General features: G+C 43.9%; 4 protein-coding genes, 3 long non-coding RNA genes and 1 pseudogene across 10 annotated transcripts; 2 read left to right on the top strand and 6 right to left on the bottom strand.

Moving 5' to 3' along the window:
- Positions 1 to 30,853: 30,853 nt before the first annotated feature.
- LOC124011671 (ribosome biogenesis protein SLX9 homolog) lies at positions 30,854 to 56,292 on the bottom strand. The gene is made up of 6 exons (XM_046325139.1): positions 55,980 to 56,292; positions 55,595 to 55,715; positions 44,323 to 44,391; positions 36,999 to 37,167; positions 31,835 to 31,903; positions 30,854 to 31,594 (listed from the first exon to the last, which is right to left on the bottom strand). The coding sequence occupies exons 1-6, from the start codon at positions 56,175 to 56,177 to the stop codon at positions 31,465 to 31,467; spliced, it is 756 nt and encodes a 251-aa protein (XP_046181095.1). The 5' UTR covers positions 56,178 to 56,292; the 3' UTR covers positions 30,854 to 31,464.
- Positions 56,293 to 58,237: 1,945 nt separating this feature from the next.
- Positions 58,238 to 61,401, bottom strand: LOC124010539. Its single transcript, XR_006834464.1, has 5 exons — positions 61,275 to 61,401; positions 60,939 to 61,118; positions 60,677 to 60,809; positions 60,397 to 60,527; positions 58,238 to 59,160 (listed from the first exon to the last, which is right to left on the bottom strand). It is a non-coding gene; the product is annotated as an uncharacterized LOC124010539 (long non-coding RNA).
- A 5,726-nt stretch (positions 61,402 to 67,127) lies between these two features.
- Positions 67,128 to 70,098, bottom strand: LOC124011027 (CCR4-NOT transcription complex subunit 9). 2 transcript variants are annotated; one of them, XM_046323961.1, is made up of 8 exons: positions 69,939 to 70,098; positions 69,305 to 69,484; positions 69,072 to 69,187; positions 68,845 to 68,954; positions 68,566 to 68,675; positions 68,258 to 68,356; positions 68,074 to 68,165; positions 67,128 to 67,795 (listed from the first exon to the last, which is right to left on the bottom strand). In XM_046323961.1, the coding sequence occupies exons 1-8, from the start codon at positions 69,954 to 69,956 to the stop codon at positions 67,615 to 67,617; spliced, it is 906 nt and encodes a 301-aa protein (XP_046179917.1). In that variant the 5' UTR covers positions 69,957 to 70,098; the 3' UTR covers positions 67,128 to 67,614. The 2 variants fall into 2 exon arrangements, with proteins under 2 accessions (XP_046179917.1, XP_046179918.1); XM_046323962.1 differs by having other exon boundaries at positions 67,128 to 67,783; positions 69,939 to 70,096.
- Positions 70,099 to 72,212: 2,114 nt separating this feature from the next.
- On the top strand, positions 72,213 to 78,420 carry ftcd (formimidoyltransferase cyclodeaminase). 2 transcript variants are annotated; one of them, XM_046323959.1, is made up of 13 exons: positions 72,213 to 72,412; positions 72,796 to 72,979; positions 73,323 to 73,469; positions 73,771 to 73,859; positions 74,617 to 74,796; positions 75,012 to 75,149; positions 75,311 to 75,504; positions 75,596 to 75,725; positions 75,961 to 76,122; positions 76,709 to 76,752; positions 77,408 to 77,546; positions 77,909 to 78,004; positions 78,205 to 78,420. In XM_046323959.1, the coding sequence occupies exons 1-13, from the start codon at positions 72,359 to 72,361 to the stop codon at positions 78,286 to 78,288; spliced, it is 1,641 nt and encodes a 546-aa protein (XP_046179915.1). In that variant the 5' UTR covers positions 72,213 to 72,358; the 3' UTR covers positions 78,289 to 78,420. The 2 variants fall into 2 exon arrangements, with proteins under 2 accessions (XP_046179915.1, XP_046179916.1); XM_046323960.1 differs by having other exon boundaries at positions 72,214 to 72,412; positions 73,341 to 73,469.
- A 2,803-nt stretch (positions 78,421 to 81,223) lies between these two features.
- On the top strand, positions 81,224 to 82,911 carry LOC124011635. The gene is made up of 3 exons (XR_006834602.1): positions 81,224 to 81,899; positions 81,972 to 82,035; positions 82,427 to 82,911. It is a non-coding gene; the product is annotated as an uncharacterized LOC124011635 (long non-coding RNA).
- On the bottom strand, positions 82,029 to 83,042 carry LOC124011636. The gene is made up of 2 exons (XR_006834603.1): positions 82,986 to 83,042; positions 82,029 to 82,717 (listed from the first exon to the last, which is right to left on the bottom strand). It is a non-coding gene; the product is annotated as an uncharacterized LOC124011636 (long non-coding RNA).
- Positions 83,043 to 84,117: 1,075 nt separating this feature from the next.
- Positions 84,118 to 108,068, bottom strand: LOC124011634 (signal transducer and activator of transcription 1-alpha/beta-like). Of its 2 annotated transcripts, XM_046325090.1 has the most exons (24): positions 107,845 to 108,068; positions 101,381 to 101,508; positions 101,034 to 101,178; positions 100,773 to 100,868; positions 100,534 to 100,620; positions 100,334 to 100,412; positions 100,141 to 100,232; positions 99,080 to 99,231; positions 98,801 to 98,959; positions 97,191 to 97,283; positions 97,027 to 97,086; positions 96,800 to 96,911; positions 96,645 to 96,686; positions 96,218 to 96,301; positions 91,525 to 91,623; positions 91,194 to 91,329; positions 91,005 to 91,060; positions 90,810 to 90,901; positions 86,090 to 86,229; positions 85,808 to 85,996; positions 85,286 to 85,361; positions 85,018 to 85,138; positions 84,845 to 84,883; positions 84,118 to 84,485 (listed from the first exon to the last, which is right to left on the bottom strand). In XM_046325090.1, the coding sequence occupies exons 2-24, from the start codon at positions 101,506 to 101,508 to the stop codon at positions 84,450 to 84,452; spliced, it is 2,313 nt and encodes a 770-aa protein (XP_046181046.1). In that variant the 5' UTR covers positions 107,845 to 108,068; the 3' UTR covers positions 84,118 to 84,449. The 2 variants fall into 2 exon arrangements, with proteins under 2 accessions (XP_046181046.1, XP_046181047.1); XM_046325091.1 differs by lacking the exon at positions 84,845 to 84,883.
- A 12,502-nt stretch (positions 108,069 to 120,570) lies between these two features.
- Positions 120,571 to 122,074, bottom strand: LOC124011084 (annotated as a pseudogene).
- Between the last annotated feature and the right edge of the window lie 9,791 nt (positions 122,075 to 131,865).

Below are 131,865 nucleotides of genomic sequence, written 5' to 3'. Positions count from 1 at the left end.
TGTTGTCTGAGTGATGGAAATGCTGCATATTAAGAGGACTCAACGTCATTTAAAGACGAGACGTTGACGATTAGAATAAATACCGCTTTGACGTCATACAAGCAAGGTGCACTTCACATTTCCAAATCATGCAACTCCTGTCAAATACAGTGTCAGCGTTCATATGTTTGATATGTACAGTTACAAGATGACAGGGCGTCATACCCTGGGTTGTTCTGAACAGAATGAGCCTGGGTTTGTCTATTGTGAAGAACACGCACCTGAATGCACTCATGGCTCCTTTCTATGTGCACCAAAATGACTATTTGTTTCTCTGAATTGCCTCGTGAAAAGCCTATCACTGTAAGATTATATTTTATAACTTAACTCGTCATGTTGGCAATAGAACAAGCTTTCCAATGATGCCCGCCTGAGCCAGATTGCGATCTGCAATGGGCCGTTTTTCGATTGCGTGAACAACAAAAGTAATTGTGTGATTGGGCGGTGGGGGGGGGGGGGGGGGGGGGTGCAGGGTGGTCTTCCAAACAAAACAACTACATGTGTGCTTGCTCTAGTTCCTCAACCGCACAGCTAGGAGTCCTCAAAAAAAACACCGGAAGACTATTCATTGAGTCATAAAAGTGCATTGAAATTACATAGGAACTGTGCACACTTTGGTGAGGTGTGTGGCCACGTCTCACTCAAACCCTTGTCATTGTTTTGGTTTGTTTTATGTTGCATTTACCCCACATTTCCCAGGAATATTCTTATCATGGTACTGAATGTATCCAGAGTATTTTCAGATGTTGTTATCAGCAAATGCAGTGAAAAGTACAGTAAATGTAAAACGCACATCAAATCAACAGTGTAATGTTTGGAATGAGTCTCATGTGTGTCCTCAACTTTGGTCTAATAATTTCCCCGTAATCTCCAAACGGTTCCCTTTCTACTGTGTGCTTGCTTTTGCATTTCATAGTTCTTCTGTAAGAAACATTTCAATTCATCCCTATCCATATAGGCCTAAAGGGTTAACAAATACGCAAATTGCAGATGACAACTGATGATTGATTACCCAGCAAGCCAAGGAAAAATATCACAAATAGAGATAAAGCCGGAAGAAGAACATACTTGTTGAGCATAGCTAATCAGTCTTGTGCGTTTACACAGCAATCATTCACTCACTGCTAAGTTTGTCAATGTCCGGACATCAGCGTATAGCTATTCTGCTACAGGGCTTTTTGATGCAAGCATGCGCACGTATGTATCACTTAACATGACATTTGCTTGTAAACAAAACATTTCTCTATATAAGTTGGCTATACAATGCCAAAGTCGGGACACAAATACTTTTTTTTAGTACCAATTTTGTATTTATAGATATTTTTAACGTCTGCTATTTTGTTAATCCATAGAGAAAATGACAACAGGTGTGTGGTGTGGCCTGAGGCAGGGACGGTCCTGGGCGTTCTGCCACCCTAGCATGACAAAAAACTGCAGCCACTACTAGAATAGTCCAAGTAAGGAAAATTACGTTGAAAAGACAAAAAAATACAAATAAATCCAAACGTTGAAGTTAGGTTCAATTTAGGTTCTAAATGAAAGGTGAAAAGACGTCTTTTCCCGGGCATTGAAGCCAGGTTCCTTTTCAGTCCTGAATGAAGTTGAAAAGACGTCATTTATAGACTTCTATGCTTGAGCCAAATCAAGGCTGGTCCAGACCGGACAAAATCTGAACCAAAAATAGACGTCTATGATTGGTTCAGATTTGATCTGGACTGGACCAAAAACCGACGTCCTTGGACGTGCAAATCAAGGTCGGTCTGGACTGCACCAAAAAAAGACATCCAAAAGGCGTCAGTGTCAGTCCGTGCTTACTGAAATGGAATTTTATGAATGCCCATCTATGTGGTAGGCCCACCGTTTGTAAAACAGGCCGTTGTCTTGGCTTTAATCAATTTGGCTATTTAAGCTCTGAACATCAGCTACATGAACATATTTGCAATGTGTTTACACAGCGGGAAATGTAGCAGTGTTTTCTTTTTCGCTATGATCAGCTCGTAAAAAAAGTCAATCAAATTGGAAAATGGGTCACCCACCTGATTTATACCTGCTGATGGCTCTGGGTGTAATTGGTGGATCCAGTGATCTGAAAAAAATATGTATAAAAACAGTAAGTAAAACCACCTGTACAGTTCATACTGCCAAGCCTTTGCAGTCCTCTGGCTGTGGTAAAAGTGGACAATCATGTAGTAGCATCAAACACCCACTAGATGGAACTCTTGAACTACTCACATTTTAGCTTTCTATGACATTTTGGTATATCACATTGTAATGCAGTAAGTAGTGTGGTGTCTGGAAGCCACACAGGGCACATTCATTAATCATGCTCCTTGGTCAGCTGCAGTATGATGCTGAATCACACCGTTAATGCAGAGTTGGGGCTAGATCCCAACCTCTGATCACACGACAGTAGGGTCATTTCAGTGGCTGTCCGATCCTGTTGAGAACACACGGTAACAAACAGAGTGCACGTGAAGGGGTGTGATGATGATCAGAAGTGGACGCACTAGGAGGGTGAGTGTATGGGACTCCGCTCACTGCTCGGTTTGTCAGTGTGCCACGGGGGCCGGTCTGACTTGACAGCAGAGCTGCCTCTAACCCCAACCTGAAACTACAGGCCAGAAATGAACTAAGTACTGGGCAGAATGACACTCTCCCCTTATCTAATATCAACACAGTTACAGCCTACTCTGGCAGCCCACGGAACTCAAAGGCAAAGCAACAGTTGCAGGTGCAGGGAGCCAGGGCCGGCCACATTCATCCGAAAACGAGAACAATTGAACATAGCATTGGTGACTAACGGGGTACCGTCACTCGTGTTCTGCGAAGAGGTCGAACGCAGTGTGTGCTCTTGTTACGCCCGCCAATCAAGCGCGCTCAACTTATTCACAACATCTGCATTTAACTCAAGGGCACAGATGCTGCCCGCTGGACATCACAGAGAAACACTTCCTTTGACACATCACCACTTCCTCGACAGACAGCTGTAGGCATTCACGGCTCCAGAAGAATGCTAACGAGGTCCTCCGCTCCTTCACAGGTCTACTGCATGCCCCATTCCAAAGCTGCAGCTTCATTTACGGCATCATGGTTTGTGTCATGGTTCAGATGTTTAAGCAGGACGCAGTCTCGTGTTCTCTTGGCCCTTTCAACCCCAACATGTATTAATTGCTTTACTTAAAACAGCTCCGAATCTCTTGTTTGGCTCGATTGTCATCATAGACCACTCCAGGTCATTCCTCAAAACAGTTATTCATTATAAAGCCATGGAAGCATTCTGGGATGCATTGCACAGAAGGTAATCTGCAGATAAGTGGTGAAGAACAGGCACTCTATAGCAAACGGCCTGCTCTTTCCCCTCCTTCACTATCCTATCTGCATGCAGGTCTCATCAATACCATGACAGGTTAATCAGTTGCTGGTGTCAGCTGCATCATTTCTCTCCCCCTGTACATCGAAATGCTAGGGACTAGGGACAGGGGAGAGGGGAGTAATCAGCCCATTCAACATTCAATCTGCTCCGAGGCTCTGGGGGCTCCACTCCCTACCCAGTGCACTAGTTTTAGCGTAACACAGGTTTCTTGACCCCCTCCCCCGCAAGGTTAAAGTACGCGAACAATACACGTTAAAGTATGCGAAAGTACGCAAACAATACACGTTAAAGTATACACGTTAAATACGCGAACAGTACACGTTAAAGTACACGACCAATACACGTTAAAGTACGCGAACAATACACGTTAAAGTACGCGAACAATACACGTTAAAGTACGCGAACAATACGCGTTTAAAGTATGTGAACAATACACGTTAAAGTACGCGAACAGTACACGTTAAAGTACGCAAACAATACACGTTAAAGTATGCGAACAATACACATTAAAGTATGTGAACAATGCGGCCTGACATGTGCTTTTGAACCCGTGAGTAAGCGCCACTCATTCCACTGGCACCGTCGTAGCCTTTACCACGGCATTTGTTCACCGATATCCCTTTACTTTCAATCAATTATTTCTATTTCAAGGCCTGAGGCACTTTGATCGGGCACATTCTTGAAGCCCAAGAAACAAATGCTTAAGTTTCCTAGCACATATGGAAATTAAAAAGGTTTATGAATTACATTTTTGAGGATAAAAAAAATAAAATAGACATTGATGACAGGCACACGGGGCCCCCCACACCTTGCAGGGGCTGCAGGGGTGTCCGGTACGCCAGTAGCTCTGGTCAAAAGTGGTGCACTACATAGGGAATAGGGTGCCATTTGGAGCACAGCCCAGAGGTCTCCAGGGGTAGGTTACTCAGGCAGACCCACATGTGCTGAGTGATTCCATTTGATGCTTTATGGTGCCTGATGTTTAGGGTAATTTCCCTGTGCATAGAGAGACTGTGGTCACGAGTGACAAAGGTTTGACAACTCAGTGTGCTCGACAGAGTATTGGTACAGTTTACAGAGTCCATGGTGCTTCTAATTGCCAAGGAAATATGACACAAAAAATAATAATTAGAGCACATTTTGTGGGAGCCACATGCAAATAGCACCTGCACTAGCTCGATTTAAAAAAAGACTGGATATCTCCTCACTGAACCATGCAGAGAAACCAAACATTCCCAAAGTCTGTTTGAGAGGGTCTCTTTCTGAAGGTGGCCCTCGTAAAGGGCTGATAGAGCTATCATTGTCCACAACCAGACCACAGAATGAGAGTGAATGAGTGCAGGAATACAATTTTGGCAGGTAGAAGGTTGCAGCTAACAACGCACATGCATATTGTATTGTGTGACGATGAGCCCATGGATTTTCCCCCACCTTCTTCCTGAGGGGAGTTCACTTCCTCACTCATCTGTTCCGACCCCTTGGCCTGTACGCCTCCCTCCCGGTCCAGTACACTTGTCCAAACTCTTCCAGTTCCAGCCCATCCTCACAACACATGTATGGAAATCAAAACCAATTCCTGTAGTACAGTAGTGAGACGGGAGCGTGGAGTAAGGAACCGGTGATGTTGGAGTAAGGAACCGGTGATGGTGGAGTAAGGAACCGGTGATGGTGGAGTAAGGAACCGGTGATGGTGGAGTAAGGAACCGGTGATGGTGGAGTAAGGAACCGGTAATGTTGACTCACTGTCAAGAGTGCTTTGCTTTCGGACAGTCCTGATGATGAGCAGTCGGGGGTGGCTCTTTTAAACATGTGGGTTTTAGTGTATATACGGCTATTCCATTACAGTTTCACTTAATGGAATTCATGTTACATTAATCTTACATTGACGCCACATTAACGTTACGTTGACGTTACATTGACGCCACATTAACGTTACGTTGACGTTACATTGACGCCACATTAACGTTACGTTGACGTTACATTGACGCCACGTTAACGTTACGCTGACGTTACATTGACGTTACGCTGACGTTACATTGACGCCACATTAACGTTGACGTTACATTGACGCCACATTAACGTTACGTTGACGTTACATTGACGCCACATTAATGTTACGCTGACGTTACATTGACGCCACATTAACGTTACGCTGACGTTACATTGACGCCACATTAACGTTATGTTGACGTTACATTGACGCCACATTAACGTTACGCTGACGTTACATTGACGCCACATTAACGTTACGCTGACGTTACATTGACGCCACATTAACGTTACGTTGACGTTACATTGACGCCACATTAACGTTACGCTGACGTTACTTTGACGCCACATTAACGTTACGCTGACGCGTTTGACGCCACATTAACGTTACGTTGACGTTACATTGACGCCACATTAACGTTACGCTGACGTTACATTGACGCCACATTAACGTTACGCTGACGTTACATTGACGCCACATTAACGTTATGTTGACGTTACATTGACGCCACATTAACGTTACGTTGACATTACATTGACGCCACATTAACGTTACGCTGACGTTACATTGACGCCACATTAACGTTACGTTGACGCCACATTAACGTTACGCTGACGTTACATTGACGCCACATTAACGTTACATTGACGCCACATTAACGTTACGTTGACGCCACATTAACGTTACGCTGACGTTACATTGACGCCACATTAACGTTACATTGACGCCACATTAACGTTACGTTGACGCCACATTAACGTTACGTTGACGTTACATTGTGATGAGCAATTTTCTTTTCACTGTTAAGTATTGCTGTGTGAAACTTATACAGTAGCCTATGTACGGTTCATTTACAAGCAGAGAGAAACATTAAAGGCATTCTCTGGTACTTTAGCGACTGAGAAAGCATTTTGTAAACCTCCCGCTTTGGGCTGGATGTGTCAATGTATAGTTCATACATGCATAATCTATGAGCATATGTACTGTAGTACCACAATTAGCGACCGTTTTCATGAAGCTGTGCCATGCCATTTTCCCTACATTTCTCTCCGCCTTGGCAAGCCCTCTAGCAATTTGAGTTCTATCCAATGAGGTTCAGCCCCTCGCATTTAAGCAACAGCTGGCAAGAGGTCTGCCCAGCGTTATCCAATGAGAGAGAGAGAGAGAGAGAGAGAGAGAGAGAGAGAGAGAGAGAGAGAGAGAGAGAGAGAGAGAGAGAGAGAGAGAGAGAGAGAGAGAGAGAGAGAGAGAGAGAGAGAGAGAGAGAGAGAGAGATGATGTGGCACACATATGATGTAGTACGCAATTCTCAGGACCACTTTTGGCTCGTGATTGTTATTTTCAGAACTACTGGCTAAAAAGTATACAATAATCTTTTTACAGGGAAATCTGCAGTTAAGCGGTCACCCACCAGCTCTGATTTGGTAAACAAATGAGGGATGGGACTGGAATTTGTTTACCCCTTTAAAATTCATAGACAGAGCTATGGATGAAAGGACTGCCCATCTGAGATGAATATGATAGTTTTAACCATGTTTTAAGGCTATACAGTGGCGCAGTGGTCTAAGGCACTGCATCTCAGTGCTAGTGGCGTCACTACAGACACCCTGTTTCGAATCCAGGCTGTATCACAACCGGCCGTGATTGGGAGACCAGCGTTGGCTGGTGTAGGCCGTCATTGTAAATACTAATTTGCTCTTAACTGACTTGCTGAGTTAAATACTTTTTATTTTATTTTATTGTTTACAAACAAAGGAGTAAAACAAGCTTTTATTTTGGATTCTGATTCTATGAGGTATTTACAAGTTACATTCTTCAAAAGTGTATTCTTCAAAAATATAGTGAAATAACTGATGCAGCTATCACAGATTGCCTTTAACAATCGGGTTTACGATACTGAGCTGATGCACAGGCTCCAATAAATCCCTGAGGTGACAGTCTCTACAGAGAATGACTCCCTTGTGACCATCAAACCAGTTTTACTGCTCTCAGCGGTGGAACGTACATGACTGAATGTTACGGAGTAAAGTCCCTATTCATCTATTCACACCGCCGGTAACGTCCCTTTGAAATGACGATGGCGTACTGATGGAGATATATGGCAATACATATTCTGCATACCCAAAATATTTCAATGTTTTATTGCCACATACACTGGATAGGTGCAGTGAAATGTGTTGTTTCACCGGGTCAGCCATAGTAGTACAGCGCCCCCAGTGCCTTGTTCAAGGGCACGTCGACAGATCTTTCGGCTCGGGTATTCGAAACCAGCGACTTTTCGGTTACTGGCCCCACACTCTAAAGCTTCTAGGACACCATTATATTGCCATTGATAATACACTTCCACTGTGTGTGGTGTAATCATCATAGGACAGGCCCATATACATATCCGACTGTACACACGATACATGCCTAATCGATTGTTCATCCACTGTAACGGAAAGCTGTCATTTATACAGTCATTCTGAGTATGGTCAACAGTAAAATACTCTAAATTGATTTACTGCAGCATACTGTAAACTATGGTGCATTGTGGGAAAAGGTTGTAGGCCATCTCCAATGGCACTGTAATCAACCCCACAGAATACAGTGTCTCGCACCGTATCTTTGTAGAGCCAAAAACCTTTTGCATGGTTTGTTGTCTCTGGCTCATTATTAACATATTGTGAGGTGTGCCTTGTAAGAGGCTATATTTATTGTACCCGTGAGTGAGAATTCTGTAACCAATTTAACTCATGGGGTTATAGTGCCCCACCAATTTGTATAGGGGACAGTATGGAGTGGCAGCGAGTCTTAAACCTTAAATGGTTGAGCAATTTCCCATGTCCTTTTGTTCTGTTTTGCCCTGTAGTTGCTGCCAAGATGGAAGCCTTAAGGCCTCTAGAGGTGCCACCAAATATTCATTAATATGGTGTAATGTGTAAACACTTTACCTAGCAGCCAACCTGCTTGCACCAGCCGCTTGTAATTACAGTAAAATATTGTGAAATACAAACCCTCAATGAATCTCATCCATTCATTCTGATTAAGGTAGCGTTGACTTTTTTCTACGGTATAATACAGTACATTTTACGGTATTGTATTGTGCCATTACACAGTACTTGCTCTGATGCCGTATTTATATTACAGTAGGTGTACTGTAAAATGAAATACAGAATTCTACTTGCCACCGAGCTGCCTGTAAAGCTACTGTGAAAACCATGGTAACCCCTTTAGTGGTCATACATAACCGATTCACGGCAACACAGTAAGGGTGATGCCATCCCTGCACACTATATCTCTATAGTGCACAGATCAGCATGTTCCTATCAGGGTGGGGCCCACGGGGCCAGATGGCGCTTCTCCTGGTTTCTCTGCATTTAATCTGTTTTCCAAAAATAATTTCCAAGAGAGGAGATTAAGATTCAGGGGATTATATTACTGGGCCTCCTGTATGAAGGATGAGCACCTGCAGTGGGGGGAAGGAAAAAGAAAATAATCCACACAGAAATAAATCATTTGCCCTTGAAGAAATAATAGAGAGATCCAGGAGAGGCTGCCTGCCCCACTGTATCAGAATACTTTAACATCCTTTGTTGCTCATATTTAAATGATTATGTGGAAAAAGGTGTAGCCAATAGCCATCACTCCTAATCTGTGATAGCCGGAATAACGACCGTAAGCACTGAGGCATGGTTTATTAAACTTCCTAGAGCTTGTTTACACAACACCAGAAAAACCTCACAGACAGGCCTCTGAAATGATGTTAATGTCACCTTTCTGTGTTATTCCCTGTCTATTTCCTGAGTTCACTAACCATCAGGGGAAAAAACAGTCCTTTCGGGGCAGGGAGTACAGTACACATTCTTCTTCACCTCACAGGTGGTGGAGATTTTTCACCTTTAATCTTTCTTTTACTGCAGTGGGCTAAATCAGGGTCACACAGAGTGTTTCTTGGTACTCTTGAACAAATACTTTGAAACAAAAGTATAAACCTCAGAGACATGGGTATGAGTAAAAAGCCTGTACCATGTCAGATATAGAGTTGAACTGTATTACATTTTGAGTTTGCGTTGCAATATTACACTTTATTTACATCACAGAAGACTGAAATATAACAAAACCGTTTGACATAGAAACACCAGATTTTCATCGTCATTTATTTTTGTTTTGTTTTCTTTATTATTCATTATGAAAAATATGAATAACCTATTCCACCTATGAGGCCAATAGAGGGTGATTTGGTCATTTGACTGTAGGAAAGGGCTACTTTGAGAGACAAGGTACTGACTCCTATTGACCGATCTTCTGACAAACATATATTATGGGAGGTCTGAGTTCTTGGTCTGTATTGACACTGTCTAAGGCTGCGTTTACACAGGCAGCTCAATTCTGATTTGTTTTTTCTCTCACTAATTGGTCTTTTGACCAATCAGATCAGCTCTGAAAAAGATCTGATGTGAAAAAGATCTCATGTGATTGGTGAAAAGAGCAGATAGTGGGGAGAAAAATAAAATCTGAATTGGGCTGCCTTTGTAAACGCAGCCTAAGAGTATAGCTGATCTTGGTCAGGTCTCCCCTGTCCAGATAATCTTATTAATTATCTAAAAAGTCACCACTCCTACACTTTATAAATACCTTCAGACTTGTGCTCCTTCTCAAAACCAGAATCCAAAAGGCAGCAAAGTGTCCCTTTGGAGTCATTTGACTCACTTCTGTCAATACAAACAACCGTGCTTCCACTGAGACAGATGGTTTCTGATGCATTATGGGACACAACGCACCGAGCGGTCCCGGTCTCCATGTAACTCTACCGTACTCTGGGGACTCATTCACCTTTAGTGGCCGTAAAGAGAAAAGCTAGATTTTGCCCTGTCTTGGGACCACGAAGAGCCAGGCCTTGAAATCTGCCTTGCTACAGATGTAGGGTCTTAATTTGAGCCAGTTTGCTACAGTGGGAGAATGATCCTGCAGCGACAGGAAACGTGGATTATAGTTAATTGACATTTTTTTGTAGGGGTTGATATATTTTTCTTTAAGAGCAAATCAAATCTGAAATGTCAAAGCGGGAAATTACCAACTTTAGAAGCCTTTTTTTCTCTTTACTCTTAATACACTACAAATGTGCATTTCCTGAAAAGAGGGATCAAATTAAGGAGACAAGCAGAGCCATTAACTTTGAAAAACATATGCCACTTAGCAGATACTTTCTTTATCCAAATGCAACTTACAATAGAATAAGATTCTAGAAAAGGATGTGCTCCCATTGCTGGGAGTGTTAAGCAATCATGCAAACATGGCCCTGGACCAAAAAAACATAAATGTAACCTTTATTTAACTAGGCAAGTCAGTTAAGAACAATTTCTTATTTACAATGACGGCCTACCGGGGGAACAGTGGGTTAACTGTTCAGGGGCAGAACGACAGATTCTTACCTTGTCAGCTCGGGGATTCGATCCAGCAACATTTCGGTTACAGGCCCATCGCTCTAACCACTAGGCTACCTTCCGCCCCCAAAGACCCTATCCCTTTTTTGATTTCGCAAGTCGGAATTCATTGTTCTTCTGGACAGACTTAAAAGCTGCTAAACACTCTCTCAAGGACATGCCTGTAGAAGCAGGCAGTACATTTGGCTACCAAGCAGATCAGGAAAAGACCCCAGGGTGACACCACCACACCTCCAAGTTCAAAATGTCCTACAGCTGTGAAAATAGCACTTAATAAATACACAAACCATGCAGAGTGAGTGTAAAAAAATCACGCTGAACCGATACCATGTGTGGTGTGTTATAAATCAGAAAGGGGTGGTGAATGGAGCAGCAGAATCCCTGGCGGACATGAGAGATGTCTGGACAACATACACACCCGACACGAAGCAGCTCAGGCTGGAAGAAGAGGCTAACATCTGCTAACGTACTGCTCCAGACACCATTTACTATTTACGTCGTCTGTCTGTCTGCTGCCACGGCCCACATCTGCACTGTATTTCACGCACGCGCGCGAAACACATGCACGTATGCAAGCGCACACACACGCTGGAGGCGGATGATCGTGATCGACAGGGCAGCAGTGGGATGCAGTGGCTCACACCCTCGGAAGAGCTCCAGTCCCAGGCCTGTCTTGTCCACATTGCCTGCAGTCATTTGCCAATGGAGGACGCAGACAAACAGGCCTCCGACACACTGACAGGGAGAGAGGGGAGCGAGACAGAGAATGGCTCTCCCCTCAGGTGGCGCAGTGAAGCAGAACCACCGTCAATCCCTGAGAGACAGGAGAGTGAGGTAGAGGGTGTTTTGTTTGTGAGGATTCAATCTGTTCTGTCAAAGCAGTCCAGCCATGTCCAGTCCAGCGTGCCACTGGACAAATGAAAGCCGACAGAGAGCAGTAAATAAAACGCTGGGGAAAAAAGTATTATTGTCACATGCACAAGTACAGTAAAAATGCCTAACCTGCGAGCCCTGCCCAACAGTACAGTATTCAATATCCAAATAGTATAACTATAAGAAAATGTAAATAAATAAAAACACGAGAAATACACCATACTGAATATACAAAAGTATGTGGACACCCCTTCAAATTAGTGGACTCGGCTATTTCAGCCACAACCTTTGCTGGCAGGTGTATAAAACCGAGCACACAGCCATGCAATCTCCATAGACAAACATTGGCAGTAGAATGGCTCAGTGACTTTCAACGTGGCACCGTTATAGAATGCCACCTTTTCCAACAAGTCAGTTCGTCAAATTACTGCCCTGCTAGAGCTGCCCCGGTCAACTGTAAGTGTTTTTATAGTGAAGTGGAAATATCTAGGAGTGACGGTTGCAACATTCACATTCCCAAGTTCCAAACTGCCTCTGGAAGCACAAGAACTGTTCGTCGGGAGCTTAATGAAATGCCTTTCCATGCCTCACAAAAGCCTAAGATCCATGGCCGTCGGGCTGGAATGGTGTAAAGCATTGGACTCTGGAGCAGTGGAAACGTGACGGTAAAATCGGAAAATCGGAAATCGTTATTTTTGGGCGCCGATTTTCCGATTTTAAAAAACATTTGAATTACATTTAGTTTTTATACCTTTATTTAACTAGGCAAGTCAGTTAAGAACACATTCTTATTTTCAATGACGGCCTAGGAACTGTGGGTTAACTGCCTCGTTCAGGGGCAGAACGATGATTAGCGTGCACTGCGCTCGGCCCGCCACAGGAGTCGCTGGTGCGCGATGAGACAAGGATATCCCTACCGGCCAACCCCTCCCTAACCCGAACGACGCTAGGCCAATTGTGCGTCGCCCCACGGACCTCCCGGTCGCGGCCGGTTACGACAGAGCCGACAGAGCCTGGGGGTGAACCCAGAGTCTCTGGTGGCACAGCTGGCGCTGCAATACAGCGCCCTTAACCACTGCGCCACCCGGGAGCTGGTTGAGGTTATTGCTGCCAAAGTTGTTAAAACCAAGGGTTCACATACTTGTCCCACCCTGCTCTGTGAATGTTTACACGGTGTGTTCAATAAAGACGTGAAAATGTATAATTGATTGTGTCTTATCAGTTCAAGCAGACTGTGTTTGTCTATTGTTGTGACTTAGATGAAGATCAGATCAAATTTTAGGACCAATTTATGCAGAAGTCCAGGTAATTCCAAAGGGTTCACATTATTTTTCTTGCCACTGTATGTGTGATGGTGACAAAGATAAAACTGTGAAGCATCCGTACTATTCTTGCCGGACAGCCTGTATTGAGTCAGGACCTTAACAATCACCATTAAGTACTAGCGGGTGATGGCATCTGAAGCCAACCGCTCAGTTGAGCTCCTGCTAGCAGTTTTTTTCAATAACCAACCTGAATAGAAGGATAAACTAATGATTGTAGACAGCAGAGAACTTTATTACTAATGACTGTGTAGGCCTATATTAGTCATATTGGTCAGCCAATCAGTGGCTTTGACACAGGGATGCCTGAGGCACTTCCTGTTCTTACACCCAATAGCCTTGAGTTATTGTGACAGTAGCCTAATTCAAATGAGAATCCAGACCTCGGAAGATGAAATACGTTTCATAGGCAGTTAAGCACAGCACTTAGGCTGTCGAGGTGTTTCACACTCATCACAATTCTCACCAGGAAGGGAGAAAAACGTGCAGTGAAGCAAAACCTGCTATGGATGGTTGCTGACTTGCTCAGATTTCTAGCCTCATACAGTTAAAGAAGGCTATCAACACTCTTAGAGGATGACTGTCAGAGACTCCGAAATGTGCAGTAAGCAAATTGCTACTTTTGTAAAACAGTCTGTCTTAGCAACTCCGGTTACATTACTGCACTATAGAATTCGGTTATTAGTTTTAACTAGATGCTTGACCCGAAATGACATTCAGAGGACTCATAACTCACAGCCGCGTCATTAGGCTTAAGTCCCTTTGTTGTACTGCAACGTTTTCAGCTGGGGGGACAGAGCCAGCGGGAGAATGTGACCGGTCAGGTTAGCGTGTTGGTGGAGAATAATGACTCTACCCAGGCCACCACTGAGTAACGCCACACAGCGCGCACGAAAACTCCTTCCCTCCCTCCCTTTCTCCTTCCCTTCCTCCCGCCAGAGGGCTCAGGGTGCGGCGCAATGACTCCGCGCCATCCAAATCGGGGCAGGGAGGTCTAGGGCAGGGGGACACGGGGGGTTTGACTCAGCGAGTCTAGCATTCTCCAACAGGGCAGAGCAGCGCTGCACGCTACCCTGTCATGTGTCTTATTCCCCCTCTCATCTGAGTCCCACTGATCTGACTAAGGGGACCAGGATACGAGGCTGCTCTGGCCACTGGTAGCCCTCAAGGCCCCTGTGTCACGTGGGGGGAGCCCTGGTCACGTGGGGGCCCTTCAGCCTGGTACTGAACCACAGTGGTACCAGATAAACGGCTATAGGAGGGTATTTACTAAGAGGTGTAAACACCGAGAAACAGGGTATTTAGACTCTTCCAAATGTGCCATGTCTAAGGGGGCAAAGACGACAACGGATTTGTCTAGATAATCCATCACCAAAGTAACCCCTGTGTGACGGCACATTCTCATAAACCCAAAAAGCAGGGATTTCTTCACTTCATCACAGGAAAGCGATCTCATTCAACAGATCCTCAACAATTATTCAATGAGTGTTGAATTACAATGGAATTACAGAACTCCATTCTGAAATGTATGCATTTGCCACAGACATTTAACTAGTACTAAGCAGCTCCAAGCAACCACCGTTCTATCCTACTGCTACAGTATCTTACTCTCAGACTCTCACAGTCTGAACCGGAGAGAATAACTGTCGGTTATGAATTCGATTTTTTTGTTGTTCTGAAAAGCCTTCATAAAGCCACAGATGATATCTTAGCTACTCACAGTATATTGGAGAAGACAAGCAGGAAGTAGATCAGGGTCAAGGGTCATCAATCAGTTTACTCACTGTTCTGCCAGTTCATTTCATCCCTGTAAAAGAGCAACACAGCAATGTGAAGTTAACGGCGTTAGTAGCCAGCTAAACTAGAGCCTCTGACCTATACAAATGTAGGATCTTAATTTGAGCCAGTTAGCTACAGCAGGAAACTAATCCTGCAGCAACAGGAAATGTGAATTATTATTTGAATTATAGCAAATTGACATTTATTGTAGGGGTTGATAACGTTTTTCGTTAGGGCAAGTTTGCATTTCCTGCTGCAGGAAAATTCTCAGCAACAAAAGAGGGATCAAATTAAGATCCTACATCTGTATGAGAACTCAGAGAACAATGGGGTTGCTGGGTAGAACCTCCGTCGCCTGTAATGCCCTTAAGCATGGTGGCCAGGCTCACTCAGCTCAGTTTGTCAAAGACGGTTTTAATACAGATTGGTAAAGTAGGGCATGGTAATGAGAGAATAGTGCCAGGCTAATACTCTGATAACTCTGCTGGCCACTTTACATCCCCCTCAAGGGAGGGACTAGGGAGAGTGCAGGTCTGTAGAGTGGGACTAAAATAACCACGTTAGACAGGATTGACACTCTCATGTCAATGTTCCCTCTACATTTCTTCAGCACTGAGCATATTTCAGGTCTACTGAGCTCAAACTTGAACGTTGTGAAAATTCGGTGCAGATTCCAGTGTGTGCTTACCGTGAACACTGAGGCTATACCCGCTTTTAAGTCACAGTTTTGACAGTGGCCAAGTTGGCTACTGTGGCTATCTGATCCTAATGTAGGCCTACCAGAGTGGCCTACCATCAAAAACAATGGAGACAATTCTTCCCATAACTTGGAAATAGCTGTTCTATCATTCCGTCTACATTAGCAGCCAATGTGTGGTGTTCAATGTAGGCCTTACATTCCATGAGACTTTTGAAGAATATTTAAAAAAAACATGGAGGGCTTGACATGAACCTGTTTATCCACTTGTCCTTCAGACAAGGAAGTGACTGAAAATATTGTTGTGCTGTTTGATGCAAGAAACCACGACCGTTTTTACAGAGAATCAGACATGATGCTACCCTCGTAGCTTATTCTCGCCTGCCTCACAAGACAACGCGGCCCCTTTTAAGACAAATAAAAGCGGTTTTCTGTTCTACCTGATAATGAAATTGCACTGAACCTGGTGTCCCAGGTCTAAATGAGTCCCCGATTAGAGGGGAAGAATGGTAAAAAAAGCAGTGGAACTGGCTTCCAGGACCAGATTAGGATTTGATGGACATAACAGCAACCACAAAGACAGACACACAATCACCAAGTTCACTACTCTCTTTGCCGACGTGAAGCCCAGCACCGGTACAGCGCTGACGGGTCAGACTAGCGGCAAACAAAAGACCGATGTTCTACCTTGTTGAGCAGCAAGCCCAATCAGAGACACGTCTGGCTGGTAAATGTGACCGTGACGAAACCCTGATGACGGCGGCTTCGCTGTCCAAACGTTGATTGTTGTTCATTATATCTACTGCGTCGGTTGCCAAATGAGAGGGCGTTGCCTAACCTTTCGGATAGTGCTACTGTGTCAGTCATTCACCCTCTGTGGATATATGGTGGAGGTATGGGGTGTCCTGGCTGATTCCCTCCCAGGAAACGGCACCGCCAGCTGAGCACACAACCTGACCTGGCTCTGCACTGCACTGCACCTGACCTGCGGCGGTGACGACACTGCACCAGTCCCACGGTACAGTCCTGGTCACAGTGACCTACATCTCTGCACCGCTCTCTATTCGAGCATGATGGATGTAGCCCTGCACTAGCACAGCGGCAGGCAAGGAAGAGCTCCCTAGAAGGAAGAAACCTCAAGCGGAACCAGTCTCAGAGGTTCACTCTTAGAACAAAAGGTGCTATCTGGAACCTAAAAGGGTTCTTCGGCTGACCTCATAGGAGAACCATTTTGAAGAACTCTTTTGGTTCCAGGTAGAACCCTTTTAGGTTCCATGTTGGACCCTTTGAACGGAGGGTTCTACGTGGAACCCAATAGGGTTCTACCTGGAACCAAAAAGGGTTTTCCCTGGAACCAAAAATGGTTCTCCTACGGGGACAGCCGAAGAACCCTTTTGGAACCCTTTTCTCAAAGAGTGTAGACAGTGGTGTCTTATCAGCCATTCATCTCCCTGTAATTGGGATACATCAACCAACATGTCCTTGATACCATACACTGTCTGTTTGAAACAGGGGGGCCAGACAAGCTGCCTGCCACAGACTCAAAGGCCTTATTAATACGAGCCCAACATAATATATTATTCATTGAGGCTGAATGGCTACAAGTGCAGGGGCAGCTGTGAGGGATCTGTACAGAACAGGAGGCCATCGCTCTCCCCGTGTCACAGAGGATCCGGCTGGGCTAGCCTATAATACTTAATCTTCTCAGTCAGCGCTAAGGAGAGGTAGAGAAAGAGAGAGAGAGAGAGAGAGAGAGAGAGAGAGAGAGAGAGAGAGAGAGAGAGAGAGAGAGAGAGGCAGGAGAGAGAGAGGAAGGGAGAGAGAAAGAGAGAGAGAGAGGATAGGGATGGAGACAGGAGAGAGAGGAAGGGAGAGAGAAAGAGAGTGAGAAATAGAAAAAGAGAGAGAGAAAGAGAGCGAGAAATAGAAAAAGAGAGAGAGAGGGAGAGGAGCCAGACCAGAATGCTGAGACTGAATTATAGGGAGACCATACTGAGGATAATTTATTAACGGCTTTACACCACATATGATATACAGTATACAGATAGCAGGAATTTGCACATGCATGTCTTCCATTGTTTATTCTTACTCCCACTCCCATCACAAACAAACCCAATGGCATGCACGCACATACACAGACAGTGTGAGGAACACCTGCTGAGATGCTAGGGAATCACACCGTGTTGATCTGAGCGGTGTGTGGAGGATCTGTTTTAAGAGCACCGTGTCTCCTGGCCTTCTGGCCACACACACGCGCACACACACACGTGCACACACACATACACTCTTCCGGCCTGTTCACTATCTCTATTAAAGAGACCGGTTATGAATCATTAACGGACCACAGCACCATATTACAGATGCGGGCACGACCCCTGTGTTAGAACAATAACACAGGGGGACAGACAGGAAGTGAGCAGCACCGGCTCCGTGTTACAGGTGGGGAGGAGGGAAGAGGTGACGCAGGACACTCATTTGCTTGTCTCATTACGTGAAGGTGGTCAGATTATGCATGCATGATGTCGAAACGGAACATATTAGTGTCCCGTCCCCCCCCAAGACAAAAACGACAACGGCGTGAAAGGAATAACGTCGAGCCTATGTTCGCCCACTAAACGACTGTGACGACGTACTGACGTCATGCTATTTGTTGTCTGTAGCAGGTGCTGGTTTGGTAATAACCGCGGTGGTCAAATGAGAGGTACAGGGGGATTCTGTCTATTTAAACAGCATTAAAGGCATCCTGTGGTTTCTTGGCTCTGGGCCAAGCATCTCCAGCAGGCAAGGATAACATTTAGGAGTCTAGTAATGAACCAGTGTCCTTTGTTCCCCGGGTTGATTCGAGTGTTGGAGAGAGATGAAGGCGGAATGGAGAGAGAGAGAGAGAGAGAGAGAGAGAGAGAGAGAGAGAGAGAGAGAGAGAGAGAGAGAGGGGAGGGAGGGAGGGAGGGAGGGAGGGAGGGAGGGGGAGGGAGGGAGGGAGGGAGGGAGGGAGGGAGGGAGGGGAGGGAGGGAGGGAGGGAGGGAAGAGTGGGACCACAGCCGGTCTTCGGAGAAAGGCCTCTTCCGAAACCCAAGCGAGCTGGTGACTGTCGGCAGTAACTCCAGTCCTCAACCAAGAGGAGAACAGTGGACAACAACGTACTACACAGTGACTTCTATTATTCTACTTTTTTTCACCAGGCACTCACATAATCATCACTCACATAATCATCACTCACATAACGATCACTCACATAATCATCACTCACATAATCATCACTCACATAACGATCACTCACATAACGATCACTCACATAATCATCACTCACATAATCATCACTCACATAACGATCACTCACATAATCATCACTCACATAATCATCACTCACATAACGATCACTCACATAATCATCACTCACATAACGATCACTCACATAATCATCACTCACATAATCATCACTCACATAACGATCACTCACATAACGATCACTCACATAACGATCACTCACATAACCATCACTCACATAATCATCACTCACATAATCATCACTCACATAATCATCACTCACATAATCATCACTCACATAATCATCACTCACATAATCATCACTCACATAATCATCACTCACATAAAGATCACTCACATAACAATCAAATCGCCCTTGTGGATCGAAGTGTTTTTCAGTCATTTCCGGTATAATATTTTCAAGGTTACTTGAAATTCAACGTCTTTTTAAAATGACCCACGAGCTGTGTAGCCTGGCAGAGAATTACTGGATCAACTCAGCCGTCAATCAGTCAGTCAGTCAGTCAGTCAGTCGTAGCTCTGCGCCTGCGTCGTTCCTCTGTTTGATTGCCTCAAATAGAGAAGAGCCCTCGCTCCCTATTAGCAAGTTAATGAAGTCAAGGGTACCGGAATAGCGAAGCAGTTTGTTTGGAATATAAACTGAATAATACAAACAGGAATATTTGCATATTGGTTTAATTTTGCCTTTCAGTAATCTAGATGGTATGAAAAAAAAGCATTTCACTACACCAGCAATAATATCTGCTAAATATGTGCGTGACCAATAACATTTCATTTGAAACATTTTGCCCATTGAGCACCCGTAGCTAGTACCCATAGCTAGTACCCATAGCCAGTACCAGTAGCTAGTACCCGTAGCCAGTACAAAAGCACCGCTCTTTTCTTTGCTGCAGTGGGGAGAAACTTTCTGGTGAAGGGCAAGAGGTTGGGAGGTCTACACTGCTCCTGTCCTGAGAGGGTTGTATGATCACCCCGTCTCAAGCTCTGTCTAGTCCACCGTCCACAGCACTGATGATACATCGTTAGACTAGCCAGTTGGTCATTTTAGAAAAACTCTACTAAAATGACACACAATGGGCATCTGTCAAATAAATCTTATTTGCCATTCGTTTAGCCATCAATGTTGGTGTACCTTCCCCTCATAACCTGTTAACATGGCAGCCATATACGATCATAGATATTCCACAGATAGCAATAGAACAAAGTGGCCACTATCACTTTTAATAAGTGAAGTGATGGCATTCTCTCTTTGCAGTGGCAAGTGATGGTGTTTATCGGAGAAAAAGGAGAGGAGGATAGATAAAGAGAGAGAGCTTGGAGGATAGAGATAGAGAGATAGAGAGGATAGATTTAGGATAGAACAAATTCTTATTTACAATGACGGCCTACTGGGGACCAGTGGGTTAACTACCTTGTTCGGGAGCAGAACAAAATATTTTTTACCTTATGAGCTCAGGGATTTGATCCAGCAACATTTTGTGTTACTGGCCCAACACTCTAACCACTAGGCTACCTGCTGCCCCTACATAGCTAGCTAGAGAGAGAGAGAGAGATAGAGAGAGGGGAGGAGGGAGAGGGGGGGATAGATAGCTAGAGAGAGAGGAGGAGAGGGGGAGTAGTGAGAGACAGACAGAGGAGGAGAGAGAGAGGGGGAGGATAGATGGAGAAATTAACCTGGAGAAGAGTCCCCTGAGCAAGCTGGTCCTGGGGCTCTGTTCACAAACCCAAATAGACCCCACAAAGCCCCAGGACAGCAACACATTTAGACCCAACCAAATCATGAGAAAACAAAAATAAAAATAACTTGACAAATTGGAAAGAATTTACAAAAAAACAGAGCAAACTAGAATGCTACAAAGAATACACTGTGGTAGAATACCTGACCACTGTGACTGACCCAAAATTAAGGAAATCTTTGACTATGTCCAGACTCAGCGAGCATAGCCTTGCTATTGAGAAAGGCTGCCGAAGGCAGACCTGGCTCTCAAGTGAAGAGCCTTTTGTACTTTAACTATTTGCATTACAAACTGTATATATACATAATATGACATTTGAAACTTCTTTATTCTTTTGGAACATTTGTAAGTGTACTGTTTACAGTTATTTTTTTAAATTATCTATTTCACTTGCTTTGGCAATGTAGACATTTGCTTCCCATGCCAATAAATCCCTTAAATTGAATTGGCAAGACGGTATAATGGAGGGAGGGACATTTGATTCGTTATAGAAAGAGGCAGTGAGCCATGCTGTAGAACCGCACAGTACAGCTCTGCAGATAAGCAACTCTATTTGTACAATATTACGACTGTAAAACAAGACAGACAGGCTAATATGCTAACAAGCGACACTAATCTTCATGAGGCTTAAATTGATTCCTTTACACCAGATCTGTTGTTGTCACCAACACTAACTCACACCCACCCCCACACACAAATCCCCAATTACAATCAAATGGAGAGAAAACAAGTCACCCTGATTCTAGCAGTGTGACATATTAAATTATTAACAGTGTACAACAATGAAAGAGTGAATGTTGCCTTAAATCCCTCCAAAACACAATGAGAAATGCTTGGAAGAAGCCTACAACACTGTGGCCTGATGCTGAGAAACATGACCACGTTGAAATTCATAGTCGTAGCCCTTGGCCTAGATCCCCCCCCTCCCCCCCAAAAAAATGGATCCAAGTATTTTCCTTCGCACAAAACCCCAGCTCTTATCGGTAATTACAAAGGATTCACTGTTCTGTTCTCACAAATCATTTCCTGCCATTTAAATGTCACAACGAGTGCAAGGGTGGAAAACAACACGGCTTTCCTTCTTCATCACATTTTACTGCTCGCTGCTGTGTGTGTGTGTGTGTGTGTGTGTGTGTGTGTGTGTGTGTGTGTGTGTGTGTGTGTGTGTGTGTGTGTGTGTGTGTGTGTGTGTGTGTGTGTGTGTGTGTGTGTGTGCGTGCGTGCGTGCGTGCGTGCGTGCGTGCGTGCGTGCGTGCGTGCGTGCGTGCGTGCGTGCGTGCGTGCGTGCGTGCGTGCGTGCGTGCGTGCGTGCGCCCGCGCGTGTCCGTCCATTAACGTGTGTCTGCCATGCCTGGCCTCACCCTCAAATCAGCAAGACTGCTGAAAGGTTACAATGAGCTGACTTGCCTAAATAAAAAAGCCCCAAGTCGTCTCACTCTCGACAGCTACAAATACATCAATGACTTCAGCAAAATGGTCCCAAGGACCGCATGAAAAACACACCCTGTTATCACTCCATGTCCTCACGCAATGCTTCAGCCATTTGACCAGTAGTTGTGTTTTTTCTCCGGCACACAACACAGCCTTTATCCATTTGACATGAGAGGAGATCATGCGAGGACATAAAGAGGAAATCTACATTACGCTCAGAGAATTACAAATGCTGCAGTGGATTATAATCAGTTAATGGGGACTAGTGATGTGTGTGTGTGCGTGCGTGTGTGTGGGGGGGTTATTCTTTTTGATGATGTATCTTATCGTTTTGACAATAGCTTAATGTAATTTTTTTGCGATAGTTTGCTGCACCTGCACCAAAACTCCAGCGTAGCTTGTTCCCCTTCTTCTTTCAAAATAGAGAGCCCATTTGTTTTCAGGACTTTTATTTCCCATGACTGATCAAAACACATTTTCTCATGGCTCTCTCTCTCTCTCTTGTCCCACTGCAGCAGACTTATGGTGAGCAATATGTTTGGAGCATCAAATCGCAATCAAATTACAACACGTAGAGTCGTGAGAATAGTGAGAGTTGCGATACATATCTTATCGGCACATACTGTGAATATCGCGATAATATCGTATCGTGAGGTCCCTGGGTATTCCCAGCACTAATGGAGACTTAATGAATTTACTGTATAAAAGCCGGGGTCTATAAGCTGTAAATACCTACATGTGTTCTGCATTATCGGGGCGTCAACGAATAACACCATACATGACAAATGTATCATTGTCCCCCTTAACAATCGCACAATTGTCCAGCAACGTGAATAATCATTTCTCCTCCATTTCTGTTCCATAAAACGGTTTTATACAGCACAGTAGCAGATCCCCATATTGGGGATAGTCTCATAATAATGATGAGGACTAGAAATGGCTTACTATGGAGGTTAAAGGTCAGAGAGACACATTAACTGATGGAGAGGCTTCACAACAAGTTCCCCTCAAATCCATAACCTCTAGTTCTGACTACACTTCTCCCCTCCCCTAATCCCTACTTGTCCAAAGAATCCTTCTCCTCTAAAATCACTCATTTGTTGCCACTAGTCTGCTTTGAAGGGGCTTATAGAATCATAGAAAAGGACTCTCGAATGTAGGTGGAGGGGACTTTTAGCTGGCCATGTCTGTGCCTATCGATGGAGAGCTTGAGCACTTTTCAAAACATGTTTTCAAACTACAATAGGTAGTCTATATTCTCTAATATATATATATATATATATATATATATATTCTAACGTTTAAATCTCCATGTCTCTCAAAATTGTTATGAATTTGTGCCTCTAGTGTAATTCAAAAGGCTGATTGTGGGCCTTTTTAATTAAGAATTTGTTTTCTATGATTTGTGTTTTGCTTTTCGTGCATTGATGTTAATATGGATGTGTATATTGATGTGTATAGTGTATATTGATGTGTATAGAGGGCTCATCTGTAAAAGAGACCTTGGTCTCAGCATTACTCCCTATCAAAAGAAAAAATATAAAATGAAATACAACTTCAATCTACAATAAACCAAGATGAATAAATTAAAGAATTTGATCAATTCACATTTATTTTAAATATATTGTATCACAAACATATTTGATGGCATTGTTTCCAGTGATCTGTGATCTCAGTACTATTCATCAAAAGATCATATTTACGCTCAAAGTGAAAACCTCATAAAAGGTCTATGGACGTATAACAAACAAAGATACATCTCATTACTGAAACGATAAAGAATCAAAGACGCAATTTAACAAAAGCAAGAAAAAAGCTATCTAACTAGTCTACACAACGACAACCAGAGACTCAACCCAGGTTTATAAAACGCACAAAGTTTGCATAGAGCACTGACCTTGGTAACACATTGAAAAACCAAATAAGTCAATTGAGGATGTTTGGAGCCCTAGGCATTAACCACTAACCATCAAAAGGCCAATAGGTTGACTGATTGAGAACACACACATTTTTGTCCACTGGTGCTTTGTTTGGAGTGTGGCGTTATGAAACTATTTACCGTATGTAATGTCTTCATTTCCTACTTTAAACCCGACCCAAGACGAGCCAATCAGGTTTTTTGATGAAAGAAAATTGGAGAAAGTCAAATAGATTCATTTCAATGTACTAAAACATTGAACTTAATAGGGAATGGAAGACAAAAAAAAGTTTAAATAACAGACAAGAAAAGTGTTTGAATCAACAACAAAAACCCCTGGACCAAAGAGAAGAGGCATTCAGCAGAGTTATACATGCTATAGCCTACATTAGTAATAACACATTTGACATATGTTTAGTGATGCTTTCTAAAGGACAGCAATCGCTTTCAGGCTACAGGGCGGCTTGTAGCCTAGCAGTTAGAGTGTTGGGCCAGTAACAGAAAGGTCGCTGGTTTGAATTCCCATTGCTACAAGGTGAAACATCTGCCGGTGTGCCCTTGAGCAAGGCACATAAACATAATGTGCTCCAGGGGTGCCATACTACTATGACTGACCTGTAAAACAACACATTTCACTGCATCTATTTGGTGTATGTGTGACAACATATTTTTTCCCCCAGTAACATTGCCATAGTGTCCTAGTCGTGGATGTATACAGCACTGTGGCCTATTTAGGAACATGTCAACTTGTATGCCTTTGTCCACACCTGCCCTTATGGAAAGTCAAACTACAAACGCAATTGCCATTTAGCCTAATAATTGTGACCTCTTCTGGTATCAGAGAACTGTTATGTGTTGAAGAAGTGTCGCAAGGTTCCTTTCAAATAAAATGAAACCATCCCATGATCACAGAGATTTGACTGAAAGTTTCTAATCGGCCTAATATCAGTTATTTTATTTGGAATATAGGCCTAATGATCACCATGGTGATGCTATCTCTGTCGTGATGGGAATAACTACCTTAACACTGCATGCGATGTGAAATCCAAAATACGCCCCCCCCCCCAAAAAAGAAAAACGTGTATGCAATTTATTTAAGGACATTAATATAAACAAAGCGTGTAGCCTAGGCTACTGCAATTCACCAGAATGGCTATTTGAACAGACATGTAGACGGTAAACTATAGCCTACGTAGGATAATGTAATAAAACATGACTGATCTCGTATGCAATACATCATATAAGACGCCGGTACTTACAGTTTCTGGGGCAACCAGAAAGGAATTGTTCCTCATACAGCTTGTTCAATCTACAGTCCCTCGTCCTCTGTCAAAACCTACTCACTAGACACTTGACGGGTGATGTGTGTCCAGACGCGCTTACGCTGAATACCACTGAGCACAACAATGGTGATGGACCGCAACGAAACTTGGCAGGCAAAAAAAAAATCTACGCAGCCAGAAATAAAAATTAAGAGAAGCACCGACTTCATTGGATAAGGAAATGTTGGAGCGATGCTGTTACTTCCTTATTGGACACAAGTCAGACGACGCGTGTCCGGATTGGATAAGAGAAAATAGGTGGATACGAATAAATTGGACAAGATTGGTGAACTTTGACAAGTGAATTGCGCACGGCGATTGGACACAATCATCCTCATCACTGACTGTTTTCAAACGTGTAACTATTTAAATGATTCTGATATTAAATGGCTGTATAGATCATTGATAAAGGCTTTATGCACTATACATACATGCTTCACAAATAATTTATCAGCAAAGTCATCATATATAAAACATTCATAAGAGCATAGACAATTACCTATGTACATTCTGAGGCATGAAATGGTTTATCAGAGCCAATTTGCCCAGAGCCTCATAAAAAGTTATAAAGGGTTTATGAATGCTTCATTAATTGGGACCATTATTCCCTGGCTGGAAAAAAAGTGGTAACAGACTGTTAAATAGTTAATAGTCAACGTCCTGAATTTTTGTATGAAGTCCTTCAATGTCAGGAACATCCAAGGCACAAATATTTATTCCATTGCCATGGTTGTGTTAATCTTAATTACGGTTCAACATCATTCTTAAGTGAGGCATCCTCTCAGTCATGTAGGCACATGCGCAAAATGGCAAAATTCCCTTCCCTCCTCATAATCTCCCAAATACTGTATCTGTCATCCACTCATGAATGGAACATTTAGTACTGTGAAGCAATAGCCTCCTAAGTCGCTCTGGATAAGAGCGTCTGCTAAATGACTTAAATGTAAATGTAAATGTAAACAGTGACACTGAATAAAACAGAGTTTTTGACATTCAATTGATTTCAGTTTAATTTAAGTGAAACACTACACATCTTTATAATAATTGACTCTCTTTGAAGAGATCAGGCATAAATGACTGTATACTGAACAAAAATACGAAGGTAACAATTTGAAAGACTTTACAGAGTTACAGTTCATATGTAAGTCGCTCTGGATAAGAGCGTCTGCTAAATGACTTAAATGTAATGTAAAATAAAGGAAATCAGTCATGAAAAATGTATCTTGTCTATGGATTTCACTTGACTGGGAATACAGATATGCATCTGTTGGACACAGATACACTATCATTAGAAAGTTTAGGATCACTTAGAAATGTCCTTGTTTTTGAAAGAAACCCCTTTTTTGTCCATTAAAATAACATAAAATTGATCAGAAAAACAGTGTAGACATTGTTAATTCTTTAAATTACTATTGTAGCTGGAAACAGCAGATTTCTTTTATGGAATATCTTCATAGGTCGTACAGAGGCCTATTATCAGCAACCATCACTCCTGTGTTCCAATGGCACGTTGTGTTAGCTAATCCGAGTCTATCATTTTAAAAGGCTAATTGATCATTAGAAAACCCTTTGCAATTATGTTAGCACAGCTGAAAACTGTTGTCCTGATTAAAGAAGCAATAAAACCGGCTTTCTTTAGACTAGTTGAGTATCTGGAGCATCAGCATTTGTGGGTTCGATTACAGGCTCAAAATGGCCAGAAACAAAGAACTTTCATCTGAAACTCGTCATTCTATTCTTGTTCTGTGAAATTAAGGCTATACAATGTGAGAAATTGGCAAGAAACTGAAGATCTCGTACAACGTTGTGTACCACTCCCTTCACAGAACAGCGCAAACTGGCTCTAACCAGAGGCTCTAACCAGCTATTTCTACCAGAGTAGAAAGGGGAGTCGGAGGCCCTGGTGCACAACTGAGGACAAGAGGACAAGTAGAGTGTCTAGTCTGAGAAACAGATGCCTCACAAGTCCTCAACTGGCAGCTTCATTAAAAAGTACCAGCAAAACACCAGTCTCAACATCAACTGTGAAGAGGCGATGCTGGCCTTCTAGGCAGAGTTGTAAAGAAAAGCCATATCTCAGACTGGCCAATTAAAAGAAAAGATTAAAATGGGCAAAAGAGACACTGGACAGAGGAAGATTGGAAAAAAGTGTTATGGACAGACAAATCTAAGTTTGAGGTGTTTGGATTACAAAGAAGAACATTCTTGAGATGCAGAAAAAAATTAAAAGATGTTGGAAAAGGGCTTGATGCCATTTGTCAAGCATGGTGGAGGCAATGTGAAGGTCTGGGACGGTGCTTTGGTGGTGGTAAAGTGGGAGATTTGAACAGGGTAAAAGGGATCTTGAAGAAGGCCATTTTGCAACGCCATGTGGACGGCGCTTAATTGGAGCCAATTTCCTCCTACAACAGGACAATGACCCAAAGCACAGCTCCAAACTATGCAGAAATATTTAGGGAAGAAGCAGTCAGCTGGTATTCTGTCTATAATGGAGTGGCCAGCACAGTCACCGGATCTCAACCCTATTGAGCTGTTGTGGGAGCAGCTTGACCTTATGGTACGTGAGTGCACATCAAGCCAATCCAACTTGTGGGTGGTGCTTCAGGACGCATGGTGTGAAATCTCTTCAGATTACCTCAACAAATTGACAACTAGAATGCCAAAGGTCTGCAAGGCTGCAAATGGAGGATTCTTTGATGAAAGCTAAGTTTGAAGGACACTATTATTTCAATTAAAAATCTTTATTTATAACCTTGTCAACATCTTTACTATATTTCCTTTTAATTTTGCAACTCATTTCATGTATGTTTTCATGGAAAAATAGGACAAAAAAGTGACCCCAAACATTTTAACGTTAGTGTATCTTAAAAAAAAGAAGAAAAAAAAAGAAGGTAGGAGCATGGATCAGAAAACCAGTCAGTATCTGGTGTGACCACCATTTACATCAAGCAAAACATCTTCTTCGCATAGAGTTCATCTGTCACGCCCTGACCCTAGTTATTTGTTTTCTTTATTATTTTGGTTAGGTCAGGGTGTGACGAGGGTGGTTTGTTTAGTTTTGTATTGTCTAGGGGTTTTTGTATGTCCAGGGGTTTTAGTAGTCTAGGTGTTTATGTCTATGGTTGCCTAGATTGGTTCTCAATCAGAGTTGTCTCTGATTGGGGACCATATTAAGGTAGCCATATTCCTTGGGTAGTTTGTGGGTTCTTATTCTATGTTTAGTTGCTTGTTCTGCACTTTTCATATTAGCTTCACGGTTCGTTTTGTTGTTTTGTATAGTTTGTTCAGTGTTCTCTCTTTCATTAAAGAAGATATACGCTTACCATGCTGCACCTTGGTGTCCTCTATACGACAAACGTGACATGATCAGGCCACAATCACAATATACCTTAAATGTGATACTTTTCTAGCTCTGCTATGTCATTCATTATAGACAGGTCTTCACTGCACTGAACAGTGAATGTACTCGGTGAGTCCTGTTACGAAAAGCAGTAGGCCGATTTGCATGTTTCAATATTTACATTCAATCGCTAAATAAAAGGGCAGATAAATAAAGAATAAGTGCGTGTGTGTCTAAGATTCATAAGTGCGTGTGTGTCTAAGATTCACTGACTCACCTCACCTGCCTGGAGGGAGAACGACTTAGCGACTAGTCATGTCTGCAAACAGCCCTGAAGACGTTCCACAGGAGCCAGCCAGCCAAAACACTGATGAGCAAGGAAAATGTGTTCAAACCACACACACACACACAACACCACTGGCTTCCTGTATGAATCACATAATAGCTGCACTCTGGTGTATGGTGAGTCACTCCCCGATGTCCTGAAGACTGCAGCCGACAACAGAGCATTTGAGGCTAACAGTCACATCCAGTTAGTTAACCATCAGATCCACTAAAGACATGGGAATATTGTAGTTTCTTTACCGCTGATGGAGTCATTCTGCATAGTGCTGCATTCAATAAAGCACAATTCCCTCATGAATGAGGAGGTTACTAGCAGATGACTGTGTCGAACATGAGCCTAATGAAACAGTCATGGATGGTACTGCAGATGCACGATAAAACTACAGTATGGGTAATGTATGAGAAATAGGGCAGCTGGGCTTGAGGAACGGATACAGACAAAAACAGACAGAATATACAACAGACCGACATTAAAATGTCCCCGGGTTCTAGAAAAACATCTACAAACCACCCGAGGATATGTGTTCACGAAAATGAATTAGACAAGACAACACATCACTCATGTAGAGTGGAGAGCAACAGATCATGATTTGCAGTTTAGTTGAAAAGCATATCTATCACACACTATGCTCTCCCACTGACATTGGCCATCACAGTAACAACAGCCTGCTACCCAGAGTACCAGTGGAAGCACTGCTCATTTAAAGCCCCTATACTGGACGGAAGACTAGAGCAATCACTCACAAAGCTGTCAGAGTAACCCGAACCTCACACCGAGAACCTCTGTTACAAGAGACTAGTGTAACCCTACTGACATATACAGAGCACAAATTCCATGTATCGTTTTGAAATAGGCAGTGGGGAACTGAACAGCTTTGCTTCTTGTTACAAGGTCATGCCCAGTATTTGAAATTAAAACAGGATGGATAGGTGGTGCTGAATAGTAGTGCAATTGCCTGCACTGTAATGATTAAAACATTAGCCTGTAACCGGGGGGTAATAGCGGACTGATATTTGCACTATAAACTGTATTAATGCTTCATTGACCGCCATAGAGGCTGACATGATTCATAATGGAGTAACCTAGACCTACTCCCTCCATCAACAGATCATAATGATAGAGGCTATTTATCAGACGCTTTTATCCAGAGATAGAGTCATGCGTGCATACATTTTTACATACGGGTGGGTCTTGGGAACCAAACCCACTTTCCTGGCATTGCAAGTGCCATGCTCTACCAACTGAGCTCCAGAGGACCACAGGATCAATCTACAGTAGGTCCACTGGCTATCAGTCTTCAACCTGTGTTGATATGAAGGACAGAATATCCCTGTTACATGCAGAGTACTAAGCATGTATCGGCTACACAACTCTGATTAGGAATCACCCAGCACTATTGTCTATAGATATTCATCCAATCATATCATGCATTACTAATGGATGCTAATGGCCTGTGCCAGCAATAAACATACCTTCTATTAATTGGCTATTTCTTCTTCTCTCAAAGGTAATCAGATTGGTGCCTGAATGGGCAATGAACCTCTAGGCCCACCCCCCCCATCTCTGATCTCTTTCTTCGTTCCCTCTTAATCTTCTCCGTAGCCTCTGGCTGTATCCCAAATGGCATCCCATTCACTATAATGCACTATTCTTCTTGACCTGGGCCCAAAATAGCGCAATGGTGAATAGAGGGCCATTTGGGATGTAACCTCTGTGGCTCTAACAGTCTGAAGTGTCCATCTACGTCCATGTTTATCATCAGTTCTAGGCTGAAGATGTTTCCTTTCTATTTCTGGACCTGCGTAGCACACCGCCGTTGCTACTTATGACGGGTTGGTTTCCATGGATATGCTGCTGTTCTGAGCCTCAGGCCTTGGGATTACAGATCGCAGTTTGAATATAATGAATTCAGAACATGACTTCCAATCTGATCTAAATTCATATTCAGCAATATCACGACGTGACACATGCATGGTGTTATACAAAATGAAAGGCAAGTTTTAATGTTCCGTACTGCATTTTTAATATCGCCTCAAATAAATGTGGAAGAGATACTGTACAAAAATTGAAAGGAGTCATTTTGATGACAGATCTAATCTCAACATTTACAACATCAGTTTATTTTTCCTCATTCACAAGAGTAACTATTCATTTTCAACTTCTCCAGAACTGGGGGCATGATCTAATTAGGTGTCGTAAACATCGCCGTTACTCAGACAACCTGTAAGTCCTCTGATGTTTTACTGGTATAGTGCACAATGACCAAAACCACTTCAATCAAAAGATCTCATTGATTTTGGCAGGTTTGGTAGATTGAGCACAGGGAACAGGGATGCAGGCAACAGGGTTGCCCTTAAATAAAAAAGGCAGGGGCTTTCTTGTGTCATGGCCGTGTTCAAAAGCATCAATTTTATGACTGATCTACCAATTATAATAAGTAGTTATTTAGGGTGCAAGGTTATTTCTAGATCAGTCAGCTAGTCTGCAGTTGCAGACTGCAACGTAGTCGATCTCAAACACGATCCCTGTCTCTGGGTGGGGATGCTCAACTGCAGATCCAAATGGCGTCTCCAGTCGAACAGGTTAGCTAGGCCCCTGCTCCTCTTCCTGCTTCAGTCTCTTCCTCAGATGCTCACCAATAGCTGCCAGAGGGTTAGTCTTGCTGTGTGCCAGGTTCTTCACAGCTTCACTAAACCGGCTGGTCTCACTCTCCCTGAGACCAAAACAAAACACGTAAGTTGTAAGGTAATATTTTTTTTTTTTTAAAGAGTAATAATAACGGTAAAAGTAAATAGCAGATGGGCAGTGTATCATCTTGGTTGCTCTGATAATCAGCAGGATAACATTTTCATTTTAGCTTCGTATCATTTTCTCATGGAGAATAATAAGTTAGATATGTGATCATCAGTGGTGGTTTGGCCATGTTCGGGTACAGGTCAATGTGAGGTCTTACAGGAGTTTGCGTTTTTGTGCTGGCTTCATCAGGCTGAAGTCTGTTGGTTCTGGCTTCTTCTTCACTGGCCTGAGAGGGAAAGACAAAATTATAAAGATGGTCAAAAGGTGACTGATTTCATATGGAATGATTATGATTAAAAACAAGATAAAGGTATAAAAAAAAGGCATTTAGGACCACAATGTGCTGCCCATGTGCGATCGTTCCAGGCAGTGCCATAGTTAGGACTTTCCTGTATGCGTTTAGTTATTTAGGATTGGGGCCAGACAGACGAGTACTTAATTTATTAACAACAGACAGAGATGGAGGCCGGCCAACTGAGCTGATCCACCAATTATCCATTCTGGCCTTGTCCAACCAAGTAACCATGCCAAGTTGTGATGTACAGAAAAACCTTGTTTTCTATGGCAAAATGGATGTTGAGTTTACCAAACACATCAGCAAAGACATAACAAGGGCACGACGGGACAAAACATATGCTCTTGCGAGTTGTGACAAGTTTGACAGACAAGAGTGAAAAGGGAAGACACGGATTTGCTTGCGGATTAAAACTATTTCAATCCCAAGAAATGTGTTTTTCACCAGAGGGGTCATGGGAACTGCAGCTAGCTTGGAGGCAGTGGGGAAGCCAAAGGTCAAAGGTGAAAACAGCCTTGTGGAGTTACAGTAAACACAGGTCTAGTCTAAAAGGTCCATCAAGGACAGCTACAAGAGTTCAACTCGGGAATTAATCAAATATTATCATAAATATCAACTCTGCCCATAATAACACAGATGGAACACAACTGAAAACTTGATATCTTTGGCAACTGAAGAGAGAATGTGTTGGCTGAATAGCTAGTTAGTAAATAATGCCTGAAGGCTTTGGTTTATAGCGGGGATGGGCAACTGGCGGCCCATGGGCTGTACCCCTTTTGTAGGCCTGCGGACCAATTTAAACAAAAACAACTCAGTGGGGGTCTCAACTTATTGTTGAGAGTTAGAATAATAGAATACACAAGGTGCAATTTCAAAATTTGGTTGTGCATCAGCAGTCACTCAATTAGCCCATGTCAGCCCCCAAAAATTGATTGGTAAATTAGTCTAGCGGCCAGCTATCTAAACTTGTAGCAAGCATGGTCGAATTACCGACCGGGTTGGGACCCATTCATCATCAGTTATTATATTCAAAAACGGCAAACATTTGCACCCAACCTATGGCAAAATGTGTAGAATTGCAGGAAATTCGCTGTAAAATTGCATAATCTTTGTTACGGTTTTCCTCCTGGGAAGGAGAGGAGGACCAAAATGCAGCGTGGTTATGATTGAACATCTTTAAGAAAGATGATAACGTGAACAATATACATATACAAAATAAGAAAACGTGGAAAAACCGAAACAGTCCTAACTGGTGCAAAACCACAGAGACAGGAAACAATCACCCACAAAATACCCAAAGAATATGGCTGCCTAAATATGGTTCCCAATCAGAGACAACGATAAACTCCTGCCTCTGATTGAGACCCACTCTAGGCAACCATAGACTTACCTAGAATACTATACTGAACACAACCCCATCAATATACAAAACCCCCTAGACAAGACAAACACATAATCACCCATGTTACACCCTGGCCTAACCACAATAACAAAGAAAACACAGAATACTAAGGCCATGGCGTGACAATCTTATCTCCCGCCCCATATCAAAATGTGTAGAATTGCAGGAACTTAAAACGGGAAAAATTATCTTCGCCGTCACGAGGGAGGCCACACAATTTTTATGCTCACAAGGCTTGTGTGAGGTAAATAATTCAAATATTGATCTATATTGCATGCTTTAAAAAAAATGGGAAATTAAGATTATTTTATACTAATACAATTGCACAGAGAAATATATTTTGTTTAACAAGTAATACCCCCAGGACCAGTGGAGGAAAACATCCCTATGACATCAAAGATCCACCTCCATATTATACAGTTGGTATGGGGCTCTTTTCTGCTCATACAGTCTCATTTCAAACCTCGGCTAACCGCCGTTTAGCAAACTCTGGGCGTCTACATTTTCTGGATGACATGAAAATATAGCTCTTGGGCCACGCACACCTGTGGTAGGTTTGACTTGGAAATGAGAATGCATGAGCAGAAAATAACCCCATGCCTACTGTTAAATATGGTGGTGGATCTTTGATATTATGGGGCTATTTCGGTTCCACTGGTCCTGGGGCCTTTGTTAAGGTCAAAGGCATTATGCCCTTTACCCAGTACCAGGACATGTTTAGCCAAAAACCTGGTTGCCTCTGCCAGGAGACTGACACTTAGATCTTCCAGCAAGACAATAACCCCAAGCAAAAATCAAAATCCACACAGAAATTATTAATTGACCACAAAATCAACATTTTGCAAAGGCCATCTCAGTCTCCAGACTTGACACCCATTGAAATCTTGTGGTTTGAATTGAAGAGGGCCGTCCATAAGCGCAAACCAAAGATATCAAAGATCTGGAAGGATTCTGTGTGGAGGAATGGTCTAAGAGCCATCCCAATGTGTTCTCCAACTCATAAAACATTTCATAAAAAGGGTCAGTGCCGTTATCCTCGCAATGTGGGGTATTGAAAAAAGGAGTGTCAATCATTTTGACCCCTACCTTCTTGAGAAAAAAATGATTACTTGTCATTTGTTTTTATTTTACCCCCTGTTTCTCCTCATTTCAAGTACGATCTTGTCTCGGCGCTGCAACTCCCCTACGGACTCGGGAGAGGCGCAGGTCGAGTCATGCGTCCCCCGAAACATTACTTGCCAAACCTCACTTCTTAACACAAGCCCTCTTAACCCGGAAAACTAGCTGCACCAACGTGTTGGAGGAAACGCTGTTCAACTGACGACCAACGATCAGCCTGCAGGTGCCCGGCCCGCCAAAAAGATTTGCTAGAGCACGATGAGTAAAGTAAAGTCCCCCAGCCAAGTACAGTAAACCCCCCAGCCAAACTGTCCCCAACCCGGACGACGCTGGGCCGCCACTGTGACACAGCTTGGGATCGAACCCGGGCCTGTAGTGACGCCTCAAGCAATGCGACGCAGTGCCTTAGACGGCTGCGCCACTCGGGCGACACCTTACATGTTAAACAAAATCTCTTTGATTATTTGTTTTACACAGTCATTTTTACTCATCTTTATCAAGGGTGTCAACAACTTCAGACCCCAGTGTACATACGCATCTTTTGCCCAACAAACATTCTATCTACCACATACACGGCAAAAGGGTCCAAGTTGTCATGGGTAGGCCAGCATGTATCGGCGCCATCTGCACTCTGAACCACACAACCCCCATCTTCTTCAAGGAGGTGTCTGTCAGTGTCAAGACGAACAACCTTCCTCTGGGGGTGAAAGTTCAGGTACAGGTCCCCTTTAATTCCATTTTTTTTTTACATAACAAAGACATTTTAGGATTTTGAAAAAAAGGTGGAATTGAAGGAATATTAATCTGACATTAAGTCAAAACAAATCATCGGAATGGAAAAAGAACAAATGTTCCATTCCATTAACATGATCTGCCTGGTACTGTTTTTATCCACTCTGGAGAATTCCACAATTCTAACTTCAGTCAGGGAGGATTTCCAGTGTCACACAGCCGGTGGTCATAAGTCTGTCTTGTTCACACTTCACACACACTTATAGTCATTGCTGACATCTCTGGCCTTGGCATATGTTAGGATCCCTATTTTCACACTTCAAATACATCCATATGTCAGCCTGAGAGACGAGTATTAAGCCTCACATGATTTCCTTGTATGAATATACAACAGGCATATCAAAAACGGGTACAAAAGCAATACTCTACATCCAGCTCCTGGTCTTCATCAAAAGACTGCCTTTCATCAACAAATAACCTTTCTCCGAGACTTGTTCTTGACCTTCTCTATAGTGCCTGCTACTTCGGACTCCTGGAAGAAGGAACTTGTGAGAAGTGAGCTAACCTCGCCACTGCCTAGCAACCATGTCTCCGTGGACTCTGACGGAAGGCTTTGTAAGAACCAAAAAGGTAATTACATGTATTGGAACAGTCTAAAGGGCCCTTTTATACGACCTATAAGGTGCATTGCTTTTCTGAGTCTGATAGGGCTACCTCCTAACTGTAACAATGTGTGCTCAGCTGAGCTCGCCATCTTGGTTTACTTTATCTTTAAGCTGAAGAAAGAGAAAGAGAGAAAGAGAGAAAGAGAGAGAGGGATACAGATAGAAACAGACAGGAGAGAAAGAAAGAGAGCTTCAGTAGTGCATTAAAAAACAAAAGCAAGGCATTAAGTCATACAGACATTTATGACTGAGTGAAAAACTGCCCATCACAATAAACAAGCTCCACTGAGGCTTTCCTGAGCTGAATTTGACTGCAATAAATAACCCTGGAAGCATCCAGAAACCAAAGAGGAATGTTATAATGCACAATTGAATTGTCCTCAGAACAATACCAGACTTCATTTACTTGCAGGATTGCCGTTGAAGGCGATTTCTTCCCCTCTTATTTAGTGCATTTTACGGCATAATCTAACCCATTGGTGTATTCATTGGTCGAATTCCATTGCAAAATGTTTGGTGTGTTTACCGTTTACGCTAGGAACCAAATGGAATGAAACAGGGAGGGACCTACCTGCATTTGTCTAATAGAAAGGTTTTGTTGCAAAACATTTTCCGTTTCGAGTAAACGGTTTCTGTTGCAAAAATGTTTTGACCAAATGTTTTGCAATGGAATCCAACAGATGAATACACCCCAATTCTCTTCCTTCTTCCTGTTTTGAATGGAAGTGAATTGCTTCCTTAATATGTGCAACCCTGCCACAGAAGCTAAATCTGTCCTCTACACCTCAAAACGACTTACTAACGTCTGAATAATTCTGTGCTGAAGGCCATACTGTAGAGGTAGGGTAGTATTGTGTGCTGTGGCACTCTGATTCTGTCATAATGTACTGTGTGGAAAATATATGGGAATTTACATCCAGGTCTGTCCTGTAACATGGCTCATTAACCCCAGTGACAGCGCCTTGAAGCACTGCTGCTGGGCTGGCCCCTTCTACCAGCGGCCCCTGAGACCAACCACTGGGACATTATGAGCTCACGTATTCCTCTGACAAAAAATCCTAGTGAAATCATAGTATTGTTGGGGTGTTCCACAGGGATGTGTACTTACACCCTATTCTTTCTGGAGGCCTTTCTGGAGGTCCTGGTGGTGGCGGGGATGAGCTGGCAGAGTTCTGGCAGGGCGTCTGCCAGTGGCCTCATGTCACCCACAACGGGCATGGCCGCCCTCTTAGCCTGGGCCACTTGTTGCTCCTTCGCCAGCTTGATGGAGCTGATCTCTAAATATCACACAAAAAAATGCATATAAATCAAATAAAACGAATTGTCACATGTGCGGAATACAACAAGTGTAGACCTTACCGTGAAATGCTTACTTACAAGCCCTAACAAAATATTTACCAAATAAAAGCAAAAGTAAAACACATAATAGAAAGTTACACAATAACATGCAGTTCAAGAAGAGTTAACAAAATATTTACCAAATAAAAGCAAAAGTAAAACACATAATAGAAAGTTACACAATAACGGGGCTATAAACAGGGGGTACCGACTCAGTGTGTGGGGATACAGGTTAGTTGAGGTCATTTGTACATGTCGGTAGGGGTGGGTGGGGGGGGTGGGTGGGGGGCAATGTAATAGTCAGGTGGCCATTTGATTAATTGTTCAGCAGTTTTATGGCTTGAGGGTAGAAGCTATTACGAAGCATTTTGGTCTTAGACTTGGCACTCCGGTACCACTTGCTGTGAGGTAGCAGAGGAAAGAGTCTATGACTTGGGTGACTGGAGACTGACAAATTTATGGGCTTTCCTCTGACACCGCCAATTAACTGTCTTAGGTCAGTTAGGATCACCACGTTATTTTAAGAATGTGAAATGTCAGAATAATAGCAGAGAGAATGATTTGGTTTCCTCCAGCATCTTCACATGGTCCTTTGCTGTTGTTCTGGGATATATTAGCACTTTTCGCACCAAAGTACGTTCATCTCTAGGAGACAGAATGCATCTCCTCCCTGAGTGGTATAACGGCTGTGTGGTCCCATGGTGTTTATACTTGTGTACTATTGTTTGTACAGATGAACGTGGTACCTTCAGGTGGTTGGAAATTGCTCCCAAGGATGAACCAGACTTGAGGAGGCCTAAAAAAAATCTGAGGTCTTGGCTGATTTCTTTTGATTTTCCCATGTTGTTAAGCAAAGAGCAAAGAGTTTAAAAGTAGGCCTTGAAATACATCCACATGTACACCTCCAATTGACTCAAATGATGTAATTTAGCCTATCAGAAGCTTCTAAAGACATGACATCATTTTCTGGAATTTTCCAAGCGGTTTAAAGGCACAGTCAACTTAGTGTATGTAAACTTCTGACCCATTGGAATTGTGAAACAGTCAATTATAAGTGAAATAATCTGTCTGTAAACAATTACTTGTGTCATGCACAAAGTAGATGTCCAAATCAACTTGCCAAAACTATACTTTGTAAAGAAGAAATTTGTGGAGTGGTTGAAAAATTAGTTTTAATGACTCCACCCTTAGTGTATGTAAACTTCCGAATTCAACTGTAGGTCCTGGATGGCAGGAAGCTTGGCCCCAGTGATGTACTGGGCCGTACGCACTACCCTCTGTAGCCCATTATGGTCAGATGCCGAGCAATTGCCATACCAGGCGGTGATGCAACAGGTCAGGATGCTCTCGATGGTGCAGCTGTAGAACTTTTTGAGGATCTGGGGACCCATGCCAAATCTTTTCAGTCTCCTGAGGAGGAAAATGTTTTGTCGTGCCCTCTTCATGACTGTCTTGGTGTGTTTGGACCATGATAGTTCGTTGGTGATGTGGACACCAAGAAACTTGAAACTCTCGACACGCTCCACTACAGCCCCGTTGATGTTAACGGGGGCCTGTTCGGCCCACCTTTTCCTGAAGTCCACGATCAGCTCCTTTGTCTTGCTCACATTGACGGAGAGGTTGTTGTCCTGGCACCCCAGTTCTCTAACCTCCTCCGTATAGGCTGTCTTATCGCTGTCGGTGATCAGGCCTACCACTGTTGTGTTGTCTGCAAACTCAATAATGGTGTTGGAGTCGTGTTTGGCCACGCAGTTGTGGGTGAACAGGGAGTACAGGATTGGAGTAAGTACACACCCCTGAGGGGCCCCAATGTTGAGGATCAGCGTGGCCTACATGTTGTTACCTACTCTTACCACCTTGGGGCGGCCTGTCAGAAGTCTAGGATCCAGTTGGAGAGGGAGGTGTTAAGTCCCAGGGTTCTTAGCTTAGTGGGCACTATGGTGTTGGACGCTGAGCTGTAGCCAATGAACAGCATTCTCCCATAGGTGTTCCTTTTGTCCAGGTGGGAAAAGGCAGTGTGGAGTGTGATTAAAATTGTGTCACCTGTGGATCTGTTGGGGCGGTATGCGAATTGGAGTGGGTCTAGGGTATCCGGTAGGATGCTGTTGACGTGAGCCTTTCAAAGCACTTCATGGCTACCGACGTGAGTGCTACGGGGCGGTAATCATTACCACCCCGTACCTTCGCTTCCTTGGAGACTAAGACTACGGTGGTCTTCTGAAACATGCTGAAACATGTAGGTATTACAAACTCAAGTCAGGGAGAGTTTGAAAATATCAGTGAAGACACTTGCTAGTTGGTCCTCGCATGCTTTGAGCAAAAGTCCTGGTAATCCATCTGGCCCGGCAGCTTTGTGATTGCAGACCTGTTTAAAGGTTTTGCTCACATCGGCTACCGAAAGCATTATCACACAGTCATCCAGAACAGCTGGTGCTCCCGTGCATGCTTCAGCGTTGCTTGCCTCGAAGCAAGCATAAAAGGCATTTTGCTAACCTGGTCAGCTCGTGTCATGGTTACCCTTTGTAGTCCGTAAAGGTTTTCAAGCCCTGCCACATCTGACGAGCGTCAGAGCAGGTGTAGTAGGATTCAATTTTAATCCTGTATTGACGCTTTGCTTGTCTGATGGTTCAGGGAGGTTACATTTACATTACATTTAAGTCATTTAGCAGACGCTCTTATCCAGAGCGTCTTACAAATTGGTGCATTCACCTTATGGCATCCAGTGGAACAGTCACTTTACAATAGTGCATCTAAATCTTAAAGGGGGAAGGGGGTGAGAAGGATTACTTATCCTATCCTAGGTATTCCTTAAAGAGGTGGGGTTTCAGGTGTCTCCGGAAGGTGGTGATTGACTCCGCTGTCCTGGCGTCGTGAGGGAGTTTGTTCCACCATTGGGGGGCCAGAGCAGCGAACAGTTTTGACTGGGCTGAGCGGGAACTGTACTTCCTCAGTGGTAGGGAGGCGAGCAGGCCAGAGGTGGATGAACGCAGTGCCCTTGTTTGGGTGTAGGGCCTGATCAGAGCCTGGAGGTACTGAGGTGCCGTTCCCCTCACAGCTCCGTAGGCAAGCACCATGGTCTTGTAGCAGATGCGAGCTTCAACTGGAAGCCAGTGGAGAGAGCGGAGGAGTGGGGTGACGTTACTATGTTTCCATTATAGTGGTCCTTCTGTAGCTCAGTTGGTAGAGCATGGCGCTTGTAACGCCAGGGTAGTGGGTTCGATTCCCGGGACCACCCATACGTAGAATGTATGCACACATGACTGTAAGTCGCTTTGGATAAAAGCGTCTGCTAAATGGCATATATTATTATTATTTATTATTATGGCACAAGCAGCAGAGACTTAATTTATGTCAATGATGTGCCTCCGCAACAATAAGTAGCCTTACCAAGATTACCTAAAACCCTTTGTAGAATGGCATTGATACACTACATGAGCAAAAGTATGTGGACACCAACATCTCATTCCAAAATCTTTGGGTATTAATATGGAGTTGGCCCCACTTTGCTCCTATAAACAGCCTCTAATCTTCTGGGAAGGCGTTCCACTAGGCGTTGGAGGGACTTGATTCCATTTATCACAAGGGCATTAGTGAGGTTGGGCACTGAGGTTGGACACTGAGGTTGGACAATTTTGCCTGGCTCGTTGTCGGAGGTAGCGTTCTCCGCCAAACCTAGATTTGTCCGTCAGACTGGCAGATGGTGAAGCGTGATTCACCACTACAGAGAACACTTTTCTACTGCCAGAGTACAATGGTGGAGAGCGTTACACCACTCCAGCCGATGCTTGGCATTGCGCATGGTGATCTTAGGCTTGTGTGCGGCTGCTTAGATGGAAACCCACTTCACGAAGGTCCCGACGAACAGTTATTGAGCGGACGTTGATCCAGAGGCAGTTTGGAACTTGCAACAGCACTCGGCGGTCCCGTTCTGTGAGCTTGTGTGGCCCACCATGTCACGGCTGAGCCATTGTTGCTCCCAGATGTTGCCACTTCACAATAACAGCATTTACAGTTGACCAGGGCAATTCGAGCAGGGCAGAAATTTGATGAACTGACTTGTTGGAAAGGCGGCATCTTATGACGGTGCCACGTTGAAAGTCACTGAGCTCTTCAGTAAAGCCATTCCAATGTTTGTGTATGGAGATTGCATGGCGGTATGCTCGATTTTTATACACCGGTCAGCAACAGGTGTGGCTGAAATTGTCTAATCCACTAATTTGAAGGGGTGTCCACATACTTTGTATACAGTATATAGTGTATGAGGAGAATCTCTCTTTCTTGAATATGGTTAAAAGCAATGGTGGTTTGGGCCTCTTGGCTTTCATCATAGAGTGGTGTTGATCCTATCCATTTCAGCCATGAGTTATGATGACTATGAGCCATATGGTTTCGTATGTGCAGACTTGCCCATGTAATTGACTGTGAGTATCAACTGGAGTATCAGCAGCAAAACACTAAACCCTACATCACCACAGACTTGAATAAATACTGTGATCAGAGCCAGGGAGGAATATTCAAACCAGATGTCATCGGTGCAGACGTACAGTTCGTGAACAGTTGAAAATTGAGGGTCATTAAACTTTATGGCTTTAAGTATAAATTCTGACTTTAGTGGATACGATCAGATCATAAACAGGATGTGTTGAAGGTATTAAAATGTCTGCTGAAAGGGCCTCCCGGGTGGCGCAGTGGTCTAAGGCACTGCATCGCAGTGCTAGCTGTGCCACCAGAGACTCTGGGTTCGAGCCCAGGCTCTGTCGTAGCCGGCCGCGACCGGGAGGTCCATGGGGCGACGCACAATTGGCCTAGTGTCGTCCGTGTTAGGGAGGGTTTGGCCAGTAGGGATATCCTTGTCTCATCGCGCACTACCGGGCCTGTGGCGGGCCGGGCGCAGTGCACGCTGACCAGGTTGCTAGGGGCACAGTGTTTCCTCCGGCACATTGGTGCGGCTGGCTTCTGTGTTAAGAAGCAGTGCGGCTTGGTTGGGTTGTGTTTCGTAGGACGCATGACTCTCGACCGAGCCCGTACGGGAGTTGTAGCGATGAGACAGTAACAGATAGTAACTACTAAAAATAATTGGATACCAAGAAATTGGGGCAAAAAAAGGGGGTAAAATTGAAATATATATATGTCTGCTGAAAAATTATTCACTGTTCATGTCATTTAGGCTAATCCTTAGGCTATTTCCAGATTGTGCAGAACTGTAGAATAGATACTCGTGCAATGTGGCTTTGACTGAATTGCCACCTCTGTCGGTCTTATTTAGGCTAAATGAAGGAACACATTGGGCATTAAATCACCTCTGGAATATACAGTCTGAATAATAACCCTTATCCGTCAACACGTATTTTGCACATCTTCATCAGTAGAGATCCAGAGGACGCCACGCTGCAGATACAGACAGCCCTGCCTCTTCCTGGAATACAGTTGGTCTACGACAGAAAAGCAATTATCCAATTTTTTTTCTTTCTTCCTCCTTGTTAATTTCCGAAAACTGCAGAGGTCTGAGGCTCACAGCCTGTCTCTAATTTCAGATGGAGTCAAAAGGACCATTAGCGCCTAATGATATGCATAGAGGAGACATCTTGTGTTACACAGAGAATTGATTGGATCAGCAGATTGGGTTACTAAGTGATCACAATTCTAGAAGAGTAGGTGGTGGTGTTAAAAGCGCAATAAGGGATCTGAGAATCTGTTCAATGGTCATTTCAGAGGGCTGCTGGTTTTGCTGGATAACAAATGCCAGACTGTAGCTTTAAAAAGGGGTTGTAATTACATAGACACAGCTAGCTCTGTCCCGGGCTGGACTGGCACAGCGCAGAAACCTCAGCTTCTCATTGCACCAACCTAATGCTGTTATGTCCCGAAGGCATCTATGTCTTGCCTTTCAAACATTTTTGAACACAAAAGGCATAATTCTACATTTTATCAATTCAAACGCTTTTGGGAGAGAGCACCAATGTCGGGATTAGGGAGTGTCGAAAGGCAAAAACATGAAGGTTGAAATTGTTAACAGACTTCAGATACCCAATTTATAGACTGTTCTCTCTGCTAGCGCATGGCAAGCGGAACCGATGCACCAAGTCTGGAACCAACAGGACCCTGAACAGCTTCTACCCCCCAAGCTATAAGACTGCGAAATAGTTAGTTAAATAATTAACCAATAGCTACCCTGAATATCTGCATTGACCCTTTTTGCACAAACTCTTCTGACTCATCACATGCGCTGCTGTTACTGTTTATTATCTATCCTGTTACCTCGTCACTTTATTCTTACCTATTTGTACATATCTACCTTGTACATTGACTCGGTAATGTTACCCTGTGTATATAGATAGCCAAGTTATTGTTACTCATTGTGTATTTATTACTTGAGTTAATAATAATAATAATAATAATAATATATGCCATTTAGCAGACGCTTTTATCCAAAGCGACTTACAGTCATGTGTGCATACATTCTACGTATGGGTGGTCCCGGGGATCGAACCCACTACCCTGGCGTTACAAGCGCCATGCTCTACCAACTGAGCTACAGAAGGACCATATTATTTTATTTTAATTTCTTACGCTCTTTCTAAGTAGGCATTTCACTGTTCGTCTACACCGGATGTTTACGAAGCATGTGACAATTAAAAATTGATTTCCCCCGCCTGCGAGTCCTATCACTTAATGAAGCTCACTCCACCAATCCCCAAACAGTTCCACAGATCAAGGGGTCATGAAGTGGCTCCCCAATCTCTCCTATTGACCTCTGTGACTAGGCCACTGATCGGTTGCTAGGGTCTGGTGGTTGTTATGGAACCGGACTCAGTCCCCTGGCCTGCTCAGAGCCTCCTCAGTCTCTCTCCAAGTGGACATGTGTGATGGTGTATCTGCTTAGCCATTCATTATCATGTGTTTATTATGTACAGTATATTCATTCAACATCTCTCTTTGTACAGAACCAAATTAGTCACATATGTTCCTGCAAATAAAGTTCCTGATTATGTGTAACTCTCTGCGAGGGTGCCTTATTCCTGCTGACAAACAGGAGGGTCTCCCTCATAGAAACAGTACGAGTCAGATCTATGTTAAGTTGTGGTAATACTCACTGTTTAGCCACCTGTCTCGCCTCTCCTTCATCTTCTCTTTCTTCGTCTGCTGCTTCTTCTCCTCGGGGACTGGGAACAGACAGACAGACAGACCGACAGACAGGAGAGTGAGTGGATGTGCATCCACAATGTTGCACTGGTACTTCACACATTCAGTCGAGAAAACATGCATTGCGGCTTCTCCTCGTGGGTATGTGATGAGGTCATCCTCAACAATAGAAAATAACATTCAAAGCAATTCAATTCATTGACGTTCAAAGCAATTCATCGACATTCAAAGCAATTCATCGACATTCAAAGCAATTCGACATTCAAAGCAATTCAATTCATTAACGATAAAGGAAGAGTGACGACTGTTTATAATGCTTTGGAAATTGAAATGTGCCAGATCTTTTACCAGAAGATAATCGGATTCAGTAAAATGTTTCCGATTGCCAAAGAAATAATTCACAGTTGAATAGAATTATAATAATAGATTTGAGTTTGGGGTGTAAAAAAATATATATATGGAAATTTCCCAGCGAGAGCTTGATTTGACAGGAAAAATAAAATCCTGTAACGTGTTATCATTAAAACAAACCATGGATAAAAATGTTAGGCTCAAAGGGAGAAAGTAATCACAGTAGTGTTGTGAGCGCGTCAGAAGAAGACATGGCTAAGATCAGGACACGTGGCTTGTCTTTCCTGGTTCAAAGGCATGGAGAAAGGAGAGAGATACAGAGGGAGGGGGTTGAGAACAGAAAACACTACCCACTATATCTAGTTCTCCCTCTTTAGAAAAACATCCTGTCCTGGGATGGAATGTTTTCAGCGATTGGGACAACCACGTTCAGGCCCCCTGTGCATAGGGTAGCCCCAGTGGTGTGTTTGTGAGTGTGTGTGCATTTGTTCCCATCTCTGCCCTTCCTGACAAAGAAAGAGTTGTCACTGACAATGGGCGATAAGAGCAGAGGTTATCACACAGACCGTTGCTTCCTGTAGGACAATGACAATAACAGATGCTGGACAGTATGCGTATTATCACTGTCGACCATATCACTGGAGTGTCTAGTGGAAAATGTATACATTTTAGAGAGCGAAAATGAGATGGAGTTGGTAATTGAAAAGCAAATCACTCATTTAAAACTACAGTACAACGGTTGAATTGCTTTGAACACAAAACACAACCTTGATATCTGAAAGGGCAGGTGACAGTATTTTGCGTTGCGTTTTTTAATTGAAATTATTTTTTAATCCCCCCCCACTGTGATTTTACTCTCTGTTGACGAAATCGAGAGAAACAGGATCGATGCGCTGCTCCATGACTTTGGGAAAATGAAGTGTCAGTGTTGCAGCCTGGCCCTATATATAGCTAGCAGAGCCTACTGACGGAATTGGCTCTGTAATTAGCAATGCAGCAGTCCTTGACTGGCATGTCTGAGAGGAGGATAAAGTCGAACTGAATGGGACCCAAACGCTACAGCATCTCTCGTAGGGACTTTTCTTACTCTCATGTTCCTTATGTCAACACACAGTGCCACGACGGATTTTCTCTGAATAGGCTACATTGTAACCTGGGACAACATTTTCTGAGGATCCTACAGCACTTTGTGGTTGCCTATTCAATGATAATATATTATTCCTGTCAAACTAAACAAGGGGATGTGTTTAGTTTGGTAGATGTTGTTTTAGTCTGTAAATGACAATAACCATGATGATGGATCAATAAAAAAAAATCCTTACATTTAATCCTAGTACAAATTCCCTGTTTTAGGTCAGTTAGGATCACCACCTTATTTTAAGAATGTGTCATGTCAGAATTATAGTAGAGAGAATGATTTATTTCAGAATGTATTTATTTCATCACATTCCCTGTGGGTCAGAAGTTTACATATACTCAATTAGTATTTGGTAGCATTGCCTGTAAATTGTTTAACATGGGTCAAATGTTTCGGGTTGCCTTCTACAAGCTTCCCACAATCAGTTGGGTGAGTTTTGGCCCATTCCTCCTGACAGAGCTGGTGTAACTGAGTTCTGCCCACAAACTTTCTACAGGATTGAGGTCAGGGCTTTGTGATGGCCACTCCAATACCTTGACGTTGTTGTCCTTAAGCCAATTTGCCACAACTGTGGAAGAATGCTTGGGGTCATTGTCCATTTGGAAGACCCATTTGCGACCAATCTTGAACTTCCTGACTGATGTCTTGAGATGTTGCTTCGATATATCCACATAACTTTTCTTCTCATGATGCCATCTATTTTGTGACATGCACCAGTCCTTCCTGCAGCAAAGCGCCCCCACAACATGATGCCGCCTCCCCCATGCTTCACGGTTGGGATGGTGTTCTTTGGCTTGCAAGCCACCACTTTTTTCCTCCAAACATAATGATGGTCATTATGGCCAAACAGTTATAATTTTTGTTTCATCAGGCCAGAAGACATTTCTCCAAAAAGTACGATTTTTGCCCCCGTGTGCAGTTGCAAACTGTAGTCTGGCTTTTTTACGGCGGTTTTGGAGCAGTGGCTTCTTCCTTGCTGAGCGGCCATTCAGATTATGTTGATATAGGATTTGTTTTACTGGAGATATAGATACTTTTGCACCCGTTTCCTCCAGCATCTTCACAAGGTCCTTTGCTGTTGTTCTGGGATTAATTTGCACTTTTCACACCAAAGAACGTTCATCTCTAGGAGACAGAACACGTCTCCTTCCTGAGCGGTATGACGACTGCGTGGTCCCATGGTGTTTATACTTGCATACTATTGTTTGTACAAATGAACGTGGTACCTTCAGGCGTTTGGAAATTGTTCCCAAGGATGAACCAAACTTGTGATGGTCTACAATTTTTTTTCCTGAGGTCTTGAATGATTTATTTTGATTTTCCCATGATGTCAAACAAAGAGGCACTGAGTTTGAAATAAGGCCTTGAAATACATCCAAAGGTACACTTCCAATTGACTCAAATGATGTCAATTAGACTATCAGAAGCTTCTAAAGCCATGACATAACATTTTCTGAAATTTTCCAAGCTGTTTAAAGGCACAGTCAACTTAGTGTATGTAAACTTCTGGCCCACTGGAATTGTGATACAGTGAATTATAAGTGAAATAATCTGTCTGAAAACAATTGTTGGAAAAATTACTTGTCATGTACAAAGTAGATGTCCTAACCAACTTGCCAAAACTATACTATGTTAACAAGAAATTTGTGGAGTGGTTGAAAAATGAGTTTTAATGACTCCACCCTTAGTGTATGTAAAACTTCAGACTTCAACTGTATCATTAGTGTTCAATTAGAAAGTTCCAATCATTGAATGGCAACTTGAGGTTACAGCATTGTGCAGTGCAGAGACAGAGAGCCTGGAGATGTTGTTTAATGGGGCACCACTCCCTTCACCTCGCCGATCAATAGCATCTCATTTAACGACGCAGATGAGCTTGGGTTAGATGAGCAGGCAGCAGGATAGAACACGGATGTTGGATAAAGCCTATATGGAGGCCGACAGACAGGTGGTACGAGGCATTGACATGGGGTGCATCAGCAAAGTATTCTGTTAAAGCTAGAATAAAAATAACAAAGCTTCACCCCGCCTCGGTTTTGGTAAAACACTGAGGGATGGGCCTGGAGAAATGCAACCACTCTTAAACTCATAGACAGAGCTAGGGATACAAGGGCTGACCATTCATTATCATTTTTCTTAGTTTGTTTTAACCATGTTTTGAGGCAATCCAGTGTTTGTTCATATTTACATTCTTTACAAACATTGGAGTAAACAAGCTTATATTTTGGGTTCTGATGGGGTATGATAGTTGAACTAAGCTCTTAAGGTGAATGCACCAATTTGTAAGTCGCTCTGGATAAGAGCGTCTGCTAAATGACTTAAATGTAAATGTAAATGTAAAGTTATATTCTTCAATGGGTACAGCATTCATTTATATTAAGTCCAAAAATGGATGTAGCAACTGAGGACTCTGGCTTTAAAAAGGTACTTCCAGTTGAAATGTAAGCTTTGAAAACACAGTCCTCGCGTTGCATTTCTGAAAACAGACATTTGGTACAACAGACACACATTAGAAACACACAGGAATGTGCGTGTGTGCTGGAATTGGCCTTGGGGTCCTAATCACTGTACTGGGTTGAGTGTAGCTACTACGTTTACTGGCCATGACCCCGCTCTCAGAGGGTGTCTCAGCGTGAGTTCGGATATACATTTTTTTTTTTATGTCCAATTCACACGTGTGAAATAGGACATTTCTAAGAACCCACCTAATTATTACTAATAATCTGTACTGTGACTGTCCATCTCCGAGTCTAGCTGTCTTGTAGAGTGTATTTGAATAGGTACCGTAACGTGTTAAAAACAGATATGGCTTATCAAGAAAAGTGAAGGAGGAAAGAACTAGTTATAATACAATACAGTGTCCACACTGTAAAGGACTTGGGGTGGAATGACTCTCCTCTAATAATAGCAGGAAGGAAAAAAACTAAAAGGAGAGGAGCGTGGTTGGCAGGGAGAGCTGGCAGGGATGTCCGGGTTGTGTGGTGGTAGCTAATATCATTCTGCGGCGACGGAACTGTCAGTGTGGGACAGTGGGAGTCAGTCACACGTGAGGGAATTCATAGTGTTTATCTTTCCCCTGCCACCTCCTCGCCTATTCACTGCTATTAAAAAACACCCTACAGCTTCTCTCTTTATGCAAACAAACATTATGGTATGGACTAGGGTTGGGGTCAATTTCATTTAAACTCCAATCAATTTCGAAGGTAAAGCAAATTCAGATTACACATTTTTTTTTTTCATTGAAACGCACTGGAATTTATTTGGAATTGTGGTGTCAGAGTACTTCCTGAATTGAAATGGACCCCAACACTGGTATAGACCGATTCACTTTGACGAATAATCTACATTGAGGTAATATCCTCCATATCCGAGTCATGCTTTAGCTAACATGGTTAAAAGTGCTCATGGTGGGTGAGTGTGCTGCTGCATTGGCCTGCTTTCTACTTGGTTCCTTATTGATCTCCTGCTGTCCCAGCCACAAGGTTGAAAGGTTAAACAACAGTCTGCCAACAAATAGAATTACAGTCATTTCAATGACCACGGTTGATGAGCAATGTGGATAAAAACCATTGGGTCTGGCAAGCAGCAGTTATGTAAGGTATTGATCGGTAGTGACAATTGTACTCTGCTCTCATTGCTTCTTTACCCGGGAAGCAAATACTTGACAGATCCCGACCAAAGCTCATCCTTAGGATAACAGCAGCAACTGGTTCACAAAGAGATCAGAGTTGTGTACTACAAATCTAGATAGTGATAGTAACTTTGGCCCACTCTCGAGTTGAACTCGTGATAGCCTAGCTGGAGACATGAAAGTGGGTCACCTTTTAGCCAAGTGAATTTCTATGGCAGCGAATTCAAATCAAATTTTATTTGTCACATACACATGGTTAGCAGATGTTTAATGCCAGTGTAGCGATATGCTTGTGCTTCTAGTTCCGACAATGCAGTAATAACCAACGAGTAATCTAACCTAACAATTTCTCAACAACTACAGTGGGGCAAAAAAGTATTTAGTCAGCCACTAATTGTGCAAGTTCTCCTACTTAAAAAGACGAGAGAGGCCTGTAATTTTCATCATAGGTACACTTCAACTATGACAGACAAAAATCATATTGTAGGATTTTTAATGAATTTATTTGCAAATTATGGTGGAAAATAAGTATTGTTCAACTGACTAGGTATCCCCTTTTCCCTTTCAATCATAAGACTGGGGCGGTAGGTAGCCTAGTGGTTAGAGCGATGGACTAGTAACCGAAAGGTTGCAAGATCGAATCCCCGAGCTGACAAGGTCAAAATCGTCGTTCTGCCCCTGAACAATTCAGTCATTGAAAATAAGAATTTGTTCTTAAACTGACTTGCCTAGTTAAATAAATAAAAAGACTGATTAAATATTTTATTAATCTAATGTTCTTGTGTGTTAATGATTTACATTTTATTTTCAAATACATGACACATTTAGTAAATCAAGGATGAATTCGAAACTTTACGCATAGTAAAACCTTCGTATGACTTTATTAAAATGTGGGGGGAAAGGGGACTCGTGCATTCATAAGTACACCAAAGCACTTCTAAAAGGCCATTTGACACAAAAGCTCTTATTGCTCCTGTAAATCGCTCTGGATTAGGGTTAAGTGCCTTGCTCAAGGGCACACCGGCATTTTTTATTCACCGAGTCGGCTCGGGAATTCGAACCAGCAGCATTTTGGTTACTGGGCCAACGCTCTTCATCGCTAGGCTACATGCCGCCCTATATTCCACACTGTAGTATCCCTTGATCATGTGTAGTACTTACTATATAATTTTGTAGTATACTACATTTACATTACATTTAAGTCATTTAGCAGACGCTCTTATCCTATACACTGTAGTATCCGTCAAATCTGTAATGCTTACTATAGAATTGTGTAGTACACTATAGAATACTATAGTAACTATTACAGTATTATCCACACAAAAAAAACACTGTAATAAATACGACAGTAAAACACCAGACTAACTACAGTAATACTAAAACAGGAATTAATTTGCATATACCCCACCTATTCCCCTCCCCCAATTTGTGGCACCCATGATTGAAAAACCTACATGCTAAGTATGTTGTGTTCCCTACAGGTTATAGAAGAGCAGAAGCTCTGAACTATCCATTCAGACTCCAGTCCTACCTACTTATAGGTTCTGAAAAATGTGCTCGTTTAGTATTTGTCTCGTAGGTTGTAAGTGAGAAAGAAGTGGTGGCTCTTTCAAAGATAATACAAAACACAATAGTAAATACTACAGTATTCACTGAAGTGTTTAGGGGGGCGGCAGGGTAGCCTAGTGGTTAGAGCATTGGACTAGTAATCCCCAAGATGACAAGGTACAAATCTGTCTTTCTGCCCCTGAACAGGCAGTTAACCCACTGTTCCTAGGCCGTCATTGAAAATAAGAATTTGTTCTTAACTGACTTGCCTAGTAAAATAAAGGTAAAATAAAAAAAATAAAAAAAAATTAGGGGACTGAAGACAAAAACAAAAAAACACTACAGTGAATACTATAATATATAAAAGTAGTAACACTACAGTATACTATATATAGTATACTATACTATACTATAGTATTTTTTTCATGTGGGTAACTCAAAAATAACTGTTTTCATAAATCGATACTTGCGAGTCAAAGTATCGATACAATTATCATCCAAAATAATATACACATGCGATATGTAACTGTATAGATTCCCTCCCCCCCCATCACTACTACTTCGGAAGACAAAGTGTGACACTGACTCCAACTAACCTCATATACTGTATATATGCCATTTAGCAGATGTTTTTATCCCATGACTTACAGTCATGTTCACATATATTTCCCATATGGGCGTCCCCCAGAGGGAATGGAACCAACGATAATTGGCGGTCCAAGCACCACGCTCTACCAACTGAGCCACACCGAACCACAACCTAGATCTACTGATGTTACTGACTCGCTTCTCACTGACAGGATGACCTCACCAATTCCCAGCCACCCACACTGCTGTTGCTGCTGCCATGGCGATAGACGGGCCAGGACAAGACCCTGCCACCACATCACAAATCAGGGTCATTCTTAACCCCTGGGGTGTATCACGGCAACTAATAAATCCTTGCAGAAAATGTGTCATCTCTAACCCTATATCGGAAACGGCTTCAATATCAGTGTTTATCTCAAGCCAAAACATGGTGGCATAAAATTAACTATCAAACCAAGCGAAAGTATTTTCATCGCTCTCTTTTCATTTCTACGTGTATCTTCCAGGCTCAGATACAGCTCTTCCAGCAGCAACACACACACACCACCTTTCATCACAGGGCAGTTAGTTCCTCCCTGTCAGGTCCAATCTTTAATCTGCCACCGCGGTGTCAACAACATGGGTTGTCCTGCTGTAGCAGCAGAGGTACAGGGGCGAGATAGGCATCTCTACTCCTGCTGCATCCCCGCCCCTGACAGCCCTGGTCCTGGACTGCTGATGGGTGAAACTCAACCCGACCTGTGGCTGTTTGTGGTGGGGAGAGAGCCTTACTTACCACCTCCCTGGTCCTCCCTGTACCCCCAGAGAGGATCGGGTTCTCCGCACACAGTGAAATAGATAGCACCGATTAGATCGCAAGAAAGGCATTTCACTGTACCTAGTGCACGTGACAAAAACGTGAAACTCGATTAGGCTTTATTATGAGTGGTTGGGAAAGTTGCATATTTCCTTTCCTGCTTGGGTTTGCCCCCGCATAGCCTCTCCGCTTTCCCCTTTTCTCTGGCATAATTGACAGGCAGCTCTCTGGTCGGCGGAGGAGAGGAGGTGTAGTGCCTTTCGGGAGCTGACAAAAAAGATGAAGGTGGTTTCACAGGGTCCCAGCTCAGATACGGATATCCCCTATTAAAAAAAATGCAGAGAGGGCTCTTTGTCAAAACAGAGGTGGTCACTGAATGATCGATTGCCGCAGACATCACTTTGAACATCACGCCGTGGAATGGCAGCAAGGAGTTCTGCTCTTTGAAATAGAGTTTTCTAGTCAAGACTAATGTAGCACAGAACACGTGGAAGTGAACAGGGCTCTGCAGCGCGACCGTTTTTCTCGCATAATGAGCTCAAATATTTTGCTGTGCGACCTGGAATTTTAATTTAGGCGCACCAGTGTGACTAGAAAATAAAAATATCCCAGACAATTGTTGCAATGATTACTTCACTGTACCGCAGCTTTGGAGAATACACTGAGTGCTTGAACCACTACTACAAAGAAAACAGCTTGTTGCTTTAAATATTTTTAATTGAGCTCCTAAATTGTTTAACTTAGGTGCACATGTGCTCCTTGTAAAAAATACATGTAAAAAAGGTCAGCATAGAGCCCTGGTGAAGACTATGAACTAAGGCAATTGAATAGGCCTAATAAAAAAAATCAACTGCAGAGACTGATATTCAGTCAGCGGGATGGGGAATTATTTATTTTTATTTAACTAGGCAAAAGGCAAGCACAAACATGCACACACAAAGTGTGCATTTGCTGCCAATGAACATACCAAGCACCAACAGTAAGTGTGCATAATAATACTAATTAAATCAATCGAATTAAAAGTGGCAGATAAGAGTTTATATCTGCTCGGATACAAGCCCCAAGGGGGGCCTTATACAAGAGGCAATGGATGAAAAGACATGACACACTCACAGCATTTGCTTGCTTCTTTCTGCTCTGGCTGAGAGAACAGAGTATTTTATAATGAACAGCATAGTAGAGTGGCTAGCTGAATAGATGCCTGAACAGAAACCAGGGGGCTTTAATCCCTGTGGGCAGAAACAAGACAGCGCCAAGGACGGGGTGCTCGCGAAGATGAACCAAAAGAAATGTAATATTAATGTAGTAGAATCAGTGAAAGTGATTTTGGGATCATTCAGGTGAAATACCCCTATTAACACGACAAATTGACAGCATTTGGCTGAAATGATAAGCTGTAGGCTAAAATAACTGCTCTCTATTGTTAATGTGTAGAAGGAGGCAGTGCTTTAATCACAGCAGCTTTCACAGCTAGAAGAGCCTACAGTTCTCAATGTCTGTCTGCTTAGATGAGATGGTAAAAATCCAATTCATACCATTTCCGTGGACAGGATTTAAAAGCAGCATTCTTATTAAACCCTTACTTATATCGCTTCAATTTTATTTTCCCACTAACGTACTGTCAAATTAGATTTTGCTCTCCAGAACCTACCAACCATTTCACAAAGAGGTCAATATAATTGTCTTCAGACACTGTTTTGTGAAAACAAGAGCACACTGACAAGCATTTCACCATGGCAACAGATGGAATACTGCATCTCATTGCCCTGTCCTTTTTTTATTTCATAAATTTGTCAGCAGCCAGGAAAGCACTTGCTTTAATTAGTTAGCCTAATCAATAGACACAGCTAAATATACCCGTCGTTAATAGATCACACACATCCAGCGTATTAAACACGCTTTTAGCTTCAATGCAAGAAAAAGCTGAAGAGTGAGTACTCATTAGCAGTGTGTGTGCGTCTGTAAGCGAGGACGAGAGATAGAAGAGGAAAGAAACAGCAGAATGCAGAAACTGAAGCTATTTAAATACTTGCTCACTAGCTACAGGGAACAGCCAGACACCATCTGCAGAGGTTGAGTGAGCGAGCCAGGGACCGGGCACCCCTGAACACCTCTCCCACCATGCACTACAGACAAAAGCCTAAACAAGCAAGAGACAACAAGACATTGGAACAACCTTGCTGAGAAATCCAAACCGTAAAAGTGACACTCAATACATCTCTCCAACAGTCTTTCCGACAAAGAGTCAGGACAGACTACTACACACCGTGTATCGACATCACTGTTACACTGTAATTCACAAGGGACAGGACCACCTGATGCATTCCCATGGGGCCGCAGCGAGGTACCGTACCAAGAGAACTACACCCTGCAGCACCAGCCTCCTCTGTACGTCAGCGGTGCCACGACTCATCTAGTCAGGGAGAAACACTGATTCAGGGGAGCTTGGCGGCTGAACTGAACCTTGATTTCATGCATGAACTATTTATGCTGCAGAGAGGCTATAAATAGAACCGGTTCTCTGTTGTCGAATACGGAAGATGGGCTTCTTGCTGCAGCTCTGCCACTGCAGCTGGAGTAGCCACTCTGACTGACTAACATTGGGCTTAAACTTACTCGAAAGAGCCTAGGATTCAAGCAGGGAGAGGTTGGCAGGTGCATGTAGCATGGAAACATAAACGGAAAAATATACACTGTTAAAAAACATGTCAGATTGAATAAGATTGAATAAATGAAATAGGGTTCTAATAAGCCTCCATATAAGCAATCATTTGGATGGTTAGTTTCTTATCTATAGGTTACCATCATACTTAGTTTTCTTCATTACACCTTTTATACCAATGGTAAGCAATATACTGCATAGACTTGAGCTGTTGCCATCCTCACATCACAAGTCACTTTCAGTCGATTGATCCCTTTGTATTTTCTGCCCTCTTGTGGTAGGAGAGAATGACATAATGTGTACAGAAAAATACTATGTGCCTGGTTGATTTGGCTGGAAATAAACAATGTCTCCAGGACGTTTTGGGGAGCTAAAACGTCACGAAAATTAAATGCATGTGCTTGAAGGTAGAATATGATTCGTTATTGAGACACACAGACAAGTAGTCTCGTGCAGATTTCCACGGATTAACGAGCTAAACATTTGGTTGACAATCAAAGTGTCTTTACCTTTCTGTGCAGGTGTACCAGTGTCATTGGATGGTTCTTCACACTTCAGAGTTTGCACGAGGGCTTCAGGGCTGATTTGTGTGCCAGCAAAGATTCCACTTGGAAAGGAACTCAGTGGTTTCTGTTGGAAGAGAACATCCACATTGACACCCAACATAAATATCATGCAAAAAATACACGCTTCATACTAATTTCTCTATAGCCAGCTAAATGTATACATTATGATCCTAACTAGCTGACAACTAACGTTAGCTAGCTAGTGAAATAGCTAACTGTTAGCTAGCTAACGTTAACTGTTCTAACAGCTTTAGCTATAATGTTAGCTAAACCATCTAAAAGAGACGGAGTTGGCATGCGAACGTTAAATTATGTGTTGATAAAATACCTTCGCGTTTTCATCCTTCTTTATGTGCAGCTGTGCATTGTTTGTCTTGTTTACATCGAAGATGAATGAACCACTTGTGATCACAGGAATCGGTGCCTTTTCTAAATCTGTGGATCTTGCGCCACCGGACGGAGGACTGTCAAGTTTAACCGCAGCCTGATGAAGCTTTTCACGGACCCGCTTTATCTTTCCAACCATACTGTCTTTTAGTTACTGAGTTAAATAAAGATACAATCTGTCTCCGAAACCACACTCATGCTCGAGCTAGCTAACAACGTGGGAAATCTTTTGACAACAACAAAATGTGCGTCCCTCTGATATGTGACCGGGGGAAACAATTTTGTGCAAACTATAGTTCCGCCTCATCCTCACAAAGTCCCGCAGTGACTGATGGAGTGAGTGACCCCCAAAAATAGGCCTACAAGAAAACAAAATGGGTGAAGTAAATCAAGACCGTATATCTAAATAAGATAAAATGTCATATGTACTTTGTCTTTGTAATATAGATCCATGATCTAATCTCACCAGCCTCTGCACTCCTTAGATAAATGAAAATCATCTTTATTTGCAAATGGATATGGCAAATAACATGGCAAATAACTAACTACTGTATTACATGCATACATAGCTAAATACATATACAAATAATACAGATTCTATGAAGTCTGAACTGAACAATAGTACAAAAAAGATTTAATAGATATGCTATAACACAATACAATTGGCTATACATCAAGGCTCTCCAACTCTTTTCCCGGAGAGCTACCGTCCTGTAGGTTTTCACTCCAACCCTAATCGAGCACACCCAATTCTAATAATTAGCTGGTTGATAAAGCTGGTTGTTAGTTACAACTGGGATTGGAGATAAAATCTACAGTAGGGTAGCTCTGTGAACCATCAGATCCTCCTCTCCACCCTCTCCGAGTTGGGCATCTCCGGCGCGGCCCACGCTTGGATTGCGTCCTACCTGACAGGTCGCTCCTACCAGGTGGCGTGGCGAGAATCTGTCTCCTCACCACGCGCTCTCACCACTGGTGTCCCCCAGGGCTCTGTTCTAGGCCCTCTCCTATTCTCGCTATACACCAAGTCACTTGGCTCTGTCATAACCTCACATGGTCTCTCCTATCATTGCTATGCAGACGACACACAATTAATCTTCTCCTTTCCCCCTTCTGATGACCAGGTGGCGAATCGCATCTCTGCATGTCTGGCAGACATATCAGTGTGGATGACGGATCACCACCTCAAGCTGAACTTCGGCAAGACGGAGCTGCTCTTCCTCCCGGGGAAGGACTGCCCGTTCCATGATCTCGCCATCACGGTTGACAACTCCATTGTGTCCTCCTCCCAGAGCGCTAAGAACCTTGGCGTGATCCTGGACAACAAACTGTCGTTCTCAACTAACATCAAGGCGGTGGCCCGTTCCTGTAGGTTCATGCTCTACAACATCCGCAGAGTACGACCCTGCCTCACACAGGAAGCGGCGCAGGTCCTAATCCAGGCACTTGTCATCTCCCGTCTGGATTACTGCAACTCGCTGTTGGCTGGGCTCCCTGCCTGTGCCATTAAACCCCTACAACTCATCCAGAACGCCGCAGCCCGTCTAGTGTTCAACCTTCCCAAGTTCTCTCACGTCACCCCGCTCCTCCGCTCTCTCCACTGGCTTCCAGTTGAAGCTCGCATCCGCTACAAGACCATGGTGCTTGCCTACGGAGCTGTGAGGGGAACGGCACCTCAGTACCTCCAGGCTCTGATCAGGCCCTACACCCAAATAAGGGCACTGCGTTCATCCACCTCTGGCCTGCTCACCTCCCTACCACTGAGGAAGTACAGTTCCCGCTCAGCTCAGTCAAAACTGTTCGCTGCTCTGGCTCCCCAATGGTGGAACAAACTCCCTCATGACGCCAGGACAGCGGAGTCAATCACCACCTTCCGGAGACACCTGAAACCCCATCTCTTTAAGGAATACCTAGGATAGGATAAAGTAATCCTTCTCACCCCCTCCCCCCTTAAAATATTTAGATGCACTATTGTAAAGTGGTTGTTCCACTGGATGTCATAAGGTGAATGCACCAATTTGTAAGTCGCTCTGGATAAGAGCGTCTGCTAAATGACTTAAATGTAAATGTAAATGTAGCTCTCCAGGAACAGGATTGGAGACCCCTGCTATACATCACAAACACACACAGTGTGTGTACAAAAATATACAACTGTTAACCCAGCAGCAAATATTGAAATCTATAAAATTATCCAAAACAGATGACATGAGTTGAGGCATTTTTGAGTTTCGCTATAATTGCTATGTATACTAAACGGATTGTTCCGAATATTGTTCATGGAAATGATAATATGCATTAGAGAGAGAGAGCGAGAGAGATGAGGAATGGAGTATATTTGTTTTCATTGGCATCATAACCAATTTTAAACCAAAACTTGCCAATGGGGCAAAAGAGGGAGGAAATGTGTCCTGCAGTAAGCCTAGGCAACTCTAACCAAACAGCCTCATCAATGTTACATTCTTGAGGAGCTTGGTTCATTGAAAATAATGTGGTGTGGATAAGAAGATTGACTGAAATTATGTTGAAATGTGTCATCACTCTTGACCAGTGGAGGCACACTTCTTCGCTACATATCATTGCAGCAAAACAAAAAATTATCTCAAATACAGTTGTGTAGTTGACTAGCATTTGATGACATAGAGTTGGAAAAACAGAATCATCCCAGAGCCAGTTCTTCAGTAATACATCTGATTGGGAATAGACACTGTAAATATAGAATTGTAGATCACAAGTGAAAACCACACCAATCATACTTTCTAAACGTACATTAATACCTACAAAAAAAACTTTGGCTTAGTATATGCACAACATTACATACTCTTTCGAGGAAGTTGCTACAGGAAGTATTCATTACATAGTTTGTGAAACTAGCTCTTGAATGTCAAAACTGTCTGGTAAAACTCGGAACGATGGCTTGTTCTCTTTTTGTCACGTCTCCCGCCTTCAGCGTCTTTCACCTTCAGTGTTTTCTATCTACAAGTCTTGTAAATGCCAGAGAGGTAAGCAGCGACTGGAATCTCTAGCGTTCAGCTTATACCAGGTTAGTGATTCGAACATGTACAAATAAGGAGGCGGGGGGATACTGGTTCCGTCCTTTGACAGGAGGTGGATGTGACGGTATCCTGGAAAAGGGAGTAAAAACAGCTGTAGTAGGTCATTGATCCCATTGTATTACATGCTATTATGTACACTAACGTTCAAAAGTTTGGGGTCACTAAGAAAGGGCCTTGTTTTTGAAAGAAAAGCAACAAAAAAAACGAATAGAAATAGGAGTGGGAGGCCCCGGTGCACAACTGAGCAAGAGAACAAGTACATTAGAGTGTCTGGTTTGAGAAACAGACACCTCACATGTCCTCAACTGGCAGCTTTATTAAATAGTACCCGCAAAACGCCAGTCTCAACGTCAACAGTGAAGAGGGGACTCCGAGATGCTGGCCTTCTAGGCAAAGTTCCTCTGTCCAGTGTCTGTGTTCCTTTGCCCATTTTAATATATATGTTTTATTGGCCTGTCTGAGATATGTCTTTTCCTCTCTGCCTAGAAGGCCAGCATCCCGGAGTTGCCTCTTCACTGTTGATGATGAGACTGGCGTTTTGCGAGTACTATTTAATGAAGCTGCCAGTTGAGGACATGTGAGGCGTCTGTTTCTCAAACTAGACACTCTAATGTACTTGTTCTCTTGCTCAGTTGTGCACCGGGGCCTCCCACTCCTCTTCTATTCTAGTTAGAGTCCGTTTGCGCTGTTCTGTGAAGGGTGTAGTACACAGCGTTGTATGAGATCTTCAGTTTCTTGGCAATTTCTCACATTGAATAGCCTTAATTTCTCAGAAGAATAGAATGACGAGTTTCAGACGAAAGTTCTTTGTTTCTGGTCATTTTAGCCAGTAATCGAACCCGCAAACGCTGATGCTCCAGATACTCAACTCGTCTAAAGAAGGCCAGTTTTATTGTTACTTTAATCAGGACAACAGTTTTCAGCTGTGCTAACATAATTGCAAAAGAGTTTTCTAATGACCAACTAGCCTTTTAAAATGATAAACTTGGATTAACTAACACACCGTGCCATTGGAACACAGGAGTGTTGGTTGCTGATAATGGGCCTCTGTAATCCTATGTAGATATTCCATTTAAAAAATCTGCAATTTCCAGCTACAATAGTCATTTACAACATTAACAATGTCTACGCTGTATTTCTGATTAATTTGATTATATTTTAATGGACAAAAAAAACAACTTTTATTTCAAAAACAAGGACATTTCTCAGTGACCCCAAACTTTTGAACGGTAGTGTATGACTGTCATATTAGGAGGTTATATATTGAGTTTGTACAAAATGCTTAAATACATGGATGAGTCTTACCTTGCTGAATACATGAGAAAGGCAAGGTCCGACAAAATCATTCCTTGACGCCTTGTCGTAGTCCTCCACGACAAAGCGTACCAGGGCCAGTTCAGGCACATGGATGGTGAACCGCAAAGTGTCATACCACACTGGATTGAACCCGGAGCAAACACAATTCATTAATATATAAAATAATATAATATAATACTGTAATATACTGCTTTTTGTATCAGCATTTCTGTGATAAGTTACATTATAACCATGTATGTGGTTGGGATTTAATAGGTGTATATATTACCATTGTTGTTTATGTATCTGGTCTCCTGCTTGGCCTGGTCTAGAGGAAGTCCATGGATCTCCACTCTCACAAACGGGTCCACAACGGAGCTCTCCTTGATATTCACTTTGGGAAGCTACTGTGCACTGATCACCTTGAAAACACACACACAATGAGAGAGCTTGAGGTCAGATGGGTAGGTTAGCTATCCACTTGGTTGCTGTCGTTTTTTCTGTTGTAGCTCAGGTTGTGTCTTAGGTAGGTCTCAGTTTGTTATTTGTACCTGAAAGCAAGAGACTGCGGGGTTGGTAGCCTTCCCGGTTCTGTGGAACCTCAGGATCGAACCTCCTCTCTGACATCCTCATGAAGTCAGGTTTGAGGACATAGCCACAGCGGCCATTTTGACTGAACAGTCCATCGTTGAGGTCCATCTCAACCCCTGCCATCTGGAAATTCAACGCAACTGAGGTAGCAAGGAAAACAGAGTAATTAACCAACTGATCCGAATGAACAGAAATATGAGCTTAACTAGATTCACAAAGTCATGTTGGGAAATTGGAAATTTATATTTTGTTTAATCATTGTGTCGTGCCTTAGAACAATCTAAAATGGCCCTCACCTACTTATTTGAGTCCTTGTGTTCCACATCTCCTGTGGGTTGAAGTTGGAGGAGTTTCTTCTGAGGCCACTGGGATAAACCCTGGTCAGCTGCCTGGCATTGTGATGCACAAACTCTTCCCCTGGGAGAGAAAGGCAGTTAATCATACATGAGATGAGCTTGAGGAACCATGCAATTGAACAGTACACAGACAAAGCACTATGTCTTCTAGTCGTTCTGCCTCTGTTTCGGCCCTTGCCACTGAATGAATAACTGACTAAATCTCACGAATCAGACAACATTTCCTTTTAGTAAATCAACAACTTTTGGCTTCTGTTTTGAGGTCCAAACAAAACAACACAAACTGTCCTGAGTGAGTTAGTGACTGGGTGACCCTGACTGATGATGTCATGAGTTACTGTAGGTATTCAAGCCCCACTTGCCTCTCTCACGTGTTTGCGGGATTTGGACTCTGTGAAGGAGTATATCTCGCAGAACTTGGAGTGAATGCGGGAGTGCTTGAAGCTGCTGAAGTGGACACTCTTGCAGTAAACCACGCAGTCCGACAGCTCCTTTGACAGATGCTGCTTCGATTTCTGAAGAAAAGAAGGAGAGTTGAATAGAATAAGCTTTTTTGATCCACAGCGGGGAAATTGGAGTGTTGACCTTACTAGGCTACCTTCAATTCAACTACATATAAATTGAGCAATGGCTTGGAGCAACTGCACTAGGAGGATTGGATACATACAGTAAAACCCTAGTTTTGACAATAGACAAGGCTGTGTGATAAGGGCAACGTGGCACCTCGTAAAGTTCGAGAGAAGGAGTGGAGTGTAGCTAGCCACGGGTGAAAGCTGCAAGTGCACCCGGGACAACCCCAATATGGAGTAAGTGATACTTCACTATGAAGCCAACCACAGTAGGTCTGCCAGTGCCAATCAGGCTTCGATGACCGTCAGGTTGAGGTATGCAGGCGGGCACACGGCCAGACTAATTAGCAATGCAACCAGGTGTCCCAGTCCTAGTGCACACCTGGGCTGCCTCTGTATGAAAGCAGATCCGGGGCCGAACACAAACAGAGACTCTGAGCTACAGTCTGTGTTTAGGACAGGACAGCCATCATCAGAGTAGTTACACCAGGGCCAAGGTCATCCCAGAACTCACTGCTCCTGTAGACTACTGGCTTTACCCCTGATTGCCATGTTGATCAAACCATGTCATCCCTAGTATGGCATTCTAATTTATGCCGTTCATTAAACATAGAGTGCCAATGTTAAATGATGTCTTAGACCCATGGACACCCATCTAATCTGTTAATGGGCACTACTTGTTATTGACCGATATCATGAAAGAACCAAGAATAAAGTCAGAGGTGCTTCAGTGTTTAGCTACATAGGTGATCCCTGACTTCAATTTAAGTGTCTCATTTTAGAGGGCTCTCTACCTCTACCCGCAACCTTCCAATTAACGAACATGCAACTGTTGGACGGGCGTTAAGACACTAACAGCTTACAGACGGTAGGCAATTAAGGTCACAGTTATGAAAACATAGGACACTAAAGAGGCCTTTCTACTGACCCTGAAAAACAAAACAAAAGATTCCCAGGGTCTCTGCTCATCTGCATGAACGTGCCTTAGGATACTGCAAGGAGGCAGGAGGACTGCAGATGTGGCCAGGGCAATGAATTGAAATGTCCGTATGGTGAGACGCCTAAGACAGCGCTACAGGGACACAGCTGATCGTCCTCACAGTGGCAGACCACATGAAACAACACCTGCACAGGATCAGTACATCCAAACATCACACCTGCGGGACAGGTACAGGATGGCAACAACAACTGCCCGAGTTACATCAGGAACGCACAATCCCTCCATCAGTGCTCAGACTGTCCGCAATAGGGTGAGAGAGGCTGGACTGAGGGCTTGTAGGCCTGTTGTAAGGCAGGTCCTCACCAGACATCACCGGCAACAACGTCGCCTATGGGCACAAACCCCCCGTTGCTGGACCAGTCAGGACAGGCAAAAAGTGCTCTTCTCTGACAAGTCGCAGTTTTGTCTCACCAGCGGTGATGGTCGGATTCGCGTTTATCGTCAAAGGAATGAGCGATACACCGAGGCCTGTACTCTGGAGCGGGATCGATTTGGAGGTGGAGGGTCCGTCATGGTCTGGTGCGGTGTGTCACAGCATCATTGGACTCAGCTTGTTGTCAGGCAATCTCAACGCTGTGCGTCACAGGGACGACATCCTCCTCCCTCATGTGGTACCCTTTCTGCAGGCTCATCCTAACATGACCCTCCAGCATGACAATGCTACCAGCCACACACTGCTCGTTCTGTGCGTGATTTCCTATAAGACAGGAATGTCAGTGTTCTGCCATGTCCAGCGAAGAGCCCGGATCTCAATCTCATTGAGCACGTCTGGGAGCTGTTGGATCAGATGGTGAGGGCTAGGGCCATTCCCCCCAGAAATATCAGGGAACTTGCAGGTGCCTTGGTGGAAGAGTGGGGTAACATCTCACAGCAAAAACGGGAAAATCTGGTGCAGTCCATGAGGAGGAGATGCACTGCAGTACTTAATGCAACTGGTGGCCACACCTGACTGTTACTTTTGATTTTGAGCCCCCCTTTGTTCAGGGCCACATTATTCCGTTCCTGTTAGTCACATGCCTGTGGATCTTGTTAAGTTTATGTCTCAGTTGTTGAATCTTGCTATGTTCATACAAATATTTAAGCATGTTAACTTTGCTGAAAATAAACGCAGTTGACAGTCAGAGGACAATTTTTGTTGTTGCTGTGTTTATGTGCAGTACTTAGCTTAGGAAACAAGCAGTGTTCGTTTCAGCTGAGCTATCATGTAAACACAGATTGACACTGATCAGCTTCCATACTCGTTTGTGTAGACTACCTACATAACCCTGGCCCTAACATCTCAGTCATTCATTTGTAGAGAAATTGGATATTGAATTGTGAACGCAATTGACATGTTGGATTCACGTCTCCATCTCAACAAAAAATCTAAGTTGAAGAATAACACTACATCAAATCAAACTTTAAATGAACTTCACATCAAGTTTGATTTGGTCCTATTCTTCAACTTAGATGTTTGGTTGAGATGGTGACATTAATCCAACATATTAATAATTTGTAGATTCAATTAGAAATCCATCAACCATCCTTCATATAAAAGACAATATCCAAAGTTAAAAGTGTATTATCAACTAAATGAATTTGGCATCCTATTTATAGGGCTAATGGTAACTACTTCCAAAGATCCAATCAACCGTGGACGAATGATAGTATACCTAGCCACATGTTGAAATTTTGGGCTGCATTTACACAGGCAGCCCAATTCTGATATTGTTTCCACTAACTGGTATTTTTACCAATCACATCAGCTTTTTCAGAGCTAATCTAATTGGAAAAAATACCAATTAGTGAGAATAAAATATCAGAATTGGTCTGCATGTGTAAATGCAGCCAAAGTGTCCTTTGTTGGGCGAATCAGGTGTCAATGTTGCCTACATAAACTCAGCCTCACTCCGAATTGACTTTCACATACAGCTCGTGTTAGAAAAGTTAGAGGAGTTACTTTAAAAACTATTTAACGTTATTTAGGTAGTCAACACAAATGAGTATGAAAGTTGATCAATGTCAAAATGTGTTGAGATGAAAGCTCAGCTAAAACGAACACAGCCTGTTTCCAAAGCTAAACAGGGTACATAGAGGTAGGCCATCTGGATGGTGGACATTGTTCTCACTGAAATGCATTACCCCTCACATACCAGTAGGAGGCCCAGTTCAGGCAGAAATCGTTGGACTTCGTCTTCACATGTTATTTCAATATACCTCTTAATTTAGGTTGAAACAGTGACGTTGATTCAAACATTCCATTGTACTACAACATTGAAACAAGGTGAAATAAAATAGGACTAATCAAATCTAAAATTCAACAGAATTTCAATCACCCAATTGAATATAAAATCATTTTTTTTTGTTTTTTTGCGTTTCTATGTGGAATTTTCAACCCAATTTCAACATATACATAGTTCTGATGATTATGAAATGTGATTGATGTAACAACCTGTTAGTCAGGTTAAGTCAGTCTATTTCAGTTTAAGTTTTAGCCTAATTTCTATGTTTACAAAGCTGGTTGAAATTAGATGACATTTTTCAAATCCAATGTACAGTATACACACACACATACATTTTGTAGTCCAAACTATCTTCTCCACTGATTCCATTTCTTCTTCGTCTTCTAAATCTCTCTGTCAAACCGTCTGACCACATCATTTCACTGGGTTCAGAAAAACTAAAACAAAACCATTTATCACAAATAATTGAATTCATCCTCACCAAGAACCCCGCAACACATTTAAATGATGTTACAAATTGAGGCTTATATTACAGCCAAGTACATACAACAGTAAGTATGCTAGCAAACATGGAGGAATGAAATGTATTTACAGACATAAAATGAAGGGACAGCAGGTAGAGCAAGGATAGCTACTGACTCACCCGATGGAGGGGCATCTCAGCTGGGTCCTGTTGTGGTTCTGGAGCTTCAGACAGGGAGGGGAGCTGGCCCTGTCTGTCTGGCTGGGTCAGCTCTGACTCTGCATGCCGCTGTAGAGCGCTGAGAGAGAGGCAGGCAGGGATATCTGATCCTTACTGAGTCAACACAGTCGCCAACATCACTGACACACCCTCTAACCCTCCCTCCATTCGTCCAACATCATCTTTTTTTTCTCCATTTAAAGGGTCCTCTTTAGTGTTAAATGGCCAGTCAGTTTGAAATGTAATGAGATGTACAAAGATCAAGTACCTGAGCCAACAGCCAAGATGATATTACTTTAAGCTTCAGCTACACATTTTATAAGTCTTCTTTTGATAAATTAAAAGGCACTATTCATTCATAATTGTGGTAAAAGTTTATGTAGGTGCCCCAAACTGGGGTCATACTTTTCCATAAATGACTAACCCCATGTTACCAACATTACAGTATACCACACATCATTGTGCTTATTTTGTATACACACTGTTTAAGGACTTTTAAAACATAACTTAGCCATTTTAACGCTTTGAAATGATTTGATATTTGTTCCAAGACAACTAAAACTGCTGCAATGAGCCCAAGTGAACCCACACGAAGAAGCTTCAAGCCTACAACAGAGGGGCCAAGTACATCCTCAAAGATGCTTATACATCAGGTCAGTGTTTTTAGAACAATGCATAAACCATAGGTCAGAGGAGAGTTTAAACAACAAAGACACATTACTCAATGTTTTTTTTAAACTTTATTTAACTAGGCAAGTCAGTTAAGAACAAATTCTTATTTACAATGACGACCTACAGGGAACTGTTCAGGGGCAGAACGACAGATTTTTACCATGTCAGCTCGGGGATTCGATCCAGCAACCTTTTGGTTACTGGCCCAACGCTCTAACCACGAGGCTACCTGCCACCCCAAATTCACATGCCTTGCCACTGACAGAGAACAAGGTTGTGTTGAGGCCGGAGTTACCTCTACAGTTGAGCACTGAGAACATGAACTTATCTTTCTGACCGAGTCTCCACTCAGGATCCAGAGCATCAATAATGCACTGCAGCAGCTCAGTTCGCATAGATAGACAGGGCCAAGGCTCAAATGGGGGGGGGGGGGGGGGGTCCCTTAATCTGTCAACACTGAAGCACACCAACACGTTTACTTGGAACCTCTTAATGTACACAATAGAGAAGCAGCTTGATTTCCATACACTAGCCTATTTGAGATGTGTATATCAATAAGACATCCATGTAACTAGAAAACAGTTACTTTGTAATATGTTATTACAATTAATTATTACACAAGAGAAAGTATGCCACATATCACATATGTCAAGGTGTAACATTTTATTGTGCCGTCTACTTCAATTTCAGAACACTTAGTGAAGTGAAGACTCCAAATGTCCTTGAGAAAAAAAATATATATAACTAATAGTTTGAGACCAAGTGAAAACGCATTCATACACTTCTGGAGATCGGGCAGGCAGTTTGATCCGAATGCAAGATACTGTAAGAAAACAGCTGAGTGTAGAGCTTTCATTCAATACAGTCTTTCTTCACAAAATAAGTGCCCCTTTATGAGTCCGTTCGTCATTCAAACTGGTGGCTTTTTCCTGTTTCTGGAAGCTGGGTCCTTGCTGGTGGGTGTCACTCAGTGCAGCTGCATGGTACGTAGGGTTGCAAAATTCCAGTAACTTTGGCAAAATTCCCAAGTTTGAAATAAATCTAATTTGGAAAATTCCTAGGAAAGTCTAGGTAAACGTGGGAATCATGGGACAGTTACCATAATTGTGCAACCCTGCTGAAAAGGTAAGGGGAGCTACTGTGTGGGCAGAGGGATGCCTCTGGGGTCTGTGACTTGGCCTTCTTGTAGGTTCTTCACCAGCTGTGCCAACCAGCGTTTGGTGGTGGTATCGTCCTTCAGGACTTGGGCAAACGTGGTGTCTTTAAGCTGGTCTGGTAGACACTGACGGAGGGCCTCTCGAGCTCTGGTGTGGGGGCAGAGGTGAGAAAAACAAAGTCATGTTAGTTATGATAGTGAGTAAGCAACTTTCAGCAGAATCAATTATCTATCAAGATAAGACCATGACCACATCCACTGTTTTCGGAGTTCCCAACATCACTTCCCCAACATGTTTTTGTTTAGTAATTCCTGAAAAATTGCTTCTAAACACTGAAGGATTGAACACAGACTAGCAACAGCATTACATTACATTTAAGTCATTTAGCAGACGCTCTTATCCAGAGCGACAGCAGGTCGAAGAGTTGATTTCAATACCTGGAGTTGTCTGACAGGCGTAGGTAACAGCGGACAACATGTTTCAAAAGACGAGCAGAGGGCTCTTTGGAGAGCTGAAGAACCATTTTGCCCTGAAAAAGACAGTTGTATAAAAAATTATTTAGGGGGCAACCAATGTCTAGAAAAGTATAATATTTTGAATATTGGTTAACCTTGATCTTACAAGTATCATGGCCACATGGGAGAAGCGTTCATACGTTTGGCAAATGTATGCCAGCCCTGTGTCATCAAGGAGTATTTTCTGTAGTATAAAAGTTGCTACCTGTGGAACAAAAAAAATAGGGTTGAAATACATGTATCTTTAGAGAGACAGAGCGAGAGAGAGGTACAGAGAGCGAGAGAGAGATGCAGAGAGCGAGAGAGAGATGCAGAGAGCGAGAGAGAGAGATGCAGAGAGCAAGAGAGAGATGCAGAGAGCAAGAGAGAGATGCAGAGAGCAAGAGAGAGATGCAGAGAGCAAGAGATATGTACCGTTTTGGAAAGCTCACTGCCAGACTCCATTATGCGAAGGCACAGGGGAATGATTTCTGTTGTCAACAGGAAGTTGATCACTTCCTGCTCATCTGTTTTGACCAAGGCACCTGCCAATCAACCAGGAACAAGTTATAGAGAAACATACATGACACATACTGTATAGTCAAAGTAATTGGATCATTTCATTACTTAGGCAATGACAACAGAGAGTGAGAGAGAGAAGAAAATACAGAGAAGGCCTCATAGCTAACCACAAAAATGATAAAGAATATTTACCGATGACTCCTAGGCTGGTGAGTCGGAGGTACTCAAATGGTCGTGTTTTGCTGACCGTGTGTAAGAAGGGGTACAGGAATAGAGGAATGTGCGCTGCCAGAAATGCCGATCTGTGAAAGACAACAGTAAATAAGTTAGACATTTCGCATCATATAGAAGAAAACTGACTGTTTTTGTTAATTACACTGCACAATTCAATCATGATGATAGAAAATCAAGTGACCCACCTTGTCTCTGGATGAGAGGCTACACACTGCAGAAGTGCTAATGCGTTGCATACTCTGTTGGACTGGTGAGCGGTGAGGGTTGGGGGGTTTATTGAGGGGTAGATGTTGACAATTTCCTATTTGTGAAAGAATAAGAAGAGGGTCATCGTCAAGTTTAGAGCCACACTCACAGAGAGGAAAACCATACTACATCCGGCTAGAGACTAGCCAGTGAGTGATATCCACAATCTTACCTGCAGGAGAGCAGCTATAGTTCCACATGAGTGCCATAGCATTGGAGCCAAATCTGGCACGGACTCCCGTTTTTTACTGAGCTCAAGCAGGGCATTCTCGCGGGTCTCTGGGCTGGACAGCTCGTTGATCCACTGGTATATCTTTTCCCTATCCACTTGGGCCAGAGCCGTGGTTACAGCCTGTTTTACAGGAGAGGTGGACACCGTGAGCTAAACTGACATTGTGTTGGAATTATTCCGTTTACCAAAGGGTTAACAACGTGTTTCTTGCCACCTTAATGAATGAATGAGTTAGCTAGGTAGCTAGTGCTAGCTGGCTACCGAAACGGTAGCTAATGGTCAACAGCAATATGTAAATTAACGTTACTTTCATGGATACGGCAACTTTCCCACAAATAGTAGTTAGCTACCATAGCTAGTAGCTGGCTCATTTAAATGTAAATATTATCCAAACAGTTTGCCACATGAGGGGTTAAAAAAGCTCTGTAACAAGTTCAGCATTACAGTTAGCTAGCAACTGTACTGCTGTCCAAATGCAGGCCAGGGATTGGCCTTGTGCTAGCAAAAACAAAAGCCTTGTACTAGTTATTGTTAACCTAGGTAGCTAACGCTAGCAACGATTTCGTGTACTTACTGCTCCTGTAGCCAGCATTCTATGCAGCGCTTGGATATTTTCGAAAAACGTCTAGTAAAATCTAAAAATGTGTTATGTTATGAAAACAGAGAACGAAGCTCGCGAGAGCGCAACTGCGTTCAACCTTTGAACTCAGACCTGCCTCGTGTGACACGCCGGGAAAGTGACGTGACTATTTCCGTCTTTTTCTGTTTTTGACCACTTCAATATTATGCACATTGCAGCCGACCGACTGACAGATATACAAATAATTTAGCACAAATACATTTGATTTGATATTTTATGAAGGCATTCGTTTTTGAGAATTTTGAGTTTGGGGTCCATAAACAAACGAGGGTGTTGATCCACATGCTCTCAATTGAGCTATAATATCTCATTACGACATGCCTAAATATTGTAATGAAACAGGCAGGGAGCAGGTCTCGAACCTTCGACCTTCGACCTTCTACCCCTTGGTCAGGCGCGCTATCGACTGTGGCGCAAAAGCATGCTCGTGTGGCATAGTCGATTTCCGTGCATATAAACCCATGGTCGTTACAATATAAACCTTAACTATAAACATTTTTTTTTTAAATGTAACATTTATTTATCTAGGCAAGTCAGTTAAGAACAACTCCTTATTTGCAATGACAGCCTACACCGGCCAAACTCAGACGACGCTGGGGTAATTGTGCGCCCTGCCTTATGGACTCCCAATCACAGCCGGTTGTGATACAGTCTGGATTCAAACCTGGTCGTCTGTAGTGACACCTCTAGCACTGAGATGCAGTGTCTTAGACCACTGAGCCACTTGGGAGCCCCAAAATAATAGCAATCATGTCAGAGAGGTAATCTTTGATAATATTCCATTTTATTATACTCACATTTGGGATGTGTGTACATAACATGAACACCATTTTCTGATGATCTGCATCCCACACACAGAGCAACTAAAGATTGGGTTGAGCACAAGAGTGAAACAAGGAGTTAGACTTTTTCCTTTTATTTAAACGATTATCTGTTTTTATTCATAGGCATTGAAGTTAACGCCATGTATAGTACCAATGTATTTCAATAGGACCAGGTAGCAGGAGGATTATTCTACTGCACCAATAAGCGCTAAAATATTTGTCTGTTAGTGCCCAGTTCTATAAATGCTTCTCAGTCCATCCAGATCTCCTCTGTAGCATTACTCATTAACCAGCCCAGCCGACTGTGTTTGTTTTGTTTTGGGGGGGATGATGTGATGCAACCATAGATGGGTGTTCATTAATTGATGTTAGTTAATCCTTCAACAGTTGGCAAGAACACAGTCCCTTGGCCAGAAAAAGTTTCAGGAACACTGGGCTAGATAGCACAGCCTACAGCCTCAGTGGTTGCATCTTCAGTGTATCAAGACCAAAGAAGTCGGCTACATCTTTGTGTAAATATAAACTGGTCGATCTGTCAATGTGGCTCTGTCAATTGGCAGGCCGTCATTGTAAATAAGAATTTGTTCTTAACTGACTTGCCTAGTTAAATAAAGGTTCAATAAAATAAAATAAATAACAACATAATAAGAATCGGCCTGCTTGATTGCTACTTAGCTGAGAAATGCTTTGATCACCTAGCTCAATGCTGATTTATGAGGATGTTTGACCATTCGAGACTGTTCAATCTTTTGGGACAAATGTCACAGAGGCTATAACAGAGCCACTACTGCCATAGCTAATAATAACCAACATGAAGTTCTTTGATTCAGATTTAAGAAATCCTATTGGTAATAGTGCATATTATGTGTACTATTTATGAAACTGTGTTACTGGTCCCAAAATGTTCAGAAACTCTGCGTACCATAAACACAAGACATGAATACACAATGAATGCTATATGATAATGCAGCGGGGGGTCTAGATCTGTGCACTACTTCACATTTCAGTCATAATTATTGGAATTCTCATTCTCATCTCTGAATAGGACTTAGCCAAGTGTTTACTATGGCTGTGGTGAGAAAGCAGAGGTAACAGCTAGAGTGGAGAGTTCACCAGCTATCTGTCTGTCAGCCTGGATACCTCCTTTGATCATACTGGATTAATTCCTTCGCCATTCGCATCCGGTGCTCCAGTATTTAAGTGTAACCTACGGGGAATCAGGGATTAGTGTCTGCGAATGTTTCATGTGAGGCTGGCACCATCCGCGCCAGGTCCTGGTAAATATTAGACTAGAGCAGCCTGGGAATCAATGCCAGCTGACCTGGATAAGAGGACAGTGGAGCAAGTTAATGATTCAACCAGTGTTACAGGGGGACAGACTGCTTAAATGTCCCGTTTTGGGGGATGAAGAGACAGACTGGATGGGTTGGTGTGTGCTCGTGGAGCAGAGCGAAAGGGGGAATACACTTCTGCCTTAAATTGGTCTGAGTCCTTGTCTCGGACGACCCAACTCTGTGACTATTACGCATCATGGCTAAGCTGGTGGAGTGTGTGCCCAACTTCTCAGAGGGCCGGAACAAAAAGGTGAGTGGGCGTGGGAGATACAGAAAGTGGGTTACCTGTTGGCACAGCAGAAGGAAGCTGTTAGTAAATAGTCTGTGGTGTGATTAACACAACACACACGATAGCTTTATAGTGGTCATGTAAGAAGACTTTCTGTCGGAGACATCGATCTTGATTACCAATGACATCCATTTTTATTTGACATTTTTCTGTATTTTACGAGATCCGTGTGTCTGGAATCAAGGGGGGCTCAAGGAGACTGTGAATACCTAAGCGAACAGAAACTTTTACAGTCTAATCTCAACCCTGAATATGATCTCGAGATACCAACTAAATGTTTTCTGAATAACTGTATATGGACGGAAACAAGTTAAAAGTGTCAATGTGACTTTCTCCAATTCCAGGTGATTGATGCCATAGCAGAGGCCATCTCCAGCACGGAGGGATGCAGTCTGCTCGACGTGGACCCTGGATCCTCCACCAACCGTACAGTCTACACCTTTGTAGGCTCGCCACAGGCTGTGGTGGAGGGTGCACTGAACGCTGCACGCACTGCCTTCCCACTCATTGATATGACCAAACACTCAGGTAGGAGAGACTCTCACATGACTTAGTCAAACAGTTATGTTCAAAGATCCCACACGACTCCTCCACCTTTTATTTGACATATTTGACCTTTATTTAACTAAGCAAGTCAGTTAAGAAGACATTCTTATTTTCAATGAGATCCTAGGAACAGTGGGTTAACTGCCTTGCTCAGGGGGCAGAAAGACATTTTTACCTTTTCAGCTCGGGGATTCGATCGTGCAACCTTGCGGTTACAAGTCCAACACTAACCACTAGGCTACCTGCTGACCCACCTCATTTTTAAGTGCAAATAAAGGGTGGCTAAGTACTGTTGATAAGTTGTTTAGTGTGTTTATTGGAATAGTATGTACGTTTGTTGTAGGGGAGCATCCACGGATGGGCGCCATGGACGTGTGTCCCTTCATCCCTGTCCAGAATGTCACTATGGACGACTGTGTCAACTGTGCCAACATATTTGCCCAGCACTTAACAGATGTGCTGCATGTACCTGGTAGGTTTTCCTCTCTGACCTATTGACCTATAGTTAACATATTGGCCATTTACTTTGCTGTGGACAAAGCCATAGGGTCAGTTTCAGTGCAGTGCACCTTGACTCTGTGTATTCTTTCTCATATGGTAATCATCCCTGGCTTACAATTGGCTCATTCATCCCCCTCCTCTCCCGTAACTATTCCCCAGGTCGCTGCTGTAAATGAGAATGTGTTCTCAGTCAACTTACCTGGTAAAATAGTGGTATTGTTCTCAGAAAGCCACATAAAGGTGAATAAAGACACATTGTCGTTTCTCCACAGTGTATCTTTATGGAGAAGCAGCGAGGAAGGAGAACAGGAGATCTCTTCCCTCTGTCCGGGCAGGGGAGTATGAGGCCTTGTCTGAGAAAGTGAGTTTGACCTAACTTCATTGTGTTCGTACCCTATGGGCAACATTTCCCTTGTTGTAAAAGAGCATAGATCTGTGAAAAACAAGCTAAAAATGAAAAGCGGTACTTTACTTTAGACGTTTTTTTTGGTGAGAAGAACCATTTTCTGGATCCGCCCTTGTTTTTTTTATTTTATTTTTTTATTTTTTTTATTTCACCTTTATTTAACCAGGTAGGCTAGTTGAGAACAGGTTCTCATTTGCAACTGCGACCTGGCCAAGATAAAGCATAGCAGTGTGAACAGACAACACAGAGTTACACATGGAGTAAACAATTAACAAGTCAATAACACAGAGAAAAAAAGGGGAGTCTATATACAATGTGTGCAAAAGGCATGAGGAGGTAGGCGAATAATTACAATATTGCAGATTAACACTGGAGTGATAAATGATCATGTACAGGTAGAGATATTGGTGTGCAAAAGAGCAGAAAAGTAAATAAATAAAAACTGTGGGGATGAGGTAGGTGAAAATGGGTGTGCTATTTACCAATAGATTATGTACAGCTGCAGCGATCGGTTAGCTGCTCAGCTAGCTGATGTTTGAAGTTGGTCTCACTAACACTGCTCTAGTTCAACTCCCAGGCTAATTGTTGGCATCGGCTGATGCAGAAGAAATAGACAAATCCAATGTAAAAAAACAAAGTCTGTAGCTCAAACACACAATGTTTAAGAGGGGTTGGAAGCACTAAATTATACCGATGTGTCTATTGTCCTCAGTTGAAGAGGACAGAGTGGGCTCCTGACTATGGCCCTGCAGCCTTCGTGCCCTCCTGGGGAGCTACAGTAGCAGGCGCTCGCAAATTCCTGGTTGCCTACAACATAAACCTACTCAGCACCAAGGAACAAGCCCATCGGATTGCACTAGATATCCGGGAACAGGGCAGAAGCAAAGACCAGGTAGGGTAGGCTCGCTACTGTACATCTTGATCGCCCAATGTCAGAAATGAACCACACACAGCTACTTTGGCTTCGGAAGAGATTCCACTCATTTTTCTGAGGCATCATTTTTTTCCTCCATCTTTATAACTGATGCTGAACTAATAAAGCCCTATTTTTGAGTAATATGCCTTGTCTGCTTCCAAAGAGAGCAACATGATTGATTTGTATTGTAGCCGGGTCTGCTGAAGAAGGTGCAGGGAATGGGCTGGTACCTGGAAGAGGCGAACATAGCCCAGGTGTCCACCAACATCCTGGACTTTGAGCTGACGCCCGTCCACACTGTTTACGAAGAGATCTGCAGCGCTGCCAAGGTACAACAACACAACAACAACCACAGCTGAAAACAGTACAGCATTATTGTACAAAACCCTCTCACTGATCTGGTGGTTTGAACCAGTGACATAAGGACAACTAATAATGTCAAAATGTTCAGCCAGTTTGACACCTCTCCTTCCTTCCTTCTTCCCCCCAGGACCTGAACCTGCCAGTGGTGGGCTCTCAGATTGTAGGCATCATGCCTCTGAGAGCCGTGCTGGACTGTGCCGACTTCTACATCCAGAGAGACAAGCTCTTCATTGTGGAGGAGGAGCACAAAGTCCGTCTGGTCATCAGTAAACTTGGGCTCGATTCACTTGGGCCTTTCGACCCCAAAGAGAGAATCATAGAGTGAGTACCAATGAGTGCACTATTTCCATGGTCTAAGGGACTTTTTCCCCATTCTAGTCATTCAAATCTATTTCTATGGTTGTGACTCTAGGTACATGGTGGAGAGGACTGAGGAGGACAAGCGTCTGGTGTCTCTGTCTCTGCAGCAGTTTGTCCGCAGCGTGGGGGCCAGAACCGCTGCTCCGGGAGGAGGGTCAGTCTCTGCTGCCGTCGCTGCAATGGTACAACCAACTTTAATATCATATAGATGACTATATTCCCCTTATGACCTTGCCCAGTACATAGGAATAAACCAATATAAAGTATGTACAATGCAAGGAGTCAAAGGTGTGTGTGTGTGTGTGTGTGTGTGTGTGTGTGTGTGTGTGTGTGTGTGTGTGTGTGTGTGTGTGTGTGTGTGTGTGTGTGTGTGTGTGTGTGTGTGTGTGTGTGTGTGTGTGTGTGTGTGCGTTTCAGGGGGCTGCTCTGGGAGCCATGGTGGGTCAGATGACCTATGGGAAGAGGCAGTTTGACAGCCTGGACAGCATCATGAGGAGACTCATCCCTCCCTTTCATCAGGCCATGAATGAACTGCTGGTCATGGTGGACACAGACTCCAAGGCGTTCAGTCGCTACATGGTGAGAGGAAAACATATCATGGAAACCTTCAGTCTGGGTTAACCGGGCTAGTGAAAGCAGGAACTATACATGAAAAAGAGACTTAGCTAAACTTATGCCTTGAAAAAAAGAAGAAGTTTTGTCACGTACACCGGATAGGTGCAGTGAAATGTGTTATTTTACAGGGTCAGCCATAGTAGTAAGGAGCCCCTGGAACAAATTAGGTTTAAGTGCCCTTGCTCAAGGGCACAGACAGATTTTTCACCTTGTCGGCTCGGGCATTCAAACCAGCGACCTTTCGGATACTGCTCCAATGAGCTAACCGCTGGGCTACCTGCCGCTCGATGCGACCCTACCTGACGCGACCCTGCCCTGCCTTTTAGCGAAGCGGAGAGTCGTACAAAATATGATGAATATTTCAGATGATAAAAGTTCAGGTGAAGAGCGAGTGATAAAAACGCTGTTTTTGTTCCTTGTAAATGCTTGCTTTGAAGGTTAGACCCAAGGTAAGATCTGGATGTTTGCTGTCTTATGGCTTTGCTATGAAAATGTAGTGGAATGTAATCTTTTACTCCTGTTTGATAAGGTTGAACTTTCTCGTTTTCAGGCTGCATTGAAGATGCCAAGAAACACATCAGATGAAGTCAAAAGGTGATTGCCATGCTACCAACATGTGGCAGTTCTGTCGAATCCAAGATGTCAGAGAAGCATGTCATTAAAGTAGATGTGCAATTAAGCACACACACACACACACACACACACACACACACACACACACACACACACACACACACACACACACACACACACACACACACACACACACACACACACACACACACACACACACACACACACACACACACACACACACACACCTTTAAACAGCACAGCACGTTGGAACTGTTTCAAACCATCTTTACTTCAGATTGACATTTATGGAAACTCATTACTGTACATTCTCCTGTATCCCACCCTCACCTCATTTTACCTGGCAAGCAACCTGGCCTATCCCTGTAAACATCTAAAGCAGGCTTTCCCCAAGAAGACTGATTAACTGTAGTTCATTTACTGTCAGCTCACCTGATCTAATAGTATGTAAGGTGTAGTCTTGTAGTCATGGTGTCGTCTTGTCATGCTCCAAATCTAGCTAATTTCTCTACTCTTCCTCGCTCCTATACCTTATACCTATCCCCACCCCTAATCCTGCTTCTACCCCTACCCTGGTCTTGCTTTTGACCTGCCTCTTCCCCTATCCCTACCTATTCCTGCCTTACCATTACCCCTATCCCTGTTCCTGCCCTAGGAGGGAAGATGCCATGCAGGAGGGTCTGAAGCAAGCCGTGGCGGTCCCACTGTCTCTGGCTGAACGAGTCAACCTGCTGTGGCCTTGTCTAAAGGAAATGGTGCTCTACGGAAACGTGGCCTGCAAGTCTGACCTCCAGGTATCGTGACTGAAACCGTGAACAGAGTCCCTGTCTTGTCTATGGACTTTGCTTTGCAGCTTTGCAAGCACAATCTGAGTGGCTTCTGTGCAGTTGTTTATTTGCTTGAGGGCAGACACCGACATGCTTTAATGACATAACTGTAGAACATTCTGATTCCTGCCAACTGCTTATCTACACATACCATCTTACTGGCATACTGTAAAACAGCATCTCAAAACACCAGGACACCCATAAGTGTCTCTATTTAGTCTGGTTGCAAAACGTTTTCCTGACAGATGCCCCAGAGCTATGACATGCATTGTACTGTAGACAGCCTACAAAACATCTTCCTTTTATGGTTATTATTTGTGGTGTTGCAGGTAGCAGCTAAAGCCCTGGAAACAGCAGTGTTTGGAGCCTACTACAACGTTGCGATTAACCTCAAGGATATCACAGATGAGTCCTTCAAAGTGACTGTAAGTTACAATGTAGCCTATAGGTCTTTCTCGCTCCAAAATGATGTAGCCTAGGTTACAACGTAGGTAATCTATCAATACTGGAAAATGAATCAAAACAACAAAAAAAGCCTCGATTTTGGTGAGAGCCAGTGGATTATTACATTGTTATACAGTTATTTCATAGTTACACTTATACACTGATGTTTTGTGTTTTGCAGACTCAACAGAGAGCGTCAGCTCTGCTTACTGAGGCCAGGGAGAGTGCTAATGCAGTCCTGGATGCTGCAGAGAGAAAAGATTGAAGAAGTTACCACATTACTAAAGCACCACCCACTGCCTGCCTAAGCCTCAAACCAGGCTTTCAAAACCATCAATTCTCATAACACTTTACAAAATAAACTGGGTTCACTCAAATAAATGCTTGATCAACTACTCCTCAGTCGTACTGCTTTGCTTTGTTAGGAATTCAAGAAACACTTGCGTCATGTATCGTATAGCAGCTGCCGACACCAAGCCAAGATATCACAGTCAAAGTGTTCTAAATCACATTAAATACAATGTTTCTTCTTCTCTCTTCCACGTGAAGCTATGATGATAGAGTAGTATTATTTGCTTCTGAATGACAAAGTGATGCAAGGTGTTTTCTCAGGACATGAACCCCGCCCATACCTCAGCTCCACCTGTGTAGTACAACAGACAGGATGACATGACGGGAATTAAAGGGTGTAGTTTATCTAGTTCCTTTAAGTAAGAGAACATCCTTCACACAAGACAAAGGACAGAATCGAGAGCTGCTTATACATACCAGTGACAGGCGTGTACACTCTTCATTTAATCTGGGTTCTATGTTAAAAATATGCATGATTTATTTTATCCTTCTGGCACATATTCAGTATTTGCATATCTCAAATGAGTAGTCATTATTCTTTTGATTACATGTAATGTATTGGAATACCTTTAGACTTTGAACAAGGAACTTTGGGCAGGTCAATCTGTTTTATAGCCTTATATTAATATGATAACACAGTGGTAAAAAAAAAAACGTAATCCTTTGTTGCAATTTTCTTATCAAAGTAACATATTAAATCGCCGGAAATGTTTGCCAGCAGCTCAGGTAGAATACCCTCAATGTTTTGTCTGCCCGACATATAACATTTTTTGAACATATTTTGCCTAGCCGTGTTTTAATGACCATTTTCTTTTTGACTGCTTGTCTCATCTAGGGGGTCGTCACCCCTCAGGGTATGACTTAGATCAGCAGAAACAGCCTCATGGTGGCCCAGGGGGACCGGGGGGGCTGTCCTCCTGGGGATAAGGACCACCACTTTGGGGGGGGACGAGACCATGGTCCTCCAGAGGGTTGATACCCCTCCAGACCGCAGAGGCAGTGATGACCATGGAGGCAGACACAGCCCTGGTGGTAGACACAGCCCTGGTGGCAGACACAGCCCTGGTGGCAGAGGTGATGGTCACCATGGTGATCACCACGGTTGCCATGGAGATCGTGGCGTTAAACACGGTAGCCCTGGTCGTAGAGACCATCACGGTCATGGTAGTGGTATGGAAAAGTGATAGCGATGGTGGTCATGGGCACGGTTGTTGAGGCCATGGGCGTCGCCACAAGAGGCACCGAAGAGTAATATAGTGAAGCAATTTATAAGTGAAATTCAGCCATGATTTTCTGAATTACCTTGACCCAATAACACCATACATCATCCATGTACCCATTTTATCAACTTGCTTTTAATTGTATTTGAATAATCTTCAAAACTAATAAGCCATTGAAGCAAACTGTTTGGAAAATTGAATTTTCCTTTGAAGATTTACAAAAATTATGGTAACACAAGGAACTTTATCTTATGGTTAAAATATTGTGAGCTACCCTTATTTACTCAGTAGCCATGGAGCTAACACTAACACAACCCACGGTCCAAAATAACACGATGCAGTCACCACCATGCTAAAAAATATGAAAAGTGGTACTCAGTGATGTGTTGTGTTGGATTTGCCCCAAACATAACACTTTGTATTCAGGTCATAAAGTTAATTCAATTCATTTGCCATATTTTATGCATGTTTTAGAATATTTTTTATTCTGTATGGGCTTCCTTCTTTTGACTGTCGTTTAGATTAGTATAGTAGAGTAACTACAATGTTGTTGATCCATCCTCAGTTTTCTCCTATGAAGCCATTAAACTATTTTTTTAAATCACCATTGGCCTCATGATGAAATCCCTAAGCGGTTTCCTTCCTCTCCGGCAACTAAGTTAGGAAGGACATCTGTATCTTTGTAGTGACTGGGTGTATTGATACGCCATCCAAAGTGCAATTAATAACTGCACCATGCTCAAAGGGATATTCAATGTCATTGTTTTTTTTAACCCATCTACCAATAGGGTGCCCTTCTTTGCGAGGTATTGGTAAACCTCCCTGGTCTTTGTGATTGAATCTGTGTTTGATATTCACTACTAGACTGGAGGACCTTACAGATAATTGTATGTGTGGGGTACAGACATGAGGTAGTCATTCAAAATTCACGTTTAACACTATTATTGCACACAGATTGAGTCCATGCAAGTTATTATGCGACGTGTTATGCACAAATTTACTCCGGAGCTTATTTAGGCGTGCCAAAACAAAGTGGTTGAATGCTTATTGACTCAAGACACTTCAGCTTTTCATTTGTACACATTTCTAAAAACATAATTCCACTTTGACATTATGGAGTATTGTGTGTAAGCCAGTGACACAAATTGTCAATTTAATCAATTTTATATTCAGGCTGTAACACGTGGGAAAACTAAACTATAGTTAAGTGCTTTATGTTTTTACACATTATCGCCAAATTATTGTTTCCACTTCAGTAAAGTGAGTGTACTATAGAATGTATATTTCTACTGTAATTGTATATCTTTCAAATTGACTCTATACAACAACAAAAAAGTCAACAGTGCATTTGGAAGGTATTCAGACCCCTTGACTTTCCCCCCACATTTTGTTACGTTAGTTTTATTCTAAAACATTCAAAAGCTGTGTTCATGCTGGCCTGGCTGACACACAACAGGACTCCTGCTGAGACGACGCCATCCATTATGGATGAATCCTGTATTCATCCACTGGCATCAAAGCAGGTTTTATCACTTCAGATATAACCTATTCACAGCGTTTTGAATGAGGTTTCTGGACAGGATCATGCTTTAGGGGAAGGGGCACTTGGTACCTCAGAGAATGTGTGACTTCCGTTTGATCCATTGATGATCTAGCGTGTTTCTTTGAGTTTTACTCTTTCAAGCATCCCTTTTGTTCTGACCCATTCAACATTCAGATAAGCCGGTTCTTGCAAAAGCTGTCGGAATCAGTGTCTGAGATCAACAGCACAATACGGCACTACTGAATAAGGAGCCTTCTACACTAATAACAACATCCGTGTTTGTATCCCTGTAACAGAAGTGTCAATGTCCTTCGAGAGTGGATCCTCGGTGACCCTTACCTTCCAGATGCCTTTCCCAGTCATGCACAACAGAGACAGAGCCAATCCATAGCCAGTCATTTAGCAGTCAGCCAATCCATAGCCAGTCATTTAGCAGTCAGCCAATCCATAGCCAGTCATTTAGCAGTCAGCCAATCCATAGCCAGTCATTTAGCAGTCAGCCAATCCATAGCCAGTCATTTAGCAGTCAGCCAATCCATAGCCAGTCCTCTAGCCGTCAGCCAATCCATAGCCAGTCCTCTAGCAGTTAGCCAATCCATAGCCAGTCCTCTAGCAGTCAGCCAACCCATAGCCAGTCCTCAGCCATCTATGCCCACGACGGCGAGTCCAGAGAAAACGTTGCCTTCAACTTTCTGACGACTCACACCCCTGCCATGTTACTCTGTGTCTGCACCTACCATCAACAGTACCTGGCTATCATCGGTAGCTATCTTTTTGCTATCTCCATCCATTGTTCTCTCCGTGTTTATCTCTTAACAACATCTTTATGTCCAGGTCAGTGATCTCAATCGGTGTAACGGCATTCAGAGGAAGAAGGTGAGGACCAAGATGCAGCGTGGTACGTGTTCATATTTATTAAAAATAACTGAACACTAAATAAATACAAACGGAATAACCGAAACAGTTCTGAAAGGCGATACAAACACTAAAGAGAACTACCCACAAAACTCAGGTGGGAAAGGCTACCTAAGTATGGCTCTCAATCAGAGACAACGATAGACAGCTAGCTGCCTCTGAGAAACCACACCCGGCCAAACAAGAAAAACAGAACATAGAATGCCCACCCAAGTCACACCCTGGCCTAACCAAAATAGAGAATAAAAACCTCTCTATGGCCAGGGTGTGACAATCGGAATCTATTTCAACATAGCAAAGCATTATGCTTACAGCATAGACAGTCAGCCCACCTTGATGTGTATATGGAAATGTTTGCTTTTTTCTTAAACCAGATTGACAAAGACATCAACCAAAAATACAACCTTCTTCTGACATGAAGATGAACACACTACGATCTCTGACTTTAGGTAAAGTCACAGGTACAACATCAGCAGGACATGCTGGTTTGGATGAGGAAGTGCTTAGGGCAGGATCCAAGGGTTTCATTGGCTGCCTGTCGTCTGTCCAGGTCAATCATTTGACACCGCTGAAGAGTCGTGGAAGCTCATTGGTCCATGTTCTTGGCAATCTAGTTGAATCGAACTGTGGAGCCTTGGCTGATAGTACAACTTCACAATCAGCATCTGGTGAGTTTAATAGCATTGATGTGAATCATGTTCGGCTTCACAATATGGATTTTATTTATGTAATTTTATTAGCATACAGTGCATTCGGAAAGTATTGAGTTTTTCCACATTGTTACATTACAGCCTTATTCGAAGATGGATTAAATAGTCCCCCCCCCCTCATCAATCTACACACAATACCCCATAATGACAAGGTGAAAACAGGTTTTTAGAAATGGTTGAACATTTATAATAATAAAAAATACATATACATAAGTATTCAGACCCTTTGCTATGAGACTTGAAATTGAGCTCCGGCGCATCCTGTTTCCATTGATCATACTTCAGACGTTGCGACAATTTGATTGGAGTCCACCTGTGGTAAATTCAATTTATTTGACATTACTTGGAAAGGCACACACCTGTCTATATAAGGTCCCACGGTTGACAGTGTATGTCAGAGCAAATATCAAGCCATGAGGTCGAAGGAATTGTCCGTAAAAGCTCAGAGACAGGATTGTGTCGAGGCATAGATCTGGGGAAGGGTACCAAAACATTTCTGCAGTATTGGACTCCATCACCTGCCTGATTACCTTCTCTATATATGTCACTCCATTTGGATCCTTCCCCAGGGGTTATTGTTTCTGTTACAGATTCATGTCTGTGCGTTGTTCGTGTTTCTTGTTCTGTATTAAGTTTTGTTTATTTATTAAATGATTCACTCCCTGAACCTGCTTCCAGACTCCCAGCGCACACATTAGACAGAAGCCACCTCTCAGTACAAGGCACATTACAGCCCGCTTGTAATTTGCCAAAAGGCACCTAAAGGACTCTCAGACTATGGAGGATCAAGATTATCTGGTCTGATGAAACCAAGAATGCCAAGTGTCACATCTGGAGGAAACCTGGCCCCATTCCTACGGTGAAGCATGGTGGTGGCAGCATCATGCTGTGGTGATGTTTTTCAGAGGCGGGGACTGTGAGACTAGTCAGGATCGAGGGAAAGATTAACGGAACAAAGTATAGAGATCCTTGATGAAAACCTGCTCCAGAGCGCTCAGGAACTCAGACTGGGGCAATGAAAAAGATATGAGAAAACAGTGAGGTTCAGGCTCTGTCACAACCGGCCGCGACCGGGAGGTCGGCCTAGCATCGTTAGGGTGGGTTTGGCCGGTAGGGATATCCTTGTCTCATCGCGCACCAGCGACTTCTGTGGCGGGCTGGGCGCAGTGCACGCTAACCAAGGTTGCCAGGTACACGGTGTTTCCTCCGACACATTGGTGCGGCATAGTTTTTCTTCACTATTATTCTACAATGTAGAAAATGGTAAAAAAATAAAGAAAAACCCTGGAATGAGTTGGCGTGTCCAAACGTTTGACTGGTACTGTATTTATTTCAATGATCAAATAATAAAGATATCATTTTAAAGATGGATGAGATCTCTCTTTATTTATTTTTTGGAGTCATTTAGTAGACGCTCTTATCCAGAGTGACTTACAGTGAGTGCATACATTTTCACACTTAACTGGTCCCCCATGACAATCGATCCCACAACCCCGGCGTGCACATTATCACCAAATTATTCATTGTGTAATATATATAATAATTTAGAAGTGTAATGTATATTTCTAAAACTGACTCGGTATTTGTTCTGGAACGTGACTACTGAAGTTCAAGGAGGGCAAAGGATGGAAATTAAAAATAGGCTTCAGTATAAAACTAAAAGATCAGGTCCCACATGTCTGTTGGCTCAGTTGCAGTCCAAGTCAGGTGTGTTCTCAAACATCTACAGAGGGATGGATAAAATGTCAACATGAGCAAAATGTGTTTATGGATGCAGAACTACCAGTGGCCAGAGGGACAAAATAAATGGCACCATGATGACATTGAATTTGCAATACACACATTCATTCCAATCTCAAGGGATTGAAGCATTTTTAGAGGATGTTTGCGTACTGGTTAGGAAATGTAGCAGACTACACACAATCATGCATACATGAGCCTCATGCTGAAAACAAAACAATTATACCGCAGGTTACTACAGTAGATACCAGTGATTATTTGGCACTATTGAAACATCGCCCACAGCCTGTTATTACTAGCAAAGACATGCTTATTCGGAGAAACCGGTACCATTCACAATACCTGAAAGTCTTCAGCTAAAAACGCTCCGAGATCAGACGTCTGAGGCAAGTAGGTATGATAAAGAACAACAATGGACATATTCGCAAATGAATGAATTGTTCAATTCTTAGTGTTTGGCATCAGACTGCAATTGAATTGAATTGAATAAACACCAGAGGGGAAGTTTTACTCACCACAGCATCAATTTCCTTAGGACCAGTCCAACACTGGAACACTGGTGCAACGCTCCTCTTCAGCTCTCCGAACACGTCTGGCGACATGGGCATCATGTTGTCTTGCAGTCTAGATGGGTGACTAGAACACATTGTGGAAACAACAGTTAAATCAGATTAGAAAATCATACTCAAACCAGACTATTGCAAATACAAAAAAGAATTTTATAGCATCTTTACCTTTTAACGAAATGAATATTGAGTATTATGAAGGATACTCGAGACTTACACTTCTGACACTGATATGAGTTCTGTCTTCATGTACCCTGTGCTGCTGGAACTCTCCACATCCATGGGCTCTGATGCTAAAAAATAACAAATGGTGGACCAGTGATATAAAGACCACTTGTCCCAGATCTGTCTGATCTATAGCCAACTCCTATGGTTGTTCAATGCTATACAGAGAAAATAGATTGATAGAGAGGTTGGTCATAAAACACAACCGCGATGGTCTACCAAACAGACATCCGGGTCCTTACAGGGGCTTTGTGTAAATCAAAAATAACACTATCGCTACCAAGGTGAATGATTGAGGAGCAAACTGAAGAGAGAAGAATTTTCAGCCACTTTGTGGGACAATGGAAGTAGATTTCAGTAATGCTTCTTTATCCTGGGACCACCCACACGTAAAATGTATACACGTATGACTAAATCGCTTTGGATTTTAAAAAAAGTGTCTGCTAAATGGCATATATTATTTATTATAATATTCACAGAGGATTGAAAAACAAAGTGGTCACTGGCTGCTTACCCTCTGAGGCCCTAGCGTAGTACTTTCCGAAGGACTTGTCTTTGGGGATGTCTGGGTAGAGGAAACGGAGTGGGTTCTCCGGGATGTTCTCAGCTGCCATCACCTTGTAGGTTCGGATGATGTCAGGCAGAGAGACTGCAGACAGCTCCTTCTTGGTGTAGGGCTCCACTGCATGGAATACAGGCTTATCTGTGAAAACACACACATCAAAATATATCAACCTTTTAATTGTAATTGGCTACAGGGCCGCTGTGTGTGTGGTGTGTGTTTTCACAGACTCACTGTATTGGTCGTGTTCCACCCAAGTGAATGTGATGGCTCCGTCTCTGCTACTCTCACTGAAGCGCAGCAAGAACGTGCCTGGACACTTCCCAGTCAGCAGGGCCTTCTCCCTCTCTTTACTCACAAAGCCCAGGATGCAACTGTGTGGGTGAGAAAAAAGGAAATAAACATTTCTTAACCTCTACGTTTATTTGACAGGGGAAATTCACATTGTCCAAAAATTCTGTAAATGTACAGTGCATTTGGAAAGTATTCAGACCCCTTGACTTTTTCCACATTTTGTTATGTTAAAGCTTCATTCTAAAAGGGAATCAATTGTTTTTTTACTCATCAATCTACCCCATAATGACAAAACAGAAGCAGGTTTTTAGAAATTATTACAAATAAACTGAAATTTGGCATTTGCATAAGTATTCAGACCCTTTGAAGCTCCTTTGGCAGCGATTACAGCCTCAAGTTGTCTTGGGTATGATGCTACAAGCTTGGCACACATGTATTTGGTGAGTTTCTCCCATTCTTCTCGGCAGAACCTCTCAAGCTCTGTCAGGTTGGATGGGGAGAGTCACTGCACAGCTATTTACAGGTCTCTGGTCTCTTCAGAGATGTTCGATTGGATTCAAGTCTGGTTCAGGTCCTGAGCACTCTGGAGCAGGTTTTCATGAAGAATCTCTCTGTACTTTGCTCCGTTCATCTTTCCCTCGATCCTGACTAGTCTCCCAGTCCCTGCCGCTGAAAATCATACTCGCAGCATGATGCTGCCACCGCCATGCTTCACCGGTGCCAGGATTCCTCCAGACGTGACGCTTGGCATTCAGGTCAAAGTGTTCAATCTTGGTTTTATCGAATCAAATTTCATTTGTCACATGCACTGAATACAACAGGTGTACCTTACAGATAAATGCTTACTTACAAACTCTTAACCAATAAAGCCGTTTTTTGTTCAAATACACCCCAAAAATGAAAGAAATAAAAGTAACAAATAATTAAAGAGCAGCAGTAAAAGAACAATAGTGAGGCTATATACAGGGGATACCGGTAGAGAGTCAATGTGTTAGTCTGGTTTGTCAAGGTAATATGTGCATGTAGATACGAGTTATTAAAGTGACTATGCATAGATAATAACAGAGTAGCACCAGCGTAGAAGGGGGGGGGGGCAATGCAAATAGTCTGGGTAGCCATTTGATTAGATGTTCAGGAGTTTTGTGTTTTTGGGGTAGAAGCTGTTTAGAAGCCTTTTGGACCTAGACTTCACGCTCCAGTTCCGCTTGCCATGCGTTAGTAGAGAGAACAGTCTATGACGAGGGTGACTGGAAGTCTGACAATTTTTAGGGCCTTCCTCTGACACCACCTGGTATAGAGATTCCTGGATGGCAGGAAGCTTGGCCCCGGTGATGTAATGGGCCGTACGCACTACCCACTGTAGCCGAGCAGTTGCCATACTAGGCAATGATGCAACCCGTCAGGATGCTCTTGATGGTGCAGCTGTAGAACCTTGAGGATCTGAGAACCCATGCCAAATATTTTACCCTGAGGGTGAATATGTTTTGTTGTGCCCTTTGTCTTGATCATGTTGAGGGAGAGGTTGTTGTCCTTGCCCCACGCAGTCAGGTGTCTGACCTCCCTATAGGCTGTCTCATTGTTGTCGGTGATCAGGCCTACCACTGTTGTGTCATCGGCAAACTTAATGATGGTGTTGGAGTCGTGCCTGGCCATGAAGTCATGAGTGAACAGGGAGTACAGGAGGGGACTGAGCACACACCCCTAAAGGCCCCCATGTTGAGGATCAGCGTGTGTTGTTACCTACCCTTAACACCTGGGGGCAGCCCGTCAGGAAGTCCAGGATCCAGTTGCAGACGAGGTGTATAGTCCCAGGGTCCTTAGCTTAGTGATGAGCTTTAAGGGCACTATGGTGTTGAACGCTGAGCTCTAGTCAATGAATAGCATTCTCACAAAGGTGTTCCTTTTGTCCAGGTGTGAAAGGGCAGTGTGGAGTGCAATAGAGATTGCATCATCTGTGGATCTGTTGGGTGGTATGCAAATTGGAGTGGGTCTAGAGTTTCTGGGATAATGGTGTTGATGTTAGCCATGACCAGCCTTTCAAAGCATTTCATGGCTACAGACGTAAGTGCTACGGGGCGATAGACATTTAGACAGGTAACCTTGGTGTTCTTGGGCACAGGGACTATGATGGTCCCACATCGGCTGCAGAGAGGGTTATCACACAGTTGTTCGGAACAGCTGATGCTCTCATGCATGTTTCAGTGTTACTTGCCTTGAAGCAAGCATATAAGTTATTTAGCTCGTCTGGTAGGCTCGTGACACTGGGCAGCTCTCGGCTGAGCTTCCCTTTGTAGTCTATAATAGTTTGCAAGCCCTGCCACATCCGACGAGCATCGGAGCCGGTGTAGTACGATCTTAGTTCTGTATTGACACTTCGCCTGTTTGATGGTTCTTTGGAGGGCATAGAGGGATATCTTATAAGTTTCTGAGTTAGAGTCCCGCTCCTTGAAAGTTGCAGCTCTCATGACTTCTGGTTGGGGTATGTACGTACAGTCAATGTGGGGACTACGGCATCAGTGCACTTATGGATGAAGCCAGTGACTGATGTGGTGTACTCCTCAATGCCATCGGAAGAATCCTGGAACATATTCCAGTCTGTGCTAGCAAAACAGTCCTGTATTTTAGCCTCTGCTTCATCTGACCACTTTTTTATTGACCGAGTCACTGGTGCGTCCTGCTTTAATTTTTGCTTGTAAGCAGGAATCAGGATAGAATTATCGTCAAATTTGCTAAATGGAGGGCGAGGGAGAGCTTTGTACGCATCCGTGTGTGGAGTAAAGTTGGTCTAAAGTTATTTCCCCCTCTGGTTGCACATTTAACACGCTGAAAGAAATTTATTTAAGTGTAAGTTTCCCTGCATTAAAGTCCCCGGCCACTAGGAGCTCCACCTCTGGATGAGCATTTTCCTGTTTGCTTATGGCGGTATACAGCTCATTGCGTTGGTCTGTGGTGGTATGTAGACAGCTACGAAAAATACAAATAAACTCTCTAGGTAGATAGTGTGGTCGACAGCTTATCATGAGATACTCTACCTCAGGTGAGGAAAACCTTGAGACTTCTTTAGATACCGTGCACCAGCTGTTGTTTACAAATATACATAGACCGCTACCCCTTGTCTTACGGGGATGAGGGCCTGTTCGGGAGTCTGGAGTAAATCCTTCTCGTCCAACTCAAAAAATTATTAGTCCAATTCAAGGTTTGTAGTCGCTGTTCTGATGTCCAGAAGCTCTTTTCGGTCATAAGAGACGGTAGCAGCAACATTTGGTAGGATTTTTTAAATATACAATGTGAAAAAAAAAAAATGCCACTGATGGTTAAGATCCAGTAAAGTGGCAGCCATCCTCTCCGGCGCCATCTTGTTTCTCATGGTCTGCGAGTCCTTTAGTTGCCTTTTGAAAAACTCCAAGCAGACTGTAATTTACCTTTTACTTAAGAGTGGCTTCCATCTGGCCACTCTACCATAAAGGCTTGATTGGTGGAGTGCTGCAGAGATAGTAGTCCTTCTGGAAGGTTCTCCCATCTCCACAGAGGAACTCTGAAGCTCTGTCAACGTGACCATCGGCTTCTTAGTCACCTCCCTGACGAAGGCCCTTCTCCCCCGATTTCTCAGTTTGGCCAGGCGGCCAGCTCTTGCAAGAGTCTTGGTGGTTCCAAACTTCTTCCATTTAAGAATGATGGAGGCCAATCTGTTCTTGGGGACCTTCAATGCTGCAGACATGTTGGTACTCTTCCCCAGATCTGTACCTCATCACAATCCTGTCTAGGAGCTTTACGGACAATTCCTTCAACCTCTTGGCTTGGTTTTTGCTCTGACATGCACTGTCAAATGTGGGACCTTATATAGACAGGTGTGTGCCTTTCCAAATCATGTCCAATCAATTGAATTTACCACAGGTGGACTCCAATCAAGTTGTAGCAACATTTGAAGGATGATCACAGGAAACACGATGCACCTGAGCTCAATTTCGAGTCTCATAGGTCTGAATACTTATGTTTTTATTTTTAATACATTTCTGAAAACCTGTTTTCGCTTGGTCATTATGGGGTACTGTGATTGACTAGGATTTTTGTTGAATCCATTTTAGAATAAGTCTGTAAAGTAACAAAATGTAGAAAAGGGGAAGGGGCCTGAATACTTTCCGAATGCACTGTACCTGATTCAGCCATGTGTGGTCCCTGGTAAGTCCATTAGAGCTAGCAAGAGGAACGCGCAACTCCGTTCTCTTATATCGAGGCGGAGTTGAGTTTTAATAACTGGTCGCGGGATTTGCTAGCAATAACATTGAGACACCATCAATTGATTGTCGTAAAAAGGTAAATTCTGAAAACGCTCACCTGTACCTATGTTTGTCCTATACAACTACGGTGTGCTGAAATTCATACTTTTAATACAAACCTTTATCGAATGCAAAAACCAACTTTTTCCATTTTTACAAGAATCGACTGATTGTGACTCAATGCTGTTGCTACCAAATTTCTCAACCAGTTATCAAAACAACTCTGCCTCTCGATATAAGAGAACCGAATTGAGGGTTTGTCAGCTAATTAGAGCTTAACAGTGTAGTTGTTTGCTTTTGTGCTGAGAAATTGCGGCTATAGACACCATTCTGCTAACACAGATAATGATAATGTTCAACCGACTGATAAAGAACTAACTCACCCATCGTTCCACAGGGACAGCAGGTGTCTCTTGATGAGGTCCAGGATAGCTTCGATCCACAGCCAGAAGGGAAAGCTCTTCTCACTGAGACTCTACAGTAGACAATGTGTCTTCAGATGTCTAGATGGATTACTAGGTCCTTCTATATTACAACTGTAAAGATGTTGTATTCTGTATATTGTAGTCATGACCTACCTTACAGAACTTGGTCCAGGGGATAAGGCCCTCAGGATTCCTCTGTGCTTTCTGGCCTGTTAGAAAATCTATCTAGGTTAACCTCATCATGAAGTATCGGGAGTTTGCAAATCAACCAGCAACGTTATTAGAAGTATGGTAACATAACAAAAGCCAATCCCCCCCCCCCCTAACCCCATCATGACTCACCCAGTAGTTTGTCGGCCAGCATGCCTAGCTGCTCTTCATTGAGTCCCCTCTTGGTGACAGAGGAGAACTGCCAGCTCAGCACCTCAGACAGCTGACCCCAGGACGCTGCAGGAGGGCTCAGGAAGAACTTCAGGTTCTGGGACAGACCAGGGAAAACGAACGAGACAGAAAAGGAGAGCAGTGCGTTTGTGTACTGTCAATTTTTAAAAAATCTGATTTAGACTGGCTAATGCGTGGGCCTTCTGAACAGGTCTCTCTTGCAATGAGATTTGATCTCAATGCAAATAACATGTATACATAAAGATTCAATTGAATGAATGCATTGTACTACCTTGGGCTCGCTGGTCAGCATGTTGTACCACAGGATGGAGGCCCAGCCACTGGGCAACTGGCTGACGTTGGAGATGACCACGATGGGCAGGGAAATGGTCTAAGAAGGACCAGAGGCCAGAGAAAGTCAACTTAAATAAGGTCAGAGTGCTGTTGGACCTTATGAAAATGGGAGTGTAGGCCTAATATAAATAGAAGCCAGTTCAGATAGGGAACCTGAGTCCCCGCCTCAGCTGTGATTGCTAGTATGCGTTTGCTTCTTTTGCAGCATTGACGCTGCTGCTGTAACTAGCCGTTTCTCACTATGCTGCGTTTTTCTGATATGAATTTTCTTTGTGAATGCTTGCTAGCTGTGGTTGAACCTCATTCAATATGCTCATATGGCATGTCTGGCTGCGAGGATCAATCCACGTCGCTGCTCTGCTGTTGTCAATAGCGGCTACAACTAGCTAGCTCGTAGATTTGTCTCGGGAGTATTGTATACTTTATTTGTTTTTATTTCCAATGCCAGTATCGGGCAGGGTCTGTGCGCTCGGTTAACACCCCATCACATAGAAATTGACTCGCCTATACAGGAGGAAGTAGCCTACACTAGCCTTTATGCGTCGATATACAACGAGTACCAATGTTGTCTTGATGACCTGAGCAGGTTGGTGCTTATCACGGCGATTTGATAGTATTTGGTCTCATGCGGCCGCAAATTTGTTTAGCGCAGCAATCAATCTAGATAGTAGCCTATTATGTGTCGCGCGGGACACCAGACCGCTGCAAGTCACTATAGTATCAGCTATACATTTACGGTGTCTTCCAGTCACATTAGCTAGTGTGACTTGCACCGGCAGTCACACTTATAATTCCGTACATATTCTGACTGTAGGTTAATCATTCTGGAACCTTCCCTTATACATTTAGCTAAAAACACTCAATTTAACGTGCAGGTCTAAAATAGTGTGCAATTATAGCTATACTTGCCGCTTCTGTTCTGAGCTAACGAATATGCAGGCATATTTCAGTATCTATTTGGTCTATTTCTTCTTGTTATCAGGTCATCATCCATCTTCTCTCAGGGCTTACCGGTATATATGTTAAGACAGCTCAGCTCAAGTAGACTATATTGTAGAACTAGGTTTTAGATGATCATGTCACTCTCCCTTTGCACACTCGTGCATGCACCTGCATGTTGTTTTATGCTATGTGCGCAGCCTAATCAGGATCAACCTTGCCGCTACTCTCATGGCCTACGGAAAAGCCTCGCTCCCTCCCTCAGTAGCACAAGTTTGAGTCCAAGTTAAGGCAAAAGTGTTGTAGTTGCATTGCACCTTTCCAAAGGCGGCCCCGTATGATGGCTTTATGGGTTCTTCAGTCTGAGATACACTAAGTGCTCCTTCCCTTTAATCTTGCATTATCTCTTAAGTACTGTTTGCATTATGGACACTCACATTTTAACATCTAGGGGTCAAGGGGTCTGAATACATTCTGAAGGCACTGTAGCTGCAGGTGGTTGACTGGCTCATACTGCTTACGTTTGCTTGTTAGATAAAAATATCTCCTTATGCTGACCCGTCAGATGATTACTCATCTAGTTTCAGTGTGAGCACCCGGCGGTGCGTCTCCAGGGCGGTTGGGTCCGTACTGCTTACGGTTGCTAGTTAGATAGTATACTTGTCCTAAGATAACAGCTCACCTTGCCTCAAGCAAGGGTACCCAGTGTCATATTAGAACTATAGTGGCTTGCGAAAGTATCCCCCCCCCCCCGGCATTTTTCCTATTTTGTTGCCTTACAACCTGGAATTAAAATGGATTTTTGGGGGATTTGTGTCATTTGATTTACACAACATTTTGAAGATGCAAAATATTTTTTTATTGTGAAACAAACGAGACAAAAAAACAACAACTTGAGCATGCATAACAATTCACCCCCCCCAACCAAAGTCAATACTTTGCAGAGACACATTTTGCAGCAATTACAGCTGCAAGCCTTGGGGGTATGTCTCTATAAGCTTGGCACATCTTGCCACTGGGATTTTTTCCCATTCTTCAAGGCAAAACTGCTCCAGCTCCTTCAAGTTGGATGGGTTCCTCTGGTGTACAGCAATCTTTAAGTTGTACCACAGATTCTAAATTGGATTGAGGTCTGGGCTTTGACTAGGCCTTTCCAATACATTTAAATATTTTCCCTTAAACCACTCAAGTGTTGTTTTAGCAGTATGCTTAGGGTCATTGTCCTGCTGGAAGGTGAGCCTCCGTCCCAGTCTCTGGAAGACTGAAACAGGTTTCCCATATTCCATCCATTTTTTAAATAATGGATTGAATGGCGCTCCGTGGGATGTATTTGATACACTGCCGATTTTGCAGGTTTTCCTACTTACAAAGCATGTAGAGGTCTGTCATTTTTATCATAGGTACACTTCAACTGTGAGAGATGGAATCTAAAACAAAAATCCAGAAAATCACATTGTATGATTTTTAAGTAATTCATTTGCATTTTATTGCATGACATAAGTATTTGATCACCTACCAACCAGTAAGAATTCCGTCTCTCACAGACCTGTTAGTTTTTCTTTAAGAAGCCCTCCTGTTCTCCACTCATTACCTGCATTAACTGCACCTGTTTGAACTCAGCTTCATAACAAAGGGGTGAATACATATGCACGCACCACTTTTCAGTTTTTCTTCCGTGGCCTCCAACTGCTCTTAAACGCTAGTAAAACCAAATGCATGCTTTTCAACCGATCGCTGCCTGCACCCTCATGCCCAACTGCATCACCACCCTGGATGGTTCCGACCTTGAATATGTGGACATCTATAAGTACCTAGGTGTCTGGCTAGACTGCAAACTCTCCTTCCAGACTCATATCAAACATCTCCAATCGAAAATCAAATCAAGAGTCGGCTTTCTATTCCGCAACAAAGCCTCCTTCACTCACGCCGCCAAGCTTACCCTAGTAAAACTGACTATCCTACCGATCCTCGACTTCGGCGATGTCATCTACAAAATGGCTTCCAACACTCTACTCAGCAAACTGGATGCAGTCTATCACAGTGCCATCCGTTTTGTCACTAAAGCACCTTATACCACCCACCACTGCGACTTGTATGCTCTAGTCGGCTGGCCCTCGCTACATATTCGTCGCCAGATCCACTGGCTCCAGGTCATCTACAAGTCCATGCTAGGTAAAGCTCCGCCTTATCTCAGTTCACTGGTCACGATGGCAACACCCATCCATAGCACGCGCTCCAGCAGGTGTATCTCACTGATCATCCCTAAAGCCAACACCTCATTTGGCCGCCTTTCGTTCCAGTACTCTGCTGCCTGTGACTGGAACAAACTGCAAAAATCGCTGAAGTTGGAGACTTTTATCTCCCTCACCAACTTCAAACATCAGCTATCTGAGCAGCTAACCGATCGCTGCAGCTGTACATAGTCTATTGGTAAATAGCCCACCCATTTTCACCTACCTCATTCCCAAACTGTTTTTATACTGTTTTTATTTATTTACTTTTCTGCTCTTTTGCACACCAATATCTCTACCTGTACATGACCATCTGATCAGTTATCACTCCAGTGCTAATCTGCAAAATTGTAATTATTCGCCTACCTCATGCCTTTTGCACACATTGTATATAGACTCCCCCTTTTTTCTACTGTGTTATTGACTTGTTAATTGTTTACTCCATGTGTAACTCTGTGTTGTCTGTTCACAGTGTTATGCTTTATCTTGGCCAGGTCGCAGTTGCAAATGAGAACTTGTTCTCAACTAGCCTACCTGGTTAAATAAAGGTGAAATAAAAATAAATAAAAACATTTTGTATAATTTCTTGAAACAAGTTATTTTTTTATTTCACTTCACCAATTTGGACTATTTTGTGTATGTCCATTACATGAAATCCAAATAAAAAACTATTTAAATTACAGCTTGTAATGCAACAAAATAGGAAAAACACCAAGGGGGATGAATGCTTTTGCAAGGCACTGTACAAGACATACGTTGCACAGCGCATTCTACACATGGTTCATATTCACACATTGTATAGTCTTGTAATGGTAGGATGACCTAGCTGGTCTATTTGATCATGTCTCAATGGCACTTTCTGCAGTAGTGACACATAGTGTGTATGGTGTATGGTTCTGCTGATTTGGGGGATTGCTATAGCATGTAGGTAATTTTATATATTAACGCTTTGCTTGTTGCAGTGAGCTCCCCTGATGTAACAGAGCCTATATCGCCACGACTTGAAATATTTATTATTTAATAAATGGTTAAACATATTTCTACGTGGTGTTTGTTTTCTGAAATAAAGTGAAGCCAGATCAGAAAAGGAAGCCGAGTGCCCGCTTCAGCATCAGCTGAGATGGCACCAATTAGATGCTAGTAACGATCCCCGTCACCTCATTTTTAGTGTTCTATTTAAGATGACTGATTCTGCTAACACATCCTGCTGCCTGCATCCTGCTAGTATCCGTTTGCTTCTTTACTCCCACCATCACCCCAGCCTCGACCTGTTAGGTTCTGTTTTCCTGCTTGTAGGTCATTTTAGATATTGACGCTTTGTATGGGCAGTGAGCTACCCTGAAGGAGTAGAGCCTATATCGCCACGACTTGCATTATTCATTCTTAAATCAATTGTAAAAAATATATAGAAAAAAATTATACTTGGTGTTTCCTTTCTGAACTATATTTCAGACCACTTACCTCTAGCTTGAGCTCCAGACCTGACTGGTTGAGTTCAGACTCAAAGCAGATGCAGTGCAGCTCCTCTGTCACAATGAGAGGCCCCTGGAATAACATGGTCAGACAGAAACACATTAGGGGCTCTGTCCCAATTGTCTTGCCTTCCTCCGAAAGTCTGCACTTGTTCACTTCCCTGATTTGAAAGGAAAATGACTGGTATGAGAAATACGATGGAAACTCCCTCCGAACCATACCAATTTAATGCTTTAACATATGTGGGAAGTGGTGAACAAGTGCACTCTTCAGGAGAAAAGAGATATCATTGTGACGCACCCTAGGTCTCAGTGCCACGCTGTACTTAGCACTTTTCGTATCTATCGGAATGAATTGACTGTAACTGTTCACCTTGTCATTATAGGACAGTCATATAACCCAGGTAATATCTCACCTCATTTGTTCTGTTGCCGGCTACTTTCTGCTCTTTCAGTTGCTGTGTTGAGACCAGAGAATAAACTGTAAGGAGTGATGACAGTGCAGGTCCAAATGGAAAAACTCATTCAGATGTAATGCCCTGTATGCCATTTGTAAATGGTGCCAGCTTACCAAATGGCGAAACTCTGCAGCCAAGCTTCCATTTGACTCCTCCATATTCAGAACTTTTGTGTTGGTGCCCAATATGTTGAACTTACGAAACCCTTTCTTTTCTGTAACGTCCCTGGAGAGAAAACGCAATGTGCATTCCTTCTTTAGTTATGTATTCACGTCACAAATTCAAGAGAAGAGCATAACAACACACAAACACATATATTCTACCACACTCATCCACTTACTTGTCAAACAAAGCTTTCACTTTGAGTTGATAATTGAATTCCTGGAGCTTCACCAGAAATCTAGAGAGAAAATGCAAATCAAAACTCAACCAGGTCTGGACGGATTCATAGGAACTACTGACGGGAGGAACTACAGACGGGAGGTGCTGTTGTGTTGTGCTTACCGGAGCTTGACAGTGAACTGCACCTGTGTCTTCAGCACAAGAGGTCTCTGTGGATGTGTGGGCATACAGGGCTGTCTCTCCACCACCAAGGAACTGAGAAACACCATAGACAAAAGGAATTTAGAGGGGATATACTGTATAGAGGCATTTAGATATTATTCAAGAACAAATGGGTAGAATATACAGTATATATACACTACCGTTCAAAAGTTTGGGGTCACTTAGAAATGTCCTTGTTTTTGAAAGAAAAGCACATTTTGTGTCCATTAAAATAACATCAAATTGATCAGAAATAATGTGCAGACATTATTAATGTTATAAATGTCTATTGTAGCTGGAAACAGCAGATTTTTTAATGAAATATCTACATAGGCGTACAGAAGTCCATTACCAGCAACCATCACTCCTGTGTTCCAATGGCACGTTGTGTTAGCTAATCCAAGTTCATAATTTTAAAAGGGTAATTTCTAATTCGAAAACCATTTTGCAATTATGTTAGCACAGCTGAAAACTGTTGTTCTGATTAAAGAAGCAATAAAACTGGCCTTCTTTAGACTAGTTGAGTATCTGGAGCATCAGCATTTGTGGGTTCGATTACAGGCTCAAAATGGCCAGAAACAAATAACTTTCTTCTGAAACTCGTCAGTCTATTCTTGTTGTGAGAAATGAAGGCAATTCCATGCGAGAAATTGCCAAGAAACTGATCTCGTACAACGCTGTGTACTACTCCCTTCACAGAACAGTGCAAACTGTCTCTAACCAGAATAGAAAGAGAAGTGGGAGGCCCCGGTGCACAACTGAGTAAGAGGACAAGTACATTAGAGTGTCTAGCTTGAGAAAAATACACCTCACAAGTCCTCAATTGGCAACTTCATTAAATAGTACCCGTAAAACACCAGTCTCAACGTCAACAGTGAAGAGGCGACTCCGGGAAGCTGGCCTTCTAGGCAGATTTGCAAAGAAAAAGACATATCTCAGACTGGCCAATAAATATACAAGTTTAAGATGGGCAAAAGAACACAGACACTAGACAGAGGAACTCTACCTAGAAGGCCAGCATCCAGAGTTGCCTCTTCACTGTTGATGTTGAGACTGGTGGTTTCCATAAATGTGGAAAAAGTCAAGGCGCCACTATAGACCCGGGTTCGACCCCGGGCTATGTCACAGCCGGCTGAGACCCATGCGGCGGCGTACAATTGGCCAAGTGTCCTCTGGGTTAGGGGAGGGTTTGCCCTGCCGGGATGTCCTTGTCCCATCACTGTCTAGCGATTCCTTGTTGCGCCCGGGAGCATGCACACTGACTGCGATCGCCAGTTGTACGGTGTTTCCTCCAACACATTGGTGCGGCTGTCTTCTGGGTTAAGCGAGCAGTGTGTCAAGTAGCATTGAGCCTTGGCAAGGTCGTGTTTCAGAGGACGCATGGCTCTCGGCCTTCGCCTCTCCCGAGTCCGTACGGGAGCTGCAGCGACGGGACAAGACTGTAAACTACCAATTGGATACCACAAAATTGGGGAGAAAAAAAAACAAAAAAACAATAAAATAATAAAAAACACCAGTGAAAAACACAGAATGGGCCTTTAACATTGGAATACAAATGTGGTGTCACTCACTGTTCTAGGAGGTTCCGGAACAGTGTCAGGGCCCGCCCCTCCAGGAAGCCTTTCTGCTGTTTGATTGGGTCGTTGTCGTATGTGTACTTCTGCTCTAGTTCCTGGAGCTCCTTCAGCTGCTGCCTCACCTGCTGCAGGCTTTCCGCCACCGCTGTGAACCTACAGGGGAAGAAGAAGATGAAGCCGAATAAGAAGAATACTTTATTTGTTGGGTTCCTAAATTCATATTTTTGCTTGATCAGACAAGAGATGCCCGGAAGAATGAACTAGCCTCCTCACCAGTTCTGCAGTTGGTCCAGACATGCGTTGGGTGGTCCTCCGATACAGGAGATCTGCTGCCTCTTCTTCCACTCCGCCAGCTCATCTGAGATCAGGTCTGACTGGACCGCCTCGGCCATGTTGAGCACCTCCGCCAACTGGCCAACCACTTCCTGTGGGGGAAATTAAGTAAAGTCCCATGCACACATTAAGGAACAGTTATTATCTACTCTTCAACGTGAGTAGGCTGGTTATTGCTGGATAATACACTAAGGGCGTTTTCACATATAGTTTTGAGATATAGTTCTAATCTATTTGTTACTTTGTCTTTTCCCCCCTATTTGATCCGATTGGTTTGACATTTCCAAATGTCAAACGAACAAAAAAAGTCCTCAACAAAACCATGTGTCCATAAAAGTCATTTGTTTAAATGCTCACGTTAAATCCATCTCTGATTATTCTAAAGCATCACTTGTGTGTCCCAATCTTCATATTACTTTCGCTTTGGTCTTTCAACAACACGCGGGAGGAACCGTAGCGCAATAGCTGCTCTAACTGCAAGGTGAATGGGCTATATTCAGCTATACCCCGGTATAGCCCCCGGTATAGCCCCCCGGTTCCCCTAACCTGCATTGGATGCACTAACGAATGCGCTGCTACTCACAAAATGTTTCAGAGACCTCAAGTGATGATGCTGCGAGCATGAAATAAAATGCTGTCAAACAATCAAAAATAATGCTCAACCTCTTTTCCTGTGTTTTGACTGACTGCATTCTAACCTGAAGCAGTGTACGAATTGAATTGGACCGAGACCACCCTTTTTGAGTGAACCCCTGTGCATTGTTTAGTGCCCTCCCAAGTGCGGATATAATGTTCACACTAGTCCAAAGAACCAAACCAAGGGGGTAAACGCATCAAACCAATTTGGTGTGAAAGCCCCCTTAGTCACAACTCACATGTTCTGAATGACTAAAATACATGTAGTTTTAGTGGTGATTGAGGCGTAAACAAAATCGGTTAATATTCACAGTACAATGTCATGATAAAACGTCACCGTTTAACCTCATCCTGACCCCTCTTACCCCTCTCTTGATCTTCAGCTTCAAACACATCTCTGCAATCAGCAGCTTCTCGTGTTCCAGCTGTTTCGGTGTCAGCCCGTTCACTTCATGTTCTAAAGTGGGAGAAGGAAAAACATTCACTTACTGACTATACTTGAAACACAGATTCCTGTAAATAGATGATCTACTACAGATAGAGAATAAAACACCTCACCTCTGTTCTTAAGAGTATTTTCCTTAAAGTCATGCTCGTCTTGAAGGTATTCCAGAGACTTTACATTCTGATCCGCTTCCTAGCAAGTGAGATAAACGTGTTGGATCAGATAGATGGCAAACCTGACATGCATGAACACGTGCTGCAAATCACTGACTGAATCAACATATACGTAGTATATGATGGAAACGATCACTCACCTGAACCTTGTTTTTCATGTCTTTGACTTTGTTGTCCAGCTTTTGTTTCTCCAGAACCATGCTAGTCTGTGTGTTTTCTCTGTCGGTCTGAGAAGAAAATACTGTTCATTTAACCTCACAGTTAAAGCATGTAAACGCTCCAATATACAGTTATGTATCACCTACAATATCTGACAGGGTGGATAGTGTGGTGATTTTGTTAATTACAATGCATGTCAATAAAAGTCAATGTAGGGCACCTCTATGCTTTTGGCAGCAGCCAGAATCTTCTGCTCCTCCTTCAGGTTTCTGGAGATGATCATGGCCATGTGAACGGGGTCCTCCTGAAAGTGGTCCTGTGAAAGTGTGTACTTTATTACTATAAATCCCAAAAACCATTCAGACACTGGGGTCATACCCAGAATAATACTAAAAAAAGTTATTATACATCATTACTGTAGCATACAAGCACTACAGTATGGAAGGCCGCTGGCACAGACGTGACTGAGCTCATACTATACCTGGAGGTTTCTCTTGATCTTGCGGATGTTGTGTTGTAGCAGGAAGTTGTTTTCCAGGGCGAAGCGGCTGTGTTGATCATCCAGCTGGGCTAGGAGGTCATGGAAACGTACTGTTGCTAAGGAGTCCTGAACAGCCACATTTTCCCTACAGGGTTTTAATCACAGGGGAAGAGATCGGATGAAGTTATGTGAATAGATAACAGTAGAGAGATTAGAGCTTTATAGATCCCTTATACAGCAGCGTCTCAGCATCACTAAAATAGAATGGCATAGATCCAAATATAGTAGAATAGAATCTTTATTTATCTATTAAATACAACAGACTCTCTCCTCCCGTCACTGCATACCAGTCAATGCTCTCAATCCACTTGCTGAGGTACTGTCTGATGTCCATGGGGAAGGAGTCATCGTAGAGCTGATCGACCTGCTCCAGGTATTTCGACTCCAGTAGTTGCAGCTGGCACCACTGGGCCATCTGATCAAGGAGGAGTAACAGTGAGTTATGAAATGAGGCAATGAAATAAATGAAGATATTCATATTGTCTAAGATTGAGACAGGAACTACTATAACATTGATCAATGCACCTGGTAGCAATAACCGTTAGATTTGAGACGTGTATTTGGTTACAATAAGGCCTGTATCAGCTTGCTGTTCTAGGTAAAGGTCCTTCCAGACCCCTTTAGGTGATGGCCCGTAGCAAGCGACAGGATCTGCTTAAGTTTTCGAGATGATCGATCTCTGTCGAGGGAGGAGCTGGTTTTTACATAGTGTGTTTTTTTCCCCTTTTTCTTCTGAACAAACGTTTAAATACATACCTTTTATGTTTGCTAGAGTACTAAACTCAAAAAGTGTGTACTATTCATGGTACTCTCTCTGCTGATCACATCTGCCAGTCACATTGTCCGTATCTAAAGTACTAGACATCTGGTGATATCTCGAGAGCAATCTTCGTCCGACAAAACTGCTATCGGGTATCAAGTCTATTTATTTTGAACTATTTAGTTATAGAAACATGAGACTGTCAATGCAAGCTGTAAAAAGACTCCCAACTTAGAAAACAGCAACCGTAGTAATATAGCTAGCTTGCTAATAAGAAGATATGTTGCTAGCTAGCAGGAGCAGATAGTGTAGGTTTATCACTAGCTAGCATGTCATTCCGGGAGTAATAATTCAAGGCCACAAAAATCTATTGGACAAGTAGTGTACATCTAATACAGTCATCAAGGCAGGCCCCACTAATTTAATTCATACTGACAAATATGAAATGCCACATTATCCCTGTCAATAGCTGGACTAGGATGATTGCAGAGCACCCTGCCTCAGACTGTCAGAATGTTCATTTTCTAGCTCACAAAATACATTCCTTTGCTGTGATGATTGATTTGATTAATTCTGGTCTCTCACTTTATCTATTCAGCTCTCATGAGTCCTGCTCCCAGAGATCAACCAAGTGCTATTCACCAAGCATGGGCTGATTCACGGACCTGTGAGGAGAACCATCCTACTGCAGTTTGAACTCGCCCTGCTGTCTCTATTTAGACATTGGGACCACATATGCCTGTTGTCTTTTCTTTGTGGATTTTGTCTTGAGCATTTTAGAGTTGAAGAACACCCACCACAGATACATGTGCTTGTCCTGCCGTCAGTCACTATTTAGACATTGAGACCACATGTGTATTTGCCTGTTGTCTTTTCTTTGTGGGTTGTCTTACACAGTCCAAGTACATTTTGGAGTTGAAGAACACCGACGACAGATGCACCTGGTTGTTTGAACATTTCAAATTCAATGTAGAATCAGTTTAACACATGACAAAACAGACCATTTTACTATTGTAACATGCAATGGGGAGAATTATATTGTTGTCGTCAGCAGCCCAGGCTTTTGCCATAGATGGTAGAGCTCGCGTCTCTAGACCACACAAGTTTTAGATTGCATTCTGCTAAGGTACTTGTCTCTCTCTACATCGGTTATCTACATTAGTGACCAGGGTGGGGTCTTTGATACGCCTATGGGGCCTGGGGACACAAATGCTCTTAGAGAGAAGGGGTAATACCGAATCATGCATTGACGACAGTTCAAGTCTCTAGCAGAGGCTCGGGCTTCTGGCATAGATGGTAAAGCGCTCATGTATGGACTGCAACATTGTAAGATTGTTCCCTCCACGGTACTTAATATAGACTACATTGATTGGTAGGTTACACTAGATTTAGATACTTCAAATACTCCCTAAGCCACCTTCGCTACTTGTCTCCATAGTCAATAAATGGTGAAAAACGATTTGTGATGATGTGCTTTGTTCAAATGTATATGCATGAAACGAACATTACCGGAAACAATGTCTCACACTAGATTTTGGCATCGTCAACTTTTAGAAGGTTAGTGGGAAGGTTAATCATTTAAACCACCTAAATATTATATTCCAATGCATCCAACATTATGCAGCTCAGCGTTCAACACCACAGTGCCCTCAAAGCTTATGACTAAGCTAAGCACCCTGGGACTAAACACCTCCCTCTGCAACTGGATTCTGGACATCCAGATAGGCTGCCCCCAGGTGGTAAGGGTAGGTAACAACACATCTACCACACTGATCCTCAACACAGGGGCACCTCAGGGGTGCGTGCAAAGTCCCCTCCTGTACTCTTTGTTCACTCATGACTGCATAGCCAAGCACGACTCCAACACCATCGTTAAGTTTGCCAACGACACAACGGTGGTAGGCCTGATCACCGACACGACAGTCTATAGGGAGGAGGTCAGAGACCTGGCAGTGAGGTGCAAGGACAACAACCTCTCCCCCGACGTGATCAAGACAAAGGTGATGATTGTGGACTACAGGAAAAGGTGGGCCGAGCACGCCCCCATTCTCATCGATGAGGTTGTAGTGGAGCAGGTTGAAAGCTTCAAGTTCCTCAGTGTCCACATCACCAAACACACCAAGACAGTCGTGAAGAGGGCACGACAACGCTTATTTCCCCTCAGGAGACTGAAAAGATTTGGCATGGCCCTCAGATCCTCAAACTAGTTGTCGACTGATTAATCGGAATGGCCGATTAATTAAGGCCGAATTCAAGTTTTCGTAACAATCGAAAATCTGTATTTTTGGACACCAATTTGGCCATTTATTTTTACACCTTTATTTAATCTTTATTTAACTAGGCAACACATTCTTATTTTCAATGACGGCCTGGGAACGGTGGGTTAACTGCCTCGTTTAGGGGCAGACCGACAGACTTTCACCTTGTCAGCTTGGGGAACCAATCTTGCAACCTTACAGTTAACTAGTCCAACGCTATAACTACCAGCCTCTTGTTGCACTCCACAAGGAGAGTGCAACAAAAAACAATCCATCAATCATAATCACTAGTAAACTACACATAGTTGGTGATATTACTAGTTTGTCAAGCATGTCCTGCGTTGCATATAATCTGGCTGAGCATACAAGTATCTGACTGAGCGGTGGTAAGCAGCAGCAGGCTCGTAAGCATTCATTCAAATAGCACTTTTGTGTGTTTTGCCTGTAGCTCTTCGTGGTGCGTCAAGCATTGCGCAGTTTATGACTTCAAGCCTATCAACTCCCGAGATGAGGCTGGTGTAACCAATGTGAAATGGCTAGCTAGTCAGCGGGGTGCGCGCTAATAGCGTTTCGAACGTCACTCGCTCTGAGACTTGGAGTGGTTGTTCCCCTTGCTCTGCATGGGTAACGCTGCTTCGAGGGTGGCTGTTGTCGTTGTGTTCCTGGTTCGAGCCCAGGGAGGTGCGAGGAGAGGGACGGAAGCTATACTGTTACACTGGCAATACTAAAGTGCCTATAAGAACATCCAATAATCAAGGGTTAATGAAATACAAATGGTATAGAGGGAAATAGTCCTATAATTCCTATAATAACTACAACCTAAAACTTCTTACCTGGGAATATTGAAGACTCATGTTAAGAGACCACCAGCTTTCATATGTTCTCATGTTCTAAGCAAGGAACTTAAACATTAGCTTTCTTACATGGCACATATTGCACTTTTACTTTCTTCTGCCAAAACTATAGTTTGTTAACAAGACATTTGTGGAGTGGTTGAAAAACTAGTTTTAATGACTCCAACCTAAGTGTATGTAAACTTCCGACTTCAACTGTGTTATATATATATATATAAATAAAATAAAAAAAAAGACTAACCTTTTTCAGGGCCCTGTCTTTCAGAGATAATTTGTAAAAATCCAAATAACTTCACAGATCTTCATTGTAAAAGGTTTAAACACTGTTTCCGATGCTTGGTCAATGAACCATAAACAATGAATGAAGATGCACCTGTGGAACGGTTGACACTAACAGCTTACATATGGTAGGCAATTAAGGACACAGTTATGAAAACTTAGGACACTAAAGAGGCCTTTCCACTGACTTTGAAAAACACCAAAAGAAACATGTCCAGGGTCCCTGCTCATCTGTGTGAATATGCCTTAGGCATGCTGCAATGAGGCATGAGGACTGCAGATGTGGCCAGGGCAATAAATTGCAATGTCCATGCTGTGAGAAGCCTAAGACAGCGCTACAGGGAAACAGAATGGACAGCTGATCGTCCTCGCAGTGGCAGACCACATGTAACAACATTTGCCCAGGATCAGTACATCCGAACATCACAACTGCGGGACAGGCACAGGATGGCAACAACAACTGCCCGAGTTACACCAGGAACGCACAATCATTCCATCAGTACTCAGACTGTCCCCAATAGGCTGTGAGAGGCTGGACTGATGGCTCGTAGGCCACACTGCTCGTTCTGTGCATGATTTCCTGCAAGATACTGAGTGCTACTTTTGATTTGGACCCCGCCTTTGTTTAGGGACACATTATTCAATTTCTGTTAGTCACATGTCTATGGAACTTGTTCAGTTTATGCCTCAATTGTTGAGTCTTGTTATGTTCATTCAACTATTTACACATGTTAAGTTTGCTGAAAAGAAACACAGTTGACAGTGAGAGGACGTTTCATTTTTTGCTGAGTTCATAAATATATATACACACACACATTACTGTTCAAAAGTTTCGGGGCACTTAGAAATGTCTTTGTTTTTGAAAGAAAAGCATTTTTTTGTCCATTAAAATAACATCAAATTGATCAGAAATACATTGTAGACATTGTTAATGTTATAAATGACTATTGTAGCTGGAAACTGCTGATTTTTAAAAATGTAATATCTACGTAGGTGTACAGAGGCCCATTATCAGCAACCATCACCCATGTGTTCCAATGGTACTTTGTTAGCTAATCCAAGTCTATCATTTTAAAAGGTTAATTGATCATTAGAAAACCCTTTTGCAATTATGTTAGCATGACTGAAAACTGTTGTGCTGATTAAAGACGCAACTAGCCTTCTTTAGACTAGTTGAGTATCTGGAGCATCAGCATTTGTTGGTTCGATTACAGGCTCAAAAACAAAGGACTTTCTTCTGAAACTCGTTATTCTATTCTTGTTCTGTGAAATGAAGGCTACACAACGTGAGAAATTGCCAAGAAACTGAAGATCTCATACAACGATGTTTACTACTCACTTCACAGAACAGCGCAAACTGGTTCTAACTAGAATAGAAAGAGTGGGAGGCCCCGGTGCACAACTGAGCAAGAAGACAACTACATTAGTGTCTAGTTTGAGAAACAAATGCCTCAAGTCCTCAACTGGCAGCTTAATTAAATAGTACCCTCAAAACACCAGTCTCAACCAACAGTGAAGTGAAGAGGTGACTCTGGGATGCTGTCCTTCTAGGCAGAGTTACTCAGAAAGAGCCATATCTCAGACTGGCCAATAAAAATAAAATATTTAAGATGGGCAAAAGAACACAGACACTGGACAGAGGAACTCTGCCTAGAAGGCCAGCATCCCAAAGTCACCTCTTCACTGTTGGTTGAGACTGGTGTTTTGAGGGCACTATTTAATGAAGCTGTCAGTTGAGGACTTGAGGCATTTGTTTCTCAAACTAGACAATAATGTAGTTTGGGGCGGCTGGGTAGCCTAGTGGTTAGAGTGTTGTTCAAACCCCCGAGCTGACAGGGTACAAATCTGTCGTTCTACCCCTAAACAGACAGTTAACCCACTGTTCCTAGGCCGTCATTGAAAATAAGAATTTGTTCTTAGCCGACTTGCCTAGTTAAATAAAGGTTAAAGAAAAAATAAATAATTGACGGTACCACGTTAAAAGTCACTGAACTCTTTAGTTAGGCCATTCTACTGCCGATGTTTGTCCATGTGCTCGATTTTATACACTAACGGGTGTTGCTGAAATATCCGAAACTACTCATTTGAAGTGGTATCCACATACTTTTGGTGATGTGTATTTATCCACCTTCAGTCTTTGGGAGATAGTTATATCTGTTCAAGGCAGCAGCTTGAGGTTGGCACAAGAGGATGTGTTTACATCGAAAATAGAAGCAGGCCATTGGCTGCCTTCATCACGGGGGAAATGTATGAGAGTTGTGATTGGTTCCAAGTTTAGCAGTTCAGCAAATTTGCCTGCGCAGACTTGAAATGCTGTTTTTTATGCGAAAATGTGCAAGAATGGAAGGTGCCAACACATTGTATTGTCACCATAAGCATGTTTTACCGTCATATACAAAACATCAGCTCCTCCCTCGACGGGGATCGCGAAACTTCACGTTTTTTAGCTTCAGACCACCACCTAATTTTCCCGTTCTCAAAAAAAGGTCCTTCCTCGTTTCAAAACACAGACTGCAAGTAGTTGATTTCCTTCTCATTTCTAATGAGATGATATAGAGGCTGTCATCAACACTATAGATTATAATTATAGATCGCCTTACCTTTTACTTTGCCTATGGACAACAAATCACGAACTAAAGACTTGAAGAGATTATGGTTTCCTGTTGCAGATCCGCTGCAAAAGTACAATCAGGTCACTTACAACAAACAGCGTAACCAAATATATATTTAAAAACTAATCTTATGGTTCTAGCTGTAGCGTTATAGTCTGATGATGACGCCCATATGCAGAAGAATGTCTTCTCCAATAGGAGTTTCGCATATGATCAGGGTTACTCAGACTCTTTTTCGATAGCCAATCAAGACGCAGACTTTGCTGCAAGACAAAACCGGGCAGGGCTGTTCCGATAGATTAACAACCTCCCATGATGTCCTTCGCCGTCCATTTGAAGTATTTTCGTGGATATTAGAAGACAATGGTCAAATTCAGTTTTCATTAACTGTAATCAAAGATAGATTACATGTTTGTATTTGTTGACGCGTCCGCAAATTTCCCCAAAACATGAGCAAACCATCTAAAGCAAATACAATATTATCTGCTGCCGTTCAGAAGGAGGAGGACACCCATCAGAACAGCCAAGTGTTTACCACGTGTTTTCAGGGAAAGTGAAAGTCGCTGGAGCCTCTGCTGAAACTGGGGAAATGGGCATGGCCCGATTTATAAGTCATAGTTTTTTTTATATATATAATGATTGTCTACTTTGACACTGACAAACTGAGATCAATAAAAAACGATTTGGTCTGCATTCAAAGAATAGCCCAGCCCAATGAAGCGAGAACACATTTAAAAAATCTAATCAAATGTATTTGTCACTTACACATGGTAAACAGATGTTAATGCAAGTGTAGCGAAATGCTTGTGCTTCTAGTTCCGATAGGAGGAAATATATATACTGAACAAAAATATAAACGCAACATTTTCAAAGATTTTACTGAGTTTCTGTCAATGTAAAAAATCTGTCAATTTAAATTAATTAATTAGGCCCTAATCTATGGATTTCTCATGATTGGGCAGGGGTGCAGCCATGGGTGGGCATAGGCCCACACACTTGGGAGCCAGGTCCAGCCAATCTGAATGAGTTTTTCCACACAAAAGGGCTTTACTAAAGACAGAAATACTTCTCAGTTTTTGAGAAAAATAAGCTTTTTGGAAAATGTATTGACAAATTTTGGGATCTTTTATTGCAGCTCATGAAAAATGTGGCCAACACTTTACACATTGCATTCATATTTTTGTTCAGTATATATATTTTAGGTTACAGTAGGCTACTAAATAAACTTTCCAGTGGTACACTGACTCACCCAATGATGAAGATACTGTAAGCAGGCCTATACAGTGCTGCTGTTGGGATTTGTGAGAGAAAAACATGTTTTTCCCGCAATTGTATTTAGAAATGTGTAAAAGGCAAACTGACAGCGGCAACAAACCATATAAATATAATCCATAGATCACAGTTCCTATTCAAGTCAGGACTGGCAGTCATTACTAGCGTGCCATGAGTTTAACAGTCAAATTACCATGGTAAGAGGTTCCAAAACCCTTCTATAGGTTTTATGGCAATGCAACAAGCTATTCTATATTAGGCTAGCATGCTTCCCAAATGGTTGCAATACCGGTAACTACCAAAATAAAGGAAACACGTGAGTAAATGAGGCATAGAAACTATTTGTTTTGGTGTGGGGTAGATCTTCCTGGCATGGTTTAGGTCCACTTGTAGAATATATGCCAAGGCGCACTGAAGATGTTCTGATAGCTTGTGGTGGCCCAACACCCTATTAAGATCCTTTATGTTGGTGTTTCCTTTATTTTGGCAGTTACATGTATGTGCTTTTGATCAAACTTAATCCACAGGTATTCTGAAAAGAGTGATCCTCTGTGGGTAAATTATGCTCTCTGGTGTATTTTGAACATTGAGAGCGGGCTCCTATGTTTTTTTTGTTCTGTTTTGCCTTTCTGGCCCGCTACGGGCTTGGGCCCAGGGGCTTTAGAGTGTTGGGCCAGTAACCGAAAGGTTGCTAGATTGAATCCCCGAGCTAGTGTAGCCGATGTGAAATGGCTAGCTAGTTAGCGCTAGTGGTGTTTCAATCGGTGATGTCACTTGCTCTGAGACCTTGAAGTAGTTGTTCCCCACAGCTTTTGTGGAGCGATGGGTAACGATGCTTCGAGGGTGACTGTTGACGTGTGTAGAGCGTCCCTGGTTCGCGCCCAGGTCGGGGCGAGGGGATGGACGTAAATTCTATACTGTTACATTGATGCTGTTGACCCAGATCACTGGTTGCAGCGGAAAGAGGGAGGAGGTCAAAAGGGGGATGAGTGTAGCCGATGTGAAATGGTGGTGTTGTTATGCAGGTGAATGAGGACCCAAAAGCGACTTGGCGAAAACAGAGTCTTTATTCCAGTAAAGGAAATAGGCAATACTCCTAGACAAATCAGAGCAGAAAACAAAACATAAAAAACTAATTCCACTCGTAGTGACGAGGACAGACTGGAGACTCGACCATAAACTGTAGGTTGCCTCAGGAAGGCACCGACCGTAGCAGACTCAGACACCTGCTCACACGCAGCATCTGAGGAAAACAAGACACGACAGGGCGAGACAAAGACACAGCACGGCGAACAATATACAAGGATCCGACAGGACAGAAACGGAAAACAAGGGGAGAAATAGGGACTCTAATCAGAGGACAAGATAGGGAACAGGTGTGGAAAGACTAAATGAGTGAGTAGGAGAATGAGGAACAGCTGGGAGCAGGAACGGAACGATAGAGAGAGAGAGAGAGGGGAGGGAGAGAGAGAGGATAGAAAAAGGGAACGAACCTAATAAGACCAGCAAGGGGAAACGAACAGAAGGGAAAGCATAATGACAAGACAATATAAGACAAAACATGACAGTACCCCCCCACTCACCGAGCGCCTCCTGGCGCACTCGAGGAGGACTCCTGGCGGCAACGGAGGAAATCATCAATCAGCGAACGGTCCAGCACGTCCCGAGACGGAACCCAACTCCTCTCCTCAGGACCATAACCCTCCCAATCCACTAAGTATTGGTGACCCCGTCTCCGAGAACGCATGTCCATGATCTTACGTACCTTGTAAATAGGTGCGCTCTCGACAAGGACGGGGGGGGGGGAGACGAACGGGGGTGCGAAGAAAGGGCTTGACACAGGAGACATGGAAGACAGGATGGACGCGACGAAGATGTCGCGGAAGAAGCAGTCGCACAGCGACAGGATTGACGACCTGGGAGACACGGAACGGACCAATGAACCGCGGAGTCAACTTACGAGAAGCTGTCGTAAGGGGAAGGTTACGAGTGGAAAGCCACACTCTCTGGCCGCAACAATACCTAGGACTCTTAATCCTACGTTTATTGGCGGCTCTCACAGTCTGTGCCCTGTAACGGCAAAGTGCAGACCTCACCCTCCTCCAGGTGCGCTCACAACGTTGGACAAACGCTTGAGCGGAGGGAACGCTGGACTCGGCAAGCTGGGATGAGAACAGAGGAGGCTGGTAACCCAGACTACTCTGAAACGGAGATAACCCGGTAGCAGACGAAGGAAGCGAGTTGTGAGCGTATTCTGACCAGGGGAGCTGTTCTGCCCAAGACGCAGGGTTTCTAAAAGAAAGGCTGCGTAGTATGCGACCAATCGTCTGATTGGCCCTTTCTGCTTGACCGTTAGACTGGGGATGAAACCCGGAAGAGAGACTGACGGACGCACCAATCAAACGACAGAACTCCCTCCAAAACTGTGACGTGAATTGCGGACCTCTGTCTGAAACGGCGTCTAACGGGAGGCCATGAATTCTGAACACATTCTCGATGATGATTTGTGCCGTCTCCTTAGCGGAAGGAAGCTTAGCGAGGGGAATGAAATGTGCCGCCTTAGAGAACCTATCGACAACCGTAAGAATCACAGTCTTCCCCGCAGACAAAGGCAGACCGGTAATGAAGTCTAAGGCGATGTGAGACCATGGTCGAGAAGGAATGGGAAGCGGTCTGAGACGACCGGCAGGAGGAGAGTTACCTGACTTAGTCTGCGCGCAGTCCGAACAAGCAGCCACGAAACGGCGCGTGTCACGCTCCTGAGTAGGCCACCAAAAGCGCTGGCGAATAGAAGCAAGAGTACCTCGAACGCCGGGATGACCAGCTAACTTGGCAGAGTGAGCCCACTGAAGAACAGCCAGACGAGTAGAAACAGGAACGAAAAGAAGGTTACTAGGACAAGCGCGCGGCGACGCAGTGTGCGTGAGTGCTTGCTTAACCTGTCTTTCAATTCCCCAGACTGTCAACCCGACAACACGCCCATAAGGAAGAATCCCCTCGGGATCAGTAGAAGCCACAGAAGAACTAAAGAGACGGGATAAGGCATCAGGCTTGGTGTTCTTACTACCCGGACGGTAAGAAATCACAAACTCGAAACGAGCGAAAAACAACGCCCAACGAGCTTGACGTGCATTAAGTCGTTTGGCAGAACGGATGTACTCAAGGTTCTTATGGTCTGTCCAAACGACAAAACGAACGGTCGCCCCCTCCAACCACTGTCGCCATTCGCCTAGGGCTAAGCGGATGGCGAGCAGTTCGCGGTTACCCACATCATAGTTGCGTTCTGATGGCGACAGGCGATGAGAAAAATAAGCGCAAGGATGAACCTTATCGTCAGACTGGAAGCGCTGGGATAGAATGGCTCCCACGCCTACCTCTGAAGCGTCAACCTCGACAATGAATTGTTTAGTGACGTCAGGAGTAACGAGGATAGGAGCGGACGTAAAACGTTCCTTGAGAAGATCAAAAGCTCCCTGGGCGGAACCGGACCACTTAAAACACGTCTTGACAGAAGTAAGAGCTGTGAGAGGGGCAGCAACTTGACCGAAATTACGAATGAAACGCCGATAGAAATTAGCGAAACCTAGAAAGCGCTGCAACTCGACACGTGACCTTGGAACGGGCCAATCACTGACAGCTTGGACCTTAGCGGGATCCATCTGAATGCCTTCAGCGGAAATAACAGAACCGAGAAAAGTGACGGAGGAGACATGAAAAGAGCACTTCTCAGCCTTCACGTAGAGACAATTCTCTAAAAGGCGCTGGAGTACACGTCGAACGTGCTGAACATGAATCTGGAGTGACGGTGAGAAAATCAGGATATCGTCAAGGTATACAAAAACAAAGATGTTCAGCATGTCTCTCAGAACATCATTAACTAATGCCTGAAAAACAGCTGGCGCATTGGCGAGACCAAACGGCAGAACCCGGTACTCAAAATGCCCTAACGGAGTGTTAAACGCCGTTTTCCACTCGTCCCCCTCTCTGATGCGCACGAGATGGTAAGCGTTACGAAGGTCCAACTTAGTAAAGAACCTGGCTCCCTGCAGAATCTCGAAGGCTGATGACATAAGGGGAAGCGGATAACGATTCTTAACCGTTATGTCATTCAGCCCTCGATAATCCACGCAGGGGCGCAGAATACCGTCCTTCTTCTTAACAAAAAAAACCCCGCCCCGGCAGGGGAGGAAGAAGGCACTACGGTGCCGGCGTCAAGAGACACAGACAAATAATCCTCGAGAGCCTTACGTTCGGGAGCCGACAGAGAGTATAGTCTACCCCGAGGAGGAGTGGTCCCCGGAAGGAGATCAATACTACAATCATACGACCGGTGAGGAGGAAGGGAGTTGGCTCTGGACCGACTGAAGACCGTGCGCAGATCATGATATTCCTCCGGCACTCCTGTCAAATCGCCAGGGTCCTCCTGAGAAGTGGGGACAGAAGAAACGGGAGGGATAGCAGACATTAAACACTTCACATGACAAGAAACGTTCCAGGATAGGATAGAATTACTAGACCAATTAATAGAAGGATTATGACATACTAGCCAGGGATGACCCAAAACAACAGGTGTAAAAGGTGAACGAAAAATCAAAAAGGAAATAGTCTCACTGTGGTTACCAGATACTGTGAGGGTTAAAGGTAGTGTCTCATATCTGATACTGGGGAGATGACTACCATCTAAGGCGAACATGGGCGTAGGCTTCCCTAACTGTCTGAAAGGAATGTCATGTTTCCGAGCCCATGCTTCGTCCATAAAACAACCCTCAGCCCCAGAGTCTATCAAGGCACTGCATGTAGCACCTGAACCGGTCCAGCGTAGATGGACCGACATAGTAGTACAGGATCTTGATGGAGAGACCTGAGTAGTAACGCTCACCAGTAGCCCTCCGCTTACTGATGAGCTCTGGCCTTTTACTGGACATGAATTGACAAAATGTCCAGCAAGTCCGCAATAGAGGCACAGGCGGTTGGTGATCCTCCGTTCCCTCTCCTTAGTCGAGATGCGAATACCTCCCAGCTGCATGGGCTCAGTCTCTGAGCCAGAGGAGGGAGATGGTTGCGATGCGGAGCGGGGAAACACCGTTAACGCGAGCTCTCTTCCACGAGCTTGGTGACGAAGATCTACCCGTCGTTCTATGCGGATGGCGAGAGCAATCAAAGAGTCCACACTGGAAGGAACCTCCCGGGAGAGAATCTCATCTTTAACCTCTGCGTGGAGTCCCTCCAGAAAACGAGCGAGCAGCGCCGGCTCGTTCCAGTCACTAGAGGCAGCAAGAGTGCGAAACTCTATAGAGTAATCCGTTATGGATCGATCACCTTGACATAGGGAAGCCAGAGCCCTAGAAGCCTCCCTACCAAAAACTGAACGATCAAAAACCCGAATCATCTCCTCTTTAAAGTTCAGGTAACTGTTAGAACAATCAGCCCTTGCCTCCCAGATAGCTGTGCCCCACTCTCGAGCCCGACCAGTAAGGAGTGATATGACGTAAGCAACCCGAGCTCTCTCTCTAGAGTATGTGTTGGGTTGGAGAGAGAACACAATATCACACTGGGTGAGAAAGGAGCGGCACTCCGTGGGCTGCCCGGAGTAACAAGGTGGGTTATTAACCCTAGGTTCCGGAGGCTCGGCAGACCAGGAAGTAGCAGGTGGCACGAGACTAAGACTCTGGAACTGTCCAGAGAGGTCGGAAACCTGAGCGGCCAGGTTCTCCACGGCATGACGAGCAGCAGACAATTCCTGCTCGTGTCTGCCGAGCATGGCTCCTTGGATCTCGACGGCAGTGTTACGAGCATCTGTAGTCGCTGGGTCCATTCCTGGTCGGATCCTTCTGTTATGCAGGTGAATGAGGACCCAAAAGCGACTTGGCGAAAACAGAGTCTTTATTCCAGTAAAGGAAATAGGCAATACTCCTAGACAAATCAGAGCAGAAAACAAAACATAAAAAACTAATTCCACTCGTAGTGACGAGGACAGACTGGAGACTCGACCATAAACTGTAGGTTGCCTCGGGAAGGCACCGACCGTAGCAGACTCAGACACCTGCTCACACGCAGCATCTGAGGAAAACAAGACACGACAGGGCGAGACAAAGACACAGCACGGCGAACAATATACAAGGATCCGACAGGACAGAAACGGAAAACAAGGGGAGAAATAGGGACTCTAATCAGAGGACAAGATAGGGAACAGGTGTGGAAAGACTAAATGAGTGAGTAGGAGAATGAGGAACAGCTGGGAGCAGGAACGGAACGATAGAGAGAGGAGAGAGAGAGGGAGGGAGAGAGAGAGGGATAGAAAAAGGGAACAAACCTAATAAGACCAGCAGGGGGAAACGAACAGAAGGGAAAGCATAATGACAAGACAATATAAGACAAAACATGACAGGTGTAGCTACCACCTACAAGGAACGGGACACATACATGGACGCATACAAGAAAGCATGCAACAACCTCCGACAAGACATCAAACATGTAAAAAGACAAGGAGGGAGGTGGAATCCTATTACACTGGCTCCGACACTCTTCATATGTAGCAGACCTTGCAGACAATAATGGATTACAAAGGGAAACCCAGCTGAGTTGCCCAGCAATACAGAACTCCCAAACGAGCTAAATGCCTGTTTTCGAGGAATATAAGACTGTGCCTTGTGTGATATTTCTCTCCATGGCCGATGTGAGCAATATGTTTAACAGGTTATCAATCAACAAGGCAGCCGGACCAGACAGAATACCAAGGTGCTTTCTCAAATGCATGCGCAGACCAGCATCCACCAACTGGGGGGGCGGGTGTAATAAAAAGTATATATATTTTTTTTTCATTCAGATTTTTCAGGGGATGCTGCAGCACCCCCACTTCCCGCGGCTATGCCAGTCTGTAATCCAAACATGTTTCAAGCCAACCACCATTGTCCCTGTTCCCAAAATATCTAAGCTAACCTGCCTAAATTACTATTGCCCTGTAGCACTCACATGTGTATTATGAAGGGCTTTGAAAGGCTGGACATGACACACATCAACACCATCATCCCAGACACCCTAGACCCACTCCAATTTGCACACCGTCCCAACAGATCCACAGATGACACAATCTCAATTGTACTTCACACTGCCCTTTCACACCTGGACAAAAGGAACACCTTTGTGAGAATGCTATTCATGGGTTACAGCTCAGCATTCAACACCGTAGTGTCCTTAAAGCTCATCACTTAGCTAAGGACCCTGGGCCTAAACACCTCCCTCTGCAACTAGATCCTGGACTTCTTGACGGGCCGCCCCCAAGTGGTAAGGGTAGGTAACAACACATGTGCCACGCTGATCCTCAACACAGGGGCCTCTCAGGTGTGTGTGCTCAGTCCCCTCCTGTACTCCCTGTTCCCTCATGGCCAGGCACAACTCCAACACCATCATTAAGTTTGCAGATGACACAACAGTGGTGGGTCTGATCATAAACAACGACGAGACAGCATAAGGGGACGAGACAGCATATGGGGAGGAGGTCAGAGACCTGGCCGTGTGGTGCCAGGACAACAACCTCTCCCTCAACGTGATCAAGACTAAGGAAATGATTGTGGACTACAGGAAAAGGAGGACTGAGCACGTCCCCATTCTCATCGACGGGGCTGTAGTGGAGCAGGTTGAGAGCTTCAAGTTCCTTGGTGTCCACATCAGCAACAACCTAACATGGTCCAAGCACACCAAGACAGTCGTGAAGAGGCCACGACAAAACCTATTCCCCCTCAGGAGACTGAAAAGATTTGACATGGGTCCTCAGATCCTCAAAAGGTTCTACAGCATCACTGATTGCATCACTGCCTGGTATGGCAACTGCTCAGCCTCCAACCATAAGGCACTACAGAGGGTAGTGCGTACTGCCCAGTACATCACTGGGGCCAAGCTTCCTGCCATCCAGGACCTCGATACCAGGCGGTGTCAGGGGAAGGCCCTACAAAATGTTGAAGACTCCAGCCACCCTAGTCATAGACTGTTCTCTCTGCTACCACACAGCAAGTGATACCGGAGCGCCAAGTCTACTTCCAGGAGGCTTCTAAACAGCTTCTACCCCCGAGCCATAAGACTACTGAACATCTAATCAAATGGCTTCCCAGACTATTTGCATTGACCACCCCCTTTTACGCTGATGCTACTCTCTGTTATTATCTATGCATAAGTCACTTTAATAACTCTACCTACATGTAAATATTAACTCCATTACCTCAACTAACCAGTGCTCCCGCACATTGACTCTGTACCGGTACCCCCGATATAAAGCCTAGCTACTGTTATTTTACTGCTGCTGTTTAATTATTTGTTAATTTTATTTCTTATTTTTGTCGGTATTTTTCTTGAAACTGCCTTGTTGGTTAAGGGCTTGCAGGTAAGCATTTCATTGTAAGGTCTACACCAGTTCTATTCAGCACATATGACAACTACAATTGTATTTGATTTAAATAGTCAATTAATGGTACACAAACTATCTGCACTGACCCTATCTGTTATGCAGGTGAGTGAGGACCCAAAAGCGATATAACAGAAACAGAGTCTTTTAATGTCCAAACAGGGAAAACATAAATCCTCAATCTTTACAGGAGATGTCCAAACAGGGAAAACATAAATCCTCTAGCTTAACAGGAGAGTCCCCCTTCTAGTAGTTGAGGAGAATAGCAGGGCTAGCGGCAACAGACTGCAGGTCCCTTCGGGTAGGCGCGGGCCGTAGAGGATAGAGACACCTGCTCACACGCAGACCCTGATGAAGAGGCAGATTACAACAGGACGGAACAAGGGCAAAGCAAACAAGAATCCGACAAGGACAGAAGCAGAAACAGAGAGAGAAATAGAGACTTAATCAGAGGGCAAAAGAGGGGACAGGTGTGAGAGAGTAAACGAGGTCGTTAGGAGAATGAGGAACAGCTGGGAGCAGGAACGGAACGATAGAGAGAGAGATAGAGAGAGAGAAAGTAACCTAATACGACCAGCAGGGGGAAACGAAGAGAAGAGAAAGCACAGGGACAAGACATAACATGACACTATCTTGCATTGACCCTATGCACACTCACTTGACTATATATGCACAGCATATACACACTCACTCACACACCATACATTGACACTCCCACACAAAACCCATACACATAAACATTCACTACATACGCACACACACACATACCAAAACAACACAAACACACAAACATTATTATCTATCCTGATGCCTAGTCACTTTACCCTGCCTTCATGTACATATCTACCTGAAATACTTTGTACCACTGCACAGTAATCTGGTACTGGTACTCCCTTTTTTACAAGGTTTAAAAGGTTTCTTTCTCCATATGATATGGTAAATACTGTATAGCCAATGCAAAAATCTACATTTAAATGGTTTTAATAAAAAAATATTTCTGTTAATTCCCACAGAAAGTTTCCACCTCTGAATAATCCCCAAAATGTGCAACCTTAATTATTGGTCACATACAAATATTTAGCAGTTGTTATTGCAGGTCTGGCTAAATGCGTGTTTTCCTAGCTCCACCAGTGCAATAATATTTGACCGTGTGAAACATTACTGTGCAGCCGTATTCATTGATCTGGCCAAGGCTTTCGACTCTGTCAACCACCACATCCTCATCGGCAGACTCGACAGCCTTGGTTTCTCAAATGATTGTCTTGCCTGGTTCACCAACTACTTCTCTGATAGAGTTCAGTGTGTCAAATCAGAGGGTCTGCAGTCCGGACCTCTGACAGTCTGTTTGGGGGTGCCACAGGGTTCAATTCTTGGACCAACTCTCTTCTCTGTATACATCAATGAGATCGCTCTTGCTGCTGGTGAGTCCCTGATCCACCTCTACGCAGACGACACCATTCTTCCGGCCCTTCTTTGGACACTGTGTTAACAACCCTCCAGGCAAGCTTCAATGCCATACAACTCTCCTTCCGTGGCCTCCAATTGCTCTTAAATACAAGTAAAACTAAATGCATGCTCTTCAACCGATCGCTACCTGCACCTACCCGCCTGTCCAACATCACTACTCTGGACGGCTCTGACTTAGAATACGTGGACAACTACAAATACTTAGGTGTCTGGTTAGACTGTAAACTCTCCTTCCAGACCCATATCAAACATCTCCAATGCAAAGTTAAATCTAGAATTGGCTTCCTATTTCGGAACAAAGCATCCTTCACTCATGCTGCCAAACATACCCTTGTAAAACTGACCATCCTACCAATCCTCGATTTTGGCGATGTCATTTACAAAATAGCCTCCAATACCCTACTCAACAAATTGGATGCAGTCTATCACAGTGCAATCCGTTTTGTCACCAAAGCCCCATATACTACCCACCATTGCGACCTGTACGCTCTCGTTGGCTGGCCCTCGCTTCATACTCGTCGCCAAACGCACTGGCTCCATGTCATCTACAAGACCCTGCTAGGTAAAGTCCCCCCTTATCTCAGCTCGCTGGTCACCATAGCATCTCCCACCTGTAGCACACGCTCCAGCAGGTATATCTCTCTAGTCACCCCCAAAACCAATTCTTTCTTTGGCCGCCTCTCCTTCCAGTTCTCTGCTGCCAATGACTGGAACGAACTACAAAAATCTCTGAAACTGGAAACACTTATCTCCCTCACTAGCTTTAAGCACCAACTGTCAGAGCATCTTACAGATTACTGCACCTGTACATAGCCCACCTATAATTTAGCCCAAACAACTACCTCTTTCCCAACTGTATTTAATTTATTTATTTATTTCGCTCCTTTGCACCCCATTATTTTTATTTCTACTTTGCACATTCTTCCATTGCAAAACTACCATTCCAGTGTTTTACTTGCTATATTGTATTTACTTTGCCACTATGGCCTTTTTTGCCTTTACCTCCCTTCTCATCTAATTTGCTCACATTGTATATAGACTTGTTTATACTGTATTATTGACTGTATGTTTGTTTTACTCCATGTGTAACTCTGTGTTGTTGTATCTGTTGAACTGCTTTGCTTTATCTTGGCCAGGTCGCAATTGTAAATGAGAACTTGTTCTCAACTTGCCTACCTGGTTAAATAAAGGTGAAATAAAATAAAAAATAAATAAATGTGACACTGTGTTCTGAGGACCACCAAGCTGTTCCAAAATCCAGTGATCCACAATATCGGGGACATCTGTTTCAGTGCAGATTTTGCCCTCCTATGACAATAGTGTTATGTGTCCTTAATTAAATATTTCTAGCAGTTCCAGCCACATTGCAGAACGAACCTCGGGGGGAGAGTATGGGCAGTTCATGTCCTCACTCAGAGCAAAGGGTTCATGTTTTTCAAACTCCACATGTCACCTGTAGCCGTTTATGCAAAAAATATGATGGATTCTTGGAAGAGGGTTCACTTTGGGATACCTTTTTAACTCATTACACAATACAATGTGCGTGTGTGTTTTGTCCTGTCCTCTCATCCTCCCTCTCAGGAGCAGCCACAGTGGTCCACCACCATAGATGGTATCTTCTCATAAATGATCTGCTCCATGCGGTTGAAGTAGAGCATGTTGATGGAGGACATCTTAGTTGGAGTACAACAGGGCCCTGTGGTACCCCGGGCGCTAGCCTTGTTCACCAGGTGAGTGCGGGGGTACTTCTGGAGGTGCATGTACTCACACTCCCCAGAACAGTAGTTGGCCTTGTAGCGTTTGGGGGCAATGATCCAGTCCCAGCCAAAGGCCTCAAAGTCGACGGTGAGGGGGTAGCGGCAACACAGCATCTCTGAGGACTCCTAATCACAGTCCAGGGCTGAGTCCCTCTGGGAACGCTTTAGGTTCTCCGATATCTTCACCTCCATGAAGGGATGCTGTGAATTGAAAGTCAATAAGAAGGAAATCCAAAACAAAACAGCACTGCAAACATCTGGTGGCATAACTCTGATGGAATGAAATCTCCTCTGTGGATTGATTTATGTTTATACATGGTTATTAATATTAATATATTTGATTAAACCTTGTAACCAACATATTATGATGCCTAAAGGCAAAACCACATTCCAAATCATTAAGATATAATTACATTAATACACTGTGGGCCTGTACTTACCAGTCCCTCTTCTTCCAACTCTGCTACTGTGACAGCTAAGTCCTGCCTTTTCGAATCATAAGCTTTGATCTCGAGACCATAATGAGTTTCGGGCTGATGAAGCCAGGTTTTGAGTAATTGATTTATGTCTACACTTTGCCAAGAGCTTGCACCAGAAGCCACATCGATCTTCAGGGAGAGGATCCGTATGCGCGAGTTTCCCTCAGTGGTTGCTTTTATGGTGGTTGCTTTTATGCGGGAGATTTGCAAGAAGACAGTTGTGACGGTTTCAGCCGGCCGCAGGTGCACCCAAAGTTGTGCATGTAAAATGTTGTTAGGTCGAATCTTCGGACTGAGATTGAAGAAACAACAAGATGTTATTCTGTCTTGTTGTGACATTGGTCCAGCTAAAAAGATAAGAGTTAGAATAAGTCCCAGTTTTGACCATTTGGAACCCAATTACGCACTCCACACTGGTGAATTTACGCACAGACTTTTCTGGTTCCATGGCGCATGGCAGGCATAAACTACCCACTTTGGTATGAGAAAATAAGTAATTACTTACGTGTTGCCATGGATATGATCGTTTGAGTTGGGGCACGCTCCTCATCCTCCACACGATGCTCATACTGGTCTGTAAATTGTGAAAGGATGGGAGCTTTCGGTAAGAGCTGCCTGATCATTTTTCCGCTGATGTTTGGAGCCTGCTCGAGCCTCAGAATGCTGAGAATTTAGGATCTGTTGTGGAGTCTCATTAGTCTGTTCTGTTCTCTGAACTCGCAGGTTGAGCATTGCTGTACTTCTCCATCCACTGTTGTTACGTTGGCTTGGTGCCTTGTGGTTTCATTCACCCGCATGGTGGTGCCAAGTGCACCTATGAGTGTAAGGTAAAGCATAAATTGCATCTGTCACTTGTCTTTTTAACCCCACTTTGTACAGAATCGCATATTCCAGGTCTATATAACACAAGTATTTTAATGACTATTTTTTATAATCTCCCCTTTTATGATTCTGATTGGCTGCATTAGAGATGAATGTTTTGATTCCGTTTTAAAGAGATAGACTGTTTTAAAATTATATAGTACATGCTTCCAGTAATTGGCCTATGTTTCCATCCTATTGGCAACAGATTTCATGGGAATATTGTAGAATTCACGTAAAGAAAATATGTTTTTCCACCTGTGGTGTGTTTCCACCAAAATGACTTGTTGTGAATACAAATCCGTGCCTGATGACATAGTGCACACAAAATGTACGCCTACTTTTTCACGCACGTTTTTTTATGTACAGAATAAAAATCTAAAGTCCATTGTGGTTCCATCTCATTTTCAACTCTATCGTAATTTTGTCACAAAAACTGTTGCATTTAATAGCAAATTTTCTGTGGCGATTTTAGCATGGAAATCTTGTTGGGGCAACAAAAAAAAAATGTAGGATGCATGCCAGCAAAGCTACTACACAATACTAAACCATTCATTAATTGCACTATAATGGTGACAAACGGTCCCCACAAACTGATAGGGGCTACATAAATCTGTCCTAACAGCAGTCCCAACATTTTATCACTGCTACACCTGGCTATCAGCGGAGCCTTGTCTGGCAGCAGAACAGTTCATTCAGCCTCATTTACTGCCTTTAAAAAAAGCATCGCTGATATGGCTGACTTGCTTAAACAAATGTGGATTTCTAATGACAATTGAGATGTTATGCAGGTGAATGAGGACCCAAAAGCGACTTGGCGAAAACAGAGTTTTTAATCCAGTAAAGTTACTTTACAAACAAAAGGCATAATACTACTCGTAATGACGAGAACAGACTGGAGACTTGATCAAGAACTGCAGGTTGCCTCGGGAAGGCACTTGAACGTAGCAGACTCAGACACCTGCTCACCACGCAGCATCTGAGGGAAACACGACACGACAGGGCAATACATAGACACAGCACGGTGAATAATAGACAAGGATCCGACAGGACAGGAACGGAAAACAAGGGAAGAAATAGGGACTCTAATCAGGGGAAAAGATAAGGAACAGGTGTGGGAAGACTAAATGATGATTAGGGGAATAGGAACAGCTGGGAGCAGGAACGGAACGATAGAGAGAGGAGAGAGAGGGAGGGGGAGAGAGAGGGATAGAAAAAGGGAACGAACCTAATAAGACCAGCAGGGGGAAACGAACAAAAGGGAAAGCATAATGACAAGACAATCTAAGACAAAACATGACAGTACCCCCCCACTCACCGAGCGCCTCCTGGCGCACTCGAGGAGGAATCCTGGCGGCAACGGAGGAAATCATCAATAAGTGAACGGTCCAGCACGTCCCGAGACGGAACCCAACTCCTCTCCTCAGGACCGTAACCCTCCCAATCCACTAAGTATTGGTGACCCCGTCTCCGAGAACGCATGTCCATGATCTTACGTACCTTGTAAATAGGTGCGCTCTCGACAAGGACGGGAGGGGGAGGGAAGACGAACGGGGTGCGAAGAAAGGGCTTGACACAGGAGACATGGAAGACAGGATGGACGCGACGAAGATGTCGCGGAAGAAGCAGTCGCACAGCGACAGGATTGACGACCTGGGAGACACGGAACGGACCAATGAACCGCGGAGTCAACTTACGAGAAGCTGTCGTAAGAGGAAGGTTGCGAGTGGAAAGCCACACTCTCTGGCCGCAACAATACCTTGGACTCTTAATCCTGGGTTTATTGGCGGCTCTCACAGTCTGTGCCCTGTAACGGCAAAGTGCAGACCTCACCCTCCTCCAGGTGCGCTCACAACGTTGGACAAACGCTTGAGCGGAGGGAACGCTGGACTCGGCAAGCTGGGATGAGAACAGAGGAGGCTGGTAACCCAGACTACTCTGAAACGGAGATAACCCGGTAGCAGACGAAGGAAGCGAGTTGTGAGCGTATTCTGCCCAGGGAGCTGTTCTGCCCAAGACGCAGGGTTTCTGAAAGAAAGGCTGCGTAGTATGCGACCAATCGTCTGATTGGCCCTCTCTGCTTGACCGTTAGACTGGGGATGAAACCCGGAAGAGAGACTGACGGACGCACCAATCAAACGACAGAACTCCCTCCAAAACTGTGACGTGAATTGCGGGCCTCTGTCTGAAACGGCGTCTAACGGGAGGCCATGAATTCTGAACACATTCTCGATGATGATTTGTGCCGTCTCCTTAGCGGAAGGAAGTTTAGCGAGGGAATGAAATGTGCCGCCTTAGAGAACCTATCGACAACCGTAAGAATCACAGTCTTCCCCGCAGACAAAGGCAGACCGGTAATGAAGTCTAGGGCGATGTGAGACCATGGTCGAGAAGGAATGGGGAGCGGTCTGAGACGACCGGCAGGAGGAGAGTTACCCGACTTAGTCTGCGCGCAGTCCGAACAAGCAGCCACGAAACGGCGCGTGTCACGCTCCTGAGTCGGCCACCAAAAGCGCTGGTGAATAGATGCAAGAGTGCCTCGAACACCGGGATGACCAGCTAACTTGGCAGAGTGAGCCCACTGAAGAACAGCCAGACGAGTGGAAACAGGAACGAAAAGGAGGTTACTAGGACAAGCGCGCGGCGACGCAGTGTGCGTGAGTGCTTGCTTAACCTGTCTTTCAATTCCCCAGACTGTCAACCCGACAACACGCCCATAAGGAAGAATCCCTCGGGATCAGTAGAAGCCACAGAAGAACTAAACAGACGGGATAAGGCATCAGGCTTGGTGTTTTTGCTACCCGGACGGTAAGAAATCACAAACTCGAAACGAGCTAAAAACAACGCCCAACGAGCTTGACGGGCATTAAGTCGTTTGGCAGAACGGATGTACTCAAGGTTCTTATGGTCTGTCCAAACGACAAAAGGAACGGTCGCCCCCTCCAACCACTGTCGCCATTCGCCTAGGGCTAAGCGGATGGCGAGCAGTTCACGGTTACCCACATCATAGTTGCGCTCAGATGGCGACAGGCGATGAGAAAAATAAGCGTAAGGATGAACCTTATCGTCAGACTGGAAGCGCTGGGATAGAATGGCTCCCACGCCTACCTCTGAAGCGTCAACCTCGACAATGAATTGTCTAGTGACGTCAGGAGTAACGAGGATAGGAGCGGACGTAAAACGTTCTTTTAGAAGATCAAAAGCTCCCTGGGCGGAACCGGACCACTTAAAACACGTCTTGACAGAAGTAAGAGCTGTGAGAGGGGCAGCAACTTGACCGAAATTACGAATGAAACGCCGATAGAAATTAGCGAAACCTAAAAAGCGCTGCAACTCGACACGTGACCTTGGAACGGGCCAATCACTGACAGCTTGGACCTTAGCGGAATCCATCTGAATGCCTTCAGCGGAAATAACGGAACCGAGAAAAGTAACGGAGGAGACATGAAAAGAGCACTTCTCAGCCTTTACGTAGAGACAATTCTCTAAAAGGCGCTGTAGAACACGTCGAACGTGCTGAACATGAATCTCGAGTGACGGTGAAAAAATCAGGATATCGTCAAGATAGACAAAAACAAAGATGTTCAGCATGTCTCTCAGAACATCATTAACTAATGCCTGAAAAACAGCTGGCGCATTGGCGAGACCAAACGGCAGAACCCGGTACTCAAAATGCCCTAACGGAGTGTTAAACGCCGTTTTCCACTCGTCCCCCTCTCTGATGCGCACGAGATGGTAAGCGTTACGAAGGTCCAACTTAGTAAAGCACCTGGCTCCCTGCAGAATCTCGAAGGCTGATGACATAAGGGGAAGCGGATAACGATTCTTAACCGTTATGTCATTCAGCCCTCGATAATCCACGCAGGGGCGCAGAGTACCGTCCTTCTTCTTAACAAAAAGAACCCCGCCCCGGCCGGAGAGGAAGAAGGCACTATGGTACCGGCGTCAAGAGACACAGATAAATAATCCTCGAGAGCCTTACGTTCGGGAGCCGACAGAAGTATAGTCTACCCCGAGGAGGAGTGGTCCCCGGAAGGAGATCAATACTACAATCATACGACCGGTGAGGAGGAAGGGAGTTGGCTCGGGACCGACTGAAGACCGTGCGCAGATCATGATATTCCTCCGGCACTCCTGTCAAATCGCCAGGTTCCTCCTGAGAAGTGGGGACAGAAGAAATGGGAGGGATGGCAGACATTAAACACTTCACATGACAAGAAACGTTCCAGGATAGGATAGAATTACTAGACCAATTAATAGAAGGATTATGACATACTAGCCAGGGATGACCCAAAACAACAGGTGTAAAAGGTGAACGAAAAATCAAAAAAGAAATAGTCTCACTGTGGTTACCAGATACTGTGAGAGTTAAAGGTAGTGTCTCAAATCTGATACTGGGAAGATGACTACCATCTAAGGCAAACATGGGCGTAGGCTTGTCTAACTGTCTGAAAGGAATGTCATGTTTCCGAGCCCATGCTTCGTCCATGAAACAACCCTCAGCCCCAGAGTCAATCAAGGCACTGCATGTAGCACCCGAACCGGTCCAGCGTAGATGGACCGACATAGTAGTACAGGATCTAGATGAAGAGACCTGAGTAGTAGCGCTCACCAGTAGCCCTCCGCTTACTGATGAGCTCTGGCCTTTACTGGACATGAATTGACAAAATGTCCATCAAATCCGCAATAGAGGCACAGGCGGTTGGTGATCCTCCGTTCCCTCTCCTTGGTCGAGATGCGAATACCTCCCAGCTGCATGGGCTCAGTCTCTGAGCCAGAGGAGGGAGATGGTTGCGATGCGGAGCAGGGAAACACCGTTGACGCGAGCTCTCTTCCACGAGCTTGGTGACGAAGATCTACCCGTCGTTCTATGCGGATGGCGAGAGCAATCAAAGAGTCCACACTGGAAGGAACCTCCCGAGAGAGAATCTCATCTTTGACCACTGCGTGGAGTCCCTCCAGAAAACGAGCGAGCAGCGCCGGCTCGTTCCAGTCACTAGAGGCAGCAAGAGTGCGAAACTCTATAGAGTAATCCGTTATGGATCGATCACCTTGGCATAGGGAAGCCAGGGCCCTAGAAGCCTCCCTACCAAAAACTGAACGGTCAAAAACCCGAATCATCTCCTCTTTAAAGTTCTGGTAATTGTTAGAACAATCAGCCCTTGCCTCCCAGATAGCTGTGCCCCACTCTCGAGCCCGGCCAGTAAGGAGTGAAATGACGTAAGCAACCTCGCTAGAGTATGTGTTGGGTTGGAGAGAGAACACAATATCACACTGGGTGAGAAAGGAGCGGCACTCCGTGGGCTGCCCGGAGTAGCAAGGTGGGTTATTAACCCTAGGTTCCGGAGGCTCGGCAGGCCAGGAAGTAACAGGTGGCACGAGACGAAGACTCTGGAACTGTCCAGAGAGGTCGGAAACCTGAGCGGCCAGGTTCTCCACGGCATGGCGAGCAGCAGACAATTCCTGCTCGTGTCTGCCGAGCATGGCTCCTTGGATCTCGACGGCAGTGTTACGAGCATCTGTAGTCGCTGGGTCCATTCCTTGGTCGGATCCTTCTGTTATGCAGGTGAATGAGGACCCAAAAGCGACTTGGCGAAAACAGAGTTTTTAATCCAGTAAAGTTACTTTACAAACAAAAGGCATAATACTACTCGTAATGACGAGAACAGACTGGAGACTTGATCAAGAACTGCAGGTTGCCTCGGGAAGGCACTTGAACGTAGCAGACTCAGACACCTGCTCACCACGCAGCATCTGAGGGAAACACGACACGACAGGGCAATACATAGACACAGCACGGTGAATAATAGACAAGGATCCGACAGGACAGGAACGGAAAACAAGGGAAGAAATAGGGACTCTAATCAGGGGAAAAGATAAGGAACAGGTGTAAAAAGACTAAATGAGTGAGTTAGGAGAATGAGGAACAGCTGGGAGCAGGAACGGAACGATAGAGAGAGGAGAGAGAGGGAGGGGGAGAGAGAGGGATAGAAAAAGGGAACGAACCTAATAAGACCAGCAGGGGGAAACGAACAGAAGGGAAAGCATAATGACAAGACAATATATGACAAAACATGACAGTACCCCCACTCACCGAGCGCCTCCTGGCGCTCTCGAGGAGGAACACTGGCGGCAACGGAGGAAATCATAGATCACAAACGGTCCAGCACGTCCCGAGAAGAACCCAACTCCTCTCCTCAGGACCGTAACGAAAAACGATAAAAAGGGAAACTAGGGTACTACTCAAAAAAAAAATGAGACACGGGTAGAGAACTGAAAGCTTTAGAGCAAACAGGACCAAACAGGCCAGGAGAGTAACAACTAGGGACAGACTGAGACACAGCAAGGGCAGGAACAAGAACAGGAGAGATGCGATGGCAGGGAACAGACTGAGACCCAGCAAGACCAGGAGCAGAAGCAGAAAAAAATTACCAGACTTCTTCTGCGCGCAGTCTGAACACGCAGCCACGAAACGGCGCGTGTCACGCTCCTGAGTAGGCCACCAAAACCGCTGGCGAATAGAAGCAAGCGTACCCCGAACGCCGGGATGGCCAGCTAACTTGGCAGAGTGAGCCCACTGAAGAACAGCCAGACGAGTAGAAACAGGAACGAAAAGAAGGTTACTAGGGCAAGCGCGCGGCGATGCAGTGTGCGTGAGTGCTTGCTTAACCTGTCTCTCAATTCCCCAGACAGTCAACCCGACAACACGCCCAACAGGAAGGATCCCCTCGGGATCGGTAGAAGCCACAGAAGAACTAAAGAGACGGGATAAAGCATGAGGCTTGGTGTTCTTAGTACCCGGGCAATAAGAAATAACGAATTCGAAACGAGCGAAAAACAACGCCCAACGAGCATGACGCGCATTCAGTCGTTTGGCATAACGGATGTACTCAAGGTTCTTTTGGTCAGTCCAAACGACAAAAGGAACGGTCACCCCCTCCAACCACTGTCGCCATTTGCCTAGGGCTAAACGGATGGCGAGCAGTTCGCGGTTAGCCACATCATAGTTACGTTCCGACGGTGACAAGCGATGAGAAAAATACGCACAAGGGTGGACCCCATCGTCAGTATCGGAGCGCTGGGACAGAATGGCTCCCACGCCCACCCCGGACGCGTCAACCTCAACAATAAACTGTTTAGTGACGTCAGGTGCAACAAGGATAGGAGCGGATGCAAAACGCTTCTTAAAGAGATCAGAACAACAATCATACGACCGGTGAGGAGGAAGGGAGTTGGTTCTGGACCGACTGAAGACCGTGCGCAGACCATGATATTCCTCCGGCACTCCTGTCAAATCACCAGGTTCCTCCTGAAAAGAGGGGACAGAACAAACAGGAGAAATAGCAGACATTAAACACGTCACATGACAAGAAACGTTCCAGGAAAGGATAGAATTACTAGACCAATCAAAAGAAGGATTATGACACACTAGCCAGGGATGACCCAAAACAACAGGTGTAAAAGGTGAACAAAAATCAAAAAAGAAATGGTCTCACTATGGTTACCAGATACAGTGAGGGTTAAAGGTAGTGTTTCATATAATATACTGGGGAGAGGACTACCATCCAAGGCAAACATGACCGTGGGCTCCCTAACTGTCTGAGAGGAATGTCATGTTCCCGCGCCCAGGCTTCGTCCATAAAACAGCCCTCTGCCCCAGAGTCTATTAATGCACTGCAGGAAGCTGCGATCCGGTCCAGCGTAGATGGACCGGTAAGGTAGTACATGTACTTGACGGAGAGGACCGTCTAGTAGCGCTTATCAGTCGCCCTCCGCTTACTGATGAGCTCTGGCCTTTAACTGGACATGAAATGACAAAATGACCAGCGGAACCGCAATAGAGACAGAGGCGGTTGGTGATTCTCCGTTCCCTCTCCTTAGTCGAGATGCGAATACCCCCAGCTGCATGGGCTCAACACCTGAGTCAGTGGGGAAAGACGGTAGTGTCGGAGAGAGGGGAGACACAGTTAACGCGAGCTCTCTTCTATGAGCTCGGTGACGAAGATCTACCCGTCGTTCAATGCGAATAGCGAGTTCAATCAAAGAATCCACGCTGGATGGAACCTCCCGAGAGAGAATCTCATCCTTAACCTTAGCGTGGAGTCCCTCCAGAAAACGAGCGAGCAACGCCTGCTCGTTCCAGTTACTGGAGGCAGCAAGAGTGCGAAACTCTATAGAGTAATCCGTTATGGATCGATTACCTTGACATAGGGAAGACAGGGACCAGGAAGCTTCTTTCCCAAAAACTGAGCGATCAAAAACCCTTATCATCTCCTCTTTAAAGTTCAGATAATTGTTAGTACACTCAGCGCTTGCCTCCCAGATAGCTGTGCCCCACTGCCGAGCCCGACCAGTAAGGAGTGATATGACGTAGGCAATCCGAGCTCTCTCTCTTGAGTATGTGTTGGGTTGGAGAGAGAACACTATATCACACTGGGTGAGAAAGGAGCGGCACTCAGTGGGCTGCCCAGAATAACATGGTGGGTTATTAACCCTAGGTTCCGGAGGCTCGGAAGAACCGGAAGTAGCTGGTGACACGAGACGAAGACTCTGATACTGTCCTGAGAGGTCGGAGACCTGAGCGGCCAGGGTTTCAACGGCATGCCGAGCAGCAGACAATTCCTGCTCGTGTCTGCCGAGCATCGCTCCCTGGAACTCGAGAGTAGAGTAGAGAGAATCCATAGTCGCTGGGTCCATTCTTGGTCGGATCCTTCTGTTATGCAGGTGAATGAGGACCCAAAAGCGACTTGGCGAAAACAGAGTCTTTAATCCAGTAAAGTAAAATACAATCAAAAAACACAATTTCCACTCGTAATGACGAGAACAGACTGGAGACTCGATCTTGAACAGCAGGTTGCCTCGGGAAGGCACTTGAACTTAGCAGACTCAGACACCTGCTCACCACGCAGCATCTGAGGGAAACACGACACGACAGGGCGATACACAAACACAGCACGGTGAACAATAGACAAGGATCCGACAAGGACAGAAGTGGAAAACAAGGGGAGAAATAGGGACTCTAATCAGAAGACAAAATAGGGAACAGGTGTAAAAAGACTAAATGAGTGAGTTAGGAGAATGAGGAACAGCTGGGAGCAGGAACGGAACGATAGAGAGAGGAGAGAGAGGGAGGGGGAGAGAGAGGGATAGAAAAAGGGAACGAACCTAATAAGACCAGCAGGGGGAAACGAACAGAAGGGAAAGCATAATGACAAGACAATATATGACAAAACATGACATTGAGGTGATTGTGGAGGCCAGGTCATCTGATGCAGCACTCCATCACTCTCCTTCTTGGTCAAATAGCCCTTACACAGCCTGGAGGTGTGTTTCAAATCAAATCAAACTGTATTTGTCTCATGCAAAGAATACATTATAAGACACATTAATGCATATGCCGAAGCACAGCATCTAGGAAACTCTCCCTAGAAGTCGTAAGCCTAGGATTTAAACTAGGGAGGAACCATGCCATATCTCAGAGAGAGAGAGAGAGAGAGAGAGAGAGAGAGAGAGAGAGAGAGAGAGAGAGAGAGAGAGAGAGAGAGAGAGAGAGAGAGAGAGAGAGAGAGAGAGATATGTGTTTGCATACAGTACTCAGGTCTGACCTGGTAGGAAGTCAGAAAGTATACATTTTACCACATAATTATTACTAATTATAGAGCGGGTGCCACTGAGAGGACTGTGTTCATTATAACTTCCTGGTCAGAATGAGAACTTGCATTCAATGTAAATGACATTTTTTAAATCTTCAGTACCGAAATGCATACATATTATA

The sequence above is a fragment of the Oncorhynchus gorbuscha genome, linkage group LG23 (assembly GCF_021184085.1).
Source record: "Oncorhynchus gorbuscha isolate QuinsamMale2020 ecotype Even-year linkage group LG23, OgorEven_v1.0, whole genome shotgun sequence".
Lineage (NCBI taxonomy): Eukaryota > Metazoa > Chordata > Actinopteri > Salmoniformes > Salmonidae > Oncorhynchus > Oncorhynchus gorbuscha.
The sequence above is the reverse complement of the archived record's forward strand: the minus strand, read 5'-3'. Positions and strand labels throughout refer to the sequence as shown.

Excerpts from the sequence above, each read along its gene's own strand:
- LOC124011027 (XM_046323961.1), bottom strand. Across the intron at positions 68,676-68,844 it reads CACCAGCCTAGGAGTCATCG|GTGCCTTGGTCAAAACAGAT; the intron begins GTAAATATTCTT and ends GTTGATTGGCAG. Across the intron at positions 68,166-68,257 it reads CCCATGTGGCCATGATACTT|GGCAAAATGGTTCTTCAGCT; the intron begins GTAAGATCAAGG and ends TGTCTTTTTCAG.
- LOC124011634 (XM_046325090.1), bottom strand. The coding sequence starts at position 101,508 with ATGGCCCAGTGGTGCCAGCTGCAACTACTGGAGTCGAAATACCTGGAG. Across the intron at positions 97,284-98,800 it reads TTCCGGAACCTCCTAGAACA|TTCCTTGGTGGTGGAGAGAC; the intron begins GTGAGTGACACC and ends GGTGTTTCTCAG. Across the intron at positions 91,061-91,193 it reads GCTGGCCGACAAACTACTGG|GCCAGAAAGCACAGAGGAAT; the intron begins GTGAGTCATGAT and ends ATTTTCTAACAG.
- ftcd (XM_046323959.1), top strand. The coding sequence starts at position 72,359 with ATGGCTAAGCTGGTGGAGTGTGTGCCCAACTTCTCAGAGGGCCGGAAC. Across the intron at positions 74,797-75,011 it reads AGGGCAGAAGCAAAGACCAG|CCGGGTCTGCTGAAGAAGGT; the intron begins GTAGGGTAGGCT and ends TTTGTATTGTAG. Across the intron at positions 75,505-75,595 it reads CCCAAAGAGAGAATCATAGA|GTACATGGTGGAGAGGACTG; the intron begins GTGAGTACCAAT and ends TTGTGACTCTAG.
- LOC124011671 (XM_046325139.1), bottom strand. The coding sequence starts at position 56,177 with ATGGTTGGAAAGATAAAGCGGGTCCGTGAAAAGCTTCATCAGGCTGCG. Across the intron at positions 37,168-44,322 it reads GCGAGACAGGTGGCTAAACA|AGATCAGCTCCATCAAGCTG; the intron begins GTGAGTATTACC and ends TGTGATATTTAG. Across the intron at positions 31,595-31,834 it reads GCACAAAAACGCAAACTCCT|GGAGAGTGAGACCAGCCGGT; the intron begins GTAAGACCTCAC and ends TTTTGGTCTCAG.